A 110608-nucleotide genomic window follows, 5' to 3' on the forward strand; every position below is an offset into this window, starting at 1 on the left:
AAAAATCTATTTATAGTTTAATGGTGCAGAACATATCTGATACAAGTTTATACGTAAAATTCCTGTTAATATGTTAATAAGATAAAAAAAAAAAGACAGCTAGTCACGTTAACAACAAACCACAAAGTGAAAAACCATGTTATGAAGAAATTCTTGTGCTGGAAAACTTTACCTCTGATTGCTGATACTGGAGACTCCTTCCAGTGTAGAATAAATATCTTTTTTTGCAGAAAACTGTGGTATAAAACCCACTAACATATGAAAATGCAAAGTGTTCAGAAGCCCTACCTTGCATTGCAGTATGATGCAGTGTTTACATATTGACACACTAGCTACTGTATAAATCATTGGGAAGCTGCAGGACTATCGTATGTCACCTGTGGTAAGCTAATGACATACTGGTTTGGTTTAAACTGTAACATTCAATATGGGGAAAACTGATTTCTGCCACTATTTTGTAGATTCCTTTTTACTGATTTTCAGAAACTCTCCTGCTCTAAGTGTCCATCTCATTCTGTCAGTGAGCTTCAAATCACAACTTCCAGAGGCACTTTTTCAGAGTTTGGCACATACTGTCATTGACATTTTGACATTGTTCCCGTAGACCATGACAGAATCTCACCCACAGTCATGTGAAAGAATAAGTACAAGCAAACATTTGAATCTTTGAAATTATCGTTCATTCATTTACATCCCATACCAACAATATGATCTTTCATTTATGTTACACCAATGATCAATAATCACTAGTTCATTCATGTGAGAAATCAATTAAAAATAGATAAATAGATAAATATTGTTTTGAATGTTTAATTATGTCCTAAGAAAGTTCACAAACAGTCTTTCATTATGTCAAACGTTATGTAAACAGTCTTTCATTAATCAAACATTATGATCAGTCTTTTCATTATGTCTCAGATCAGTGTTACAGTCACTCTTTCATCATGTCTCAATGTTACAATTACTTTTTCATGATGTCTCAGATCAGTGTTACAGTGACCCTCTCATCACATCTTAAACCAAAGTTATAGTCACTCTTTCTTCATGTCTCAGACCAAGTCACAATCAGTCTTTCATCATATCTCTGACCAAGTCACAATCACTCTTTCATCGTCTCAGACCAAGTCACAATTACTCCATCATCATGTCTCAATGTTACACTCACTCCATCATCATGTCTCAGACCAAGTCACAATCACTCTTTCATCATGTCTCAATGTTACAATCACTCCATCATCATGTCTCACACCAAGTCACAGTCACTCTTTCATCATGTCTTAATGTTACAATCACTCCATCATCATGTCTCAGACCAAGTCACAGTCACTCTTTCATCATGTCTCAGTGTTACAATCACTCCTTCATCATGTCTCACACCAAGTCACAGTCACTCTTTCATCATGTCTCAATGTTACAATCACTCCATCATCATGTCTCAGACCAAGTCACAGTCACTCTTTCATCATGTCTCAATGTTACAATCACTCCATCATTATGTCTCACACCAAGTCACAATCACTCTTTCATCATGTCTCAATGTTACAATCACTCCTTCATCATGTCTCAGACCAAGTCACAATCACTCTTTCATCATGTCTCAATGTTACAATCACTCCTTCATCATGTCTCACACCAAGTCACAATCACTCTTTCATCATGTCTCAATGTTACAATCACTCTTTCATCATGTCTCAGACCAATGTTAAAATCACTCCTTCATCATGTCTCAGACCAAGTCACAATCACTCTTTCATTATGTCTCAATCCACCGTTAGGATTACTCTTTCATTATGTGTCAAAAACAATGTACATTCATCATTCCCAACCAGCATTTCGATTATGTATTCATTTCCCAAAACAGTGTTGCAATCACTCTGTCATCATTTCTCTTACCAATATGTTATAAGAACTTATTCATTCACCATGTTCCAAACGACCATTTTGATCACTCATCATATCAAAAGCCAATGTTACATTCAGTCTTTCATGTCCCAAAAACAATGCTATGATCAGTCTTTAATCATGCCCCAAATGAACAATACGATCACTCTCATCTTCAAAAAACAGCTAAAGACCCACCTCTTCCGTGAACAAGTAACTAACCCCTAAAAAGAACAAACAAACAAACAAAAAAACTTTGTGCACGTTGCTTCTTCTAGAACTCAATTAAAAAATCTTGTATGGTAGCACTACTTGTATTGTTCTCTACTTGATATATTGCTTTGCTTGTATTTTCTCATTTGTAAGTCGCTTTGGATAAAAGCGTCTGCTAAATGAATAAATGTAAATGTAAATGTCTTAAATTTTATGACAACTCACTGCAGTAGTCATGGCTAATTGACTAGACTAATGGACATGAAATCTGATTGTTGTTGTGTACTGATGGGTCACTGGGTAAGAAGCTAATGATTAAATTCCAGATTTGCAAGACAACCACTGATGGGCCTTCGAGCAAGACGCTTAGCCCTCAAATGTCACTTTAAATAAAATTGTCTGACAAATATATAACTGTAAATGTAATTTATATTGTGATTACTCATTTAGTTATGTCCCAAGCTAACATTTGAATAATTGAAAATGATTCATTTCCTTTGGTGATGTCTGATCAAAAGAACAATAAGTAAGGTATGAGAAGATGATTGGAAACATAATCACTTAATAATCACTCCATAATTAATGTCCCAAACTACTGCTGCAATGACTTCTTGCAGCACATTCTCTGTTGCCCCTGAGTGACCAGGTTCCAATTAAAAGAAAGATACATGTTCTTTTCAGAGTGTTTGAGAGTGCGATTAGGAATAGACTAGTATCTCTTGATATCCATGTGTTGATGTTCATTTGGACTTAAGCAGGAACAGCTTGCTAATTAATTACCCATGACCACTGGGGGAAAAAGGGGAGAGGGTGTGATCCCATTTGATTGGTGGAGGTAGAAGCAGGCCATCACCAAGGCTTATAGTAAGGAAAAGGTCCTTCACCCAAAAACCTACTTCTTAAGCCTGACGTGTGGGTCTGCATTATGTTAATGTATAGTACATGAACAGTATTTTGTGTGTGTGTGTGTGTGTGTGTGTGTGTGTGTGTGTGTGTGTGTGTGTGTGGGTGTGTGTGTGTGTGTGTGTGTGTGTGTGAGAGAGAGAGAGAGAGAGAGAGAGAGAGAGAGAGAGAGAGAGAGAGAGGGAGAGAGAGACGTGCATGTATGCGGACTAATTATGTATGCATGTGTGATTGAACTTAAATCTTCTTCTTCTTCACTGAGTCTTGCTGTATTTGGATGCATATTAGTGTGTGTGTGTGTGTGCGTGCTCGCATACAGCAGCACTTTCATAGTGTCAGACTGGATTACCATGCCAACCCAATCCTCCTCACTCATTGCACCACTTCAAAACGCTGTATGTGTGTGTGTGTGTGTGTGTGTGTGTGTGTGTGTGTGTGTGTGTGTGTGTGTGCATGAATAAGTGTGTATGCATTTATTTCCTTACATTACTTATGTTACAAACCATCACTTAACACTGATAATCAGTTTTGTACTTTGATCACATTTCATTCTTCAATACGTGAACACATTTTTGCCATCTTTTTTAATTTCATGAATTTGATCTGATTTAATTCTTCAATAAATAGAAATATTGCTTGTTATCAGAGATTTTTTTTCCTCCCAAGCTGCAGCTAAACTAATTTGAAACTGGATAAAACTTGCAATGAGTTTTTGTGCAAACATTTTGTTTGATGCATAATTTATTGATTTGCCAGGAAGAACAGAGATCGGGCTTGCTGCAAAAATGCTCGTGTTTGTTCCAGAAGAAATGAAACATGCCGAGATAGGCATCAGTAAGCACGCTGACATATACTCACACGACACATAGACATGCATGCACACATGCACAGCCACCTTTGACAGACTAACAGACACAAACCCAACTATCCATTCATGGATTTTGGCCTCTTGTTAATTTTGAGTTAATTTCACCATACATTTGATTTCAGGTTAGTTTTAGTGTTAAGACACAGAAATGCTTTAATAAAATTTTTCCTCATCATATTAAACGTGCCCAAAAAAAGATAATGACTGAATTGAAACACATTTCAGTCAAACAAAAAGACAACCATCATATAATCACTATCATATTACAATAAACGTGTATAAGCCAGAGAATTTTTTTCTCTTTGATATCTCAGGAGATTCAGTAGATCAGGAGTCAGGAGATTCAGGAGATTCAGTCTCACTTGTGTTTCATTTAGGTATCAACTGAGTCACAAACATTTCTCTTTCTCATTTGACTGAAGGAGTCAAACCAGAAAGAAAAGCCTTGCTTTTCGTTACCACTTCACATGGTGGTTAGTTTACTTTTTTTTTTTTTTTTTAAATTACAATCAAATTAAAACCACATTTAAGTAAAGGGGGATTGAAATCTCATCTCCAAATAGGCCTTTGCTATAAAAAGATCTCTGCGACACCCCAGGCTCTGTAAATGAGATATAAAAAATTAAAAAAACCCAAAAGAAGCAGAACACTAACTTTCAACCACTGAGTACAAGGAGTCGTTCTACTTATCCGTCAGATAGCTGAAGTGTAGTAATGTTCAGATGTTCTAGCCTAGGCATCATATCTGCTTGTGTTTAGGGACGTGGCTATGTAAAGAGTTTTAAAACAGCTAGCTTCAGCTAACGTCTGCCAAAACCGCTGACTGTACCTTTCATCTTCAGAACATTATGTATATGTAAAAAAAAGGATCCAATTTAGTTAGGTGTATCATTTTTCTAGGTCGCTTATATATGAAATGCAGCCAGATTTTACTTTTCATGTCCTTAACCCTAAAGTGAAAAAAAGATGAAAGCCAAGATATTCTCCTCAAAGACATGAATAACTATCTAACAGTGGTACTAATCACTGCATACTGGGAGTACCTCACAAGACCTGCAGTTTTGGAGACGCTCTGACCGAGTCGGCTGGCCATCACAATTTGGTCACAAAAGTCACTCAGATCCTTACGCTTGCCCATTTTTCCTGCTTTCCACTTGTTGCCTAATATATCCTACCTCTTCACAGGTGCCACTCTAACAAGATAATCAATGCTATTCATGTCACCTTCCAGTGGTTTTAATGTTATGGCTGATCAGTGTGTTCTCCCCAAAGGTACAAATAACATTTCCCCAGTGGTCAAATAAACGGTTCTACACCAGAAATACTCTAGTGGATGAATAAGTGGATAGAAATAGGAGACTGTTTAGTCCTAACACTCTTTTAAACAAACTGTATTACATCAAAAGCCATTTTCTGGCAGTTTGATATTATACCACAATAAAAAAAAACAATGCTATGGATTTATTATCCTCTTTATTGCATGTAAAATTATTTGGCTTAATATCCAAACTAAAAGCACAACTTTTATCAGAAGCATTCCCAATCTATTATACATAGCCATACATGCACAATACATTTTTCATGTTGGTCTTTATGATGGTAAATCATGCTGAAAAGATTTTCATCCTCTTTTATACAACAAAATTGCACAGCATAAAATGTTTGATGAAAGGGAGACAAAATGGCATATCACAGAGTGATGTGTTTCATTCCGTCATCATTGGTCTGGTCCAGTAGTGTGTGTGTGTGTGTGTGTGTGTGTGTGTGTGTGTGTGTGTGTGTCTTTTTCCAGCTGCTCAGATTAATTCTGTTTATGAACGTCACTTTTTCTGACTCTAATGAACAAGCCCTGCCCCTTCAGGCCAACTTTTCAGCACTGAAGCCAGTGAAGCCCCAGGGCTTAGACCATCTCTCTTCCCCAGCCAATTAGGTCTCAGTGCTGGAACCGTTCTCTCATCTTCAGCCAATCAGGGAAATTAGGCCTTGGGCTCTGCTCAAATGCGTCCCAGATGATTGAGAGAGTGTCATCAAGTGGAACATGAAGGGACGCTATAAGGGATATAAGACACCACCACAAGGGAGAGCGTGTGTGTGTGTGTGTGTGTGTGTGTGTGTGTGTGTGTGTGTGTGTGTGTGTGTGATTTATGGCAGTTTTCTCTACTCTGTCAGTGACATTTAAGCAGTGATATCTCTCAGCAGGTGCTGAGTGAGAACGTTGGTGTACTTCGAAATAGATAAATGGATGTTGCACTTACATAACTTCAGACTAATTTGAACACAACAGTGTACTTTTTGATGTTGTGTCTGTCAGGTTTTCCGATGCTTTTAATGGACTTTGGGCATACTGTAGCTTCCATATGCATCAGGGAACAACTGGCATTTATCTAAAGCAGACGTCTGCAATTTAACTCTGCAAAGTGACAGTAAATTATAACATTTTATCATGAGAAAGATTCATCTATATCAATGTAGATAATGATGTCATGAGATTTTTTTGGAAAACAAAAACGAACAAACAACAAATCTATCAAGTGAAAATCTGATGAATCTCTAATTATATTTGATTCCCTTGAACAATTTGTTGCTACCGAACATTGCATTGCATTAATACCATGACTCACTATTTATAGGAGAAGTCTGTATCAAAACACTCAGTGGTCAAGTTATCAGTGGTGATAACTTAATGACTACATGTACATGGACAGCAGTAATCTAATTATTGACCTTATTCTGAATAAGACAATATTGTGATTAAGGTGTTTACATGAGTTGTTTTTGGAATACTCCTTTCATGTTCATGTTTAACATGGCACACGCCATTACGTTCCCGCGCCACGCCGTCCGACGTTCCCTCCAGAATTTCACATATCGACATACAATTGGTCTTCGTTATGGTACCGTATACAGTTTTGGGTGTTTTTATTTTTAATAAAAGCTACAAATGCGGTTAATTATTTGTCATGCCGTACGTGCAAATAGACGACTGCTTGAAGCCGTGGGCTGCGTCCCAAACCGCGTACTTATCTACTATATAGTAGCTGTGATACATATATGTCACCTACTATATAGTAGTTAAGTACGCGGTTTCGTACGCAGCCATGTTTTCGTTTACCATCAAACGGTTGAGCACTGCTGTGTGTGATCGTGTCCTGTCGCAAAATGTGGTGAAAACTCCCACACAATGTTAATAGTGTGATTAAGGTGTGTACATGTCTGAAATGCACCTCGATAATGCGACTAAAACAGGAACACTCCACGTCTTAATTCCATTTGTGTTTACTTCGAGTATGACTTTAATTGGATCAAGGTCATCAATAATCGTTATTTACATGCTAGTTTCTTAATCAGAGTATCGTCTTAATTGGGTTAATATCGAATTATTGTTGTCCATGTAAATGTACTGATTGACTCAGATATGGAGAATTTTAGATCCCTTTAGTGATTTTATTGCAGAGAAGGGCCTAGCAACAAATCAAATTATTTTTTTTAGCAGAAGTTGGCGACTGTCCTGCACTTGATACGGCTCTCCAGCACATATCGCACCTGCTGCATATGTGAGTTGAGAGAGCAGGTATAGGCTACGACCACATTCATCTGGATAGATAATTTAAAAAAAAAACGATCTCCCTCTACACTGGCTTTTCAAACATTCTGCAAAAATTGCTCATCCACACTGAAACGTCTGAAAACGTTCATATCCCTATACTACGCATGCATAAAAACTGCAGTACAACATCATCCACTATCTTGTTTGTTTTGAGTTGAATGGGTCACATGACTGTATCACATGACTAAAAATACATTATCGTTTTTGAATATCTCCGTTGTATCAGTCCACACTACAATGTGAAAATGTCATTTTTAAATCGATCCACTTGGGAGAGTGTTTTCGAAAAGACAAAAAACGCCGTCTCAGTGTGGACGTGAAGCCAAAACTGAGAGAAAAAGATGCGTTTTCAAATTTATCCGGATGAATGTCGACATAGCCGACTCAGCACTTTTCAGTGTTTAAAATCAGACTGAGCTGGCGTTGCACGAACCTATCTTCATAAAAACCAATCACTGATCGCCATTGTTTGCCCCATCCATAGACGTCTTTGTTCTTAGTTTTAAACTCTATTCTTGGCTATATTTACAAGTAATAAAAGCACATTATTCTGTCCATAACTGTTTTCCTTCATGTTTGTTTCTATTCCATAAGAGTCTTCAGGAAATCTTCATGTTTCACATTTTGATATGCAAATGATCACGATTATTCAATGAATAGACAAATTAGTCTGTGACGTCATCGGGTGATTTCTTTTGTTCTAGTATTTGAGCGTTACTTTCCCCTGAAAGGAGTTGGCAACACTCTATGTGTGTGTGTGTGTGTGTGTGTGTGTGTGTGTGTGTGTGTGTGTGTGTGTGTGAGAGAGAGAGAGAGAGAGAGAGAGAGAGAGAGAGAGAGAGAGAGAGAGAGAAAATTCGAGTGAAAATTTTTGCGTGATTGTGAAAATGAAGTTGTATCTGCAGGAAGATTTTCCAATAATTATCTGTGGAAGTATACACTGTGTGTTTGTGAATGAGTGTGTGTGTGTGTGTGTGTGTGTGTGTGTGTGTGTGTGTGTGTGTGCTTTACAGACATACCAAATTCTCTATTACTGTCACATGATACTCTTATAATTTCACCAAAGTGATACATGTATGTATTTGTTACTAGGAGATTTAAGGTTTTTAAATCTGTATGGCTGTATCAGTATTTAGCTCTGTCACTGTGTGTGTGTGTGTGTGTGTGTGTGTGTGTGTGTGTGTGTGTGTGTGTGTGTGTGTGTGTGTGTGTGTGAGAGAGAGTTAGTGAGTGTAGGAAGGCTCATTTGAATGGTTGCTATGGTTACAAACTGCTGCTAAACTGAAAGGCAAAACCAAATGGTGCATCTCTCTGTTTTTTCTGCTTTTTCCTCTGTCATTCTAAAAATCATTTTGTCTGTTTTCTATCTGTCGTGACTATCCCTCATTATTCACAACAGGCTCTATTTATTTATTTATTTATTTATTTACATGCATGCTTGTTGTGAACTGATTAAGTAAAAAAAGTTTATTATTATTATTATTAATCTTCCTCAGTGCCCTCTTCTTTCCCTTATTTGTGACTTAAGGCTATTTCCCATTTCATTTTATTATTATTTTAATTAAACTCTCATTTAATTAATATCTAGATGTGCTTACTTCATTCTTCGCCAGCTTTCTCTCTCTCTCTCTCTCTCTCTCTCTCTCTCTCTCTCTCTCTCTCTCTCTGTATCTCCTCCCTCGGTTCTTTTCCTCCCACTCGCTCTCCTCTTCGCATCTTCCCTCGCTCCAGTCGTTCATCTCAACAGAAGTGAGCGCATTCACAATTAGCATGCGTACCTGCAATTAGCGCTGACAAACCTCCAATAATTATCCTGTAAGAGCTGCCTTTCTTTTGGAGTAAACCCACTCCCCTCTCTCCCCCTCCCCTCTCATCCTCCCTATAGCGCATGGCGTGTTTACACCAGGCACTTGGCTCGTGCACTTTTCCTAAATGCCACTGTGTCAACCCCTTAAGAGATATTCTCAAGACACACACACACACACACATGTTTGTCACATTATCCTTATTAGGAACTTCTAGTGACATAATTATTAATGCAGTTAATTAATGCTACCAGTTCTATAACCATCAAACTTGACCAGGTAGAACAAGCACGAAAGGGATAAAAAAAAGCCTTACCAGCTGAGACCAATCACCAGGTAATTGTCCCAACCTTAACCTCCTTTCATTCATCCATCCATCCATTTTCTGTGCCGCTTATCCAACACAGGGTCACGGGGAACCTGGAGCCTATCCCAGGGGACTCAGGGCACAAGGCACTGGACACCCTGGACAGGGTGCCAACCCATTGCAGTGCACAATCGCACATGCATTCACACACTATAGACAATTTGGAAATGCCAATCAGCTTACATTGCATGTCTTTGGACTGGGGGAGGAAGTGGAGTACGCCGAGGAAACCCCCGAAGCACAGGGAGAACATGTAAACTCCACACATGCAGGGTGGAGGGGGGATTTGAACTTCCAACCCAGGAGGTGCGAGGCAAACGTGCTAATATGCTAAACATGCTTTACTGTATATATATAAAAAATTCCTCTTGTTTGTTGCCATTTAACCCATTTTGATTTATTAATTTCAAAGACACACACACACATACACACACAGACACACACACGCACACGTTGCACATTTGTCGGTGACTAAGTGTTTGCCTCTGCATTACTGCTAATGAGAATGGCAGGAAACAATAACAAGTTTCCTTCAGGCATTTCGAAAGGAATAGAAAGAAAGATGGAATGAGCAAAAGGAGGGGGAGGAAAGAAGGAGTGAGAGATGGTGTGGATTCTTAACAGGATAAGCTCAAAGGATATTTATGACATCTGTTGGACATTGACTGTGTACCATAGGCCTGAGTGATATATAATATTCTGTTGATATTGCAATAAATGAAGCATACTGAGAAAGAAATTGCAGTGTAATTAGTACTTTTACAACAACATCCAACACAGTCATTCTCAAACTGGCCATTAAAAGCTATATATGTAACACTTGGTAAACAATGCATTTTTTTTTACACACATTAAAGGAGCTGTTTGTAATTTTTAGAGTGCAATGAATTACAATTACTATGAAAATATTGACAAGCCTTCCAAGAGTAACCAACCCCTACTCATCATACATATGCCAAGTGCCTTTTAAGGAAAAGGGGTGGAGCTGAGCAGTTTTTTTAGTAAAGGACTAATTTTCCAGCCCAGAAAAAATTATAAACAGAAGCCTGAAATAAAGAAACTATCCACATCTATTTCATAGGAATAGACTAGAAACTGTGCCTTTAACTTACCTTTAAAAAGATAAATTTAAAAAAGTATCACTGCTGTTGTGCAGGCAAAATTAAATATTCTGATATGTATCACGAAGGTTTTGTGATATAATACCCCTGGTGTGCCATTCTGTCAGCTGATCAACCAACTGGTGTCTCATTCTGTCGAAACACCTTCAGTGTGCGCTACACATTTGCATGCTGTCTCACTTTCTCTTTCTTCATCAACCTTTCACTGTCTGTCGATATCTTGTATCATCTGTCTGTCACGCTCTTCCTCACTGGCCTTTCAAAACGAAGCTCATTGTGCTTCAGAATCAATTTCTTTTAAAGCTTTTGTGTTAACAGAGTGTGCTTTGATTTTTATTCAATAGGCTGGCACACACTCTGAATCTCAAGGTTCAGTCGACATAAAGGATTTTATTTGTTCTCTGCACTACAATGCATTACAACCTATAAAAAAAAACAGTAACAAATGCACACGCCTCCCTTTAGAAGTAATGCATCAAACCATAAACTATAAGCATTACGTCTGTGGAATTTGCACGATAACGGTTGTGTGACAACTCGCCTTGACTCGTTAGAGGCGCATTTTACTCAAATGGCTTGTGAAAAATCTTTCTTTTGCATTGCAGTTAATGGAAATGGCTTAAAGGAAGAACAATTGTGTTGACTCCCTAGAGTTGCAGCTTATACAGTAGAAATGACTTATGCAAAAATATCTGGCTTGATTTGTTTGAATTCCTCTACTTATTTTAGTTAACTTGTACAGAGTGTATGTATGAAGCAAATTCAAAAATCTTTGAAAGGGATATTCTAATATTTTTCAGCCTAATATGGATCATCTGTATTTATGTGTGATTACCCTAGAGAACAATTTTGACATTTCTCTGTACTAAGAAAAGATCAGCAAACATATTTACTTAAAAATCAATCATCATTGTAGTCTAAGGCCAGCTGTTGTATAAAGTTTTGTAGAATGCTTCATGAATGCTGCATGTTTCATGATTGCTTCAGAGAAATATATTTATCAATTAAGCTCTAAAAAAGAAATCTTTCAGAATATTAGTATTTTTTTCTGTGGCTGTGTAACAGTGTATTTGCAAATGTAGCTTTAACACAGAAATGCCCCAGATTCTGCCTGATATCACATGGATACCACCAAAATGTTCAGGAAAGTGGAATCTTAGATAAAACTATATTACACAGCTTTGGTTAGATATTCTCTCCATTTTTTGTTAGAGTATAAGTTCTAGTGTTAAACTTGTCCTATACTGTCACGTATATATTTTTAAAACATTTATTGACAGAAATGAGCAGCTGCCCATAAACTTCCATTATAAATGATTCCTAAGTAAATAGATTTTTGTTTCTTTCGTTATTACAGGGAAACATGTGAAAATGAATGTCTTTGGTAATCACTCATTTTACAGATGGATATCACAACGGATATAAATTAGAAAATTCTGGAGGATTCGGTTTAAAGATAGATGTCAAATTGAGAAGTTTGGCAAACTTGTTGCTAAATTCGACAGCATGTATGACAGAATTGTCTGTAGGCTTTCGACGTTTCCATGGACCCTGTCCAAAAAAACTACTAGCTATTAATTAGTAGTGAAGGCTGAAGAAGAGAAAGCATATGACACATTTTTCTAAACTCTCTCCCTGTCTCCCTTCCTCCAGGGACTGCGTCTTCACTTCACTGCCATGCTTGTCAGCCTCGGCCTCTTTCCCTCCTTCCGCCGTACCCTCTCCTCGCCCTCCGTCCTCCCTTCACCTTCCAGACTCCCTCTTTTCTCCTTTGTGCTCCTCCTGTCACTGCTCCTCTTCCCAGCTTGCGAGTCGCGACGGGGCGGTGGGGGCATGGCTGGGGGCGTGGCCACTGGCAACATCATTGGGCCTCCCCATTACGCTCCACCAAATCCGGTGGCATCAGTGCCCAAGTTGGCGCAAGGCCTTAGCATTGCCGTGGTGCTTGTGGGCAACTCGAGTGAGGTGGCGCTGGCTGAGGGCCTAGAAAAGGAGGACTTCCTGCATGTACCGCTGGCACCCAAGCTCGACCTGGTCACCATGAATGAAACAGACCCAAAGAGCATCATCACGCGCATATGTGCGCTCATGTCCCGCCACTGGCTCCAGGGCGTCGTGTTTGGAGATGACACAGACCACGAGGCCATTGCCCAGATCCTTGACTTCATCTCAGCGCAGACCCACATCCCCATCCTGGGCATCCGTGGAGGCTCCTCCATGATCATGGCTGCCAAGGTAATGTCCTATCTCAAGCATGTCTCTTTCTCTATTGTTAAGTATCTCATTGACGGTTTCTTTCAGCATCCCTTCTATCCTCTGGTCTGTTCTCTCAGAAATAAACGTATCAAACTGTACTTTTCCTTGCAGCTGGCATCAAGGTTAATATTTTGTACCTTTAGTATGTATCTTTCAGTTGGTAAATAACTAGACCTCAAGGACCATTTTATCCTTAAACCACATGCACATTCCTAAGTACAATATACGAATTAAAGATATAAAGGATGTAACCTTGATGGTACCATCAAAGCGACAAGGAAATGCCTTTATTTCTGAGAGTGTAACATCTTCTGGCAAATTTTTCTAATTCGTCTCTGTTCTCTTTCTTTCTGTCCTCTTTTGGTCTCATGACCCTTTTTTTGTCTCTATCCAATGCCATGTTGAGGTTTGTAGATATGGGGTGGAAAAGGTGGGGTAAGAGTACACTTATTATGGTGACACTTAATTATGTACATGTTCAAATTCCATTTGCAAATTATCTGATTTTGTGCAAAACGAATGGCTGCATAATGACATTACTGTGCTGGCTTAATAGTTGCTGGATAATTCTGAATACTTAATGGATGTGGTGAAAATACCTACAATACTCCAGTGATAATATAATAGGATTAATTAAGCCTGCATGAATTGCATAGGAAGAATGAGCCTCTCAGAGATGTGATTTGAGGTCAGATTTAGGGTTGACCACTCCCAATATTCAATCTTTTTTTTTTTTTTTTGTACTAATTTATCTGGTTTCTCTCTCTTGCTCTTTTGGTCTCTCTAATTCCTTCAATCTGTCTTCTCTTTTGTGTTGACTTTCTTCTGCTTCTGTTTTTTGGTCATTCTAACTGTCCTTTTGTCTTTTACCTCTTTTAGACTCTTGCTTTTTGGCTTCTTCTCTCTTACCTTTAGCCTCTGTCTCTGTTGGTTTCTCTGTTTTTCTATTTGTCTTCTTTTTCATTCATTCATCTTCACTAACCACTCTATCCTGCTCAGGGTCACTGTGATTTCTATAGTATATCGCTCTGTGGCATCTATCTCTTGCTGTATTGGTCTCTCTCTATTTTTCTATCTGTCTTATCTCTTTTGGTCACACTACCTCTTGGATTCACCCCTCTCTTTTTTGGTGTATATTAAATATATATGTATATAATGTTGTGTGTTTTATTCAGAGCAATTACCAAGGTGATTGCACTATTGCACCAGTTGGTGAGTGTCATGTAATAAAGCGATCCAGACTGTCCCAGTGTCAAAGACTCTTTTATCTGGTCCAAAGCTCATGGGTAACATGGCTCAAAGGGGATTGAACTAAGCACTTTGAAGTCGAAAGCTGAAGATGTGCTGTGTTAGGTAGTAATGCGATGGGCTCATGGATTCAGTATTAGTATTCCTGTCACTTCTGCTATTACCAGTACATTGCTGCCTTTTGCACCAACAGACTTTGATGAATGACAGCTAGAGAGAATGAAGAAAAGAAAAAAAGGTCAAAGAGTAAGTGGTAAACAGGGAGGAGAAAAAAAGTGTGTGTGAGAGAGAGAGAGAGAGAAAGAGAGAGAGAGAGAAGGCCAGGCTAAAAGAACTGGTATTGGTTTTACCCTGTAGAAAGCAGGGGAATGAATAGAAGCAGGGACAGAGATAGAAAAGCGCATGGAAAGAAAGGAAATGTCAGCACAACTTTTAGCAAATGCCACCGACTGATAGAGTGGGAGTCAAATACAGTTGTTTTGTCATGCTGGAGAAGAAGAAAGGGAACAAGGTAAAAAAAAATGAAAAAAGAAAAACAAAAGCACCAGTGTCTCAGCATGAGTCTAAATTGTGATGCTGAGAAATCATTGGACCAACCAATCATATGAATTCCAATAACAATAAGTAAGAAATAAAACATGACAGATCATGCTGCTACAGGAAAATAATCAACAACAGGGTGGTCCCATTTTTTCCTATAACAGCATGTCTCAAAGAGTTTTATTTATCTTATACTGCAATTTGTAGATTAATGATTAAAAAGTTTGATTTATTAATGAACTACACCTCATATTTTACAACCACTTGTAGTTACATTTAATCTTGTGGAACAGCCGTAAACAGTTTTCTCTTCTCATTTCTCATTTTTCTCTCTCTTGATGTTAATAAGACAAAAAAAAAACAAAACTTGCAATTACCAAGAAACTAGAAAGCGCAGTCTGTTACAAATATATGACACTGGAGACTCCTTCCTTAAATGTTAAATAAGTTCCTCCTTACAGAAAGGTTCACCACATCAATAAAATATTTTCTGTTTTTCCAAGAACAACACATTTGTTTTGTCTTTAGACTTATGAGTTTAAGTGGCGAATCTTCCATAAAAATCCCTTTGAACTCAGGTTTACTACAGAACAATAGCATATTAAAATGAGCACATTAATATAAACTTGCAATTCGATTTACAGCCAGCACTACTGTTAGAGCTGCTGTTTTAGAAAGTAATACCTTCCAACCAATCAGATTCAAGAATTCAACAACACGGGGGTATAAATAAAACTATGTAATAATTGGGATGATTCGTTTATTATATTCTATATTTACATGTATTCTTTGTCTGACACTTTATCCAAAGCCACTATATAACTGAGCAGATAATGCTTGAAGTATCTTTCTCAAGAGCCCTGCAGAACTACAGTCCTTTAGCAGTCCATGGGTCTGAACTGATAGCCTTCTGGTCAATAGAGCAGAACCTTAACTGCTAAAATACAGCTGCCACAAAAATAATAATCCTTCCCTAGAATGGATCCAAAATATCTTTCTGCATGACGTCATCAGTGTACGGTGTATCTCTGATTACATTTTACTGCAGAATGAAATTATGACATGACAGAGATTTGAACTGTCTGACCAAAAATTCTTTATCAGTTTATGTATGATCCATCGGTTATTTGTTTTATAATTTAGTTTTATAGTTCTCCCTCTTACAGGAAAAAAATACCTTCTTCTTAAGGCTTTAAGTCTTATAGTAATATTACACCACAAGTGATATATATATATATATATATATATATATATATATATATATATATATATATATATATATATATATATATATATATATATATATATATATATATATATATATATATATATATATATTGAATTGCTCCTTGGTTATAATGCTGCAGGCATACAAAGTAGAAAAATCCTATATATAGGATAGAATATAATGCAATATTTGGTTTTCTTTGTATGGAGGAGAAAGTCACATAATCACTTATCCTTTACATAATCATTGTGATGAATGAGGGCTATTACGGCTCATTCATTCATGCTTAGAGGAATGGAGTGATGTTGTCCTAAAACCTGCTTAGAATTAAACTCTTACACCACTATATGACACCATTAGGTTATATTGTTGCTATGCAAAGACAACAATCATATGCTGTAGTTCCAATAATTAGGCAATACATTTATTGATAATTTACAATGCCCTCCACTAATATTGGCACCCTTGTTAAATATGAGCAAAGAAGACTGTGAAAAATTGTCTTTATTGTTTAACCTTTTGATCTTTAAAAAAAATAAAATAAAAATCATAAAAATACTCTGCTCCTATGGATATCAAACAACTGCAAATACAACACAGGTTTATAAAAAAATCTTTGCTAAATATAGGTGTGTAACAATTATTGGCTACCTCTCTGTGTGCTCTAAAACCTCCTCTGGTGTTTATTGGCAAAAAGCTCTATTTTGGTTTCATCTGACCATAGAACCTGATCCCATTTGAGGTTCCAGTAGTGTCTGCACACTGAAGATGTTTGAATTTGTTTTTGGATGAGAGTAGAGGCTTTTTTCTTGAAACCGTTCCAGCAACTTGTGGTGATGTACGTGACTTCGGATTGTAGTTTTGGAGACTTTCTGAACTCAAGACGCAACTAACTTCTGCAATTCTCCAGCTGTAATCCTTGGAGATTTTTTGGCCTCTCGAACCATCCTCTTCGCAGTGCGTTGAGACAATATAGACACACACAATTCCTGGTTGATTCATAACATTTCCAGTTGACTGGAACTTCTTAATTATTGCCCTGATGGTGGAAATTAGCATCTTCAATGCTTGTGCTATTTTCTTATAGACACGCCCCATTTTGTGAAGCTCAACAACCTTTTGCCGCAAATCACAACTATATTCCTTGGTCTTACCCATTGAAATGAATGACTAAGGGAATTTGGCCTATGTGTTACCTCATATTTATACCCCTGTGAAACCGGAAGTAATGGTTGATCAACTTCCTGTTCCTAGTCACCCAGGTGTGCTAAAAAAAAAAAATATCAGTGGGAATACACTTCAAATATATTTTTCTCATATGAATTCATAGGGGTGTCAATAATTGTTGCACACCTATATTTAACAAAGATATTTTTTTTGATAAACCTGTCTTGTGTTTGCAATTGTTTCATATCCATGAGAGCAAAGTATTTTGTGATTTTTTTTTTTTAAACAAAACAATAAAGGCAAATGTTCACAGCCTTCTTTGCTCATATTTACCAAAGGTGCCAATATTAGTGGAGGGCCCTCTAGCTAGTATTTTTTTTAAAATTCTTGTCCTTTGCTCTCTCTGCCTGCTTTTGTCTCTTACATTCTTTCCTCTATGTTCTCTCTTTTGCTTTCTTTAATTTCTCAGATAATATTGGATAATTGTGTGCAGAAATCATTCAGGAATCGTATAACAGATGAATTACAGGTGCTGATGATTATGTAGGCATGGAGAACCTTGTCCTTCAATAGAACTAGAACGAGCAGAATATGCAACGCAATGTACAGTGGTAAATTATGATGGCTACCATGGAAATGATGGGATAGTTGGTTTGGTGCTTGTCTTAGTTCTATAATGAGCTGGCTTTCATATATAGTTATCATATTCATCAAAATATCTCATGCCATCGAGTCACAAGCCCACCTATGGATATTTCTAGCTGCATGAAGTAACAAAGTACATTGTTAATTAAGCAAATGTACCTTACATTTTATTTTCATTCAGCTAATACTGTGGCCTTTTACTTACTACGTTCCAAAAGTAAAAAATTCTCCTTTCCATTAACTACATTTTTAAACATTAAGACATAACGTGACCTTTTAGCATCAGGCAGCTTCAAGAAGTCAATCTCCATTCCTAATAAATATAACAGATGTGACAGCAAGAATGAGACCTGATACTCAATACTGTAATCTGTCATTACTGTACACACACTTTGTTTGTATAGTAATAGTTAGAAACTAGCATTCAGCTAGTTTGTGGCATTGATATTACGTATTATCATGCTGTCTAACATTCGAGAGATTAGGAATAAAGTTGTTCTAAGTTAGCCTTAGCCAATTTGTTATTTTCTGACTTTCCTTGGATCCTTGGTGAAAGAAGCACTAAATTACCATCTGTAACTAAAATCAGGGTGTGATGTAAGGTAGGCAACTTTTCCTTTTGTGAAAAAGGAACTTACTTTTTAATACTTCTTAGTAAATTTAAGAGTTTATGATTTGCTACTTTAACTTCACTTCAGAATTTGAAGCTGTACTTCAAAAGGGATTTATTTGGATGATTAGTTTTTCATTTAGTTGAGTATAATAATTTCAGTACTCTTACTGTCTATCTATTTTTAAAGTTATAAATATGTAGGCTTGCCTTTAATAGTACTCTTTTATTAATATTTTAGTAAAGTTGTGCGTAAAAATGACCAGTAGATTCACAAAATGTGGGTCATGCTGATTATCTTCATACTCATTTGCGTCATTCTTGCCTACATTTATAATTAGCTCTTAAAAGTTGTTCTACACCAGATTCCTCAAAGAAGCTTTGATTACAGCTTTGTAATAGCTGTCATTCTCTCAACTGGTTTCATGATGTTTCCACCTGGGACACGTTTCTAGCAGTCTTCAACAAGTTTCCACACAGGCTGTGCGCTTGTTGGCTGCTGTTCCTAACGAGAATTGTAAACAAAAACTACTTGCTTGGGGACGTTTAACAAATATGATCCCACAAAGAGATATGTGAAATGTGTGCTTATGTTCATATAAGATATGCATGTGACTATCCTGTAACTGGGCATGTACTTTATGTACTGTTACAAATGGATTACAGCAGTAAACTTTTATCTAAAGTATGCAAGTGCATGTTAACAGATTTAACAGGACATGCTTGCACAGGTCATTATATGTGTGTGATAAGGTGAGAATAATTACATTTGTATGAACTGTGGGTTTTCCAGTAACACTGTTCTTTTTGTTTCTATCAGGATATGTTTTAATTTATCTACATTATGGGGTAAAACTGACATTAAACCTGTTATCATGTTACAGCACATATACAGAGGTGTACATTTTCTACAATTTTTGAAGATGTACTTGAAAACTTCACTTGCTCTGTTTGCTAAGTGAAAAAACACAATTAACTAAGGGAAGATCTGTTTTACCTTTGCTTCATGTCGACTTTATAGGTGAACTTTGACCTGAAAAATTGCAAATTAAGGTCAGGACTTTGACTTGGCCAATCCAAAACATTAACTTTACTCTTCTTTACCCATTCTTTGGTTGAGTGACTTGTGTGCTTAGGGTCGTTGTCTTGCTGCATGACCCACTTTCTCTTGAGATTCAGATCACAGACAGATGTCCTGACATTTTCCTTTAGAATTCGCTGATATACTTCAGAATTCAATGTTCCTTCGATGAAGGCAAGCCGTCCTGGCCCAGATGCAGCAAAACAGTCCCAAATATATAGATTTATTACTGCTTTCAAAATGGGAACTGCAGAATGCACTAATAGAGGCCCATTGGGGCAAGAATCACGTTGCCCTATGCTCATTCCATGAACATCTTCAGTGGAGCAGGAGCAGCAGACACAACGAGTAATCTCAAGGTTGTCAGATCACAGTGTGAATGCCAAATTTGGAGAGTTTAAACAAATTCCGAGGCAGCCAAGATCTTGTTTTATAGCAAATAATTTAGTTATATCTAATAAATTTCCTCAGACAAAGTGTAAGAGCAAAATGTGTTTCTGTGATATACAGAACTACTTCTATTGTAAGATATATTGGGAGCGGGAAAGGGAGTTTATGGAGTGGATAATATCTGTAAATCAGAAATACGTGTACACCACAGTGACCTTGTTTCCCATGCTAAAGCTGAGAAAAAGAGGGAAAATGTGTCTCCATTTTCCAATGGACATTTTTTTTTTTGGGCCAGTTTCAGTTTTTTGTGTGGTTTTTGAGATGTAATTGGGCTGGAAATTTTGCTGAAACTTGGCAAATCTGGTTGCTCTTCTGTTGGTGGTAAAGTTCTGTTCATTCTTTCTGCTTGGTAGGGTTTTCTTGTTAGCAGTGTAGAGCTTACACTAAAATGTGGATTTGCCCAGTGTAGTTTGTACATACAGTAGGTAGTGTTGGTTTATGATGTTACAAATTTAATATCAGCTACACTTAAAAATAAGTAGACAATACCTGTTAGTGTGTAGGGAATAGTCACAAACAGGAACTAAAATTCTTACTGAAAAATCAGCAGCCCATAAAAACTTATTACACATTTATTATCATTGTTACAGACATGCATTTACATATGATATACTGCTGTGATGCATCTATACAAATGCATACATTCTCAGTATACAGTTGATGTATAGTATATAGAGATAGCACAATGCTTCTTCAGTTTAAAGTTTTGGAACAAATTATTAACAAAACAAATTTGCTTTATAACGATTTAGACAATTATAATAAAGGTTTTAAATAAGATTAAGAACAATTCAGCACATTGAAATGGCAATTAAAATAAAAATATATGTCATATAAGGCATAATATTAGCTTTATGACATGTATAAAAATATATATGAATTATACACCACCAAAAAATAATAAATTTTCCTAGCTGTAATCTATATATTCTTCTGTTAGAATTGAAACTCCTGCTTTCTTCAATAAATTACTGTATAGTGTATGTTTATTTTACATTTTTCAGTTACTGTTAAATGAAATAAAATTGATCAATACTGCTGTATAACAGTGCAAGCCATTTTGATTAAATGTATTTTTACAGATTTAAACAAGTCACTTTTGAATGGCCATATGAATGCTACTAAAAAGAGATGGAGAATATGGAGAACAGGAAAGAGGAGGGATAAACATGCCATCTGGAGACAGAGATGGGTAGATTAGGAGCACACTGTACACTCCAAGAGAGAAGATAAAGAAAGAAAAAGAAGGGGGGTGTTATGAAACGAAGCGAGCTGTGGGGGTGTCAAATAAAGGATGCTTCTCAACATGCAATTACAACATGTTTAAGTTTGAAAAAGGAAGATTTAAAAAAAAATAAAAAAGCGGAACAGCAGAAAGAAGGCAGAACCTGAGCATTGGAGTCATCATCCGGGGACATAGAAAGATACAGAGGAAGAGAAAGTGAGATGAGAAGGAGGCACAGGAAGCTGAGAGAAAGGCGCACAAAGTCAGAAAAAAAACATGCAAGCGAGTAGCTGCAGTTGGGAGATGCAGATGGAGAGCGAGAAAAAGCATGTGAACAAAAAGGAGAGGAGAAGAGAGAGAGGAGGGCGGGGGGTGGATTGAGGAGGAGGGAGATCTGTGACATGCCACAGGAGGAGGTGGTTAAATAGAGGGGATTGAGGAGTGTTTTCAACCCTGTCTTTTTCTTAATAATTACCTCTCTCTCACTCCCCCTCTCTCACACACACTCACACACACACACACACACACACACACACACTAGCTCTGTGGGCTGAATCGGTTACCATGGCAACCAGTGGCACATATATATATATATATATATATATATATATATATATATATATATATATATATATATATATATATATATATATATATATATATATATATATATATATATAAGGATGCTGAGAGAGAGAGAGATAGAGAGAGAGAGAGAGAGAGAGAGAGAGAGAGAGAGAGAGAGAGAGAATGTGCAAGAGCAGAATGGAGAGAATTCAGCTGAGATAGAAAGAGAGAGTGTGTATTTGAGGGAGTTGATGGGGGGTAATAGCTTCAGGAGTTGATAGTAGAGATGCAGAGGACATGTCAAAAGGGATGATCTTGTGCACACACACACACACACACACACACACACACACACACACACACACACACACACACACACACACACACACAAACATGAAAAGAAATAGAAAAAAGAAATAACTTTAACAAGTGAAGGAGAGTGAGAGTTTTAACTTAGCTTAGCATCACATTTTAAATAATTTATTTAAAAGCCATTTTGAATTAAAAATAAGTCTTACATCATCATTGCGGTGTGTAACTATTCTAAATTCATCGTGTGGTCTAAAGCACAATGTGTAATCCTACAGCACAATAATTCCTCATGATTGTCTCTGTACCAAGCTGGAAAGCCTTAGTACAGCCAAACAGATCAATCAAGCATGTAGAGAGAGAACAGAAACACAGGCCAAGAATAAAACCCACAACTCTCATTTAGACCTGGTCCAAAATGTTTATGACAAAGAACAAACCTATAGGGCCTATAAAAGTTCAACAAAACTCCATCCACCCCCTTTTTAAAATAATTATATTCTGCTATGCTGGGAAACATTTCTAATTTCTTTATTTGTATGTTCCTTCACTGTAAATTGCTTATTAATTGGGGAAATCAAAATCCTCACCCCTGCTCTGTGATAAATCTCTAACCCTTCTCTCAGCTTATCTAAGGTGAGGATCCCATCAACAAACTAATAACTGTGAGGAGCCATTAATCACCACTACAACATCTATAACATTCCCCAGCTGCTCTGAATACTCTGAAACATGTTGATGAAATTACAGATTCATTACAAAGTGAGTTCAAGTAGAAACCCTTTAGAAAGCTGAGAACCTTCAACTATGCAAAGAAATATCGATTAGCTTTTTTTTTTTTCTCTAAGATTGGACTTATGTATGAAACAAATGCAGTGGGGAAATATTATGCATTGCATATTGTGTCACTTACCATCAGATTTAAAGTAGTAAATGTTTGTTAGATAAAGATGGGGCTTTGAAGATTCGCAGAGGGTTTGGGTCATTCTGTGAAGCTTGTGTTGACCAATCAGCAATGTGTATGGGAAGCTCCACCCAAGCAGTTTCAGAAACGTTCCAAAATTGAGCAGAATGTGGCTCTTTGGTTAAAGTTCAAATCCCAGCACAAACAAGTTGCCACTGTTGGGCCTTCAACCGCTCAGTTGTATCCTGTCTAAACTTTAAGTTGTTGGATAAAATTGTCAGCCAAATATAGCATGTTAAAAAGAAAATATCACACATTATATAATAGAAAAAGTAAACCTATGACCCAAGAATTAAAACTGTCCTTCGTTCCTCCAGATGAAATATACCTAAAGTTCTTGAAAAGGTTCCTGCAGTGGAAACACACAATCTTTGCAGCTCAGTCGTCAAGCTACACAACAAAGAATCTATTGCTAAATAATATACTTGACTACATAGTGGGCAACCTTGCTGAATTATTTTCTGAATCCTCATAAAATCCTTGCCAACCAATCCAATCCCATTACACACCAAGAAGAGATTGTTCATTAGAGCTAGCAACTTGCTTAAGCTGAATATTCATATTCGCACAGAAAGGCACTTTAATTGTATTTTGTAGTCAAGAAACAATAATATCACCAGCCTCCCAGTTCTTCAAAAGCTCTATTTTGAAAGTAGAAGCACTACTGCCCTTGTTAAACCAGTAGGTAGTCTTGCAACACCAAAGAAATATTTAAAAATCTCATACATTCCAAGTCCTTGACAAAAACATTTATAAGATTGCTTCGGTATGCCATCAATACCAGGTGCACAGCCAAATGAAAGCTGCTGAACAGCAATAGTTAGTTCCTGGAATTCAATATCAGTGTGCAGTGATTTGATTTGTACTGTCCCCAATTTAAGCAGTCCCATCAATAACTCCTCTCTACAAGATGGATCACAAGCATCAGTACAGTAAAGGTCTGGATAAAAGTCAGTGGCAATCTGCAGGCTCTATAGTCAAAGTTCTGAGACTAGCTCAAATCCATGTTAAAGAAATGGGTAGAAATTCTTTTTTGAAAGCACTTGTATCTTTAACCTATTCATCAAAATATTCTGCAAATAGTCTTGGTAATAGCAGTAGTGTGTGTAGCTCAGGGGTTAGACTGATCCCTGTTTTAGTCCACTATATACTGCTCCTCCTCTGCCAATAGCAATTCAGTGTTTTCATTTGTTTATGCTCTTTGTGGGCACTTATGCCTTTTATTCCTGACATTGCTGCTCTCAATATATTGTGTACTCACACACATCTTTCCTCTGTGCCACAATCTGCAATACATTCGAAGTAAACTCATCTGAAAACATACCTCTCTGTTAAATGGCACCATCCCACTTAACAAAATGAGAAAGTTCACGCTTAATGTCCTCTTTAGGAGAAAATGGTGGTACATTGGAGTAAATAATTTTAGTCACTGGCAAAAGCGATAGGATGAGTAAATAAAAAACTTGTACTTACCACAATTATGGACTCGATTATCTAATTAACTCTAATGCTAGCAATTACATTTATGGACAGGAAAAAGTAGGAGGTGATACTAATTTAACAAGATAAACAGTTCACACCAGAACCTATGACAGAATGAGATAGACAGGAAGTGTCTTTCATAACAGCTGTCAATCAAACCTTGAATCTGAATGCCTATATGTCCTGGGTGCATTGTAATGGCCACCGCATGACACCATTAACTTGTAGCTAGGTTATTCATATTTACGAACATTCTGTACACGTTTGATTTATTCAAGCACATAACTTATGAGAAAGACCACTGATTAGTCATTAGACAGAACTGGAGTCCAGCTTTGTCACTTGGAAAGGATTAGAAGGGGTTGCCCGAGATGCAGATGGACTCGTATAGAAATTTCTACCAACTATTCAGATCTGTTAAAATACAAACTTTCTAAACGTACAGAAAAGAGTGCATAAAAAAGAAAATTAACAAACTTTAGATGATTTTATACAGTAGTAATATATGTTTTAATACCAAACAGAGTTATTTTTTTTTTTAAAGAGAAATGGGATTGACGTTCATGAAAATATTAGGTGAAATGCAATACATGAACCTGACTAAACCGACTAAACTCTTGCTATCATTTGCTAACACTTATTCGTGTGAAGTAGGGTTTCAGTGCATAGGGTGCATCAAATCAAAGTACTGAACTAGGGTGGATGTAACAACCAAAAGTACGCTCTCGATTTTGACACCTGACTTTGATCAGCTGCAGTGAGATGCACTGCTGTAGAGATTGTCTACTGTAGTAGGTGATTCATAAAAGCCTTTTTAAATTTGTCAAAAAAAAAAAGAAAAAGAAAAAAAAAGGACAAGTGGGACCCTCTATAATGCATGACAACAAAATGCAGTTTGCTGGAAAATGATTACACAGTATGTGTAGGAGTGCAGCATTGAAATAGATATTGTAAGATCTGTTTTAATCTTTAAGATTCTGTGGATACTAACATGCTAACTACTCAAATTGTTAGCCTCAGACGTTAGCTTTTATGCTCTGTGTATTTCCCAGTTGCCTAGCAACACTGTTCTTCCCAAGCACTTGAACACATGAACAGCACACATCTCAAACGTCCCCATGTCAAAATCACAAATGCACTATTTTGTCTTGAAACATTGTGTGAACAATGTTATAAGAATATTGTGATTCATATCACGTTTTTCTGAACATTGCCGAAATGTCACAATTTTATAATCTATAGAATTTAACAAACAATCTTGATGTTCTTTCTTAGCCTGGACTTTATGTACTAACCTGTAAGACCTAGAAATGATCACAGTGAAACAGAAATGAATAAATAAAGCCTTAAGAAAAGAGGGATACCCAAATGGTCATTCTCCTACCACATCACATACTCCATCTGGCCACATACCCCACATACCCAGCATGCACCAGAGATGCAGAGAGAAAAAAAACTGTGTGATAGAGACTAATGGTGGACGTATTGCTCATTGTATTATGACTAGACGCAAAACCATTCCCTGAATGTCTCAACATGACAGCTCTAGCCAGACTCAGGTGTTCTTAAATTATCATTGTTATCTTCTACACATGAACGTGGATTTTATTATCCTCCTGAGTACAAACTCCCTCATGTCCTGGCAAAAAACCAGCATTTCCTCATTGTTTAGCTCAATAAGGAGTGTGTGAACATATGCATGTGTGTGCGCACTAGAGAGATAATGACAGCAGTATTGTTCTCTGCGATTATGCCATTGGTTAGAAAGTGCTGATAATAATCCTCTTCATATTAGATCATGGTTATTGTCGCACAGCTGGGGCAATAGAGTGCAATAATGCTCTGGCCACCGGCAAGAGGTGAGATTTATGCTTCCATCCCATAATACTCGCTGCTCTGGGATGCTTGTCTTGGGGCCAAGTGTCACCGCACGGGTCCAAACGGTTGCTACGGAGGTGTGGCGTAATCCTGAGATGGGATGGTGTATTAGGCTTGTATGTGCTGCAAAGACATGCAGTTATAAACACACACATTGCAATTATATGTCAATTATAGGTGTATAATATCATATATAATTGCAGGAATTACATACAAATTATATTTTGTATATTTTAATTTATTAAAAATAATTATTACCATATATATCCTAAATAAATAAATAGTTAAAAATGAACAATAGCCACTGACTGAGTCATAATTTTTTCATCTGAATCTCAAATAATGTTCACTACACAGGGTTTAACAAAGTCATTTTATACCCTATAAAGTGCGCATATATATTAAGTAGGAAGCCATTTGAGATTTGACCCTAATTGTGTGTTGGAGTGCAATTACAGAGTAATATTAGCAGTACACTGTCTTTTCTTAATAATTTATCAACACAGCTGAGGAAAATGTTGATATTTCTGACAGTGTTCATTCACATTCTCTGTATAAAAGACTACTAGCTTCAATCTTTAGCTAGCTCCCGTGGTTAGTGTCCATGTTTCCTAGTTTCCTAGCAACAGTGTTCTCACAACTTTTTTGACCACTTGACAACATACCTACTAAACATCGCATGCTTTCCACAAAACAATACCTTTCTGATGAGGAGTATTTTTTGTGTGTATGTGTGTTAAGAGGTTTTGTTGGTGATACCTGGTTAGCGTAAGGAATGTTCTAGCAAGAGTGCTCCTTTGGCTTCTCTTTCCCTTGTGTGTTAAAAAATGTTCCAAGAACAAATTCAGCCCCACAAAAGCAATAACATTTCCAGATTTCTTTCAGATTCTGTGAATTTATATTCATTTGCTTGTGCTGAATTAACTCTCTGATCTCTTTGTTAGGTGTGTGAATTAGCGACTAAGTGAAATTACACTCGGTCTAAGCCAGTCAATTTATATCTATGCTAGTCGAAGGCCCCCTAGTGGTGTGTCTCTGGTGTGTGTGTAAAATCTGTTACTGCAGAGATGAGTGCTCTCTGATCTCTCTCTCTCTCTCTCTCTCTCTCTCTCTCTCTCTCTCTCTCTCTCTGTTCATGCTGGTATGATTGTTCCACTGAGGAATGGAATGAAACCTACTGTACAGAGAGATTATTCCGAAGAGCTGGAGAAGGAAGAGAAAGAAATACAATCATGTTCTCTCCAGGTCTTTTAGCGCTAAGTAATTCTGTGACTTGTTTAAATGCGAAAGCAGCCCACGCATTCTCTCCTCTCTGTCTCTCCTTTTTTCTCTCTGTCTTGGCCTCTCATCTGCCATCACATTTGATCTCCTCCTCTTTCTTCTCTTCTTCTCTCTTTATCTCTGTCCCCCCCTTCTGTTTCTACTCATCCTCTCCCCTCTTTAGTTTTCTTTTTTTCTCCTATCCTTTCTTTAACTGTATTCATCCTCTCATCTCATCTCTTTTATCTTTCCTCCTCTGTTTATCAGTCCTCTTTTTATCGAATTTCCTCCCTTTTTCTCTCCTGTCTTTATTCCTTGTTTCCTTTCATCCTGTCTCTATTTGTCGCTCCTGTCCTTTCCTCACTCCTCTCATCTGTTCTGTCTTTCTTTTATTCCTTCTTTCTTGACCTGTACTTTTGCCATTGTTTCCTGCTTTAGCTCTCCTCTCTTTATCACTCCTCACGTCTCCCTTTAAAAAAAAGTTTCCTCTCCTCCCCTCTCTTGAGCACTTGTGTGTATTGCCGTCCTCCACTCCTACCTCCTCCACCTGCCCCCCCCCCCCCCCCCCCCCACACACTTTCTATCCCAAATATTTATATACCTTCTGGTGTCCAGGTGTTTAGTACAGTTGGACCATATGTTTATTGTGATATTGCAAATGTTCCTTATTTCACTTTTTTTAAAAATAATTTTTGCGGAACAAGACTTTTTGGTCCAGTGTACGTCCTTCCTGTCCATTTTCTGGTACTTTAAAGTATCTCCCTCTCACAAACACACTCCACACACTCTCTGGGATTCAGTTTCTGATCGTGCTTGGGAGTGGTGTACTAGGCTGAAATGTGCATATGTGTGTGTGTGTGTGTGTGTGTGTGCTGCTCTTCTCAAAGATCACAGGGGTCTGAGTGTGTGTGATAGATCAAAGGGGAAAGTGGTGAAGACACCAAGCATGCCAATTTTTACAAGGCCTCTGTGTGTGTGTGTGTGTGTGTGTGGTGAACCCGTTCATTGACATGGTGCCAGAGTCAGTACTGACTTGGGTTTGCAGCAGACCCATATATTATCTTGAATTTTTTAGTCATTGCCAATTCCCACCCACTAGTTAGTTCTCTGCACTCGCACAGCAACCTACCAGGGAAAAGTGGGACCTGAGTCTATCCAGCCATCCCTCCATCCATCCATCCATCCATCCATTTTACATACTGCTTGTCCTACACAGGGTTACAGGGGACCCAGGGAACTTGGCGCACCAGGTGGGGGACCCCCTGATGCCAATCCAATACAGGGCACAATTGCACACACAACAGACAATTTGGAGATGCCAGTCATTCAACAGAATATGTCTTTGGACTGGGGCAGGAAACCTGGAGGAAAGCACGGGGAGAACATGCAAACTCCATGCACACAGGGTGGAGGTGGGATTCGAACCCCCCAGTCCTTAGGTATGGGGCAAACATGCTAACCACAAAGCCACCGTGCCCCATCCCAAAACTATTTTTGACTAATTCCCAACCTTATCTATGAACCTGTCATCTTACCTTTTAGGAGGTGTGTTTGCTGTATTTATTAAAAATGGAACTGAATGCTTTTCAGAACTGCTGGTGGTCCACTTGCATTCAAATCCACATATTATGTATCTATCATAATACACCTACATCTATCAGATGCAGGTGTATTATGATGTTCTCAAACTAAAGTGTTAATCAAAGTAGCATTTATAACTCTATTATAAAACAATATGCAGACAAAACAGATAGCTTGCAAGATAAGTATGAAAACTTTAGAAAATATCGAACTTTTATTGGTTGTCCCTCTGAAGAAACCCTTAAAGTTTCTATGTAAAACACTTTAAATAGGCTAAGAACCCTTAATCCTTCAATGAAGCTAAAAAAGAAGATACCTTTATTCTGTATGTATAATCATCACTGGAGTGAAAGTGAAAAGAAAGGCACAAAATAGACTCAACGGCTTGAAACCATCTTGCTCTATTAATATATGCTAATTACTAGAGGATAGCGATGTGGTAACCTCCCCAAAGTTGAGTTGCTGGAGTGGTTGTCATGGTTTAAAAATGACTCAATCTTACTAAACATCTTACCTCAACAGTTCTTGGTTCCAAATCAGGAGCATTTTGGTTAATGGTTTAAAATTAGAGTCTGTGACTCGGTGTGTGTGTGTGTGTATGTGTGTGTGTGTGTGTGTGTGTGTGTGTGTGTGTGTGTGTGTGTGTTTGTTCAGCAGACTACAGTACAGACCATATGTCGCTGTGGGTGGGAGTGTATGCTTGTACGGTTGATATGTATTTATTACCGGCAATTATGCCTCATTATAGGTGTATGTGAGAGAGTGTGTGCATTTTTTTTAGGAGTTTGTTCTCAACATGCGTCACCACATGATGAACCATCACCTCTAGACACCCTGTTTTGTCACAAAAACACACAAGCACGACAAATGAAAAAAGAGGAAGAATCACAGATACGCAGATGGAGGATCCACACACACACACACACACACACAGACACACACACACACACACACACACACACACACACACACACACACACACACACACACACACACACGATGGCTGCAGGCTGAGTTGAGTCAACTGTGTGTGATATATGAAGGAAGCGTATTAGTCTCCCTGAAGACATTAACTCTGCTAATGTAACACCAGCACACACACACACACACACACACACACACACACACACACACACACACACACACACACACACACACATTGTGTACACCCCACAATAGCACCCATGACTCATTTCACATTCTTCACATGTATATTATGCTGTATAATATGACATATAGTGTAATATAATACAATATTTAATGGATTGTATTGTATATAACATAATATATTGTAAAGTATGTTATACAAAGTAATGTATGAATATTATATAGAATATAATTAAACATGTAGTGTATATTGTACAAAATACAGTATATAATATTAAATATATTGCATGGTACAGTATAATGTAATATAAAGTATAAAATACAATATAATGCATAGTGTATAGTATAATATATAATAAAGTAAAATGATATATAATAAACTTAAAAAAGAGCAATCCTGTGAATCAATTATAGGCTGTAATAAATAAGAGAAAAAGGGGTTATGGCTTTGTAATATGTTCCCTGCTGAGGTATTGTTGCATGCTCACAGCTCCAGGGTCGCCAATGTATGTATGGAGTTGCACATGTTCTCCTGCTGTTTGGATGGGTTCCTTCTGGGTTCTCCAGTTTCCTTCCACTAACCAAAACATGCAATTAGGTAGATTGGAGTGTGACATTGCCCCTGTTCAGTGTTCTTAGGGATTGGCTCCAGATCCAGATCCACAGTTCCCATGACAAGGATAAAGATGCTTAAGATGTATGGATAAATGAGTTTATGTAATGATGGACAAGGTTTACAGTGTTTCCCAAACCAGTCCTCCAGGACCCAAAACCATTCACATTTTTCTGTCTCCCAGCATGCTCCTTCTTGGTATTTAGTGGGCTTGAGTGCTTGGTTTGGGTCCATTGGGGCTTTGGAATGTGTTCAAATGTGGACTGTATTGAGTCCCTGAGGACAAACTTTGGAAACATTGGGGTAGATGAATTTTGCATAGCAGCAGATGGGGTACAGTCAGTAAAACTGTATAAATACAATGATGCATTTATACCCATAACTATACTTTGGTGTAGTATATGGCATATGTTAGGTGACCCTGATAAACTGCCTGCCTACACTAAACTATTTTATCAAGAATGTTCTCATCTGAGACTGAAAGAAGGTCTTGCTCCCTTCTTATATTAAGCATGAAAGCTGAGAGAATCACAAGTTAGAGGGTTAGAGTTTAAGTACAGAGAAGGAAGCACGTCTGTTAATTATATCTGAATCACCAAGAATCAAGAGGACGTTTTTGTTCTTCTGACATTTCCCCTGATGTCTCTCATATCTATCTCATCCCCTCCATCTCATTTCCCCTCATCATATCTCTCCTTTTTCAATAATGTAATATGGCAGTCAGGTAGAGGTACAGCCTCCATCTCTCTCTTCACCTCCGGAATGTTCTAAGAGAGCCACCATTTAAATATAGAACCTGATATCCATTTAAATATAGAACCCTTGGGGCCCTTGTTGTCATGACGAGAGAGAGGCCCTGGCCTGTGACCATGGTGATATGCAAAGGAACTTGGTATCTAGATGGGCGAGGGACAGAGGCATGACATGATGACATAACAGTGTCGTAGCAGTTGTTTTGACACAAGCTCTGTTCTGTCCCTTTCTGAATCATCGCCTACAAACACACACATTTACTTGTGCGTGCACACACACACACACACATGCCCTTAGGTATCTTATCAGATCATTTGGTGAGTAGTAAATACTGTGTGGACATCCTGTGCTATGCACACATACACACATATATGTTGTTAATCAAGGTGTATGTATATTTCCCAAGACATTTCTAACTTACACACCCAATAAACTCACACAGCTTCTGCAGTGATATACAATATTATTCAATATACAATATTTATCATACAGCACAGTGTAATATTTATGTAGCTTGTTCAGCAGTTTAAAACATGAAAAAGGAAAAGGACACACACACACCAACACGCACACACACACACACACACACACACACACACACACACACACACACACACACACACACACACACACACAGTCCAGTATTACTATGTGTGGGATATGTCCATCAAGTTACAGCGCCCTTCACTAATATTGGCACCATTGGTAAGTATGAGCAAAGAAGGCTGTGTAAATTGTCTTTATTGTTCAACCTTCTGATCTTTTCATAAGAAAATCACAAAAATACTCTGCTCTCATGGATATCAAACAATTGAAAACAAAATTCAGGTTTTACCAAGGGTGCCAATATTAGTGGAGGGCACTGTATGTGTTACAGTAGCTAAATAATGCTGACTCTCCACCTAACCCTACAGTCTCAAACCTAATCTCACCCTAACTCTTAATCCTATCCTAGATAACTCTAACCTCACTCACCCTACCGTAATCCTTTACGTTATCCTCACAAACTCCAAATCCTAATCCCTAACCTCACTAACCCTACCCTAATCCTTTACTTTAACCTCACTAACCCCTAAACCTATTCTTTAACACTAACCTCACTAACCCCTAATCCTAATCACTCATCTCAGTTACTCTACCCTATTCCTTAACTATAACCTCAGTAACCCCAATCCTAACCCCTAACCTCATTTACCCTGCCCTAATCCTTTACTCTAACCTCACTAACTCCTAATCCTAATCCCTAACCTCATTTACCCAACCCCAATCCATAATTCTAACTTCACCAACCTTAATCCTAATACCTAATCTCACTAACCCTACACTAATCCCTATCCTTAACATCATTAGCGCTAATCCTAATCCATACCCCCATTAACCATAATTCTAACTCCTAACACTAACCTCACTATCCCTAATCCCTCACCTTTTTTCACCATAAGTAAACACAGAGTCTAATGGCTTATGATGGGGGTAGTCATTGAAATATCATTTAAGACCCTATCATTACCCCTAACCTCATCTAATGTTAACCTCAATATCCAAAAAGAGAACCTTTTGTACCACAAAGAGCTAAATCCATGCCCACACACACTCACACACATACAGATGGACATGCTTAAAGTGAAATATTTTTCTAGAACCATACTGATGTTTCTACTAGACTATTAGTCAGGTTTAATGTGCTAAAGGGCTTGTTCTTATGGGAGACAAATTCTTGTGCATTACTGTAGCACACGCTGTGAATGTATGTGTGTGTGTATGTGTGTGTGTGTATGCGTGTGTGTGTTGCGGTGCTGAATGTTCCAGTATAGAGTACATATTTGTGTCTACGTGCAATTTTGTTTGTTTGTGTGTATATATGAGTGTGTGTACTTGTGTGTGTGTATGTGTGTACAGTGCATCAGAGTGCAAGTGGATATTTTTTCACTCTAATGGCATCTTTAGCGAGACCGTTACGATGGAAACCATGTTGCCATGGAAACGCTGCATGTCTCTTTGAATTAGACATCTCTCCTGACTTCCTCCCATCTCTCTCCCATTCTCTCTCTCTCTCTCTCTCTCTCTCTCTCTCTCTCTCTCTCTCTCTCTCTCTCTAGGAATGCTGTAGCTCTAAATGCACTTGTGTGTGTGAAATGTGTTATCAGTGCCGCTTGCTGACCCTTGGGCGCAGTTTCTCTCCATGACATAAAAAAATCACATCTATCCTTTCCTTTCCTTCATGTTTTTGTCACTCTTACAGTGCCAGTTGCACCAGTTCCCTACAGCCCTATTCCATGGCATTCGTTTTCCGTGGGCCAGTGAGATTATTCCACCCTTTAAAGGTGCTACTCAGGTGTGATTTTATTTTCATACGGATCCTTTCAGTGGCCTACTGTAGCAAAAATTCTGTTTTTTTTGACAAGCCAGGTCCTCTATGTAATTGGTTGCTTTTGAATAGCTGCAATTTGTAACGTGGATGTTTTTCATGACTGTAATTTTAATTAAATGCATGTATGTAGAGTATGTGATGAAATAACGTGAATTTAATAGAAATATGGCGTATCAGAAGAAATAAGGTATGGGAAATGCACTAGTTTTTCTCTATGAATCTGGTATTTGGTATTTTGGTAGTTTGCTTGTTGGAAACAGGAAACTGTATTGTTGGGAGATTGCAGGTTTGAATCCTGATGATGCCACAGCCACCCATGGCCGGGAGCCAGAGAGAAAAAATTGGCCGTGCTCTCTGGGTGAGACGGATGGCATACTCTCTCTCCCCTGTCAATCACTGTGACACTAGCCAATTGTGAGTGTCTGTGAGCTCACAATATATGTGTATCGGGTGGATAGCGCTTTCCTCTGAGTGTATTACGCTGCCACATGAGCATCAGTTGTAAAAAATGCAGCTGGCTCGAAGAAAGCACGTTAGCTTCACCCTCCCTAGTTGGTACATAGCTGCCGTATGATGGGGAGAACTGGATGTTGGGTGAGAATTGGCAGGTGATAAAATGAAGAAACTTCACTCACCCCCACTTTAGATTTAAATCTGCAGAAAAATCGTGAATGTAATTTTCTATTATTAAATAATACGATTAAAAATGTAATCAAACATCCAGGTTCTTGGGTAAAGGAACTTGTCCCATGTTATTTAATAGTCGCCTGGATGCAGAAGTTTTGTCAGGGAATTAAAACCATGCTGAGAAATGAATACATTCTGTCGAGGGCTGTATTATGTTCTTAATCCTTTTTCCGTTTAGTCTCTTTTTTGTTCTGCCTGTTTGTTGTCAGTGCAGGTGTTCCTTGTGAGAAAGTATTTGAAGCAGGCAGAAATTCATGTTTAAAACAGAGGCGAGCGAGTATCTGGAGTGTCTTGATTTAGAAATATGAAGACAGGTAGACTTCATTGACAGGAAACTTAAAGAAATAATTGCCTGTGTAAAGAGATAGGCAGAGGAGAGGTGAGAGAGGGAGAGAAGAAGAGTGGTGGGACTGGAGTGGCGAGATAAGCTGAGAAGCATTGGATAACAGATGTAAGAAGGACGTTAGTGACTGTGTGTGTGTGTGTGTGTGTGTGTGTGTGTGTGTGTGTGTGTGTGCGCGTACGACAGACACACTCAGTGAGGAAAACTGACAGAGGGAGGATTGGGTGAGAGAAAGGAGAGCTTTAAAGAGGGAGAGATGAGAAGAGAAATGAAAAGTGGTGTAGGAGTTTAGGAGGAGGAAAAAAACAGGCAGAGAGAAAGAGTTGATGGGATGTGAGCTGGAGTGGAAACGAGTGTGTTTAAGATGAAGGGGTAGAGAGAAACACACACATACACACACACACACACACACCCACACCCACACACACCCACAGAGAGAGAGAGAGAGAGAGAGAGAGAGAGAGAGAGAGAGAGAAACAAGCACACTCATTAGACACATACCTACATTAGCGATAGAGAGAAAGTGCAGAGACTGAATGGACACAGGAGAGACCACACACACACACACACACACACACACACACACAATCAGAGCTCTTCATAAACGGGGGACATTTTTGCACTTTCAGTGTGCCGCTTAGTTTCACAGCCTAGTGAATAGCTTTGATTCATTAAGCTAATGAAACTTAATGGATCTGTCCCTTTCAGAGCTAAATGGTAAACACTGCAACAGAAGAGCCCCTTAGCTATACAGTTATGTGAAAAAATAAATACACCCCCATGAAAATGGTTGGCTTTTTTAGCATATTTGGACAAGTAAACATTCAATCATCTTTGAAACAGTGCCTTTTAATTCATTTTGGAGTAATTTTCATAATTTAAATTAAAAAAAGCAGATCACATGGAAAAAGTAAGTACACCCCTACATTTCTCACACCTTCAAATCCACAAAAATAGACTCAGGTGTTCAAGATTGGGTGCCAGTGATTAGAAGCTGCTTAGGGATTTCAGGTGGAACCTGTCTTATTTATACTCCTCTCATATCTAGTCTTTCAACAGGATGATGGGGCATGTGTTTATATCTTAATGGGGACCAGATGATAGGAAGATAGGAATATCTGTCCGTTTTGACCATGTGGGGACATTTGGCTGGTCCCCACAAAGTAAAATGCTAATTTTTAAAAAACAAAACTGCAGCTTTTATTTAACAAGCTGAAAGAGCAAAATGGTTTCTTTTTGGTTAGTGAAGTTGAGGTTAAGGTTGCAGGTTAGATTTAGTTGTAGGCGCAGTATTAATTGGCTGCATTAACAAATATGTCAAAAGAAGGTCCTCACAAGGATAGTAACACACACACACACACACACACACACACACACACACACACACACACACACACACACACACACACACACACACACACACACACACAAAGCTGGAGTTCACATATACAAAAAATACATATGTATACATATTCATTTTCACAATAATTCGATCATGTACAGATCACACTTGACAGATCACATATGATAAAACCTACATCTATGTGAGCTACATCAAATGCATAACTCAAGCTATGTAGTCACTTTGCAAGCCACCAGTAAATCCAAACATAGGGCTACTTTATTGGCAAATCTTTATTATGGAGGTTTTTTATGATTGTAAAATGTTGCTCTGGTTCAATCTTTTGAATGTTTAACACAAAGCTGGCCTAGAACGTCCTATTTTCCCATTTGATTCGTATTGCAAACACTCAATCACAGACTGTTATTTTTGCAGAACTTGTATCCTTGGCCATCTTGGCAACACTCCCAGGCAAGACCCATAAACCTGAAATGAATCAACAAAATATAAAGAAAAAAATTTCAAATAACTAAAGTCAGTGTTACAATCTGACAAAAAAAAAAAAAAAAAAAAAAATGGTGTAAATAATTTGCGGTCCTCAAGACGCTCTGCTACTGTGCATGTGCTTTTCTCTATAACGAGCAGGGCAAAGGCCAGACCTGAGCGTGGGCTGAATCCCAAATGTCTTCCTGCCCCCAATAAACTTCCACAACATAGGGTAAACATAATAGCTTCTAAAGTAATGTATTAGACAGTGTGCAGCCTTTAAATATGCTACTGTGGATTTCTTCTGTTTTTATAGATACGTCCATCAGCTCGGCATTATCTTCATTGACGTTAATTCTTTTGGGCATGGAGAGAAAACTAACACATAATGTGTAGATTATGAGGTCACATTAATCAAAAAACAGACAGGAAAGTCACAGAGACAGTGATGGAATCTGATATGCCTAGCTTTTTTCCACTCAGACCTCTTAACAAAGCTCTTTTTATTGAAGGGGCGGAACATGCATGTTAACGCAGCCATTTTGAGCGTTCCATGCTATCCTAGCACATTCCAACATGCACACTGTGTCTACTCTTCATACAGTCTCTTATACGAAACACATCAGATGTTCACCGGTGGAGCGTCTGAGTCTGTGACGTTTGTGAAAGGAGGACTTTTTTCCATCACCCAACCTGGGGTTTTACATTATTATACTCTGAGGACATAGGCTAGATACTACTATAAAAACACATCTATCATACACTCATTAGACATGAAACAAATGAATGGGATATGTTTTTAACACAATTCTTGAAATCTGATCACAACTTAAACGGATATAATATTTTGTAGTATGCTGTTTATCTGACCACTTGAGTAATCTGGTGTCCAAAGAAAGACTGTATTATTAGTGTAAATGCACTGAGCCTCCTCACACTCTCATTCTCTCTTCCCTGTTTTCTCTCTCGATTTCCTCTCTGTCACTGTGTGAGATTCCCAGCTATTACTGTTCTTATTGGTGAAATGTTCAGCTATAATTACACTCTCTATTGTCTTTGTTTCCTTTGCTTTTCTCTTTTCAGTCTAACATTGTAAGAGATCACAGGACGACACATTTAACAACACAAGCCCACTGTATAGAATAGAATACGTGGAATATGTCCATTCACACCCCCCTGTGTGTGTGTGTGTGTGTGTGTTGCTCCTCTGATGTGGCTCATATCAGTCAGTGATTAATAGCTTTTATTCTCTCTTTTGCTAGCAAGCTTAATGAACCCCAAAGCACTGCGAATTTAATTAGCCATGGGTCGAATGGCATTGGAACATATTGACTCCACCTTCTTACTGTCCCCTTCTCTCTCTCTCTCTCTCTCTCTTTCTCTCTCTCTTTGATTGGCGTGTCCAACATATTGACACAGAGGTGAATGGCATGCGTTCCAATAAGGCAGTCACCCATCTCCTCCCCTCCTCAATTCCTTCATCTGCTATACAAATGAAAAAACGCACCGCGAACGAGCAGAAAGAGCATGAGACATTGCAACTCGAGCACCGACAGCATGCCATGTGAGGGCCCTTTTTATGATTAGCATATAATGTTGAGGCTAATTTTGGGTCCTGAAGATTGATCTCCTTTGATTACAAATTCATACAAGGATAAAGGAAGGATGAAAGAAGCTTCTTTACAGATTCTTTCAAGGGTTGGTGAATTGGGAGAGAGATGTCTGGAAAAAAGAAAAAGAAAGAGACAGACCTACAATGGCTGAAAAGGCACAAAGATCGAATGAAATAGAGAGGTTGTTAAAATCAAAGGTTTTTAGGGGTGGGTTGGTGTGACACTGGAAAATGATTCACATCATAGAGTGTTAATATCACACTATGCACTGTGCCTACCTACTATAACAGTGACTAGTGTGACTAAAACAGTGTATAATAACAACTAGTTTAACTAATTAAAAATATATTTTCAAACTAACAGCAGTGCATTTTTTGGAGAAATGTACAAACTACAAACATTAATAAAAACAAAGACTGAAAAATGTAAAAGATTATGTTTACTGACCATTTTATACAGCAGGCCTGATATGCCAGTTTTCAAGAAGCTGGCTGTTAATATGAAACATTTTGTTTCATACAGTGGACACATTTTATTAAATTGAATAGGACCATTGGCCAAAATACACAAAACCAGTTATACACAAGGACAGGCAGAGAAATAATTAATTATTTCATTCCTCTTCAGCAACTGCTTTATGCTGGTCAGGGTTACAGTAGACTTTTCCTGGCCATGAGGCCGGAATAGCTAGCAGTCACTATTGCTAGTTCTATTTCACCCCTCCTTACCACTAGAGGCAGTTCTTGTGTGTGTGTGTGTGTGTGTGTGTGTGTGTGTGTGTGTGTGTGTGTGTGTGTGTGTGTGTGCGCGCATGTGTGTGGCAGCATGCCAAGACCTTTCAACAAGGTGACATAGTGATGTATAAACTGTATTTGCAATAAATATCAGGGTCATCGTTCACCTTTTACATCTACAGCCACATGCACACCATGCGTAGTTATATTCCTAATAGTAAGCAATTGATTATGTGTCCTCAGCAACAGCCATAGTAGATGATTTCACTACTAAACCTGATAAGTTGGCTGAATTCCACTAACTTGAAATACTAAGGCTATAGTTTGGTTTTCCTCTATCTGCCTTATACTCCCCACATGACCAAACAAAAAATCAAAAGGCCCTGAACTGGTTCCTAAAAACCCCTCCTGTGCTTATTTCCTTAGGTTTATTAAATGCTGTGCAACCACAAGACTGATTCACCTGCGCTATGCCTAGTCAAAGTCCTTTTTAAAGACAGGCATTTAAATTCAAAATGCTTCTCTTTGGCCTATCTCTAGCACCAGGGGTGTTTTCAGGATGCATTCAGGTGGCCTTGTCTCCCCTGAGGGCCAGAGGATCAGGATAATAATAGAGTTGGACTCCAAAAGCTACAGAAATGTTTCCCCTTCTCAGCAGGAGGGGCACAGGCCCTAGCTTGCTGAAGACACAAGGCTTTTCTAATAAAAGGGGGAGCAGTGGTCCATTGGAAAGAGATAGTCACTACTGACTCTTCAATCGTGGTTCCTCAGTGGGGGTGTGAGGCCCCCCAGTATGTAATCAGAACACATCAACAAGCTGGAACTGAAGACGATCCATTTGGCCCTTAGGTTGTTTCTTAGTGGTTCCGAGACATTGCCAGGTATTGGTCCACTCAGACACTCATGACATTTAGATATATCAATCACCAGGGTGGCATGAGGTCAGACGTCTCTGCCTCCAATAGAAGCTGCTTAGGTGGGTGTGAATTAGAGAGAAAGAGGGAGAGAGAGAGCACAGGCAACATGACGAAGACTGTGCGGGTGGCAGGTGTGCAGGTGTTTGTGTGTGTTTGGCGTAGGATTTGCGATCCGTAGTGTTAGGATGCTAAGCAACTGTAGCTTCTGCTTTAAAAGAAGTTTCTTCGTTCACCGTGTGTGTCTTTGGAAGATGAAGTGTTCTCAGCACCCATGTTATTACAGCCTATTTCACTCTGACTAAAGCTCATCTATCTATGTCACAGCAAGGGACCACATCTGTGTGTGTGTGTGTGTGTGTGTGTGTGTGTGTGTGTGTGTGTGTGTGTGTGTGTGTGTGTGTGTGTGTGTTGGATGCATGTGTGTGGTGTCTTTCTAAAGGAAATGTACATGACTGTTATTTATCGTCCTTTTACACAGATTTCTAATGTACGATTTTCTGACGTAATACAATAATATAAACAGGAAAGTGTGACTACCAAGAGCTGCTTTTACTTCATCAAATCAAAGATGATTACAGCATTCAGTCAGCAGATTCGTATTATTTAAAAATACATTATTTAAAAACCCCTCAGTGTAAATACGTGCTGAATAGCCGAATGTCCTGTTCACACATTGCTTCCTTAATCTTTGAGAAATTATTGTGATGCCAAATATTGCATTCAAACCCCACAGTGTTAATAGGCATAGTCGCTTAATTACTTACACTTGCTATTGCCTCAAAGAGCAATGTCCTGTACATGTTATATTACCCCTACTGCTTTCATTTTATAGAAACCCACATTTCTGATGTATGTTAATGAACAGTGATGTAATATTTTTAAAGAAACAGTACTATTTGTCAGCTGATATATTTCATCAACTGACATTAGAGTTGAGTGCAAAAATGTACTTACCCTTGAGACAAAATCAAGAGAATTTAACAAGTAACAAAACAGTAGATTTCTATATGCAATAGTGTATGCTACTGTAGGTATTAATAATAAAGAAATAAATGCTTAAATCAGTTGAGAAATTTTAATTTCTTCTTGACATATATATTATAACTGACAGATTTCATAGCAACACTCTTTCATAGTAACTTCTCCTTTGATTTTTGTCTTAATGTTTTAAATATTTGTCCTGTTGCAGGTTAAACCTATATCTACAGTACTGTACTTTTCATTTTTCTTTTTTCCAATCAAAAACCATGAGTGATGCCCATATAACTCAAATATATTATACTATACTCTGTGTAGACATGCTCTCTCTCTCACACACTCATCTGCTTTCTCATACACTGAGATCAGGACAGATAAGATGCATGTGAGCTTACATGGAGGAGAATGGGTAACCATGGTAATTTGCATGACACATGCTTCTACCCAAAGGGTATAGTTAACACATTAGCATAGAATTCTGCTGTGGTTATACTGAGCTTGTGTTCTGTATATGATCTATTTAAGTCGATCAAAGTCCAAAAAAAGCTGCCCAGTTTCAGTAAGCATGTTCCCTATAGCCCCAGATTGCTGTTCTTGTCTGACAGGAGTGTCTAGCACTAACAAACATGCCATGGACAAAGTCAATGTGATCACATTTTTCTCTATTCTGAAGTCTGATGTGAACATTAACTGAATGAATAATTGCATGAATGTGCAGGTCTTCATGTCTTTCTAATAAAGTGTATGTACTGAATAAATGAGGATGATATTCATGGCCTTTTTTATTAACATTTTTTAGATGCCCTTGTTGACTCGACTTTGCCAGACCTTCCCAAGAGGCCGTTCCATTACTGTATATTCGTGTGATGTTTGTTAGATGACCCCTTGAAAAAGTGAGAGATCGAATCAACATAAATGGAGTCCTCAGTAGCAGATCTTGTCCAGAAATCACAATTTAATTTTCAGGTCTGAATAAAAAAAAAAGAACATTTTCAATAATTATTCCTTCTTCTCTTGTTTGGCAAGTGACCAATCGTTTGACATCGGAGTCATAAATTAAAGTCAATGATGACTTCTTAAAAACAGAACTGAAACAGAGCATGAGTGCCACACTGGAACAGGACAGTGAGGAGCTGTCACGAGGTTAGCACAGGTATTAATGGGGTAGCCTGGCCTTCCTATTAATCATTCTTCAAATCTGAGCCATATAAATGTTTGCATATTAGCAAACAGGTGGACGTCATTAGCAATTCAGTCATTAATATAGATAAATTGCTTTGACCATGTCTTTGGTTTTAATACTTATTTAATAAAAAATAAAACAAGCGAGTAGTAATATGACCACACATTTGGAGTAAAAGATTAACTTTGGCCACTGGGAGTAAGGATTAAAGAGAGGAAGAGAGTGTTTTGTTTTTAATAAAAGGAAGGCACATTCTCTTTTCACTCAATGCCAAGATGTAGTTGTGAGAGCCAAGAGAAGTGTAGCTGCGACCTCTTCATGTGATGCAGGAAGTTCAACTAAAATAAATTCAACTACAATGACTTCTGGAGGTCTGCTGCAGATAGTCAGGGAATATTCTACTCCAACATATGGAATGGTGGGAAAACTTTGACAACAACAAATCACAAAATATATATTAAGTATGTAAATAAAACAGATAAAAATAGATGGTTTGCACTGGTCATTAACTTATTATAACTTGCATCATTATCTTGATCATATCACTGATTTTTACTGAATCTTCATCTGCACCCAATACCTACCTACATCACCTTTTCCATCGCTATCTTCACCATCCCCTTCTTCTCTGCAGCCGTTCTATTCACAGTGACTCATAACGCCATTGCTTTCCAAAAAAACACTGAGCTGCATATGTGTGTTGTGTGGCTCAGAATTTCAGATCTTCTCTGAGGTAACATGCCTGATGGAATTCATATCATTTCACTGGAGCTAGTTACAATCCTTTTCCCACTGGTAGAAAGAGGGAGGAAAACATTTACACTATTCCCAACAGAAGAAAACACTGTTTACCTCTAAGCTGATGCAGCTAATGCAGCGAAAATAACAGTGGACGATTTAGCTTGGAGAGAAAGGGAACAAGTAGAAGGTGAAGACAAATCGAAAGTTGGTCTTAGAAGATGAGACAGTCTTATCTAGAGGTAGTGACTTGGATTAAAAGCAAAGAAAGGAAGATGAAAGACAGAAAAAAGGGATGGGTGTTGAACAACAGAAGAGGATGAAGAAGAAGAGATTGAGCAAAGTGAGAGGAGGGAACGACAGAGAGATGACAGAATAAGACAGAATAACAGAGAATGATAATAGAGGAGCGACTTTCAACAGTTAATGAGTAGGTCTCATTTTCTGCCAGAGAAGAACAACTGATCAGAAAGGAGAGGCGGAAAGGCAAGAGCCTCAGGTCTCATTTCCCCCTAAGGCTCCCTGAGGCTGAAGAACTTCAAAAAAAGGAGGCAAAAAAAGACAGCAAATGAGGTCATTGCTACATAGAACATGACTTAGGTCATTGCCGACGGCTTAGATGGCAATGCTTGCCTACTTCATTAAGAATATCACAAAACATGGCCTACGCTAAACTGACTGTTTTCACATCATTGTCAAGGTGGCCATGGGTAATATTTTGTTTCCCACTCATCCCTGCTTCCCTCCAAAATCAAATTAGTCCCCTGTTTATTTTTAAACAATTGTGCATTCTTTGATTCTTAACTGACAGGACAATGTGTTCTTTTGCTGTTGTAGCCCCTCCACTTGAAAGACTGATATGTTATGCATACTGAGATTTTATGCTCACCATGGTTGTAAAGAATGGTTATTTGAGTTACTATAGCTATCCTATGAGTGTAAACCAACCTGGCCATTCTCTCTCATCAACAAAGCTTTGTGCCTGCAGAAAGTCTGGATTACATATACATTAGAGCGCAGGGTCAGCCATGATACAGCACCCCTGGAGCAGAGAGGGTTAAAGGCCTTGTTCAAGAGCCCAACAGTGGCAGCTTGGCAGTGCTGGGGCTTGAACCCCTGACCTTCCGATCAGTAACCCAGAGCCTTAACCACTAAGCCACAACTACAAATGTAACCCTGCTCCTTGAGAAGGGAACGAGCCCTTGCCGTGATCAGGTGACGTGGCAATCATGCGTCGCATGATATAAAAATGGCACCTGTGAACCACGCAATCAGCCAGTATCATCTGACGTGGAGACACAATTCACAGGTTTCCCCCATATGACAAAGCTACACAACATCTCGTTCCCTTGTCAGGGAACAGGGGCAACCTAGACGTTCCCTTTCAAAGAGGACTCAACGTTGCTTGAGCTTCACACTGTGGGAACGAGAATACCCACTCTGTCATACTGAGGGCATGGCTTGTTCAAAAGATCTGAATCTGAGGGTCACTGCAAGACACTCGAGCCTGCGGTGGAATGTAAATGTCCCTCAGGACCGCTCCTTAATTGTTTGCTTGGTCTTTATGATCATTCTCACATCAGGCCTATTAGCAGGCTGCGACTGTGGCCACCCTGGCTTTCTGCGGGGGGGGGACGTGGGCGTTTTTGCCACACTCTCCTTCTGTGCCTCCCTTGCACTAGTGCTGGCCCGGGCTCCACTCGTGGATGCCTGGGCGAACTCAACACGACGGGGAAGGAACTGGCTGAACGCCGCTGTATGTCGAGTTCATTCAGCAGGTCTGCTTGAATCGGCCTCCAACACTGTCATTGTATGCAGTCACCCACAAGTGAGACATACTGCCGCATAGGCCTTGCCCATCAATGCTGAGGTGGCCTTACATGGCTTGGATGGCAAAACCAGCCCCCCTAAATTACCTGCCATTGATGGAGAGAGGTAGCTTGCAAGTGCCTCTTCCACCTTCGGCATAGCTAAATAGCTGTGCAGTTCATTCCCCCCAAATGGCCAAATAATCTGACATCACAGGGTTATAAAAACGGCTAGTGTATGGTTTTCCCCAGAAGCGTGATATTTCATCATGTACGTCTGAAAAAAAGAGTTTACTGTGGTGTGAGGGAGATTTATATTCACTGCATTAGTAATCACTTCAAGCAGCTCTTTATATGCTTGAGATCTGCTCTCCATTTTTGATAGTGATAGGCACTTTCAAAACACTGCTTCATGAAGCTTCAAAAGCTTTGCAAATCTTTTATTTCGAATCAGTGGTTCGGCGCGTGTATCAAACTGGGCAAGTCAGATGATTTCAGCAAACAAGGCTTCGTTACGTCATTACTGTTTCGAACTGTTTTGAAATTTCCATGGTTTGCCGCTAGGGGGTGTTGATCTCCAGGTGAACCAATGAATCAGTGTTTAATATATAGTTTGAACTAGTTTTTGGTGCAAGGGCACCCCTTTCTGGCTCCTCTGAGTCAGAGAGGGTTTTTTTTGGCTTTGCATAGTGGAAGAAGGACTCATAACGCGAGCTCTAAAATCCGGCGTACCCCTAAGACAGAGCAATAGATAGAGCAGAGCTCGTCTCCGGCTCCTCCTCCAGATCCATACGAGATCCCCATGACCCCACATCTGCGAGGGTCAGAAACCCAACTCCCTTCACCCGAGAAGAGAGCAAGCCACGAGAGGAGCTGCCTAATCATAAGACATTCACAATGCGCACAGTCAGACCACAGTCTGACCACAGTTAGCCACCCCTAGACACTTCGTACAGAAAGTGTGTGTCTCCCCCAACCACCCCCCTCCCCCATTGAAATCTCTCTTATTTTATCTATATTTATCTTATCTATATTTTTCTCTCTCCTTTTTTTCTAAAGGGACAAATAAGTAAAGAGATTTTTCTTTCTTATTTTGAAAAGATAGAGAGGAAATGAAATCTTTTTGCGAGCGTTACACAAACAACCGACATGCAGTCTTGCTGAAGAAAATAAGGCTCATGGCATGGTTCACACCTTTCCTATCTGAAATGCTCCACAATATGAACAATATGAGAGTTATCACCCATAAAAATTTTGTATTATTAACTATGCAATATATAACTATATATATATATATAACTATATATAACTATATATATATATATATATATATATATCTCAATGTCAGGCTGCTAATGTTACACTAAATCATTTGCACTGCTGTTTTTACTGAATTGTTTGGTTTTATTTTGTGTGTTTATCCGTCTTTCCACTCATCCAGAAAAAGACAAACCATACCTAATCACTTTAGCTACCTGTACTCTATGTTGTTTGTGATATGCTAATTTAAGCCCCCAGACTAAATATCCAATGCTACGCATTAACTCTGACTAAATCTTTTTGAGAATTTAGTAGTTTCTTCTCTCCACATTTGGCACAGATTGGAAACATTATCAATATTTCAGCATTTAGAAAGATGAAACTACTCATGGAAGTACCTCAAAGGATTTATTATACAGCAGCAAGCTTAATTTGTGGCTGGTGACCAATTGCTTAGAAAAAGAAAGAGAAGAAGTAGCCCCGGTATCCAGTCGATAAATAAGCAGTGTTATATAAAGTATCCCTTATCCATTAAGTAAAAGGAAGAATACATTTCTGAGACATGATTTAATTTAATGTGAAAAAACTATTGAAGTTTTTTAAAGGATTTGATATATTTATTTAAATATCAGAAGAATAATGATTTTTTTTTTTTTTTTTTGCATGTTTTGATTATAATATAAACGTCCAATCTGCTGGCTTTTTGTGCCAATCAGTAATGTTATTAACATTTAGGACAAACACATTCATCTTTTCAGTACATCTGTGCAAAGAACATGAATTTAAGGATTCTCTTGCTGTCTTTATTTGGATTGAAGCTGGCGGCTGACACTGTTCATACTACTCCAACATGCAATATTATACACCTACTACTGCATACAAAATAAGGACAACGTTTCACTGTGTAAAGCAATATGCATATATTGATCACAACAGAGTGTATAAAGTTTACTTATTTAGATCTTAATAATTAAAAATAAAAGCATTTTCACAAATGACACAATTTCAGCAGCTACTGAGGACAGAACTTTTTTTTCTTGTTTAAAATAAAGAATAAAATATGTCCACCAAAAACACAAACAAACTGAACCAAACTGAAGCTTATTTTTTCCATTTTCATTTCCATTTCATTTTCATTTCCAGTGCTTTTTTTTTTACAGCAATTTTCAGAACTGAAATCTGTGATCCAGAAAAACTAATAACAAATGAAAATCAACCACACTTAACACCCCCCCCCCCCCCCCCCCCGCTACTTTGCATATCTATGTAACTAGCTTATCTATAAAATTTACCCCAGTGCACCAGTTTTTCACACATGGTCTATATGTTATGAAAGATTCTAAACTGTACCCACTTTCCCAAAAGCAACATAAAATGGCCTGGTAAAGGGTGTTCAATGTGATGCTCATGCTACCATTTTACAAGGATCTTTTGCAATGCTTTTGGGAAACAGTCCAGTTTACAACATGAACGAAGTGTAATAATGACATGCTTTCTGTAGAAAACCTCATTACCCACGTCTGCTATCTTTCCAAACTTGGCTGAGTACACTATGGAGTAAAAGTATGCGTATTTGGACGCAGCCCAGAAGGAACGTGAAAAGCAGCAAGAGAAAGAGAGAGAATGAAATGAATTATCTCTGCTGGACGGAAATAGCTTCATGTTTCAATCAAAGCCAGGCTTTCTTTAAAAATTTGATTTAAAAGCGAAAGAAGGGTTGGGGTAATATAATGAGAATTGAGGTCGTTGGTGTTAATTATGCTTCCTATGTGACATGTAATTAATTCAGCATGTGTTTGATTAGAGATTGATGGGGCTTCTTAAAAAAAAGCTAGGTGATGATGATGAAGCAGGATGAACTGATAAAAAAAAGTGAGAGAATAATATATCAAGATGCAAAGGAGGGACAGAATAATGTAGCTGTAAATGGTGACACAAAAGCTTGGGAAAAAAGAAAGGATTGGAGAAAAGAAGTAATCGATTTTGAAACGATTTAAAAAAATGGGGTGTGACAAGAATGTGAGAAATGATTGAAAGATTAGACAATACAACATGCTGCATGAGGTGATAAGCAGTGACAATGAGAGGCTGCGGATGGCCAGATGGATGATAAAGTGCGTAGAGTCTGTCACTTTTCAAAAGAGAGAAGATGGATGAACTTGGACAGATGAAATGTAGTTCAAAATAGAATAATGGCCATGTAATGGTCATCAGCAGAGTTTATCTTCATGCTGACGTACTAAGTCGTGTGCCTACGACTACATAACAGCCAGTATGTAGCGTGGGGGTGGTGTACCTTCAGAAAGGACACTGGAAACTCTCCAGTGTGATCCGAAGAGGAGTTTTATTTCAAATGAGTTAAGGAGATGACTGGACACATTAAGGATTAACCCAACAATTAATACTTCATTTTTATTTTGAACTCTGATTATTGAGTTTGCAAAGAACCAATTCTTATTTTTTGTTTCACATGTAGTTAATGAGTGGTCCACTGACAATATTTTAGTCATATCTGGCATTGTGTCTACTGCAACGTGTTCATTCAGTGACAGATCTCAATGAGAAACATGACAAAATATATGAAGTTATACATGTGTAAAATGCTCAGGGTTTTCTCAATATATATTCATTATAGATTAATAAGAGGGCTCTGTTGATTTGATATGAAAATTCTACTTTCTAGTGACACATTATTGGCAGCAGTGGCTCATGATCATAGATTCTGGTGGTGCAGGATGACAATAATAACAACATAGCCTCAAACAAAATGAAGTTGCGAGGATATCACACTTCACTAGTGGATTTTTAGAGTAAGTCCATAATAGGCAGCTGAGAGTCAAAAACATACAGTGACCAGCATACAGTCTAGCAGCTCCTTTGTTCACCTGTGTTTGAACAAAACACCAAGTGTGCACCATTGACAAGGTTTGCCAGGTTTCTGCAATATTTCCAGCAAAACTCCATCTCAAAAACTACACAAAAGACCTGAATCTAGCCCAAAAATACAGACATTGAAAATGGGTGACACATTTTCATATTTTTTCTTGGCCTTTGCATAGAAACTAAGGTCACTGTTTTGTACACGCAATTCTGATGTGCATTATCCACTCCATGATCCCCCTTTCCCTCTAGCACTCTTTGCAATATATTTACAAAAGAAACGGGTCTATGCATCATAGACACACAGTCTGCACTTACACTTTATCTTTGTTTGAGGAAATTGATTAGCTTTAATTCTGAGTATTTGCTATAAAATACAATCTTGATGGCTGTGGAGTAATAACGCAATTTGGAAACCCCGTCATTAACTGTGCTCTCTGCTGCTCCTCCCCCGAGTATGGGGCAGCATTGTTTGTATCCCGATAACTCTGAACGCACTGCCCCACAACTGCACAACATCTAGATAGGTGAACAAATCAAAGGAACATTGCTTAAATCTGTCAAATAGCAATGTTTTTATTTGTGTGACTCAGGACTGGTGAAGATTAATCTGTGTTGAGCAGCTGATATGATGAGGCTGTACCCCACCTTCCACTATTCACAAGAGGCCAGTAATCTCCAGTGATTAAATGATAACAGTTACCATATTTACAGCAGTCACAGCTTAAGCTGTTCATTTCTGTTGACAAGATTCTACTCATATCCAGCACACCGTCCTTAATACTGCTAGGCTGTGGTGTAAATTTTCATCAACCACTATAAATTATTTAAGATTGAAATTTTTTTATATGGCAGAGTATATGAAGAAAAATATATTAGAGCCCTCTCAATGAAGCTACCAAGATAGCAAATTTTAATTACAGATATCTATATTTTCTGTAATTAACCCATTGATATGATGTTTAAAATGTTCCTACATCAATATTTTATTTCCTACATCAATATTTAGATATTCAATATGTAGATTTATTTTTGCATTGTATGTGTGCTGAGTGTATTGACATGCAGCAGGCATTGGCTGTGTTATTGCCCCTTGCTGCCTGTTTTGTGTTATGTGGTGAGCTTAATGGTTGCAGTCAGGTTTAACAAGCCCACGGTTGTCGTGATTGTTAGCACTCAGGTTGACCTTCAGCTCAGAAGGTCTTGTTTTCACCCATCTGAACCTGCACTGGCTGCCATTAGACCTGCTGTAGGGAATGATGTAGCAGTTTGATGGACAACATGCTGGATTAGTTAAAGGTGACTCATAGTAGATGACATGAATAAATTAATTAGATAAAATATGACGTGATGCATTATACAGAATTGTATTATATAGATTTGTGGACAGTCTTCAATGAGTATTTTCAAACGAGTATTGGCATGATGGTTTGTTTTGATGGTCCCATATAATGTTCTCAAAACTTAAATCTGGGACTTAAAGCTATTCTTTGCCCCTTTGGATTCTTAACATTGACTATGTTTACATGCACATCAAATGCCATTTTAAGGTCTGTATCCGGGTTGCATCCATATTCCGAATACGATGTTTATATGCGTATAGGCATCTGAATATTCCTGTATACATGGTTGTTGTTAGTGTGCCGATCTACACTTACACACTTTTCCTTTCCTGCTGTTATTTCCCAGGAGATTCCATACAGACTGAACATGCACATATATCTCCTTTCAGTGGATTTTCTGAATACAATGTTTACATGCAACAAATTTCCAATCAGCATATTCCAGGGGTGCGGATTGTTTCATTTTAATTGAATTGTGGCCTTACGTGACTCAATACTAATTAGAATATTGCCAAATTCCAGTTAATGTACGATTATTGTTGTGCATGTAAACATATTCACTGGCAACTGATTAATACTATACGAAGGTTTTCATCTATCTACACATTATACTCATTATACATATTTCAAACATTCTATGCAGTATATTCTATACATTCCTATTGGTCGTGTCTCTGGTGACTCATTGTTTCCAGATTTTCAGCTGTTCACTCCTGTAACTTGCTATGATCAAACAAGGTTTTGTTCATCATGTTTACAAATGATTACAAACGAATGTCCTGGTCTTGTGGTAATCATGACTTCAAAACTCAAATTTTTTATAAGGTGTGACACAATTGCTGCATCTCAAGTCACCTACTTATACTGTGCACTGAAAGTATGCACTCTTTTTGTAAAGAAAAAGTACATACTTTTGAGTTTTTAGCAAAAGAGTATGCAAGTACTGGGACATACTAACACGTCATGTAATGGAAGAGAATGTTGTTGCCTAGTTACACACACTCTCACCATACAACAACTCATTACATTTCAGCTTTTCAGTCCCTTGATTTATTGATCTGTCACAAAACTCCACCTCCCTCATGCAAGGAGTTGTGGGCAATATTAGCTGAAAAAGCGTCCACGGATCCACACTTCAAAATCTACTGGAAATAGTAGACTATAATTTGGGATACTCATTTCAACGTACTACGATTTGGGACACACTCATTCTAATCTCAGATACTATTTAGGATGGATAGTAGGCGAATTGAAACGCAGCAAATGTTGAGAATTTTCAGTATGGTGGTACCCACTGCTTTTAATGCTGAGTAATGGATCTTGTCTTTGCTTTTCTCTGTTGAGCCATGGTTGGCTATACTCACAAAAGCTTTTATTTTTCTTCAATGATCAGTCAATATTTGACATGTAATAATTCATAATTGTTGACTAGCAAGTTAGTTAACTGGATTAAAAAGCTTAGTACTAACAGCATTATTATGTTATAGTGTGCTCATCATGTGAAGTGGTTTTGTTCATATCAGCACAAAATGTGCCGGTGCCTCGTGTGAAAGCAGTTTATTATGTTCTAGCGTCCTAGCGAGAACTCTAGAAACGAACGTTCCAATTCACTCATACCTCCAAGGCTGTTACAAAGCCGTATGAAACAACGCACCCTAACACCAAACTGCCCTCATTACCCAACAGCTTCTCGTACCGCATCTTAGAGCTCCTCGCTGCTCAATTGACGCTATTTGTCATACTTGAACCTCTCCAGCCTATTTTAATGCTGCGCTCTGCTCACACTCGCTCATAGACGTCACAGGCCTAGCTCGATTTCCCCCCGGCCAGCAGCAGAGGGACTTGCCGGAGAAATTATTTAAGGGCCTCATTATTAAGTCTGATATTAGAATGGCTCTTTTCTTATATACTTGCACTGCGGGATACTCCGAGCGTTTCTCTCGCCAAGATTATTAGTAGCAGAAAGTGAGCTAGAGAAATGAAAAGAATAGCAGGAATTAGTAGTAAGGTTTCAGAGGCTATTAGCATGCCACAGTTTGTCTAGGCCCGCTGGGGGAAGGAGTTAGAAGGGCTGGCCACTTCAGTGTATTAAACATTGAAGAGAATAAATGGAGGAGGTCTGCAGATTCAATTATTGTTTAAATGTGCAGGAGACGGAGGGATAGTGGAACAGCGAGTGATGGAGAGACTGAACATAAACTGGCAAGAGAGTGAGAGGCTGGAGGCTAGAGGGATGGAGAGAAATCTGAGATGTGGAAAGGATAAATAAATATGATGCAGTATTCCAGAGGGAGAAAAGTTGCTGACATTAAGTGTGTTTCTGTATGTCTCTGTGTGTGTTAATGTGGTGTTTTGTAATATATGTATTTTTCATCTCATTTTTTCATGTACACCTGCTGACCCAAACATGGGGAAGGGATGAACGGTTGTAAATGAATACTTAGTCTGTTCACACTTATAAATAATAAGGCTTATATGTGCTTCCCATAGTTTCAGTGCCCAGAAACTGACATGGTGAAAAAGTGGTAGTAATAATATATGGAAAGCTAGTTAGTTAGTTAAGTGTATTAATACAAGTAAAGAGAAACAAATAAATATATGAATTCCTGTATAGATGATGATTCTGTTTAGCCATATTATTATCCTCTTCTAACAAAATCTCTAAATAGTCAGCAGATCATTGGCCAAAATTTTGCCTTTAGTTAGTGGTTAGCATGTTTGTCTCGCCCCTCCGGGGTTGGGGGTTCAGATCCCGCCTGCACCCTGTGTGCATAAAGTTTGCATGTTCTCTCCGTGCTTTGGGGGGGTTTCCTCCAGGTACTCCAGTTTCCTCTCTTAGTCCAAAAACATGTGTTGTAGGCTGATTGGCATTTCCAAATTGTCTGTAGTGTGTACATGTGCACACACATGGATTGGCACCCTATCCAGGGTGTCCCCTGCCTTGTGCCCAAAGTTCCCTGGGATAGGCTCCAGTGAAGCGCATTACATTTAAAGATATACTCCGAATGGAAATGTATGTTTTGTGAATTTAATAGGAAGTAGGTTTCTTTTCTTTCTCTGGTTCTTAAATCTACTCATCCTGAGTAGGTTTAAGAAATCTGCTTCTCCTGTGTACCTTGACTACTGATTTGCCCATTCCTGAATGGAGTCTAGAGGCAGCTGTATTTAATACAGTCATTATCATTGAAAATATACACCAATCAGCCATAACATTAAAACTGTGTTCTAACACATTTCTATCATAGCCAGCATGAACTTTTCCAGCAATTTGTGCTACAGTAGCTCTTCTGTGGGATCAGAACAGATGGACTAGCCTTTGCTCAGTGAGCCTTGGGTGCCCATGTCTCTGTTGCTGGTTCCCTTGGAACACCCCACAAAACCTGCCCTTTTGGAGATGCTCTGACCCAGTTGTCTAGCCATCACAATTTGGCCCTTACCAAAGTTGCTCAGATCCTTACACTTGCACATTTTTCCTACTACCAACACATCAATTTTGGAGAACTGACTGTTCACTTGCTGCCTAATATATCCCACCCCTTGACAGGTGCCATTGTAATGAGATAATCAATGTTATTCACTTTACATATCAGTGGTTCTAAGGTTATTGCTGATCGATGTACAACTCTATATATAGAGGTAATCAAATATAAACTACAGTGAGGGTAAATAAGTATTCAAACACTATTGTTTTTTTATTTAATATACCTCCAGTGCATAAATTCACTTCAAATTTACACACATAACGCCTTTTGTCTTATATATATGAACAAAAAAAGTGTGTATTGATGACGTAGGGATAGGGAAAAAAAGTACTGTGGTTTAATTTTTGCATGTCCCTCTTGGCGATTCATCTTTAATTCCTAGAAGTTCCTGAGGATCCCTGTGATGGACTTTTGAATGGGATTCAAGTCAGGAGATTGGCTAGAACATGTAAGAACTTCTGGAGTTATTTTAGCTGTATGTTCTGGGGTTGTTGTCTTGTTGAAATGTCCATCTTCTAACCAGATACTCTCAGCCAATGAAATTAAATTCTCCTCATACGTGTCCTGGTACATCGCTCCATTCATGTTTCCTCTTTGCCGTGTACTGTAATGCCCCAGTACCATTCTCATCAATTCAAAAGACATTAGGTGTGTAAATTTGAAGTGGATACTGTATATGCTCTGGAATTATATCAAATAGCTAAAATAGAAGTGTCCAAATACCTCCCCCTTCTGTTCTTTCCTCAGGACACGGAAAATGTTTGTATCTGATAATCACACATATGCTACAGATGTAGTAGATAAAGATTAGGATTAAGAAAATGCCTGAGTATTCCTTTAACACTTCCAAATAAACACAAATGCGAGCTGTAAACAGATCATTCAACACAGTAGGTATTACATCAATGGTTGGGGATTTTTCTGCTGTGCCCCCCACCTGTGTCTGCCGTGTCAGTGTTTTTATCTCATTAAAGCTGAATCAAAGTAGCGGATGAGGCCATAAGTCCAGTTCCTGGGGGTGGGAACTCCAGCGTAGTGAGCTTTGATGTTGAGTGGAGCGCTGAGACCTGAGAGAGAGAGCAAGGGAGAGCGAGAGCGAGAGAGAGAGAGAGAGAGAGAGAGAGAGAAAAAGAGAAAGAGAAAGAGTGAGTTAGTTCAGCATGCGTCATGATCACAAACACATTCGGCACACACACACACACACACGCACACACACGCTAAATTGTCCACTTTTTACTCATGAACATTGTTCACTGGCCAAAATTCAAAACCGATGGTGCATAAATACACAAACAAGGCTTTGTAAATTGTTGACTTGGATGCAGCTGGGAGCACACACACACACACACACACACACACACACACACACACACACACACACACACACACACACTTTTGTGTATACGAGTCTATTTACAACATGTTACATGCACAGGACCTTTTGGGCTCATGCTCACGGCATTTAGATTTGTTGGAACAAAAGCTAAATATTTCTTTTGGATCTGAAAAAGTGTGTAGAAAAACAATCAATGCACAATCAAGCGAGGAATTACATTTGACATGTGGTATTATATCGGCTCATGTGTTGTAACGATATGGAATCTCACAGTTTTATGGCTTTCTGATCGTGATGTTGTTCCAACATTGATTACCAATTAGTGCATAATGAATAAGAGGCCTCTCGGATGCAGTCACCTGCTGAACGGCTCATTTCATATTCATGCATTCGTATTCACATCGGATCTCTTTTCTGCTCGGCAGGATGACAACTCCATGTTCTTCCAGTTCGGCCCGTCTATAGAGCAGCAGGCCTCAGTCATGCTCAACATCATGGAGGAGTACGACTGGTACATCTTCTCCATCGTTACTACCTACTACCCTGGGTACCAGGACTTCGTCAACAGGGTGAGAAAGATGGCCTGAAATGTTTAATTCTTCCCCATTACAAAAGAGTAGTATGGCTCAAAATACAACATACATATAATTATGTTCATATTTGATAGCAAATGTAAGCTGAAAAACAGGTTTGGTATCTGAAAGGAGCCCTTGAGACTAACATAACTAACAATAGGAAAAGTTTATAGTCTCCAGTTTACCATACAAACTCAAACAGACTTGAGGAACTGTTATTTACAGTCTCCTCCAAAACTACTGGAACAGCAAGGCCAATTCATTTTGTTTTTGCTTGTAGACTGAAGACATTTGGGTTTAAGATCAAAGGATGAATATGAGAAGAGAGTTTAGAACTTCAGCTTTTGTTTCCTGGTGTTTATATGTAGATGTGTTAGAAGACATAGAACATACCAAATTTTGTATGAGACCACCAAATTTGTAGGCGAACAAAAATATTGGAAAATGTGACTGACAGGTGTTTCTTGTTTAACCAGGGGTGTCCTGTTAGATTGATTGTTTAAACAATAAATACATCTAATCTTGATTTTAGTCTTTAGTTTCACTTGTGAAGACTGCATTTGCTGTTAAAAAGGAAAAGGCAACATGAAGATCAGAGAGCTGTTTATTGGAGAAAAGCAAGCTATAATGAAGCTGAAAAAGAGGGAAAATAAATCAGGCATTTATTTTCCATCAGGCAAAAATGAGACATTGGGCGTAACCAATACAACTACTTGGAATGTCCTGAAAAAGAAAGAAACCACTGGTGACAGAACAGCTGATGACAAAAACACTGTGAAAGCTGTGAAGAAAAACTTAAAAACAACAGTAAGTGACATCACTAACAACCTCCAAAGGGCAGGGGTGAAGGTATCACAATCCGCTGTTTGAAGGAATTCACAAAGAAATAAAAGAGATGAGCCATAGCAAGATTAACCTTAAGTGATGGAAAGACCAAAGTGTGGAGAAAGATCTGCTCATGATCCAAAACATACAAGCTCATCTGTGAAACATGGTGGAGGTAGTGTCATGGCTCAGGCTTGCATGACTGCTTCTGGAACAGGCTCAGTAATCTGTTTTGATCATGTGACTCATGATGGTAGCAGCAGAATGAATTTAGAAGTTTACAGGAACAATTTACAGTCTGCCAGTTTACAGAGAAATGCCTCCAAATTAACCAGGAGGAACTTCATCATGCAGCAAGACACACTGCCAACTCAACTGGCATCATCAGGGGGAAAATTGGAGTCAATCACCAGACCTTAACCCAGTTGACCATGTATTTCACCTCCTGAAGAGGACACTGAAAGGAGAAATGAAACATAGAACAACTGAAAGAAGAAGCAGTAAAATCTGTTCCTATACTTTGCTCACCTAAACATTGGGTGGTCTGATACAAAAGGTTCTATGTTTTATGTTGTTTTACACATCTAGCTGTAAACATTGGGAAATAAAAGCTGGAGTCCTAAACTCTCATCTCATATCCGTCTTTTGATTTCAAACCCAAATGTCTTTGGTGTATAGCACAAACAAAAGAATTGGCCTTGCCATTCCAATAGTTTTGGAGGGGACTGTATAAAACTTGACAAAAGGACAACATAGAGAAAAGAAGAAAAAAAAGAAGTAGCAGCCATGTGGAAATGACAATCATTTTCTCTCTCAGCAAGGTATAGCTTTTAGATTACTAAAGTATGAAGGTAAAATATTTTGTTAAAAGTGAATATAGTTAATATAATACAGTATTGTACAATATTTTTTAGGCACAATGCTAAAAACTAAGCTTCCTTTACTTAGCTTTACTTGGCTAAAATTGGCGTTGTAACTCCAGTACAAAATTAAAGAAACAAACAAAAACAAACATGTACTAAAGCAACTGACTAAATTAACTCTGTAACAAATTTATGTTTTGATGGCTAAGAGTAGTAATGCATGACTGATTATAGCCTATTTGGCTGAAAGAAGCTTTGAAATCACATTTGACACATGTGACACGTCTCTGTGACAGAAAACTGTTTTATCTCTCATTTTTATCTCTCAGTTGGGAAATAAATATTTGTTATATTTTGATAGGACACAGAGTGTGACACTGCACACTATAAAATGGAGAAAGTAGTTTGACAGTTTGATTATTACCACTTATTGAAAATTGCATACACTGTGGATTCATAGTGGTAGCATGTGGAAATGAAAGGCAGTCATTTCATATCAAAATTTAATGCATTGAATGAACCTCCGACTGATAATCATGGCTCAGAGTAATACTTAAAAGGTCATTTCTCACCAGGTGTTCATATCAAGCGTGAGAATATCTGAATTTGCTCTATTTCGTGTATTGGTGTAGTAGTGAAATGATCATTAGCTAACTACCAGCAGATAAGTACAGCCACGTCCTGCTCTGTGATCATGTCCTACTTTTGAACGCCAGCAAATTAAGTTAAACTAATTGTATGCTTTACATTTTCCTGTCAAGCAAGCTGTAGCTAGCTGCCTTCCTGAAAGTGAATCTCATTACAGAAGCATTTAGGTAACAGCTAGTGCATTGTTATTGCAAATCCTCTAACAATCTTCTTTAGCACACAAGATTTCAAAACTTTCAGAACTAGTAAAAAAAAATTCAGAGAAATTTAAGTTTAAACAGATTTGCTCTAGGCAAATGTGTACCATCACATTCCTTTAATAGATCCCTTTACTTATATTCCTGAACTTTCCTACCACAGAACTCAAACCAGTTATTTTATGTTAAAATATTTGCAACAATGTGTATCATATAAACAACACATTTCCTACTTTAATTAAAATTAAATTAATTTAAATTCAAGTTGACATCATTGATTGTTTTTTATGTATCTGATCATTAGATTTTAAAACAATGACTTTAAGAAAAACATCAGTGTATTTTCAAATAACCACTAAATTAAAACTATGTATAACTATAATTACCATAAGATAAATAATAGCAGTAGTTAATAGTGTCATGTCATGTCATAAATAATGTATCCATTAAAAAGAAAAGAAAATAACATAAATAAAACAGAATAATAAGAAATAAAAGAAATAAACAGAGTGACGTAATACCATAATAACCATAAAATTTGACAGTAATAATTGATAGTGATCTCTATAGTATTAACATCTTAATACTTAATAAACAAAAAACATCCAAACATTCAAACAAATAAATAGTCAAATAAAATATATATATATATATATATATATATATATATATATATATATATATATATATATATATATATATATATATATACACACACACACACACACACACAAACAAAGTAACAAACAAACAAATATGTGAAATAAAACAAACAAAACAAACAAAGAACTAAATAAAATTAAATAAAACAAACAAACACCAAAATAAATAAATGAATGAACTTGCAGTTTATCACCAGCCCCTGAAGGTTCCTGGACCCCACTTTTAGAAATTAATCACTGTTATAATGTAATAGTACAGAGCTTGTCCCAAGACTGCTGTGTTAAGACCAAATAAAAAGAATGTTGCCCATTTGAACAGTCTCATTGAAGAATACAGAAGTTGTGATCCTTTTAAACAGAAGAAATGCTCTGCTGTGGTTTTACTCTCACTGATCATCGTGTCTTGATGTGGTCCTACTCATAAACAGTTCCATCATTCAAGCAAACGTTTTGTGAATGATGCCAATCAAACATTAATCCCACTCAATCCGGTTAATTCAGTAACTCAGCTTTATGTCTTTCATAAACGAATGATGCATCAATGGTACACATTCTCAAGTCTAATTATTTTGCCTTGACGATGTTGATGAAGACATTCTGCCATGTTTTTCACCCACAGATCCGGAGTACCGTAGATAATAGCTTTGTGGGCTGGGAACTGGAGGAGGTGTTGCTGCTCGATATGTCAGTTGACGATGGCGACTCTAAGATTCAGAACCAGATGAAGAAGCTCCAGAGCCCCGTCATACTGCTCTACTGCACTAAAGAAGAGGCCACCACCATTTTTGAGGTGGCGCATTCGGTCGGCCTGACTGGATATGGTTACACCTGGATCGTACCATCGCTGGTAGCAGGGGACGCCGACATCGTGCCCAACGTCTTTCCTACAGGTCTAAATAAATAGTGTTGATCAATTTTGTTACATTACAAGATAATAAGGATTAGAGCTAACAAGTGCTATAATACTATAAAAAGGTTAAACGTTGAATAATGAGGAAGGAAAGGAGACTAAATCGTTCGGTCTGTTCTCTCCATCCTTTTAAAAAAAAATCTCTCTCAGGTCTGATCTCGGTGTCCTATGATGAGTGGGACTATGGACTGGAGGCGCGTGTGCGTGATGCCGTGGCAATCATTGCCATGGCAACCTCCACCATGATGCTGGACAGAGGTCCCCACACACTGTTGAAGTCAGGTTGCCACGGTGCCCCTGAAAAGAAAGGCCCGAAGGGGGGGAACCCCAATGAAGTTCTGAGGTGAGTCGCCCTCATATATACCAACACACACACACACACACACACACACACACACACACACACACACACACACACACACACATTTTATTATGTGGATTTAATAAGGAAGTCATATGGATCTGCTTTTCCTTTTTTCCTCTTGCCCTTTGTGGGTTTTTAGCTAGGACTAATACTCAGTATTATGATTACAGAATGGACATAGTGTTCCTACATTCACACACACACACACACACACACACACACACACACACACACACACACACACACACACACATGCACACACAATTCTTGGAAGCACTTAGGTGAGCTTAATTTATCTTAGTCAATTCAAGGAAAGAAAGACAGAAGGAGAGAGATACTTAGAGATGCTAAGGCTGTGATTTACTAAGTGCACTATCAGGGAAAGCTAATTTACTGTAAAATTTTATGGCACCTGAAATCCATTTCCTGTTTACTGGTGACCTGGAAAATTATGTTGTTTAAACTGTCGGTCAGTTTGCACGTATGTTCCCACCTAAGGACTTGTTCAACTGCACAAAATAATGGAAATTGTTGCATCCTACAGTTTCCAGTTGCATAGTTTTTGGCATTTGCTAAAGATAAAGGGTGGGACAGCAGGTAGTGTTGGCACCTCACAGCTCCAGGGTTCCTGGGTTGATCCTGAAGGGATGAGCTAGAAGCATAACTAAACACACAAATATTAACTAAAATGAATAATAACCCAAAAAAAGCCCAAACACACACACACACAAAATAATTGTTTCATTGGTGCTGTAATTCTGCTCAGAAGCAACAATGCGCTATTTGATTTTTGTTTTTTTGTTTTTGTCAACAACGGGTTGAAATTAAAATCGTTTTAATTTGTCACAGTCTGCCTTTTTCGTCATGTCGTTATCGCTGACAAAACGGGAAAACCCATCTTCACTGAGGCTTTTTTGTAAATAATTTGGTTTCAATTATTGTCAGTAATCTCTCTTTGACAGCTGATTAACCAGGCCAACAATCAGACAAGGGAACAATTTTAATCCAGGCCCTCCATCCATGTTAACTTTAATAGCGTTGTTACACATTGAATTGATGATGTAACCCATTTCATTGTAGTCTTTCATGTGGAAAATGAACTAGAACTACAACCACAAGGTCCATTGGATGCCATTCAGTATGATTTTTATTTTCTTCAGTGGGAAGACGCCGTATTTAGTCACTGACTGAGGTGATTTGAGGACCCTGCCAGTTAAAATGGGTGTCATATAAGAAAGAGTATAAAAGTATAACACATTTCAGCCAGCAGGACTGTGATTTACTGAATTGGCCGAATCGAATGCGGAGTTGCAGCACCAAGCCGTCGTGTTAATGCTGAGGCGGGGAACATTGTGAGGAGAGTGCGCAAGAAGAAAATGAGCTAAATCAAAAAGACCTAGGCGAGACGAACTTTAAGATACCCAGAGTGCTAGAAGAAATCGTTGCTATAATGGAGTGACAGCATTCACACAAAAGAAGCATTTTATTTCATTCGGGGATTCGACGGGAGCCGCTATTCCTTTTATTACTGTTCCATGGTCTATTATTCTGTATCATGCACAGCACTTTGGGGGTTCAAATGACTACTGCAGGTCGCCTATTGCTCATTTTGAAATTGCATGGCAGGAGGAGTCACGCATTTGAATATATCTGACCTGTGAATCTGAATTAGTTAATCTCCCACTCATATCTGACATCTGACAACTCTTCTAACAATGGCTTTCTGCGCACTTGGTGATTTATCCAGTGATTAGTGTCCATTATGATGAGAGTCAGTGTCTTTATTTATCCACACTGCGGCCTAGAGCTGACCTAGTATTTAAAAAATGAGTACATGAGGGGGGAAAAAATCCATAACTCCTGCAGTTTGTCCTACAGTATAATGATGCATGAACAAAGATTCACAGGGGCTTTTACAGTCAGCTGTTGTAATAAAATGAACAAGATTTCTTATAGAGATTTGCACAGACTCCATTTTCATATCAGATTCTTAACACATTTATGGAAAGGGAAACAATTTTTTAGCTGCTTTACGCATTTAACACGATATTGTTGCAGCCAAAAATGCTTGAGTTTTTTGCGGAAAACTACTTGAATTGGCAGAATTGCAATTGCACGAAATTGTTTTGTATCAAAGAGGGCTTTGGTTGAATTTGCGTTGTGATGATGTTGCATGATGCGTCTTGGCCCAAGTTTGCGGAAAATCTGTGGAATTGAGAATTCGACAGCTCTACCACTCTGAGATACATCAAATCTCAGACTAATGAACATGATTGTATGATGTTACAACTAACAAACAATAACACTAATATTATTATTACTCATACCTAGTGCCAGCTTATGCTTGTTTTATAATACAGCTAATACTTACACATTGCTTTTTATGGAATCATAAATCAGTCAGTAGTAATGATGTTATCCTGATCACTATGATACTTTACTGTCAGGTTTGGGAAGGGATTTGCTTTGATCTATTTTGAAGACGTCTGGCAGTTAAAAACCACTGACAGGATAGATGAAGGGTGGGGTTGGGGGATGGGGGAAGGGGGTTGGGTTGGGTGTTTTTTTCTCATCAACTTTTTGACATTTTGACAGCGTGCGACGTGTCTGCTTATTATCTTGGCTTTTGTAATTTTACAAACACCCACATTTTAATTGCCACATGAAAAACCACCTTTCAGTCAAGCAGCATTCCCTCTCCGTTGTTTTGATACTTGACACAGAGCACAGAGGGGGCATTGATTGCTAATTATTAATTAGCATTTAGGCTTTGTAGTTCTCACTTTTAGCAGGGCCATTTGCTCTGCCATGGTGTCAGTAGTAGAGCACTCGGGACGAAGCTGGATTAGAGAGACAGAACAGAACAGCAGTGAGGGACTGCTTCTCTCACTTTTTTTTTTATATCAGACCTTTTCTCTACTCAGATCTTTCTCTCTATCCATTATTCACTCATTCCACTTCCATGTTTCTATCCCTGTCTTTTTAGATCTTGACCTCTTTCTCACTCTCTTCCTAGGTGTACAGTATACAAAACATTCATGCCATACCTATTCCTTGCTTTGTTTAAGCTCAGTCTCTTTTTTTTTTCTGTAATCTAAGAAGAGCACAATATTAATTGTATAAATACCCACAATAACCAGGTAGAAACAATAGCAGGAAACAAAGCAGTACAATGAAAATAGGAAACTAGTGGGAACTGTTTGGGTTTGCCTTGTAGTTCTTCAGCACTGTTTAGTTCAGCTTTTTACAGCCAGTGCTGTTGGAATTGTTTGTCACATCAATGTGCAGCTGTGTGATTTTCACTCATTCCTGCTGAAGAGCTTGATGAAGTTGCTAGACTTTTTCCAGGCAGAGGGTCTCACCATCTCTGCTTCTGTGATCCTGGAGTGAAAGATCAGAACATTTGGTATTCCAGAACAAGGTATTCCACAGTGTCTGGAAATGCAGGCATGTCTCATACTAATATGCCAATAACTTTCTATCCTCTTTCACATGACATTTGAAAACGGACTAAAGGAATATTTCAGCGCTTTTCAATCTAATCTGTATGTACTGACTGCATCTGTACGTAATACATGTTGAAAGTTACCCCTCCCTCCAAGATTTTGTGATTTTGTGATCATAGAAATGACCACAGAATCAAATAAACTCCGCAATTTTCAGAGGAGCTTGCAATTTTTGAAAATGACCACAGGTTTTCTGCAGATTTGGGCCAAGACACGTCATGTGACATCATCACAACACGCTTTCAGCCAAAGCCCTCTTCGATTCACGTGCGCTGAACGTGAGTTCAGCTAAACAGTCTCATTTACCAACAAGTATCACTGCAAAAGACCATGCAAAACAATTTCGTGCAATTGCAATTTCACCAATTCATGAAGTTTTCTGCAAAAAAAAAGCACAAAATCTGTGATGCAAGTTGCATCAAAAAATTTTTTAAACGTCACAGTAAAATCAAGCATTTTTGGCTTCAACAATCACAAAAAAAAAACAGTGCTAATTTGTATCTAGCTGGAAGTGTTAAAAAAAACAACCAGCTATCAGAGATGAAAATTTCGACACATTTCTCTGAGCTCACTTATGGGCAGGTGTTCAATTGTGTCAAAAAACATTTATGTGTAGCGATCTCTTGAATTATCCAATCAAGAGTGTTTGGTTATGCATTACCTGGGTAGTAATTTTTTACATGATAACACATCAATCCTACAAAACATTTGGAAATCATAATTTTTACTGTATTTGCTTCAATTAAATAAAGACTGTTTTGGTTAAGACTTTATCTTATGTCTGTATCTTTATTGTTTGAGTGCACTGGTTGTCAAATTTTCTAGTCACATATTTTTAAAAATGTTTATTGACGGAATGTAACACCTGCCCTTATAAATTATAAATCCATTTTTAGAAAACAGGTTTTCTGGTCTTTCCTTAGTATTAGGAACTTCTTGTCATAATGGCTGCACATACTGTTTGCTTTATATATGATCAATAGTGATTAGATTGAAAAACACTGAAGTACTCCTTTTAAGCATAGTCTATTTATTCATATATATTAATTATTGAAGCTTTTTGCCTGATTAGATAATCTGACTTGCTGGTCATTTGGCTTAAAATACAGTAAAAACTTTCATCACAGATATATAATATGTTTTCATGCTAGAAATTTCTTTCCCATTAGTATATTTCCTCACCTTATTCTCTCTCCATGCTTCTCTTTTTGGTTGCAACTCTTGATCTTCCATCTTTCACTTTTCACTAGCTCTCATGTTCTCTCTCTCTCTCTCTCTCTCTCTCTCTCTCTCTCTCTCTCTCAACTCATTAAAACAGCCATGTCTTGCAGGAGCAGTTTTTCGTGGCAGACACCGGTACGGAGACAAGCTGTGTGTAGGAGCTGTTCGCTTAAACACACCCCAACCCAAAAGCACTATTCATCCTCACCCTCCACTCTCCTCACCATCCAAAATAAATCCTCAAAAATATTCCATCCTAAATTTGGCATTGGGGATACATCTGTGTAAACAACAGTATGGAAATGAACTCCAGTATTACTTTAGACACCGTAATTACAGGCTTTTAGTGTTTACGTAAGCTCTTAGAAAGCTTTAAGCATTTAGAAAACAACATCAAGAAGCATTTCATGGGAAATCATTAGTTAGTTCTTTTGTTTATATTGCAATATATATGGAAGTATTAATTGATTGCCAAATAAAACTGTCACAGTGATTTATGGCTGGATCAGTCACATGAGTTAAATCTTTGTTGGAATGGCAGAGACAGGTTAGATGGTTGAGTAATCAGAATTCTATAATTCTATATTATATTCTATATACAGTGCCCTCCAATAATACTGGCACCCTTGGTAAATATAAGCAAAGAAGGCTGTGAAAATTTGTCTTTATTGTTTTAATAAAGACAAAAATAAAAAAATTCACAGAAATACTCTGCTCTCATGGATATCAAATACTATAAGTATAATACCATTGATTTTTTTTAGCACACCTGGGTGACTAGGAACAGGAAATTGTTCAACCCTGACTTCCTGTTTCTCAGGGGTATAAATATGAGGTAACATAGGCCAAAATCCCTTAGTCATTCATAACATTGGGTTAGACCAAGGAATATAGCTGTGATGTGCGGCAAAAGGTTGTTAAGCTTTACAAAATGGGAAGTGGCTATAAGAAAACAGCACAACAGTGAAATTGCCAATTTCCACCATGAGGGTACTAATTAAGAAGTTCCAGTCAACTGGAAATGTTATGAATCAAAGAGGACCTGGACATTTTGTTAAGATACATGGCATCATGGACTCTATCAAATATCAACATATATCTGCCTCTGCCAGAAAGCTTAAAATGGGCCATGGTTGGATCTTCCACCAGAACAATGATCCAAAATATACAACAAAATCAACACAAAAATGGTTTAGTGACCACAAAATCAAGGTCCTGTCATGGCCATCCTCGTCCCCTGACTTGAAACCCATAGAGAACCTGTGGGGTGAACTGAAGAGGAGAGTCCACCAGCATGGACCTCGAAATTTGAAGGATCTGGAGAGATTCTGTATGGAGGAATGGTCTCAGATCCCTTGTCATGGGATGCCTCATCTGGCATTATAGGACAAGACTGATATAAAATTTAGGGGAAATTGCTGTAGTTTAAGAGGAATAAAACAATTTGGGATGTACATTGACAGTTAAACACAAACATATTGAGGCTGTGTTCAATTTTCAAATATGATTTTTTTTAAATATGCATATGAATAGTTCATTTGTGTAAACTGTGCAAACAAATTTACTCTCTAAAGCAAATAAAGTGCCTAACTGCACCTGATTTTGGCCGATCTGACATCCTTTCAGTTTACAATCACGGAAAATAAGAATGATGAGTGCAACTGTTCATTCTACTTACGGCAGTAATTCCAGAGAAAGTACAGTTAAATTCAAAAATGGGATTTAACTCCTTTTGAACAGTTGAGCACAGAACTAAAAAAAAGTTTTCACCTGAAGAAGCTATGACTTTTTGTGATTTCATGATGCCAACCATTTGTTTAGTTCCCTCAAGTCTAGGCCTATCATATGGCAGTGCTGGGGAACAGAAAACCCCTTTGATGTGTTCCCTAGCTAACTTAATTCATTTTATGGCTAAAGAAAATATGGGTTCTTATATTATTTTAAAATCAAGTCTCAGACACTGAAATCCCTCTAAGTAGTACCTGTAGTGAATCCTAATACTAATTTAATGCTACTGCTTAGTGATGAATAAAATCACGGTAGTATATTTTGATATATTTGGCTACTATAATATAAATCACTGAGACTTTATTTATGAGACATTGCAGTATAAATATAAAAATTCTCAAAGATTTATATAATAGTTTATATCATAGCTAGCTACTTTATATGATAGCTAGTTAACTGCTAGCAAACTCTACATTTCAGTAAGCTACATTAGGGATGAACAAAACATTGGCTGTAATTGTATTTTTATTGGGATATAATACTACTATGTACATCTCTAAGAATATGATAATTAAATCAAAACTCAGACATTGAAATCTCACTGTCTACGTGTGGTAAATGCAGCTAGTTTACTACCAGGCAGCTAGTTAGCTAGGTAATTTAGCTAATGTTAGTGATGAACAAAATCATTGTTTTGCTACAATCATATACACCATTGAGAATTTAAACTCCACCAAAATCTCACTCAGTACCACCTAGTTTGCTAGCTTACTGAAATGCAAGATAGTTTGTTAGCAGTTAACTAGCCAGCTAGCTATTTGAGATGACATTAGGACATGGGGTATTTCCAAATAGCATTCTCATGTTTAGTAACATTTGTAAGACATTCATAGTAGCATCATGCGCATTTGTAATGATTTCAAATGACTTTCAGGAGCAGTTTAATTATGTTAAGGTTTGGTTACAGTTACGGAAATCAATGGGCGTTTTCTTCTGGGGATTTATGCATATAGAAAAGCAGAAGCTACAGTACAAAAGAAATAGTAAAAATAATTACAACGATATATAACGTATTGTTAACACCTATTCATCTTTGTTTGGAAAAGAGTTAACAATACTTTAGATATCATTGTAATTATTTTTACTCTTTCTTTTGTACTGTAGCTTCGTATATATGATTATGGCTTGATAACGGCATAATAAGGTGTCACAAATGAAAATCATTCAACTCACTGACTCTCTGCATATTTTAAAAGCTTTGTTTCCAGGAAAAATAGGGACAACAGTGCCATTTCATAATTTCATTATGTTTCTGGAACATTCTGTCATGTAGTGTTGTTCAAGGAGAAGAAGGCAAATCAGTGTCAGACGTAAACATGACACAGAGGGAAGGAGGGATGGCAGGATTGAATAGGGTTTATGTGTTCCTCATTTATGTGTGAGTGTGTTTGTCTGTATGTCCCAGTGTGTGCTTTGTTATGTATTTGTTTTGCTCTTGCAACTAATCTATGCAGCTTCTTTGTGTGTATGTTCATGCACAGCTAAGTGCAAAAGATTGCATACTCTCAGGACTAAATCAAAAAAAGATAACATTTTAATTTATTACAAGAGGATGCCACACAGATGTTACTTTACCACAAGTAATGAAGATAGTCAATTAGAGTATGTTAAAATATTAATAGTAATAAAAACAAAAAAAGTATTACCAGTTTGTATTTCCCTTTGTGACATTAAAATGGGATGTTATCTTTTGCCTTTAATTTTGAGACAGCATATGTGTGTGTGTGTGTGTGTGTGTGTGTGTGTGTTGTGTGTGTGTGTATATATATATATATATATATATATATATATATATATATATATATATATATATATATATATATTAGTGCAATACTATGGTACCATGGGGGATGCAAACTTCTGCTCTGTACATCTGTATATCACATTGTGCTCTGTATATCTCTGCTTATCCTTTACATGTGTCTTTACATGTCTCCACTTTATCATGCCCCGAGCCATTGCTTAAAGAATCTTAGCCACCCACTCCAAACACAGAAGTGTTTTTCTGAGTTTGTTCATGTACGTATCTTTAAAGAAAGTAGTTTAGAGCATGTCAGAGGATGCTGTTGGATCATCAATCTGTCTCCCCGGGCAGGCATAAGGAAGCCTACACATACACTCTCATACACACACTTTGTGCTCAAGTTGATATGTCTTACATCTCATTAGAGAAGAAAAGTACCTAAATCCTGATTAGTTGTCCCACTACACTGATGTCAAAAACATGACCTCATGACAGCGTCATCCTAATTCTCTTCAAGACTTAGGATTTTTAGTGATGCCGTCTCAGCTGAAACGCCTCGTTTTGGTATTAGGTATAAATGTCTTTAGTACATATTAGCTTAGCTGAAAGAATAAAAATAGGTGTCACTTCTTGTTGATTTTTAAGAGAAGAATTTTAAAGACAGTCTATTAAAGTTTAGTTTAGTTTAAACATGTGTTTAAATACAAGTAGTGAACATCTATAAGATTTGCATTCATATAAAAATGTAACACTGGAATTTTATGATTAAGTTTACACCAAAGTCTAAACACACTAAAGACGCTAAATGAGACATCAGTCCAAAGCAGCATCAAAGGCTTATTCCTTCGAGCACTCATGTTCATGTATTGATCTGCCTGTATTTATAGAGAGACAGATTTATTAGGGTACTCTTGTTCCATGTCAATATTACAAGTGTGAGAACGATGGATGAAGAGAAACACAGAAACAGAGAAATGAAGGGAGTGAGGGACAGATGGAGGGTTGTGGGGGCAACAGTCTGGGCAAGAAAGATGCTCTCTCTCTCTCTCTCTTTTCTCTCTCTCTCTTTCTTTTTCTCTCTCTTTCTGGTGAGATTATAGTTCCCATGGCAACGCAGCAGATTGCTAGGAAATCACTGTGGTTGTGGGCACCATGGTAACACATTTCATATGCCACTGAGTCTCTCTCTCTCTCTCTACGTCTCTCTCTCTCTCTCTCTCTCTCTCTCTCTCTCTCTCTCTCTCTCTCAGTGTCTCTCTCAAATCATGATACATGCATATCAACCATAACTCATATGCACATACACACACACACACTGCAGTCAACACTCACTGATGATTCTCGAGTGTCTTTGTCTAGTGCTGAGTGCAGGCATGTGTTTATACTTTGACTTACAGTACCCTACCTCAGTAGCCCTAGACCCTGTTACCCAGTGTAGATGTGTGGTACTGCATTTTAACACACTCCTCAGTGCATTACAGCTCTTAAGTCTAATTGCTTCCTTCTGTGTGCTCCATCTACGTGGTTTGAGTAATGGGGCTGTATTGCTGCAGCTTACTGTACATGTATTAGGCATGTCACACACTCAGTATGCATTTTTCTATCTTACTTTCTCTCACTCTGTCTATGTTGTGCCTACCCCTCGTTTGGAGTTATTTCTTGCATGGTGAGTCGTTTTTCTGAGGCTGAGTGTTGTCATGGTGATGGCAGCCTACAGATCGAGAACAGGTTTGGGGGGGTTGTATGAAGGATAGCAGAGAAGCTTACACTGGCACTGACACAAACTTGTTGACACACATTTGAAATGCTTTTACCCAGCAATATACAGTATGGTGCTTTTGGGTGCTATGTTGAGTAAAGAATGCCTAGCCAACAATGTAGGCAGATTCATACGAAGCCAGGTCCAACACCTAGTTATGTTATATTCATATATTTATGTAGTGAGATAGAGTTGTAGTAACATTACCTCTGGAGAGTTAATAGAGAAATACAACTAAAGCCATATCTTGTGGCATGCATCATAAAGAGACTGGTGTCATGTGTAACCCTTGTATATGCTAATTAAACAGGAGTCTCCTAAAGGCATAGCAACTTGACTACTACATATACTTCCTGTACAGTAAGTACAAAAGACTTACTCTCACTCCAGCTGTGCACAACTTAGGAACAGACTCATCAGAATCAGACCACCGTATGTGGTTGAAAAGCTGTCAGGACTCTGCAGGGAATGCTTGAGAGAAACTCTAAAATAGAAATGGCGTGAGCTGGGACAAGTAATTCTTGACCAGACAGAATCTAATAAACCTAGGCCCACTACCTGGCCTTACAGTGATGGCTTTAAGTCCTTGCAAGAATTCGTCAGATTGATGAAGCATTTGACAGAGTCAGAAGTCACTGCTGTTTGTATTAGTGTCACTGATGTTACCAGCTGCCAAAACACAGGCTGAAGTGATAAGAGAAGGTTGACCGGCTTGGCCATGTCAAGGTAAAGCTGGTAGACTGTTTACATCCATCAGCACTTACAAGCTCAGTCCGTGTTTTTCCCAGTTGATATCTGATTATACCTAGTTGGATTTTTCTGTGCGGTCCTCAATATTGTTAGCTAGTGGCTCACATCTGAACATTTCTGTGAGATAATGTAGAGTTTCATTTATATAGACAATCTTTGCCATATTAATTATGTATTTCTAATTAGGTCATCAGTTTGGTAGGAAACATTACACTCTACCTGATTATAAAAGTACCTTGAGTTGTTCTGACTGACAGTTAACTCTGCTTGCTTTCCCACTTGATAATGTGCTTCCTGGAGTAAAACTCTCAGATTCACAGGGTGGGGTTTAACAGGCTCATCATTATTATCATAAATAGACGTGTGATCAGGCTAAGTGGCATTCATCATGAGGTATTTTCATAAATGGTACTTGTCTCAAATAGTATGTCTGTCTCTGACATAATCATGGATTAAGAGTGTTATTCACAGTCTTTTGGGTGTTTATCTTTGTATGGCACACTTTTATAAGCCTTGCTTAGTGCTTAGATCAAAGGGCAGAGACCACTTGTTCAAAAACATCACTAACAAATGGTGACCTTACGGGTGTGATCCTCCAAACCATGTAAAATCTTCACTAACAGCTTACTAGATATAGCATGGCCAATGGATTTCCTCACAGCTTTGTAATTTAACCCACTTTAAGAAGTACGCAGTGAAGAACATCACACATGAACCAAAGCTAGCTAAGTGGTTAAGATGTTGGGCTACTGATTGGAATGCCATTAGTTCAAATCCTAGCACCACCAAGCTGCCACTGATGGCCCCTTGAGCAAGGCCCTTAACCCTCAACTACTCAATTGTGTAAATGAGATAAATGTAAGTTGCTCTGGATAAGGGTGTCTGCCAAATGTCATCAATGTAAATGTATTTCCAAGCTCTTTGATGACACAAGTTCAGTACACATCTCTGGGTTTGGAAGTTGCAACCAGAACAAAACTATTTGGCCAGAAAAAAGATCATAAAAGAAGACAGAAGAAGAATTTTCATGACCTGAGTCCTGAATTGCAGTAGGAACATAGAGATACAGCTGAGAAAATGCTATAGTGATTATAGTACTTAGCAAGGTTGTCTTCCTCTTTGTATTTTTATTTTTTTGGCATAATGATAAATGTTTTATATATATAGTCACTGAACAATGGAGTGACTAGTTGTACCTGCTCAAGATCTGTTGTATAAGTGTCAGTACATATGAAAACAGTAATTGCCGTCAGTCATCTCAGCTTAATGGTACACAGTCTCAAATACCAAATCTCTTGTTTGAAACAATGGAAGCAAAAAAATGGTCATATTTGCTTCACATCATGTAGGAACTTGTGGGGGCATTGTTCATCCCAAAGAGTAGCACATGGAACTAGAACAAACTAGATAGAGATGCAAAGGCTGTCTTGGGTCATGACAACTTCTTCACAACCCCCTGCCAATAGCCGTGAGCCAGGTCTATAGTGGTGTAGAACATCCCTCCAGCAACACATGAAAGGAGATATGAATTTTTAAAAGCAAGTCAACACAAAATCTTGCTCCCCACCAGAATTTTCACACTGCCAACTGGTACTCCTGGTGGTCTTACAAATGGCTTATTTAACCTTGATCATTTACTGTATTTATTCTTTAATAACCTTTTTTCTTTTTTAATCAGAACTTCACCAAATTTGATGATATTCAGTATATGATCTCCAAACAGTGCCCTCCAAACAGTCTTGCTTGAGTGAGCAATGCATAGTATAAGAAGTAAGGATTGTCTCTGCGGAACGTCCTTCCCTTTTTCATTCTGCCTATCATACAGTCTGAATCTATCAGCTTTGTCATCCTTCATTGCTTTTTTCTCTTCTTGACTGGAGGTTTGAGCAGCAGATTACGGAAGAGTGAGCTCAGTAGCTTAGGTTTCAGTTTGACATGGGGAACGGCACTGCATTCAGAACAGCTGGGTAGCTTTAAAAGCTGTAGGTTTCACCTATAGATTTATTTTAACCTGTACTGACAGTTGCTTTGGCCTCTGGAGCCAAGAAAGGAATGGGGCTAATGATCATACAGGAGAAGTCATTGACTAAAAGAATAAATTTACCACAAAAGTACAACACTATATTTGTCAAGTGAAGGTCTGGTTGATCTGCTAATGCTCAGGTTCTTAGGAGGTGGGCTTCTTAGATTATTGAACCCACTGAACATGTGTGACATTATGGTGGAGGTGGGGTCTTTGGGCATCTCAATATGATCAAAAATTACAAACTTTGCCAGGGTGAAAATATGCACTTTGGTTTCCATTTCAGCTTCTGTAGCAGATTCTCTGTTGTGGCCAAATGCAGATATTTATGTAAATTATATACCTGAAGGCCACTCACCCAGAAAAGGACATTTTCACAAACATTGTGAAGGGTAATATGTGAAACAAGACATAACTACATCAAACTGATATGTTTCTTCGTAGTTATAAACATATCACGAAGAGCTAAGCATTAAAATGTAACTGAAGAAGTCCTTAAGGTTCTAACTAAAAGTTTTTTTTTTAAAGAGTATAGGAAGCAAAGCATCTCAAGTGAAACCTGGGAATTAATCAGTTACATCTAACAAGGGCATGTAAAGGTTGCTTCACTAAAACCATCGTCTGTGTTCACAGGTGGCTAGACTGTGGAAGAATTGATGCAAAGGCACAGATTGCATGGTTCAGGTGCAGATAGCTGGGCTTGATTAGGTAAAGCAAGAGCATGTGAAAGAGAAGCAGCTAATGGAACAGTGTGTGTGTTTGGTTGTGTGTGAAGCAATAGGAGTAATGGAACCCAGTCCCACGGTTCAGTCACAGCATTTAGGAATACTGTAAATAATGAGAATAATAAAGATTCCTGCAGAAATCGCACATGTGCCTCAATAACCTGTGGCAGTCCAGTCACTCTGTCTGTGTGTCTGATAAATCAATGTGTAAGTCAGCATGTGTGGCACTTTCAGCATGGACAAATGTTATTCCTATAAGAGGCAACAATAATCTGTTTTGTACCTTAACACCTCGATGACTATAATGCAAAAGAGATTTCAAAGGAGCTCAGTAGAACAACATATTCAGATACAGATTTATTTTAATAGCAGTGTAAGCAATATCAATGACAACAATATCCAGTGTCAGTTTCACAGCAAAACTTTATTGCAGGAGCGCTAAGAAATAAAAATTAAAGAACAAGCATATCCGGTGTCATTTATCAAATGGGATTAACACAACTCTGACAATACAGAGAGAGATATAACATATGGATGCGCATATTAAGCAGGGGCATCTTAAAGGCATAGCAAACAATCTGACTATTACAACATACACCACAATAACAACACTCTGTTGATGGCTGGGTGCTCACATAACAGCACAGCCCACACATACACACACCTGACAACAGACTGATTCACTGGCTCTGTCAAAAGTGGGTCAGTGGTTGCTTGTCACAAACTGTACAACAACATCGAGAAAAGGGGGAATGATTATGTTCTACAAATTCACTCTAATGTGGCTCTCTCAGTTTCTAGTCTTTATAGTGGATTATTATCTAGTTCATTTCAGGGCAGAAATGATGCATGTCCTCCACAAGACCTTTTTTTAGAAGGGCTGGGGAAAAAAACAAGTCTATTATCACAGACCATCACCTTTATAAGTAGTCAAGGCGCTTATTGTTCTTATTCATTATACACCATTTCCCTGTTGGGATGACATTTGTGCTGTTTGCTCTGACCATGAGCGATGTCATGCCATTCTTTCTGGCTTTGCTACTTGAGGGGAACTGAACATTACTTGAGCAGGGGGTCAGCAGTTCAGTATCTGTCAAGACCTCCAGTGCTGAATCAGACTCTCTGCTATTGCAAGGACCTCAGTGACACATTTGTAATACAAGATCACTGTATTACTGCTTCAGTGTTTCATAAGAGACAGACTCTCCTTATGTTAAGATAGATTAACATATTTATGATAACTGGTTAAGGATTCCCAAAGTCCAGCTCATATGGTTATGTATCTCTGTGAATTTTATTACTGACGTTGTGTCCTCAGATACCTCATGAATGTGACATTCGAGGGGCGCAATCTCTCCTTCAGCGAGGATGGCTACCAGATGCACCCCAAGCTGGTTATTATTTTGCTGGATAAGGAGAGACAGTGGGACAGGGTGAGTATTTATTTTCCATGCTTTCTTTCTCCTCTCGCCCTCTTTATCTGAGTCTCTAGAGAGTCCTCTAACCTCGCTTATAACAGCAGTGATATTTCGCCCTGTGTAACTACACTAGTTCTTATGAGTGTTCTTGTCTTTATTTTACTGTTGGTTCTCATGATTTGGTACTGGTAGCACTAGGCTAGCTGAGATTCACAGAAGCTAGCTATAGAGCATATAGAAAGTCACCTATTTGACCAGAATTCTGATGTATTCCTGCTAAAAATGACATTTTGAATAAACCAAAACCACGGTTTGCCACCTACAGTATTTTTAGGCTTAAAGGCTGATGACACCCATTCCCATTGGTAGCAACCAAATCTCTTCACTTATCATTTGCTTAAAGTTAAACTTTACAATAAAGAAATGTGTTTGCTCATCCTGCCCAATTTTGTGTTGCAAACTGTTGCTTCAATTGCTGTATCTTGAAAAGTTTAATTCTAAATAAATGACTTCTGGTCACTTTATCACATCGTGCCACAGCTGGTGTGACAGTGGGTTAACACTTCTATAGAAAAATATCACACCACCTGACATAATGCCTTAATCAGCCTACACAGTACTCTTTCTATCTTTCCACTTCCCATTATTCAGCCATACTCAAATTAATCCAGCCCTGACCTTTCTTGACTCTCTTATCTCACGCTTCCTCACTTGTCCTTAATCTCTCTCTAACCACTTTCCTTCTTCTTCTCTCATCCCTGTACTTCTCAGGTGGGTAAGTGGGAGAATGGCTCGCTGACCATGAAGTACCATGTGTGGCCACGCTTTGAGCTCTATTCAGACGCAGAAGAAAGGGATGATGACCACCTGTCTATCGTCACACTGGAGGAGGCCCCATTTGTTATTGTGGAGGATGTGGACCCCCTCAGTGGGACCTGCATGAGGAACACGGTTCCCTGCAGAAAACAGCTCAAAGCCCAGTAAGCATCCTGTCGATGTAGTTCACTACCGAGTGCAGGTTTTGACATGTTTTGTGGGTCTTTCTTTAAAAGGCAGTAGTCTATACAGACTTTACTGCTAATGATTTTTTTGGTAAAACTTCACTGAAAGGGCACCCACATGAATTATTTATGATAACTGTCATAAAACTGTTTTAAATCGTATTCCAATAAACACTACAGTATATACTGTATACCTTTTCCAACTCCCCCGATAAGAAGTTGTATATCAGATTATTGAATAGGATTGTGATAGATACTTCACAGAAAATGTGTTGCTAGTAAAAACAAGGGCTCTCTTTTGTTGTATCAAATATAGCAATGACACCTCAAGAGTTTTGGCATATGCTTTACACAAGTCCTACAACAAGTCTTATAAGTTGTGTTATAAAGAAAAAAAAAAGTTTTCCCAAAATTTGAGGTGTGAAGCAAAAACAGGCAAATTATTGTTATTGTTTTAATACTGCAATTAGGTGGGGCAATATGACAAAAATACAATGTCAAAAAAACCCAGTTTGCTACTTTGACAAGATCTAATAATGCATAACCACTGGTTGTTGACAGACAACCTCTATAATTGGTTGAAAACTCTCTTTTATGGATGTGAAACTCGAATTCCTGATGATACCATAGTTTGACGGAATTCCCACAGCAACCATAGCACATTGTCATATTTTAATGTCAACAAAAAGTGCCTCAAAAATCTTGAGGCCATTTGTCACACCAGGAAAGAAACTGTCTCAGCCTATCAGGGCTAAAACTCACTAACATGGATTGAAAAGTGCTTAAACAGAATATCAGCATGCTTATTAGAAAAGACTGCCATTAGAGCATAATGAAAGACTGAATGTCTTAGAGACAAATGTTCTCTGGTATAATGACCACAAAATCTGGACCTCGAAGGAACAGAGGAAAGTAATGTCATCGCAGTGTTTGTGCTGTTTTAGTTTTTTGTCTTGTTATTCATCGTTAACATCTCAAAACATCCCTCGTGTCATGGATATTTCCTCTTTTAAGCTGTCAGCTTATATGCTCCTTCCTTCATTTTTCAGAAACCAAACAGGAGATTCAGGGATCTATATCAAACGCTGTTGCAAGGGCTTCTGCATAGACATCCTCAAAAAGATCGCTAAATCTGTGAAGTTCACCTACGACCTCTACCTAGTGACCAATGGAAAACACGGCAAGAAGATCAATGGCACGTGGAATGGCATGGTGGGCGAGGTAGGGTTGTTCTTCCAAATACAAGTCAAAATACATTTCTCTGTGTCAAATAGTTCTGGCAGCAAAGGCTAGGGAGAGAGATTTGCGTCTAGTGACTTGCGTCACGTTAATGAAATATTAAAGTTGCGGTCAGCGATTTTGAAGAAAACATTCCATGTTTCAGAGAAGTTTTTGTCATGTTGTAGCTGCTGTTAATAAAATCTGCTGAGAGGCGAAACTCCAGTCTCTGTAACACTCCAGGGTCTGGAAACAGGAGAAAAAATTAATTATGTGGACCCCAAGGATCCATCCAATCAAGGCCATGAGGCAGTTGATCATGTTTCCTGTCAATTCAAAAAGTTCCGCCTCAGGCACTATTCAGACATTGTACTGTACATCTTAGAAATAATGGTTCCTCAGTGATTTTTGGTCTAAGTTATTGGTTCTAGCTTTTTACTTGGAATCCTTAAAGGGTCATGAAACCCCCCTCTTTCAGCTCAAGTCTACCTCACAATCTTTTTGAAAAATGCTAATTAAATGGGCGTGGATGGCTGTGAGAAGAAGGGAGGGGAGTGGGCATGGCAGGGCCAGGCAGGGGAGGAAGAAGGTTAGGGTGCTGTTGTGAGTTATTAAGAGACAGCATCTTCTCATAAGATAAGAACACGCCGTCTCATGAATAATTATGAGACACTGATGCGTCATCGAAGTACTATAGTACATTGCCACGTCACTGCCTCTGAGGATGACACGATGTAGTTTTTAAATCCGGAAGACAAAATTAGTAGAAAAAAGCTCAAAATTAACCAGTTTTCTCCTACAGTTCAAATAAACGGATGCTAACATTGTCTTTTATGATGTGTGACACAAACACCCCTGTTAAAATCTCAGAAAATATAGTTTAGTATTTCATGTCTCTTTATAAGATTCCTCCTAGAACCTTTAAAAGGTCCTTAAGAGAAATAAACTGAAGAATGCTTTATGGTGCTGGATTGATATTATTATTATATAATTTTTGCTTAAGTCCAACTTAGGAAAAGTGCCTTGAGGCATGGCTGTGGAGGGCTGCATGTATTTAACTTCAGCTAAACATTTGCTACAATTGCAGACTGTACCTTTTAAACTGGAAAATGAATCATTTTATTCCACACAATGTGTTCAATTCTCCATTCCCCTTACTGCTGAAGCTCTTTTTCTCAGCTCTTCTGTCTTCACCATGGTTATTGAAAGACCCGATAAAGTCATCGATTCAAACAATGTGCAGTCTGTTCACTGAATAAGCACATTTCGTCTGATGCCTATTGAGTTCATCAGCACTAGTACAGCGAGATACTCCATTATGAAATGCCTGGTGTTGTGTAGAATCTGCCGTTGCTTCAGGTGATATTGGAATTGCTCATGCATGTGAGCCAATATTCGCATCAAGATGCCTATCAGAATAATTTAATTTGAAATGAGATGATCAGCATGCTCCCTGTGTTTCATCGAAGGAGAATTTGCAATGCTGTGATGCACAAACTGATATGGTTGTTGGAAGTCAAGGAGGGCGCAGGGTGCTGACTTTATTCAAGGAGACACAAAATATGTATAAGGATATTTTAAACTTGGATTAAAATTTCAAGTCTTTTAAACTTAGGGGTAGAGTAATTAATGATCTAATATAATGCATGAGTGTTAGAAGATGAAGTTACTTAACTGAAAAAGGTATTACTCCATTTTTTTGCCTCCTTAATATTCATTTATTGGTCATTATTCTGGCTGGCATGTAATTTTGACAGAACATGAAGTGATTGTTGTTCAGGCTGGTAATGTCTCACTTAGCAGTCGTGAAAGTGCGAGAAAAAGAGTGTCGTGAAAAGAGAGAGTGAGTCAACAGCACGGAGACAGTACGAGAGTGATACGGATGGACAGAAGAGAAAGATATATAGAGAGAGAGAGACAGCCCAAGCCAAAGTCCAGCTGGTATTTTAATTCAGATTAGAAATAATATCTGCTGCAGATCGCAGTTGCAGTCGTTTATATGATTGTGGCACATTCGTCTAACTCCTTTTCATTTAGAGTCATGTTAATTATCGTCACATCAGTCACAATGTTTGGGTAGGCTGCTGCTTTCGGCTGAACGGCTCACTGCTCAATAACTCTACGTGACTGCTGAGGATTTTTATAAGACATTTTTACACAAACACACATATTTCCTGCAGAAGATAATATCAGTTGTTAAGTTAATGGGAATGAGAATGGCATCAGAGAGATAAAGAGAAAGTGTGGTAGTTAAGATAAGGCAAAGAGAGGCAGGGCAGTATCTCTGTAGCGTATATTTCACCTTATTAATTCAGTGTGGTGCATCCCATTTTCCTCTGTAGCCCAAGGCCTCTGATATTTAAAGCTAAATATACCTGAGCTGAAGAGGGGTTTAGGGAAGGGGAAAAAACAGATACAGAAGAAGGACGAAGAAAAAAAACAAGGGTGTGACAATTTCCACATACTGTGACCCTGTGTAGTAACCTAATTTCTCCTTTAACGTCAGTCATTTTTGTGTGCTTTTCTTCTCTTTTTTCCTTTGTATATTTTGTGTTTTATTTCTGCCCTGTGTTTTTCTTTCTTTTTTAGGCAGCTGGTTTGTTCATGTATCTTAAAACTATGTCAGCTTTCCCTAACCTTATTTAATATATGACTCTTGCTCTCTCCCATTCTGTAGGTGGTGTTTAAGAACGCCCACATGGCGGTGGGCTCTCTGACCATCAACGAGGAGAGGTCAGAAGTCATTGACTTCTCCGTCCCCTTCATAGAGACGGGCATTAGTGTCATGGTCTCACGTAGCAATGGCACCGTGTCTCCTTCTGCATTTTTAGGTGTGGAATAAAGCATACACACACATGCATACAGTACGTCCTCAGTATGTTTGGATGTTTGAAGTTCACACAGATCTGTTTAAAATATGTTTTTATTATGAAATCATGTAGTTTGAAATTTGTTACAATACATTTCAAGAAAATCTGAGTGATGCTCTTTGCTCTTTTTCAAAAGCATTATTGCATTGTTAAAATACTGTATAAGAGCTAAGTATGGAAATGCATTCTGTTATCATACTCTATACCCAGACAAAGGAAGTGAACTTGGGTAGTTTTCTAATTTGCATATTCAAAGAATTTGTGTGACTTAAAATATAATATATCAACTGAACAGGCCACCCACAGGTATTAATCAAGAGCGTACTTTCTTCCACGCTCTCGTTTCCAGTGATAAACATTCAATAAACCAATGAAGTAGTATTCCAGATAAGATCACTTCATTTACAAGACCCTCAACCTGTCTGCTGTAGAAAAGGTCAGGTGAATCGAGATTGACTGAGATAATAGAAAATCTTCAGACATACCTTTTTTTATTATTAATAAAAAAAATATAATAAGTAGAGCGCCAGTTCAGTGGATATGGAATAATATGAGATCAACAAGATAAGAAATGTTATAATCATTTAGCTAATATTTTGGATAAAATTTTTGTAGGTTTATTTCCTTTAAACTTTTTTTTTGTTACCACATGCAAGTAAAAGTTCAAAGTTTAAAGGGGCAATTTTTTAAGAGTCCTTTGCTATCTGTAAGGTGTTGACAATAATATTGACAAGTCACCGCCCATCCCCATAACTGACACTACTGCTTTGCTGAAACTACACACAGTGGATATCAATAGTGTTCACACTCCTGTTAAACTTGAGTTTTTGTGATGGGAAAATTAAAACCAAGATAAATCATACTTATTCCACTTTTAATGTGAAACAGTAACCTGCAAAATTCAAGTGAAAAACAAATACAAACGTTTTTTTTTTTAAAAAGTAAAAATGTCACCTAAACTTAAACAATAACCCTTAACTAATACTTTGTTACAGCACTCAGGCTTTTTGGTCGAAAATTTACCAACATAGCACATCTTGATACATAATTTTTATTCCACTCCTACTTGCAAAAAAATGCTCCAAACCTAATTGTGTGGTGATCTCAGAGGCCTGCAGGTTTTGTTCCAAAATTAATTGGTATTTGGAGGTATCCATGATTCTGTCTAGCTTGACAAGGGCCCCAGTCCCAGCTAAAGAGATGCAGCCCCATAATGTGATGCTGCCACCACCATGCTTCACTGTAGATATGGTATTCTTTGGGTGATACACTCATGTTTTGTTTTTGCATCACATATATCTTTTAGAATTATGCCCAGTTCTACCTTGGTCTCATCAGACCGTAACACAATTTACCACATGGTTTGACAAGATTTTGGTGGGCTTGGATTATTTATTTATTTACAAGAGATTGTTGTCACATGCAGGGAGTGACGAGTACTTGTCAGATATTCCTGCATCTCCTTTAATGTTGCCATAAACCTCTAGCCAGCCTGTGATTGGTTATTCTGAGCACAGTCACAAGGGTGTGAAGACTTAAGTATGCATATTATAGTAAGTTTTTTCTTCTTCTTCTTCTTTTCCCTACAGTGTTTCTATTTGTTTTCCACTTGAATTTTGTTGGGTGCTATTAAAGGTGTAAAAAATATATTTTTTACATCACTAAACCTGCAATGTTAACAGGGTTGTGTAGACTTTGTATATACACTGTATGCCTCATGAGTCACCTTTTCAAAAACTTGGCCATCTTTCTTGTGACTGGCCATGGAACTAGTTTCCAGGCAAGAAAAATCTGACATAAACAAAATAACTAGATCTATTATGCGGCAATATTATGAATTACAGTTTTCCATCACACATTCAGAAGTGAGAATTTCTCAGGACATTTATAGCATCATTTGACATATATTGTTGTTTCTCTTTGCAATTCTTTATAGTCATTTTCTGAATTTAGACATCTGCCTCTCTGAGGAGCAGTAACACTGGGTCATAACTTCAGAACATCATATATATATATATATATATATATATATATATATATATATATATATATATATATATATATATATCTGTCTCCATTTTCTCTCTCTCTCTCAGAACCGTTCAGTGCTGATGTGTGGGTGATGATGTTTGTGATGCTGCTGATCGTATCTGCTGTGGCAGTCTTTGTCTTTGAGTACTTCAGTCCGGTTGGCTATAACCGCTGTCTGGCGGATGGACGAGGTATGCATGCACTGACACACGCTTGCGTGTACATGGTGAGAGAACACCTATTAAACACCCAGACACATTATAGCCAGGATATCAAAAGCAAATCTGTCCATGCAAGTAAAATCTTGATGCCCATGCAGGTGGTGCATGTTCTTCCCATTATATTGAACCATCAGAGTGGGCTAAGATCTTTCTCTATAAAAAAAAAGTATAGATTATATTTTAACACATAATCAGAGCTCAGTTTGGAAAGGGGAAGGTGTAGGGGTGGAGCTGTGCAACATGTTGCCATGGATATATTCAAAAAAGCCAATGAAATGCTAATATGTAAAAAACAAGAACATACAAAAAAAAAAAAAAAAACCCACAATTGCTAGCAACATTACTAGCTAGATTTCATTAAGTGTAAAAACTGTATTAATTGTAATAAAATAAATTGACAAAAAGTAAAAAATTTAATCAAACTAATAATATGGAAAAGCAGTTACTGGCAGTGAAAGTGTACAGTGTGGCAATCCAAGGGTATTGTAACAAAAGAAACTCTGATATAAGCTAAAATCCTTTGACTGTAATGACATATTAAGTCTTAACCTACACCCATCTAGCATTCCCCTTGCAAATACTTTAAATTTCACCACTGCATGTAACATTGCAAAAATGTTTTAATTCATTCAGTTGTTAATGTTACAGTATGTAGAACATAAATACATTATTATCAGAACATAAATACATTATTCTTTATAACAAGATAACATGTTATAAACAGATACAAATACATATACATATAGGAGATGCTCTGTTATTTTTTGTTCTTTTAAGAAAGCTTGCCAGAAAGGTTCACAAGGCATCTAGTCATGACTAGTGGTGTGCGACAGAAATGGGATTCCACTGTACGCAACAGAAAAGTCATGCAAATTCATTATTTCATTAATTAATTCATTAGAAAATATCATGAGCAGCTACACGCAAAAATAGTGCTGGCATTTCTATATCTAGGTTTTCCAGTGTTACGTGAAGAATAGTGTAACAGTTTACATTTCATTTTTATGAAAGAAAGAAACAAACAAATAAACAATCAAAAACATTCTGGTTTAGACCACACATATTTTGGGTCATAGGCTGCAGCCCCCTATACTGTGCAAAAAATGCAAATGATGTCACACTATTACATTTAGTTGGCAGCCCTCCTTACATAAATCATCTACCTGCTTTGGATTTAAAACGCAATACAGATCCAGATAGCATCACTGCATTAGCGCCTGTGGAATTTTAGGGACGACAAGAAAAAAAAATCTTGCCAGACAGAATAACTCACTAATCAAATCAGACTTATTTGAATAGATATATGGTGAAACCAAACCATAGACAATGCTGCACTGTGCTGTGTTCAGGTAATCGCTTGGAGCTGAGAGACTACTGATTTCTCCTCTCGCCCCCAGGCCCATGTTTAATGACATGTCCCCATTACATAAGCCTGTTGTACTGTGCTGGAGCTTAAAAGCTATTCTAATTTTCCATAACACACTGTAGAGTCCTACTGTGTCTCTCTCTGTCTAGCCGTCTGAGAGAATTATGCCTTTTTCACCTCAAATTACTGTTTCATCTCCTTCGGAATATGCTTATGCTTGCATCCATCTACTTATAAACAGCTTCTCTTTCTCTTTCCTTTTTTAAAATTACTATTCCCCCTAATCTCTGCTTTTGTGCTCACCATGTTTTACATCTCTCTCTCTCTCTCTCTCTCTCTCTCTCTCTCTCTCTCTCTCTCTCTCTCTCTCTCTCCCTCTCTCCCCCTCTCTCTCTCTCTCTCTCATGGACTTGTTTCTTTCTTTCCGCTGCTCACTCTTGTTTTCTCTGTCTTCAGAGCCAGGTGGTCCCTCGTTCACAATCGGAAAGGCCATATGGCTGCTCTGGGGTCTAGTCTTCAACAACTCTGTGCCTGTACAAAACCCCAAAGGCACCACCAGTAAGATAATGGTATCAGTGTGGGCCTTCTTTGCTGTGATCTTCCTGGCCAGTTACACTGCCAACCTGGCTGCTTTCATGATCCAAGAGGAGTACGTTGACCAGGTGTCTGGCCTCAGTGATAAGAAGGTACTGAGGATTTACCTATAAAACCCAGATTACTGGGATAAGGCCAAGGGCTTTTCTGTCAGTACTGTGGGAGTGACCTTTAAACACTGGCCTTCACAGTTCAATAAATCAAGAATAATATTGCATATATTATTTACAGCCTAATTTCTCTAGAGCTAGCATAAGTTTATACTTTGATACAGTGAAGAAGGGTCATGTTTATCTGTATATGTATATATACTGAGCAAATGTCTTATATAAGCCATAAAAAATATATATGGACTTCTGAAACTATCAAAATAATGAAAAATGAAAAGGTTCTATACATTAAATTATTAATTATTAGAAATAGCAATAAACAGTAAAAAATGAAAAATGGACATCTAAAATGTGTTCTTTTCTATTGACATACTGATGCAGGAGACATAAAATAAACATTTAAGACAACATTTACATTTAATTTACCTAAGCTTGAGAGTATCTTACTTTACCTTACCTTACCTTGGTTGTCGGTTATACAGTAATTGCACTGAACACTAACTCCTCAGCTCATTCCTTTTCTTGATTTGAACTCTTTGCACTAGCTACACTAATGTTTTTCTTGGTAGAGGTAGATCTTGTTTGGCCAGCTGTGAGACTCGGGGAAGGTATCCCATCGCTACCAGCTGATTCCACTAAAGTGGACATTGATTATATAGAGGCATTGTACTGTGGCTTTATTACCTCTACACTGAAAGCAGAAAATGGAAAAAGTTGATTATGTTCAAGGGCTATTAAAAGTACAGATGCTACATTAACATTTGAGGTTTCTGTAATTAATATCAATAATATTCCTTTAAAGACAACATACTTAGTATTCAAGAAATATCTTGGCTTCTTTGCCCTCTAGTTTTGTCTGTAATTTTAATAATACTGGGCTGTATTCTAGGCGACTTAACTTCGGAAATTACATCAGCATTTATGCAGGGAAGGTTTCTTTCAGATTTGGTTACATAGCGGCTTAAACCAATTTTTTTGGACTTCCCATTAGTATTTTGCAAATCACCTACATGTAGTTCACACTTCCGATGTTGGCAGATTTTTCTTGATTAAAAGCATCCGAAATGTCCGGGGTATTTCAATAACATCTTAACCACATTTAAACACAAGCACATACCTTTAATCCCTGAAAAAATCAGGGATTAAAAATGCTGACTGAATAAGATCTTGTTTTTTGGCTGTCAACTGTAATACAATGTAATATAAAACAGTCCCTCCAGGATGTTGCGATTGCAGAAGTTAATGCAAGATCAAAGAAAACGCCGCAATATTTGGAGGATCTTGCCATTTTTCAAATTCTCCACAGATTTTCAGCAGATTTGGGCCAAGATGCATCATGTGACTAATTGCAATCTGCATTCAGCCAAAGCCCTCTTCGATTCACATGCATCAAAAATGAGTAGAGCTATAAGGTCTCATTTAGCAACAAACATCACTGCAAAAGACTGTGCATAACAATTTAGTGCAATCGCAATTTCGCCAATTCAAGTAGTTTTTAGCAAAAAAGCACAAAAAACTCGCATCACAATTTAAAAAAAAAAAAAAGCTGCAGCAAAATAAAGCATTTAGGGCCGCAACAATCACAAAATAACTCTGTGAAATCCTGTATGGTCTGATAAAAGTGAAAAATAAGAAATACAAATATGATAAACTGTATGAATGAAAAGAAAACAAACACTGAAATAAACACCTAATAGGAGTCTAGCATGTATATATACACACACACAACCCCAATTCCAAAAAAGTTGGGATATGAACAGAATGCAATGATTTGCAAATCTCATAAGACCAACTGTTATTTACAACAGAACATAGAAAACATATCAAATGTTTAAACTGAGTAGATGTACCATATTAAGAAAGAAAATAAGGTAATTTTTAATTTGATGGCCGCAACATGTCTGAAAAAGTTGGGACAGGGCAACAAAAGGCTGGAAAAGTAAGTGTTACTAAAAAGAAACAGCTGGAGGTTAATTGGCAACAGGTCAGTAACATGATTGGGTATAAAAAGAGTATCTTAGAGAGGCAGAGATTCACCAATCTGCGAAAAACTGTGTCTACAATTTGTGGAACAATTACAGAATAAATGTTCCTCAATGTAAAATTGCGAACACTATGTATATCTCATCATCTACAGTATATAATATCATCAAAAGTTTTCAAAAATCTGGAGAAATCTCTGTGCGCATGTGACAATATTGCATGCCCGGGATCTTTGGGCGCTCAGGCAGCACTGTGTTGAAAAGAGGGATGATTCTGTAATGGAAATCACTGCAAGGGCTCAGAAACACCTCCAGAACTCTTTGTCTGTGAACACAGTTCGTCGTGCCATCCACAAATGCTGGTTAAAGCTCTATCATGCAAAGAAGAAGCCATATGTGAACATGATAAAGAAATGCTGCCATCTTATCTGGGCCAAAGCTCAAAAAAAAATTTAAATGGACTGAGGCAAAGTGGAAAACTGTTCTGTGGTCAGACGAATCGAAATTGGAAATTCTAGTCCTCTAAACTAAAGAGGACTAAAGAGGAGAGGGACCATCCGGCTTTTTATCAGCGCTCAGTTCAAAATCCTGCATCTCTGATGGTATGGAGTGCATTAGTGCCCGTGAAATGGGCAGCTTGCACATCTGGAAAGGCATCATCATGCTGAAAGGTATATACAGGTTTTAAAGCAACATCCAGATTCCATCCCATCTTTACTTGTGAGAGACTCTGCCTCTCTAAGATAATCTTTTTATACCCAATCATGTTACTGACCTGTTGCCAATTAACCTAACTAGTTGCAAAATGTTCCTCCAGCTGTTTTTTTAAGTAACGCTTAATTTTCCAGCCTTTTCTGGAAAGATTTTCTCTCCCCATCCAACCTTTTTTTAGATGTGTTTTGCGGCCATCAAATTCAAAGTTACTATATTTTTTTCTTAAAATGGTACATTTCCTCAGTTTAAACATTTGACAGGTTTTCTATGTTCTATTGTGAATAACATATGGGTTTATGAGATTTGCAAATCATTGCATTCTGTTTTTATTTATATTTTACACAGTGTCCCAACTTTTTTTGAATTGGGGTTGTAGCAACAAGAATAGCCATAGGTGAAATTATTATAATAACTGATGCCAATTTGATTTCATTTAATAATGTATCTTCTAGCCTCATTATTTGGCAGCTCATAAAATAGCACTTGATCCAGTATATTTTATATTATTTTATTTTTTGTTTGAACTTAAGTAGCCTTAAGGTAGTAAATCAAGTAGATGATGTTTCAAACTGTCAAACTAATAATATAATGGCAATTTTTTGGCGATCCTCAAGAAAGAAAACTTTCTACAAAGAAACTGCATGCAACTAAGACACACATCTGTTTTCAGCTAACCGTTTTCGTGCTTCGTGCACGCAAATCCCATGGAGCTCTCCGAGTAACACTTTAGTCTGTAGTTCCTTTGAGGTCTGAATAACGAAGTGTACAATGAAACTTTGTTTTATGAAAAGTTTTTTGTTATACAAACCACATAGTTCTTGCCACAAGACAAACTTTCAGGCTCTTGCATTAACATTATGGTTGTTGTTTTGACTTAGTTATACATGTGTTCAGTCAAATTAAGGAACTATTGGATGTTAAGGAACATTGGATGTATACTCTACGTTTGTCACTGTAAGTTCAGTCACAGTACTTGTAATTGGCCTATGTGTTTGACATACACCAGTAGTCATTTGTGCTAATTGTTGTTTCTGCACCCATCCTACTTGCAGTATGCTCTTGTAGCTTTGCACTTGGCCTTTATAAATGAGAAATTATTGGGCTAATGGGAACTAGGTTACAGCTGCTAAAACAGGCAAGGAGAACTAACAAGGAGAATCTGTGGATGCCACTCAATAATTCATGTCGAGAGATTTAAAAAAAAAAAAAAAATTAATGCTGTATTTTTAAATGGTATTTGAGGATGCTGTATTTTTAAAATGCCATCACAGAGGATGTATTTGATAAAATGGGGGGGGGGGGGGGGGGAAGAAAAAGAACTCAGGTAGTGTTTAAATATTATTTTGCACCCAACTGTTGAAAATACATTACTCCGTGTATGCTAGTGTTTCTGGATGAATGAAGGCTTAACTACCGTGTTCATACTGACCTCTCTCTCTCTCTCTCTCTCTCTCTCTCTCTCTCTCTCTCTCTCTCTCTCTCTCTCTCTCTCACTCTCTCTCTCTCTCCCTACAGTTCCAACGGCCAAATGACTTTTCTCCGCCATTCCGTTTTGGCACAGTTCCCAATGGCAGCACGGAGAGGAACATTAGGAACAACTACAAAGAGATGCACAGCTACATGACCAGCTTCCACCAGAAAAACGTAGACGAGGCCCTCCACAGCCTGAAAACAGGGTAAAAGAAAGAAAGAAGTTAAAAAAAACGCCACAAAAGTGTGTTGGGGGATGGAGAGAACGAGAGAGGGAGACAGTTAGGATATGATTGTGTGTGAGTGGGTGTTCAGTGGACACGTAGCTGCTAATAGCAACAAACTGGAGAAGCCTGCGGCTGTTTGTTTAGAGATGAGTAAACCACACATGTAACGTTTGTATGTTTCATCTATCAGATTCCACTTCTGATATACGTAAGATTCACATTTACACACTGTTCTGTATTGTACTACTACTAAAATAGGACACACACGTTGTCAAAAGTATTGCAATATACCTCTATTTGCAGAGAAAATGTGTGAGAGGTGTTGAGTACTACAACAAAGAGGAAAGTTACTGTATATGATGTGATTTATGAGGAATGTGTGCCATTACAGCAACAGAAAATTCCCAAATCAACTGTGTATTCTATTTCAAACAACATGAAGGAGAATAAAAGGAGTGGAGAGAAGGGGAGGTTGGACAAATAACTCACTGAATAAGGACAGTGTGCATTGAGACTCTCATTTGTTCGTTAATAAAAGGAGTGAATAGCAGTACCAAGGATGTTGTACCAAGGATCGTAATGTAAGGAATAAAACATGGGCCATGCAGGGAAAATAATCAGTGATGGGTTGGTGTGATGCCTGACTTGAAGCAGAGTTACTGTTATCACCTCAAAGTTGATTATTTCCTCTAAAAGCATCCACACCACAACACAAAGCCCTCTGTCCTGAAAACGTCCCTGTGGTGGTTACAGCGTTTTCTCTGACTTTTACAAAGCATTGACACTGGAGACGCCTTTCAAAAATGCTAAATAAATGTGTCATACACCATCATATCAATAGCGACCTATAATTAACCTATAAGTTAAGTCATTTTGGTGTGATTGGCCTCGCAGCTGCTCTTATAGAAAATAAATCCACATTTTCTGACCAATCAGATTTGAAATGTATCACCTCATAGTTTTTTTTATATATATATATATATTGGTTTAGTTTCTTTGGAGGTGGTATAGAGCTTCTGCAATATTCTGGAGAATGTTCCTCTAAAGGCAGGTATCATATTCACTCTGAAATATGAAATTACAAGGACTTGGACTGGATTGGGTTGATTTTTATGTAAATATAGACCATTCTAGTGATTCAGATGGCTTCTGTTTTCCTTTGTAAAATAAAAGATAGCCTTGAGGACCAGATCTGTCTCTTTTAGCCATCAAGCCAATTCCCAGTTCTTCCTTAAAGGACCCAATGCCACCACATTTTCATGATCATCTCAAAAAATGTATTTTAAACCAATGGTGGACCTATGTGTTACTGTATTCAATTTAACAATGAAAGAATTGTACTATTCATAACATTTATGTCAGTTTTTTTTTTTATTTACTACAGGATAATAAATAAATAAATAAATAAATAAATAAATAAATAAATAAATAAATGAATGAATGAATGAATGAATGAATGAACAAACAGCTGATTTAAAACTGCACTTTCTGATGTCAGGTATCTTGCTGTGGCTTGGACTTGTCTTATCATGCTCAGAACCAACACTCTACACAGCTGTCACAGGGCCAGTCACAGCCTCAGCAAGAAGTCCTTTGATTAGTAACGCAGTACATGGACTTTTTTAGTTTGTCATTTGCTAAATTAACCATTAATAAAATTACATCCCAAACATAGATTAATCACAGTCGAAAAAACACACTGCAGAATTCCATGACTTCTGGAGTTTAATTTATTTGGTCTGCCAAATAAAGTTGGCAGTTATTAGCTTCAGTCGATGCCCCAATTGATTAGCTTTCCTTCTTTTTTTCTTGACAGAAAATTGGATGCATTTATCTATGATGCTGCTGTGCTGAACTACATGGCGGGCAGAGATGAGGGCTGCAAGCTTGTGACAATCGGTAGTGGTTATATATTCGCTACCACAGGCTACGGCATTGCCATCCAGAAAGATTCTGGTTGGAAGAGACCTGTGGACCTGGCCATTCTGCAGCTATTTGGAGATGGTGAGAACTGCTATTTCATATACATATTTCATTTCTCACTTGAGCAATGCTGTTAGAATCATGTAGTGAATGCTGGCTACTGGAACACAACATAACCATTTATGATGTATTGATACTAATAGATTTAGTGATAATCACATTACAGACAGTAATACTGTAACTGTGGTGTATGTTGATTTTATAGCAGATTACCGTTCCTCACAAAAACACAGTGAGCTTAAATATGTTTACAATTCATCCAATAGCATTCTTATATTGATTGAGGTTCTTTGGAGGTGGTATAGAGCTTCTGCAATATTCCGAAGAACGTTCCTCTAATGGCAGGTATCATCATATTCACTCTGAAATATGAAATGAGGACTTGGAATGGATTGGGTTGATTTTTATGAAATATAGGCCATACTTGTGATTAAAATGGCTACTATTTCTCTTTGTGGTATACTAAAAGATATTACAAATGTATAAGCCATTCCACATCAAGTTGTATAGTCATTTGATAAATTATTTCCTGTTAGCAAATGGCTTAAAGGAAAGTAATGTAGCCACCGAACACTTTTTCACTGGATGTTAATTATGTAGTTCTCTCTCTTTCTCTCTCTCTCTCTCTCTCACACACACACACACATACACACACACACACACACACACACACACACACACACACACACACACACACACACACACACACAGGGACTGGAACAAATAGCCTAATCAAACACTAACTATGTGGCAGCAATGTTACTAACAAACCCATTAATGTTAGGCAAGCTGCTGTAACAGGTGCTGAATAATAAAAAAAAAAAACACTAACTGCATGGTGCTAACTGTAGTCTTTGCTAGTGTCTGGTTCAGGTTCAGCATTGCTGTTGTTACCTTGTCCTCATTAACCTTAGTATTTGCATCATTAATTTTATTTTTTCCTTGAAATATTACTTAAAACTTGCTGTTTGCCAATCTATTACAAAATTTCTACATTTCCTCAAAAAAATTGTTCAATAAATAATGAAAATATTTATTCAGCACAACCCTACACCAATGTTTTAACCAATATATATATATATATATATATATATATATATATATATATATATATATATATATATATATATATATATATAAAGATGCTGTAGCAGCCTTACTGTGCCATGATTGTATGTGTTCCATGTAACTTGTTAATATTCACACCTACCAGAAATACTCCAGTGATTTGTGAAAAAAAAATTGCCAGTACCATTGTGCCAAAACTTATTTTGTATTATAATAAACTTGTCAAGATAGACACCCTGAATAGAAGTTAGGCAAGTATTGCATGTAATATAACCTAGGAACCTAAGTTTATTACGATAAACTGCCTTAGAAAAGGGTTGAAGTAGCAAAATATGATTAACATACTTGACATGCGGAGATGTTTCAAATTGAACAAATAAATCAAAATGAGGGAAAACTAATGTTTTAATTAATTATGGGCTAATATTGTTACCACTAGTCTGCAGTTACATTCTAGCTCAGGGGTGGGCAATCTTATCCGGAAAGGGCCGGTATGGGTGCAGGTTTTCATTCCAAACAAGTAGAAGCCACACCTGAATCTATTGAAAGCCAAGATCAACTGATTAAACAGGTGGAATCAGGTATGCCTCCTGCTTGGTTGGAATGAAAAGCTGCACCTACACCAGCCCTTTCCAGATAAGATTGCCCACCCCTATTCTAGCTCAATTCTTCTTCAATGTCCATGTTTCGTTCACCCATTTTTGACCCTCTTCACTTACCACATTTCTTATTTGGTCACATGTCTACTCGATTAATTTCAATTGGTGCCACCTGGTCTTCATTTTCCACTTCCTTATTTAAGCTTTCCCTCTTGTCTTTGCAAGGTCTTGTATGTCTTGCAGTAATTTTTAGTTGTGATTTGTATAATCTAGCTACAGTTTTTCACTGTGTATAAAATTCTCATGTTCTGATCCTGGTTTGCCCTTTTTGGAAAGATTATTGAATTGATTACAGAATTGCCTGCATCTACCCTTTGTTTTGACCTGTGCTTTGGATATTAACAATGCTTCTGGTAAAACCCCCTAATGAAACTTGGCAAGAGAAGTCATACCTCATTCCGGAGTCCTCCATGTTACATTTCATATATTTTCTTTCCTATTACTGTCGGAATGTTTGTGAGTTCATTTGCAAATCATGCACTATCCACAAACCTCTAGTTTCAAAATTCATAGTTATCAGCTGTTAGTAAATAATGTGAAGTGACCTCATACAAAAATCTTAGCTTGGAACTCAAAAGTATGTGTGAACAATACAACAAAGGTATATACAGGTAGTAAAAGAAGAGTGTGTAAGAGCTTTGGATTTTTCCATGCCATGCCATTTCTACTGCTTCCGGTTAAATCCATTTAATGAGCCATCACTGATGTCATTCTCATTCTGAACAAATTCAAAACTACACAAAGACTGTGGTTTTGTTCAATTTTGAGAACAAAAAGATCTTGTGAACAGATTTCCACATCATGCATGTACTGGCAAGTGTGTTTGATTGAACCAAAGAAAGTATTCTCTATTTAGCTTACATTATCCCTGGCCTAGTTACTGCACTGCCTTTGAGTGATTGCTTGCTTGCTCATGCATCCATATAAACATACACAGCTAGCGACATGTGTTAGCTTAGCAGCACAGCAGCTGCCTGTTTGGGGGTCAGGTCTGTTGTCGGTGTACTCAGGTGTGTTACGTGTTATTTTGTAGCCGCTAGACATTATGTAATATTAGATAAGTGCCAGGACTGAGGACACAGGTGTATTGCTTGGTTACAAGTGAATTTGGGATGGTATGAAATGTGTGTGTGACATACTTGCAGCAGTGCACAGATAGCGTTTTTGTGCTTTCAATCTCCCTCTTCAGCTTTCTCTGACTTTCATACACATTCATATCTGTCTGAAGGGAACAGACTACAGTGCTCTAATGGGAGCATGGTTCTCCTTTACTCAGACAAGACCAATACACTGAGAGAAAGAAATGTCTCATAGGTCCTACAGCCTATAACTCCTGTCCGAACTCTTCTCCTGCTCTCTTTAAGTAGGTCACTGTTAAAAAACTGAGCTGTCTCTGAATGTCAGAATGTCTTTTCCAAGCATCTGTGTAGACTCTTTTTCTTTGGACATGATGTCAGAGGTCAGACTCTTTCAACGCTCTTGACTCCCATCCTTCCATCAAAACCTGGATTGTGTATTTGGTAGTTTTTTTTGTTTTTGTTTTTAAAAGATGAAGTCTTTATTTGTCACGTATACATTACAGTACAGTGAAATTCTTTTCTAAGCATAGCCCGGCTTGTTAGGAAGTTGGGGTTAAAATGCAGGGTCAGCCAAGATACAGCGCGTCTGGAGCAGATAGGGTTAAGGGCTTGCTCAATGGCCCAACAGTATCAGCTCGGTGGTATGACAAACATATTATACCATGATACTTGAAGACATTTCTACGATACATGATACTGTATCTCTGCATCTGTTTGGTGCACTTTGATCTGGTGATCATTTCATTGATTTATTTATTTTTAGTTGAACCCTAGCACTAGTGGAAACACTGGAAAACAACGGGAAAAAGTCCCAGAGGTAAAAGTGCCAACACATGGTCTGTGAACTCTAGCTCTGGCAGTTCCTCAACCTCAGATTTGCACAGGACTGTTTTTTACAATTATTTATTATTAATTATTAGTTTTTTGTACCTGCACACAATATTCTCACACACATTTAGTTGGTTCTGTTTTCCAAAATATAAACAAACTAATAGCCCAGTGAACCTTTCTGACAAGCTTTCAAATAAATAACTAATTAAATAAATACACCTCATGTTTATATCTGTATTTATATCTGTTTAGAACACATGATGTGTTTACTCTAAATAATGTATTTATATTTGGTTACATCCTTGATGTCTGCAAAAAAAAAAAAAAATGATTTACTTTTTTCAACTTTTTAAAATTAATTGTAAAGATTTAGTACATCTTTTTTTAAATGAGTTTCTTCCACACAGTTTGCAATAGCTATGTATGACAAAATCTATGATATCTCTAAATGGTCCATTGTGACATAATTTATCACATTTATTGATATCATCACAGTGCCCGGCCCTAGTTATGGGGGCATGATCCTGTCCCTGCTTTGATGACTGCCAAGTCCTTAAGGTTGCCCCTTAGCTCCAGAAGCTAAATAACAAGTGACACTCATAATCAATCATTAATGAGGAAGCACTCCATTGGGAAAACATCCGGAGTAATGCAACATGACAAATGTTGTGTGTCTCAGGGGCCTTAATTTGTTTACCACACTCTGCATCAGACAACACATAAAGTTCTAAATACAAATAAACACGCGTTAACGCAAAAACGTGAAATAGAACTCCAAGAGCGCATTAGCCATAAACACAATGGGAAAAAAAACATTAATGTACATTTAAATAAATCCGTAAAATACAGTCTCATGTTCTATTCAGACACATGTACAATGTGTCTCTAACACTCGCGCACACACACACATACACTTCAACTTGGATTACTACAATACTTCAGCTACAGTATAGACATTTTAACTCAAGGCAAAGACCTCACATACTTACTCATCTCTATTTCTCTCTGTCTACTCTCTCAACCTCTGTGTCCTTCACCCAAAATAAATCCCCTGACCTGCTGCCATTGTCACAACATTATTTCTTCTTTCCATAACCCATTCCTCCTTCACCTGTTCCCTCCCCAAAATCCTTATTCTCTTGCTTTATAAAAAAAAACTCCTTTTTTAATCTAAAAATCCATCCATTCCTCATCTTTCTCTTGCTTTCACCCCTTCCATTACACCTTTTTCGCCTCCATTTTTCTCTCTCTCTCTCTATCTCTCTCTTTCTCTCCATAGGTGAGATGGAGGAGCTGGAGGCACTGTGGTTGACTGGGATTTGTCACAATGAGAAGAATGAGGTGATGAGCAGCCAGCTGGACGTCGACAACATGGCCGGCGTCTTCTACATGCTGGGGGCGGCAATGGCGCTGTCGCTCATCACCTTCATAGCTGAGCACCTGTTCTACTGGCAACTACGCTTCTGCTTTATGGGCGTGTGTACGGGCAAGCCCGGCCTGACCTTCTCCATTAGCAGGGTGAGTTGATCCCTCATAGTTAGGGGCAGTGGTGGCTTAGCGGTTAAGATTACTAATCGGAAGGCTGGGGGTTCAAGCCCCAGCACTGCCAAGCTGCCACTGTTGGGCCCTTAAACCCTCTCTGCTCCAGGGGTGCTGTATCATGGCTGATCCTGCGCTCTGACCCCAGCTTCCTGACAGGCTGGGGTATGCGAAGAAAAGAATTTCACTGTGCTCTAATGTTTATGTGACCAATAAAGACTCATTATCATTAGTTAACTGATGTTTGCTTTCTAAATGAAACTAGTTGGAACCATCTCTGAAATGGAAACCCTCTGTTGTAGGGTTTGACATAAAGTACTTTTGTACTTCATGTACATATACTTATGTACATGAGCTTTTTTTTAATTTTTAATAAATTTGCAAAGATTTCAAACAAACTTCCTTCACGTTGTCATTATGGGGTATTGTTTGTAGAATTTTGAGGAAAATAATGAATTTAATCCAATTGGAAGAAGGCTGTAACATAACAAAATGTGGAAAAAGTGAAGCGCTGTGAATACTTTCCATATGCACTGTATGTGGAAAGGAAGGACTGCTGTCTGAAATTAAATGGCCTGCCCATTCAGCCAACCTTAACCCAACTGTGCTGCTCAGGATGTTGTTAGATCAAAAGGAAGATCAGAGGTTTTCCAACCAGCTCCACAGACCTTTGTAAAGTCTTGCGAGGGACCTGGCAAAGCATCTCTGAAAACCCTGGTTATAGTAATAATAGTCTTAAAATTATTTCAGACTGAAAAAAAAAACCTCATATTTTTAAAAGGATAGTTGTCCCAAAAATTTCGACCAGCAGTCTCTATAACTGTAAGGATTATATCCCTGTAAATGAATGATAACCTATCTTATGAGCAGTGAAGCATTTCTTGAGGTGCAAGTACAGTGAGGGAAAAAAAGTATTTGATCCCCTGCTGATTTTGTACGTTTGCCCACTGACAAAGAAATGATCAGTCTATAATTTTAATGGTAGATTTATTTGAACAGTGAGAGACAGAATAACAACAAGAAAATCCAGAAAAACGCATCTCAAAAATGTTATAAATTGATTTGCATTTTAATGTGGGAAATAAGTATTTGACCCCGTCTCAATCAGAAAGATTTCTGGCCCCCAGGTGTCTTTTATACAGGTAACGAGCTGAGATTAGGAGCACACTCTTAAAGGGAGTGCTCCTAATCTCAGTTTGTTACCTGTATAAAAGACACCTGTCCACAGAAGTAATCAATCAATCAGATTCCAAACTCTCCACCATGGCCAAGACCAAAGAGCTCTCCAAGGATGTCAGGGACAAGATTGTAGACCTACACAAGTTTGGAATGGGCTACAAGACCATTGCCAAGCAGCTTGGAGAGAAGGTGACAACAAAGAAGAAACACAAAAGAACTGTCAATCTCCCTTGGCCTGGGGCTCCATGCAAGATCTCACCTCGTGGAGTTGCAACGATCATGAGAACAGTGAGGAATCAGCCCAGAACTACACGGGAGGATCTTGTCAATGATCTCAAGACAGCTGGGACCACAGTCACCAAGAAAACAATTGGTAACACACTACGCCGTGAAGGACTGAAATCCTGCAGCGCCCGCAAGGTCCACTGCTCAAGAAAGCACATATACATGCCCGTCTGAAGTTTGCGAATGAACATCTGAATGATTCAGAGGACAACTGGATGAAAGTGTTGTGGTCAGATGAGACCAAAATGGAGCTCTTTGGCATCAACTCAACTCGCCGTGTTTGGAGGAGGAGGAATGCTGCCTATGACCCCAAGAACACCATCCCCACTGTCAAACATGGAGGTGGAAACATTATGCTTTGGGGGTGTTTTTCTGCTAAGGGGACAGGACAACTTCACCGCATCAAAGGGACGATGGACGGGGCCATGTACCGTCTAATCTTGGGTGAGAACCTCCTTCCCTCAGCCAGGGCATTGAAAATGGGTCGTGGATGGGTATTCCAGCATGACAATGACCCAAAACACACGGCCAAGGCAACAAAGGAGTGGCTCAAGAAGAAGCACATTAAGGTCCTGGAGTGGCCTAGCCAGTCTCCAGACCTTAATCCTATAGAAAATCTGTGGAGGGAGCTGTAGGTTCGAGTTGCCAAACGTCAGCCTCGAAACCTTAATGACTCGGAGAAGATCTGCAAAGAGGAGTGGGACAAAATCCCTCCTGAGATGTGTGCAAACCTGGTGGCCAACTACAAGAAACGTCTGACCTCTGTGATTGACAACAAGGGTTTTGCCACCAAGTACTAAGTCATGTTTTGCAGAGGGGTCAAATACTTATTAAATACTTAGTTAAAAATAAAATTAAAATACTTAGTAAATGCAAATCAATTTATAACATTTTTGACATGCGTTTTTCTGGATTTTTTTGTTGTTATTCTGTCTCTCACTGTTCAAATAAATCTACCATTAAAATTATAGACTGATCATTTCTTTGTCAGTGGGCAAATGTACAAAATCAGCAGGGGATCAAATACTTTTTTCCCTCACTGTATATAATAAAATGTTCAAGTATTATAGAATACAGGAGCAGAACAGGGATGGAAGACACTCTAAGAGTAGCTTTAGTATAAGAAAAGCAAAGGTGAAAAGAGCCTGAGACAGTGGGGGTGGGGGTGGGGGCAGTAACAGGTGATAAAATAAAAGAGGTAGACACCTAGGAGGAAAATAAAGAGAAACATGATATCAGAGACATGCGAATATGTCTACCAGACCAATCAGATGATGGGGTCAGGAGATAAATGAGAGAAAAGAGCTGAGCTGGCAAGAATGGCCAAAAGCGACAGGGTGTAGTCGAGATATGGCTGACACAAAGGAAGTGTACAGAAACAATGGATATATATGGTGAGTCTGAAAAACGAGTAAGGGGGCGGACAAGAAATAGTTTATGTCATAGTCTTTCAGAGGGCCTGTGAATATTTTTAGTAGTATTTTTATACTACATATATCTTGTACCCCTCCTGTTTATTGATATTTACATTGTTAAGAATAATTGTTATTTTATGATACTTTATTTTTAAATATATTTAAGGGCTTCCTCTTTTGATTAGCACTAAATATTTGAAAAACAGAACTGACATGCAGTATGCAAAATTAAACATTCTTATTCTATCATTTGATATGGTATTTTTTAATTTGGCTGAATTTTTAATCACATTGATTGGCACTATTTATTGCCAGTGAAAACCAGTCTCACTGCAAAGACACCATCAGTCACATTTTCACCACCTATTTTATCTCTTTCAACCTGTTTTTGACTCTAATCCCTTCTTTATTTGACAGTGCAGGCTTGGGGTCTGATGTATGGAGCTTTAGTAATTTTGAGATTTAATAGGGGCAGTGGTAGCTCAGCAGTTAAAACATTGGATTTCTGATTGGAAAGTCATGAGTTTAAATCCCATCACCACCAAGCTGCCACTGCTGGGCCCTTGTGCAAGGCCTTTAACCCTCAACTGCTCAGTTGTATAAATGAGATATATGTAAGTCACTCTGGATTAGGGATGTCACAATACCAAAAATCTAGTAGTCGTTACCGATACCACCAAAAGTACATGATACTCGATACCAAAGTTGATACCACGGTGTGGTATAAAAAAAGAAAAATTTAAATTAAAAGCTCTCCTGGAGGACAACCTCCTCTGGCCTCTGGCTGATACTGGCAAAGAGAGGGGGGGTATTTTAGTTATCAAACACTGTCTGACAATGAGTGGTGGTGCACTCCTAAACGCACGCACACACACACACAGACACACACCTTATACTCTGAACGCAAGCATTAGTTTAAATTCACTGATATATTGGCAGGCCAAGAAAATTTATTAAAGCGTGAACATTTGAATAATTATTGGTGACATTAGGCTACATTTAGCTGACAGGACACGGGCTGAATGCATGGTGGCCAATTAGGAGGTAGTTTATAACATTGCAATGTGTTAGCATCGCTAACAAATAACTGGCTATTGCTAACATTACATGGAGCATAACGTTAGCTGGTTTCACGGCAACAATGCAGCTGCCTCAAACAAACATAATATAGAACTGTCTTTCAGGTGGTTCACCAAATTCCCGTGTGCTTGTAGGCGTTCCTCTTCTTCTTTACCACTTGTGGACCGACTAAAAGACTTGCGGATATTTGCTGCCCCCATCAGGTCCGGAAGAATTGCAACCTTGGTACCTCCATTAGAATCGATTCTAATGATAGTGCAGAAAAACAAGTACCGTAACGTTTTAAGAATGTTGGTACTGACTTGGTACCAAAGTATCGGTTCTTGTGACATCCCTACTCTGGATAAGGGCGTCTGCCAAATAACATAAATGTAATGGACCAATCTTTTACTATTCCTTCCTTCAATATTGATTCTTATGAGGCCCACTATGTTGTATTCTACAATCTATGTCGCAAGGGCACTGATTCAAATTTAAAATTGTACTTTAAAATTTACCATAAATACAGCATGTTTTATGTCTTGGTTTCGTCTACCCCATTTTTTATTCTTACTTTTCTTTTATTTCTTCACCAGGGCATCTACAGCTGCATCCATGGTGTTCAAATCGAGGAGAACAAATCAGGCCTCAACTCTCCGTCAGCCACCATGAACATGAACATGAACAACACCCACTCTAACATCCTTCGCTTGCTGCGCACAGCTAAAAACATGACCTCCGTGCCTGGGGTCAATGGCTCCCCCCACAGTGCCCTGGACTATGGCCACCGTGAGTCGGCTGTCTATGACATCAGTGAGCATCGACGCAGTCTGGCAGGCCATAGTGACTGCAAGCCCCCACCTCCTTATCTGCCAGAAGATAATATGTTCAGCGACTATGTGAGTGATGTGGAGAGGACTTTTGGGAACATGCATCTGAAGGACAGTAACCTGTACCAGGATCATTACCTGCATCACCATGGGGGCACGGGATCCGGACTGGCTCTGGGTATGTCGGGTCCCTTGCCTAACCGACCTCGTAGCTTAGGCAGTGCCAGCTCATTGGAGGGAGGGATGTACGATTGTGACAGTTTAGGGGGAGGGGTAGCACCTATTTTCACCACCCAGCCCCGCCAGTCGCTGACACACAGGAACAGGGAAAAGTTTGACCTGATTGCAGGCCACCCCACCCAATCGAGCTTCAAGTCTGGCCTGCCTGATCTATATGGGAAGTTTTCCTTCAAAGGTGGGGCGTCCAGTTCAGGGTTTATCGCGGGACATGACAGGTACTGTGGGGGAGGTGGGGCGGGCTCGGGAGGGGATGACGGAAATATCCGTTCTGATGTGTCAGATATTTCCACTCACACCGTGACTTATGGAAATCTTGAAGGCAACGCTAAGCGACGCAAGCAGTACAGGGACAGCCTGAAAAAAAGGCCAGCATCTGCCAAGTCACGCCGGGAACAGGATGAAATTGAGCTGGGCTTCCGGAGGCGCACCCACCACACCATCCACCACCACCACCACCATCATCCTGTTACACAAGGGCACCGTTCAGCTACCCCACCTGTGGAACGCAAGAGCCTGAGAGGGGGAAACTCCTCATACATGTTCCGTGACAAAGATAATCTGAGGGACTTCTACATTGACCAGTTCCGATCCAAGGAAGGGGCATCCCAGTGGGAGCACTTGGATTTGAGTGATGCTCCTGGAATAGGTGGCGGAGGGGGTCTGGGTGGGGGCGGATGTGGCGGCATAGTCAGCAGTGGTGGTGGCGGGGGAGCGTGCACTAGTTTGGTTCCTGTGGACGATTTCTTGAAAGGTAAATCCAAGAAGACAGAGTGTAAGGGTGGATTGGGAGGATCTCCTGGGCAGCAGGGCCATGCATGCTGGGAAAAGAACATTGGAGGGGTGGGGGGTTTGGCCGGAGGGGATTGGGAATGCCGTAACTGCCATAGCGGAGGCAACAAGCCTGTTTGCATGCATGGGGGAGGAGGAGGTGTAGGGGGATCAAGTGGAGGAGGTGGGGGTAGTGGACAAGCCTCCAGTCGGCCAAGCTCAGCCACTTGCAAGCGATGCGATTCATGCAAGAAGCCAGGCAACTTGTATGACATCAGTGAGGACAACCACCTCCTCCTGGATCAGATAGGGAGCAAGTTCCCTAAGGAAGGTGGGAAGGGAGGTGGTGAAGGTGGAGGGGCCCAAACCCAGGTGCAGAGGCGCAAGTTTGGCCCAGGGGGCAGGGTGTTACGTAGGCAGCATTCCTATGACACATTTGTAGACCTTCAGAAAGAAGGGGCGGGTAGGATGGGAGGCTCTGGGGGGTTTGGAGGAGCATCTGTGCTTCCTCAACCCCGAAGTGTGAGCCTGAAAGAAAAAGATCGCTACATGGAAGGTGCAAGCCCATATGCCCAGATGTTTGAGCGGTATATGGGAGGGGAGCGAGAGACTACGTTTTTTAGTGGTGGGGACCGGGGGAAGGGAGGTGGCTCATCGTTTAACTTGTTCCGTGGGGGTGAGGGTGGGTTGCACCGTCGCTCGGTAGGCGAAAGAGACATGAGGGACAGGGATAGAGGCATGATGGGAGGAGGTATGGGAGGTACCCGAGGGGTTGGGACTTACTCCTTGTCTAAATCTCTCTACCCAGATAAGGTGAACCAGAACCCATTCATCCCAACCTTCGGCGATGACCAGTGCCTATTACATGGCGCCAAATCGTACTACATCAAAAAGCAGCAGGCACAGCCGCAGCAGCAACAGACGCAACAGCAGCAACAGCTCCTCAACAACAACAACCGGGCAGACTTCCGCGGCTCCATGGGGGTGACTTCTTATTTGCCAGCCTCTGCCTCTGCTGGGGTTTTGTCCAACGTGGGACCCCGTTTTCCCAAGGAGCTGTGCCTGGCTGGGCCCCTCAGCAACCACCATGGAGGGGCAACAGGCAACAACAAGCTGCTGTCATCAAGGGACGGGTTAGGGATGGGGCAAGGACAGAGACCTTTCAATGGCTCAAGTAATGGACACGTATACGAGAAGCTCTCCAGCATTGAATCTGATGTCTGATGTTTATGTGCAAGTGAGAGACAGAGACAGAAAGAGAGAAATGGAAAGAGAGAAGTGGAAATTCAAAAGCAAAGAGGCAGCAGACTAAGGTAACGACCAACAGATTGTGTCTACTTTGTAATTTCACTTTCAAAACCAAGAAACAAGCAAGAGGAACTGATCTATGCTTAATACAGGTGGACGTAGCACTGTTGGAGCACTGTAAATAAAGAGAAGGGACCTGCTCACAAGACAAAAGCTCAGACCATATAGTGACAACCTCAGTATATCCTTCTTTTTATCCTCTCTTCTTTTTATTGTCCCTTCTATTTTTCTGCTCCTTATACCAAAACACAATATCCGATTCAGCTTAGGTACAGAGACCTGGTACAATCGTGAAGAGAAATCAGTTATTGTCTAGAAACAACAGGGTAAACCTTACAATAATTGTATTGGTGGTGTTAACAATAATATTATTAGATATGATTACAATGTTTATGATGTTCAGTTTGGGATTGATTTCTGTATGTTATATGCTATAGTATCTTTGTCCTCTGCTTACAATTCTTTGTTAGCATAGTACTTTGCAGAGAATTCTTATTTCATCATGGGTTGTCATTTGATCCTATTTGTCAACTGAGCTTGCATTGTCTTACATCATCATGCCATTTTGCCCTGATCTGGAGCTCCAGGACCACCAGGGACAATGCCAAGCTGGAAAAAATTTAAACAAACTTGTTTTCCTTTCAGCTTTATTTACTATTAATTATTCATGTTTATTTCTTTTATTGAGTGCTGTAATATTGTATGTAAAAGGCATGATTTGCAAAGTACTTCAGTTGTACTCGAGATATTGTGCTGAAGGACAATTATTATGATCTCTTTTTATGGCTTTACAATTTTTATAATGTTGCATTAATGTCGTTAGAACGTTGGTTTAGTACACAGCACATTACGTGCCTTAGCAGGAGTCCCAGAATTCTAATTATACAGGTCATGTTACTATGGCAACTTTCTGGTCACTGCACACAGATTGGTCATTGGATGAGTACTGGATCGTTACTTGTGATAAAGACACCTGATTGGAATCACAATGTCCAATTACGTGCAGAGACACAACACAATCCTAAATTGTATGATTGTGCAGCACGGATGTAAATTCAGAACGATTGTTTTACAAAATTAGTTTTGAACTGAATTTGCACAGCTCTGTGTGAAACCTGTTCAATAGATAACAAATTGCATTTATTTAGTGCATTTATTAGACTTAAAATTCAGACAGGAAAAATACCTTGTAAATGTCTTATATATTTGAATTGAGCTGCAGGGTGTTAAGTTCAAATACTGGACAAACAAACATCAATCAATTCATTATTTTTTCACACTTGGTTTTGAATTAATTTTGTCCCTTTCTTTTTGTGCACCCTTAGTCAACAATGAGGTGGGTGTTACAGGATATTATGAAAGAGCTTTGCCTTGGCATTTGCTTGTATTTTATAAGTGTAAATATTCTTTTTTCCCCCCCCACAGTGTACAGTGAGTATACAGCAAAGATGTAACTTTAGAAATGTGTTTTACTAAAGTAGATTTTAAATGAAATTAGAATATTTGCACAATTCAACCTGGCCAAAAATGATGAATACAGAGAACATAAAAATTATAATATGATAAGTACAATAGTTACTTATGTCTTTACTATCACTATGTCTTTTCACAGATGGCACCCTGACTAGCTCTGGGAGGCAGAATAATCTTTCTTGGTTATATAACAGTTAAATAAGTGCTGTTCTGTTATGAACACCCTTCTTTTTTTATTTTTATTTTTTATTTTATTCCAAATAAATTTGTTGCATTGATGCCTACTACACAAATTTAACATTATGGACTTAACCATTTATGTATATTAAACCACCCACTCTTGGACAACCAGCAATAGTCTATAAATAGTCAGAATTACTGTTTACATACAGGTATTTTGACTAGAATTACATGGATTTGACAAAAATTACACTTAGTTAACTTTCTAACTAGTCAATTATTTAAATAGATTAACCAGAAAAACTGGTCATTTAGTTGTGTAGTCACTAGTATGTGCCATTTTAGCTTTTTTAATCCCACCAATGAACATATAAATTTTGCTGGTTGTTCCAGAAATCCAATTATTTTCCCATATACCTATATAGCTCTATATGAGTTGTTTTTTTTGTGTGTGTGTGTGAAATATACCTTTTCTTTATTCACATTTTATAAACATACTCTCAGCCAAACAGATCTCCAATTCAAGCACAATGTTTATACTAATAATTGCTGTGTAAATATCTATTTTGTGGACTTTAAGGAAACACCACTTTTATTGCCACACTTATTTTATTTTTTTATTTCTTTGCTGTGTGAGAGTTTGTGAAACCGTGAGTACATTGTGAGATACATGCATGCACCTTTCTTTCTATTTTGCATTCCAGCTTTTAGATTATGTATAATTCGAAGACCACGTTTAGTGTTTTTCTTTTTCGTGTAAAGAAACGTGTCTTTCTTTTGCTTAACTTGTACCAGTTAGTGCCACAAAGAGTTCAAACTGATAACTGTAAGGTCTGGCATGATGGGTGAAAATACTAATGAGAATGGACATTTTGGAATATATATATTTAAAAAAAAAATGGATGGATGTTTGACAGAAAGCATTATCATGTCCTCAGCCTGATTCACAGTGTGTGGGGTTCTAACTTGAGAACAAGTTTATTTTCATTCTTGTGTTCATAGGGCTAATTTTTTCACTTTAAGCAATTGAAATCTTAACCTATCATTGCAAAAAAAAAAAAAAAAAAACAAACAAACAAAAAAAAGATATATGCATGTTTGACCCTTGGCAAAATGTGTTTTTATTTTAAGCGTGGTCTTTTTTTCTTATTGAAGGTACACTTTTCCTTCAGTCAAGTGTGTTCCTGAAATGACAGATATTTTGCAAGTTCTGTGTACAATTATGCAGTGTGGCCACTTCTTCTGTCACTCTTGATGTTTTATGTGGGATGGATTTGGTAGCACAGGACAGGGAAAATCTGTGTGTGTGGGTGAGACTGGAAGAGCGAGTGTCTATCAGAAAGGAAGTCACACAGGCTAACTCATAAGCTATGGGGTTAGCAGTCCTATGGAACACAATGAATTGCCTGTTAAAATTCCTTATTTTTGGGCGAAATTGAGCTGGCAAGGAATTGGGTTCGCCTTTGCTCTTCCTCAGAAACAGCTGCAGTTCTTCCTGTAACATAGCCTATAGTTTGGACTCGCACCAATTCACTGGAGGCTCTGTGATAGCAGAGTTGTTAGGCTGCATGTAGGTGGAGATCACGAGAGACTATGGCAGGAGTGTACACATGAGAGAGTGAAAGATAGTAGCCTACATTTCATTTTTGCACTCTATTATCATTTTCACTCAAGTATAGGATTCTTGGGAGTTGGCTGTTGCACAAAGAGAGTGCAACATTGTTACTGAGGGTATGCTTATCAGTCCCTGTTTTCCATTTGCTCCCCAAATCCTCATCTGCTACTGTATGTCACAGGTATTTGTAGAATATATGTGCCTGAATTCATGCTTGATTACCTCTGTGTGTGGGTATGTGTGAGACGCACTGCACATGCGTTGAAGTTCTGCTGTAAATAAATAAGTCCCCTTTTCCATAATTTTTAATATATGGAGATATGGATACTAAGATTGGGTAATTTGGCATACACTTTTGTTAGGAAGGTTTTATAACCACCATAGACGTATAACAAGATCATGTGACCAAGGGTAGACCTGATATTGAAAGGATAAGACGTACGCCTTTGTTGTCTTTCATATAAATTGATATTTCTAATTCTCTTTTTTTTCTTGGTTTTTCGACACTTATTTTAAATGTTACTGACAAATTACAAATGTACAGATTGTGTAAATATGACCAAATGGTTTCTCTTAATCCATTTTTTGTATAGAGAGAGATTACCTGTGTTTAAGATTACAATAATAATTTAACGGGAAATTTCACAGTACTTAAGCTACTGAGAATACAGACACAGTATGTGTGAAATATAAGTGCTAAGATATATTCTTCTGTCTCTTTGTACAAAACAGTGTTGACAATAAATAAAAGGGAGAAATCCCATGTTTTGTTTCTTGTTTTCTTCCTTTTCAGCTGTACCCTAAACTTAATATGACCACAATGAATAATATTCATCAATATTTTTCAAGTATTAATATGCAGTTTGGGGCAGACCCGACATGTCTTTTTTTTTTTTCTTTCTTTCTTTTTTTAACTCTGCAATACTGTGTGGTTTTCCAAGACTGTATTTCTTTACCAAATTTGTTTAAAAGGTATGTTCATGTAAGATTATAGGCATGAGGGCTCAACAACTTAAACAAATTATTAGTGTACACTAGTGGACTTGGCCAATAAATCATGATTATGAAATCCAATACTGTACAATCATACTAAATAGTATGCAAAATAAATTGGTGTACTTATTATAGGAAAGGTAACATGGGGAAAGAGCAATAAAATACAAAGCAGCATGCAATTATTTATGGATTGGTAACACAGGGATAGAGTTGGGGAAACTATGCCATACTGCCATACTAAGTAGTGTGGAACCTAGGGTAGGATGGGGGAAAATATTGCTATACTAATATACTAAATACTATGCATGGACTGCCAATGGGGAACTACTGTACTAAATACTAAGCAACTTACGATGGGGTGCTAAACATACAAGCATTAGAATTGAGTAAACCAATACTGTACTACCATACTGTATAGTATATATCCTAAGGTAGCATTATAAACATAGGAGTGGTCATGTAGGGAAAAACAGAACTATACTACCATACTAAATGGTATGCAATCTCAGATGTCAGAAACCATAAGGGAGATAGAGTGTGGAAACCAATACAGTACTACTATACAGTACTAAATGGTATGCAACCTAATTCAATGTTGTACTACCATACTTAATAGTATTCAACATGTGGTGGCATATTAAACATCGAAGATGTAGGTATTAAGTGGAAAACCAACTATCATTCTAAATAGTATGCAACCTAGAGTGGCACACATTGTATGGGCGGTAGAGTGGAGAAAACCATGAGAAACCAATACCCTGCAACTGTACTAATTAGTGTGCATCTTACAGTGGAAAAGTAGAGTGTTGAATTGAATTCTTCTGTAGTAAATTGAATGCAAACTAAGGTAGAGTATGGAAAACCGATACCGTACTAACATACTTAATAGTATGTCATCTACGTATGGTGTCATATTAAACATAGAAGAAGTAGGTAGTGTGTGGAAAAATAAAATGGCATACTTCCATACTAAATAGTGTGCAACCTAAGGCAGAGTAGGGAAAACCAATGATGTGCCACCATTTTTAATAGTATGCAATATACTGTGGCATATTAAACCTAAATAAAATACAATCACTGTCCACTTTATTAGGTCCACCTGTACACCTGCTCATTCATACAATTATCCAATTGGCCAATCATGTCGTGGCAGTGCAATGCATAAAATCATGCAGATACAGGTCAAGTGCTTCAGTTAATATTCACTTCAACCATCAGAGGAGGGGGGTGCAGGGCATGTGGACTTTTGAATATTTCAGAAACTGCTGATCTCCTGGGATTTTCACACACAACAGTCAGTAGAGTTTACACAGAATGGTGGTGTGAAAAACAAAAAAACATCCATCCAACGCCTTGTTGATTTGAGAGGTCAGAGGAGAATGGCCTGACTGGTTCTAGCTGACAGGAAGGCTACAGTGATTCAACTAACCACCTTTTACAGTACAGAACAGTATTGCAGAAAGCACAAGATAGTGAAATGCGTGGTGGATGAGGTACAACAGAATACCACACTGAATACCACTCCTGTCAGCCAAGAACAGCAATCTGAGGCTTCAGTGGGCATAGGCTCACTGAAACTGGACAATTGAAGATAAGGCAAGCTTTTCCAATCTTCACCTGTCCAATTTCAGTAAGCCTGTGCCCACTGTATCTTCAGATTACTATTATCTCAGAGTAGTTCTATTCTACTATTCTGAATAGTATGCAATCTAAGGCGGCAAACAATCCACAGGGAGAAAACCAATACCATAGTACTGTACTAGCTAGTATGCAACTTATAGGGTAGAGTGGGAGGAAAAACAATACTGAATAGTATGCTGTGGCTGTAGGGAAAGTGTATGATTGACATCTTCTGTAGTTTCCATGGAAATGTTGCAGCACCACCACAAGCTAGCAGGATATCAATGTCGAGTGTTGACTTGAAAAAACAGAAAACATTCTTTTTCGTTTTTTTAAACAGTTTAAACATTTTGCTTGACTGAAATTAAGCAGCGCCTAGAGACAGGAAACGAGTCGTCACAGCCGATATGAGTGTCTATAAAATATTCAGAGGTGCCTACAGTTATCATTGTCGTTTGGGCTTAAAAATATAGTAGCAGGTTCATCATCCCATGAAGCTATTCACTCTCTCAGTCGCACTCGCTCTCCCTCACACACACACAAACACACATACACACGTACACACAAACAGCCAATCCAGGAATACACTGCAACACATGTAACTATTTCTTGACAATTAACTGTTACCTAGCAACTGGCTCTTTTGAGAGAGAGACCTGTAGGAGAGATGTAGGGAGAGAGAGAGAGAGAGAGAGAGAGAGAGAGAGAGAGAGAGAGAGAGAGAGAGAGAGAGAGAGAGAGAGATCTGGTGTGTTCACATCCTGGTGGATTGGATGGTACAATGAATCAACGCACAATGCAGAAATGGCAAGTGCAGCAGGAGCTCAACACCCACACTCATCAGAGAAAAGACAGAGAAAGAGAATGACGAGAAGGATAGAGAGGCATCAAGGAAGCGGAAATGACCTGGACAGAATTAGGGGGAAAGGATGGAGAGGAAGAGAGGACACTGTGGAGTTAGATAGTACTGATGGAAAGATGGATGGAGGGACAATATAGTGAAGGAGCTCTTAATGGAAGCAGAGTCAGACACTGAAGATCGTGTCTGCAGAGAGGAGAGAAGGAACAGCGTTGCCGTAGAGACAGAGCGCAGCATTTTAGAGCTTAAGTTTTAATGAGGACACGTAGTACATAAAACTCATACACTCTTACACACACACCTGACCACATCTATGTTACAGCACTACAGCGATACATTGAACCTTCAAAAACAATATGACAGGAGATCATGTAATTAACTTGTTTAAGTTTCAGCTGATGATTAAGAGTGCATTATTCATGACTGAGCAATGAATAAATACTGCAAACATGATCAAAAAGCAAAATTTTTAGTGAGAAATAGAATGAAAGCCATTCAGGGTGTAGGGATCTGATGATCTATAATAATCTTACATGAATACATCTTATACCCTAGGCACACACCCACACACAAGCAGTAATCCGAATATGAAAAATCACATAACCTGATC

The 110608-nt window shown here is 38.3% G+C and overlaps 1 protein-coding gene across 1 annotated transcript; it reads left to right on the forward strand.

Annotated features, from left to right (window-relative positions):
• Positions 1-12715: 12715 nt before the first annotated feature.
• On the forward strand, positions 12716-107268 carry grin2bb (glutamate receptor, ionotropic, N-methyl D-aspartate 2B, genome duplicate b). The gene is made up of 18 exons (XM_053676357.1): positions 12716-13000; positions 55656-55799; positions 59620-59890; positions 60061-60253; positions 75109-75223; positions 75980-76188; positions 77259-77430; positions 80105-80258; positions 82394-82519; positions 84372-84601; positions 88831-88991; positions 90829-91016; positions 95912-96150; positions 100706-101837; positions 101892-101951; positions 102018-102260; positions 102300-102861; positions 102952-107268. The coding sequence occupies exons 1-18, from the start codon at positions 12806-12808 to the stop codon at positions 103169-103171; spliced, it is 4614 nt and encodes a 1537-aa protein (XP_053532332.1). The 5' UTR covers positions 12716-12805; the 3' UTR covers positions 103172-107268.
• The last annotated feature ends 3340 nt before the right edge of the window (positions 107269-110608 follow it).

The sequence above is a fragment of the Ictalurus punctatus genome, chromosome 26 (genome assembly GCF_001660625.3).
Source record: "Ictalurus punctatus breed USDA103 chromosome 26, Coco_2.0, whole genome shotgun sequence".
In the NCBI taxonomy this organism is placed as follows: Eukaryota; Metazoa; Chordata; class Actinopteri; order Siluriformes; family Ictaluridae; genus Ictalurus; species Ictalurus punctatus.

Bases quoted from the DNA above. Each gene is read 5' to 3' on its own strand.
- grin2bb (XM_053676357.1), top strand. From the start codon at position 12,806: ATGAATGAAACAGACCCAAAGAGCATCATCACGCGCATATGTGCGCTC. The intron at 76,189-77,258 runs GTAAGCATCCTG...TTCATTTTTCAG, and splicing joins AGAAAACAGCTCAAAGCCCA to AAACCAAACAGGAGATTCAG. The intron at 91,017-95,911 runs GTGAGAACTGCT...TTCTCTCCATAG, and splicing joins TCTGCAGCTATTTGGAGATG to GTGAGATGGAGGAGCTGGAG.